The following is a 144179-nucleotide window of genomic DNA, read 5'->3' as shown; positions in this document are numbered from 1 at the left end:
TGTGAACACCCTGGTCGCTAGGGACCCGAGTCTCAGTCCGGTGAAGGAGCTGTATATAGCCAAGGGACGGAAGGCAACCAACCGGACCTGTAGAAGGTCAGCTGGGTCTGCTGATAGGGTCGACTCCTCTGCTGCCAGTTAAAAGGAGAAGGCACTGGGTTTTTAAAAATGAACTGCTTCCAGCTTGCTGATTTTAACCTTGTTTTAATTGGATTTATTTATTTGGATCATTTTAACCTCCACTTTGCACCTGCTTTTGTAGATTATTTATTTATTGAAACGTTTATGGAGCACTGCACTATTTATTTGGACACTGTTTAGGGTTTTTTTGTTAGTAATGGCACTTGCACTTTGTACCTTCCCCTTACTTTGTGTGCTGTCCCGTTATCAATGGTGATAGTTTCTAGAGGGAGCATGGAGAAGGACCCGCACCATCACAGTGTGCAGTCTGGCTTGACTGAAGTGACGGTGGCCAATGAGAGTTTAGAGGGTATAACATTTGAGCTGAGCAGCTGGCTGTACTTGAACTATCACAGTACACAAACATTTTTTTTTTTTTAAACAATGATTTATTGATTTTTTGGAACAACACAAACAGCAACAAATCAGCACAGCCAAATACAAATAAGAAAAAGAAGAAAAAAAAAAAAAAACAACAAATACAGGTATATGAGTTACAGATATACATGTCTGGGTCAAAATATGTACAGCGTTTCACATTTAAAGTCAAGGGATATAAAAAAGAAAAGAAAAAAAAAAAAAATAGGGGAATACAGACATTAATTATTGTGTTTAAATACAAAATGTGATCCCCCTTTATGTAATAGCACAGCAAGATCACGAGGTAGGTGATCAAGCAAAGGCTGCCATATCCTACAGAATGCATTACAATTGCCCTTTATGATGGCACTGAGGCACTCCATTGGCAGCACCTTGAACATTTCTCTGTACCATTGTGTAACAGTGGGGGGCTGTCTCTGAATCCATTGAAACAGTACACATCGCCTCGCTAAATGTAAAAGTTTACCTAACAAAAGCATCTGTACAGAAGACAGAGAGCCCTTCTATAGATAGACCCAGAACGAACAGCACAGGGTTCAGTGGGATCGTTTGGTGAAAGATGGAGCGAAGCTCTATAGCAATATTTTTCCAAAATCTAGTAATTAAAGGACATTGCCATATGCAATGGTAGTAGGTCCCCACATCCGTATTGCACTTTACACAAAGAGAAGAAATCTGAGGATGAATTTTATTTAGAAACTCTGGCGCGCTGAAGTCTATGTAAAATTCTGTAATGGCTTTCCTGGAGTCTGTTACAGGAAAACAATTTCTTGGCAGATCTAAAAGTTTTGGACCATACTTCTGCACTAAGCTGAACTTCGAGGTCGGTTTCCCACCGAACCCTGGCCTTATCAGTGGTTACAAAATTCAAAGACAATAATTTCCCATAACAAAGAGAGATAAATTTCCTTTTTGTGATTATTTCCTCATTAAATTTAAGAAGAAAGCTTTCAATAGGATTCAAAACTGGTTGATTGGCTGGAAATTTAAGGAATTTACAAAATGTCTTACTTGTAGGAACCCAAAGAAGTGTTTCTGTGGTAAATTATATTTAATTTGAACTTGATTAAAGGCCATAAAACTACCCCTTTCAAACAGATTGCAAATAAATCTTATATTTTTAGAATGCCAATCATCAAATATACTAATGCCAATACCTGGGGGGAAAGCCTTATTCCTAATTAGAGGCTGCAGTGCACTAGAAAAACCTCTTCTTCCAGCGTGGGCAACAATATTATGCCAAACCTTAAGTGTAGGCATCAAAATGAAATTATTTCTGACACCAAGAGGAAGGTCAGCCAGATCAATAGATAATAGACTAAGAGGCGAAAGAGGGGCACAGCACCAAGTATCTACAGGTGGCTCGTCTTGGTATAGAAAGGAATGTAACCACCCTGAGATTATTTGTGCATGGCAAGCCCAGTAATAGTATAAAAGGTTAGGAAGTGCCTGCCCCCCCTCATCTGTAGGCAGTTGTAAAATCTGTATCTTTAGTCTAGATTTCTTCCCATGCCATATAAATTTAGAAAGATATCCCTCAATCTCTGAGAATGTTTTCTGTTGATCCTGAGAGGCAACATTTGTATGGGATATAATATTCTGGGTAAAACATTCATTTTGATTAAACTTATTCTACCCATCCAAGACAGGGGGAGGTCAAGCCACCTATTGAGGTCATTCCTGATTGAGGCCACAATTGGTTTAAAGTTCAACTTGTACAACTCTGTTGTGTCTGCGGACACCCTAATACCTAAATATGTAAAACCAGTGGTTGACCACCTGAAAGGAAAATTAGGAGGAATGTCCCACCTCCCCCCATCACCCAGTGGCAAAGCTTCAGATTTATCATAATTTATTTTATACCCTGAAAAAAGGCCAAATTGATTAATGATATGTGTCAGTGCAGGAATAGATGTTTCTGGCTTAGTGAGAAAGAGCAACACGTCATCCGCGTAAAGGGAAATTCTGTATTCAGTATTCAACAAGGTTACCCCACAGATCTCAGGGTCAGTTCTTACAGCCTCTGCCAGTGGCTCCAATGCAAGTGCAAACAGTAGGGGAGAGAGGGGGCATCCCTGACGCGTTCCTCTACCCAGTGGGAAAACATCTGAGACCGAGCCGTTAACCAATACCCTTGCAGCTGGGGCCCCATACAACAGTTTGACCCACTTGACAAATTCAGATCCCAAACCAAATCTTTCCAAAACATCAAATAGATACTCCCACTCCACCCGATCAAATGCTTTCTCAGCATCCAATGAAATTGCAAGAGCCCTATAATTGGTGTTCTGAGAGAACTGCACAACATTTATGAGTCGGCGTACATTGGAGCGGGAGCATCTATTCTTGACAAAACCCGTTTGGTCAGGCTTTATCAGAACTGGCAGAACCTCCTCCAATCGTCTAGATAAAATTTTGGACAGAATCTTGCAATCTACACCGAGTAAACTTATAGGTCTGTAAGATGTACACAGATCTGCAGGTTTATCCTTCTTTAAGATCAGGGATATATGGGCAAGGTTTAAGGTGGGTGGAAGTGTGCCCCTCTCAAGAGATTCTATATACATTTTAATAAAGGACCCACCATGTGTTTGGCCATTTTTTTATAAAACTCTGGCCCAAACCCATCAGGGCCTGGAGCTTTTCCACTCTGTAAGGATTTGATTGCATCTAAGACCTCCTGCGCCCTAATAGGACTGCAAAGATCTAATCGACTTTCCTCTGATAGTATAGGGAGATTAACATTATCAAGAAACAATTTCCTAGCGTCTACAGTATTTTGACACTCAGGAGAATATAAGTCCTGATAGAACTCTTTCATTATTTTGCTGATAAGTTTAGCCTCAAATTGTACAATACCTTTCTTATCTTTTAGAGAGGGTATTGCATAAGAGCCCTTTTTCCCCTGGGCAAGTCGGGCAAGTAAGCGTCCAGGTTTGTTGCCCGATTCAAATAATCTATGCCTTGCATAGAATATTGCAGTTTCCGCTTTCTGAGTTAGTAGTTGGTCCAGGGCTGATCTGGCTGCATCCAGTTTCTTAAGCACAGAAACAGACGAGGATTTCTTAAACTCCCTCTCCAAGTTAGTAATGTCGCGTTCAAGTACTAATTGTTTGGCTAAGTTGCTCTTCTTTTTCGCTGAGGTGAAAGAGATAATAGAGCCCCTGAGAAATGCCTTACCCACCTCCCATAGAGTAGAAGCACTAACCCCCGGTAAGTCATTTGTAGAAAGAAAAAGTTCCCACTGATCTTCTAAATATTTTACAAATTCAGGGTCACTAAGGAGAGCTGGGTTTAGCCGCCAGTGTCTAGACAAGGGGTCATAATAAGGTGGTAATAACTCCATTGAGACTGATGAGTGGTCTGAGAGAGCGCATGTGTTAATCAAACAACCCGAGTTCTGTCAAGGACAGATCTAGAAACAAACATGTAATCAATTCTGGAAAAAGAAAAATGGGGGCGTGAGAAAAATGTAAAGTCTTTCACATGTGGATTACAAACTCTCCAGGCATCAAATAGACCAAGATCTGAACAGAAGTCCATTGTAGCCTTTGCCATTTTTGAAGGTGGTTGAGATTTTGGTGGATTATGATCAGTTTCAGGACTCAAACCACAGTTAAAATCCCCACCAATTATTACGTGATTCGGACACACAGAAGAGGTTTTTGCCAGAAGGTTTGAATAAAACGATCTATCAAAAGTATTTGGTGCATAAACACTTCCCAATAGAATTTGTTCCCCATATAAAAGCCCAGTAATCAGAATAAATCGTCCGTCCGTATCCCTTACAATAGTATTTAGAGTGAATGGTAGATTTTTATGGATCAATATTGCAACGCCTCTACTTTTAGAGTTAAAAGAGGAATAGTAAATTTGTCCCACCCAATCACGCTTGAGTTTTAAGTGTTCAGAATCTGTGAGGTGAGTCTCTTGCAGTAATGCAATCTGCACTCTATCTTTTTTGAGTGAGGAAACTATTTTACGTCTCTTAATAACGTGATTAATTCCCTTGACATTGAGAGTTATAATTTTAATGTTACTCATTGTAAAAGTTGTCAGTCATTGAACAAAAATCGTCAACCCGAAGCAAACAAAAAGAGCCATCATAATAAACACACTGTAAAAGATTTAACCCATGGCCTGGATTGGCCGTGCTGATATGAACAAAACCATTGTAAACGAATGGCAAAGGAACCCTTACACACACAACAAACTGCATAAGAATATAAGAATTAGGATAAATGTCAAAATATCACAAACTAGAAACAAACACAACAAAACAAAAAGGAAAACAAAAACGAAAAAGCCACCCACTGGGTGGTATTACAAGACCAGTGTAACCAAAAGAAGTTTCACTCCACGGGAGAAAAAAAAAAAAAACCCACCCCCGCTTCCCAAACCTGAATAAAATCGGGTTAGTGTCAGTTGTGAAACAAAATTAAAGACTGAGTAAACAATTAGTACTGTATACTAGATATTGGCCCTAAAGCCACTTTAGGTACAAAAAATGAACAAATCTCTATTTTCCCTTTAAACTGTCTCTTTTCCCTCAAGCTGCATTAAACACAGTGGACCTACGCATCCTATGGCGTGCTGAACCCATGTCATGTTCTAAGTTAAATCCAACAGTGCCACAATTTGTACAGGACAAGTATCAGTTGTCTTTTAATCCAGCGCATTGATGAAACTTTGTGCGTCTTTAGGCGAATTAAACTTGTGCTCAGTGCTATTGTGATTCAACACGAGCGTCGCTGGGTAGCGCATTCTGAAGCGGATGCCCTTGTCAATTAAGGCGCGACAAGAAGCATTAAATCCCTGTCGTTTCTCACGGATCGCGTAGGAAAAATCCGCTGTCCGTCGTAGTGAAGTTCCGGGGCCGCTCTCACTGCTGCCATGATCCGCTGTTTGTCTCTGGAGTTGTGGAGCTTAATAATCACCGGCCTGGGGTGAGCACCCCGCGGGCCGAGGCCCCGGTGTGCACGGTCAATTTTAATGCGGGCTTTACCCGTGGAGCTGTTTCCCAGCCCGAGCGTAGCAGGCAGCCAGGCTTCAAAAAACTGAATAGGACTCTCACCCTCCGCGCCTTCTTTCAGATTAATAATGCGGATGTTGTCGCGCCTGCTGCGGTTCTCTAAATCATCCAAGCTTTTTGCCATGATCTTAATCTTCCCCTCAGCTTCAGCCAGTCTTCCCGCGAGGTCAGTCACCCCATCTTCCACATCTGAGATTCTCTGTTCTGCCTCCGTGACGCGTTTGGAGACGTTTTCCAGCGAGGACGAAATTTTCTCCAGTGTCCCAGACAGTGTAGACAGTTTTTGGTCAATTACCTCACTGATGCTATTAGTCACCTCACGGATGAGATTTGCGGTGTCCACCGGGGGTGAGGGTTGGTCGCCCACTGCTACTAGCATGTCAGTTTGGCTAGTACTGTTCGTCATGGCGGCTGTCGTCTTTCGAGTCTGTATCTTCGTCTGTTTCGACATTACTTGTCATCCAAAAAGCGTATTTAGGGCTGTTGCGTATTCCCAAAACTCTCAGTCAATAGTTTATATAAAAATATAGACAGTAGCGCGCATTACACTGTAATAAATACAGGTGGGAGCGGGAGCACAGTGAAAGCACGTCTTCTAGCCAACCATCTTCACCGGAAGTCCGTACACAAACATTTTAAAGAAGTTCTGTAGACACTGAAAGCACTTTGAGTTCTAGGAGTTTTGGGGATTTAGGTGAGCAAGGGATAGCAGCGTGGAATGCTCATTGAGGTAACGGGTGCACTTTATGTGTAGCTTAATTGTATGGCTTGGGCACATCTGCTGATTTTATTACTTTAATTCCAATCAGAGAAATTCTGCCATTTTGACCATTTTCACCAATTTCCAACAGTTTCCAAAAAGCTAACACCTGGTGTGCATTGGTATTTTCAAATTTTCTTGAAAATGTTCAATATAATATCTCATGGCTCTTAGAAAAGGAGAAAATTTAAAAATGCCATCTTTATACCCATCTGTAAATATCCTGGACTAGGACACTACAAACAGATCTACCACTAGCGCGCTTCAGTATAAATACCCACTGACCCAGAATAGACAGAGATTGCGTCAAGGCATTGACGAGCAGAGTCTGGCACTGGAGAAAAGTGCAAATTACATTATTTTATACTTTACATATTTTATTTTTTTTTTACTTATAGTAAAATTATGGTGGTGCACTGACTAACATTGCTGTCTGCAAACTGCAGTAACCAATTCCCAAATGGGTCACTTGGTGTAGTCTGCATGTTCTATCTGTGTGGATTCTGTCCTGACCTTCCACACCCCAATGGCATGCATGTTAATGATAATATTAATTGGCTAACACCATGGTAGACGCATTTTGGGGGAGTTGGATTATATCATCTGTCTCACGTCACATGTGTGCTTAGGGGACAGTTTCAGGGCTCATTTAACACTGGGAATTCCACTCCAGACCAGGGGGTGCCATTATAATCATGCTCTTCATTTTTTTCCTCCCTAAGGACAGGAGATTGATGGCAAGATAAGCTCTGACGTCACGGCCACCTCCAAGTCTCATCTCTGCTCCTGGCTCTGTTTACAGTATTTCAGCCCAGAACACTTAAAACCCGGCACCACCTGAAAAATGGGAGTTGGATGTTAGACTCACATCTGAAAACACATTCGTCTTGTAGCACAATCTGATGCTCCTCTGTGTTTTTCCTGCTGTTCATTATTTTTGCAATTTCCAATTTCCTACAATATACAGATACCATCAACAGGTGCTCCAAACCATTATCTTTGATTTTTTTTTTCTGTCTTTCGTTACACATGCCAAATGTGGATTATTGTTCACTTCAAATCATTTTCATTATTATTGGCTATAGTAAAATATAGTTAGCCCTGATGGAGCAGGAAAGCAGAATACGTAGAGAAAGATCTATAGAGGGCAAGAAAGAAAACAGACCCAGGATATAGGACTTTATGACACTATAAAAAGTATACAAAACCAAGTGTGTCATAAAACCACATTAAATTGTTGTGACTCATTTTATCCAAACAGCTACAATGTACTTATACATTTTCAAAAACTTTCTTCTTCTTCTAAAGACTTTACAGATCATGCTCAATTTTTAAAAAATCCCTTTAATTAAACTTTATTTCTGTCATAAAATATTAAGAACATATTATGGTCTTTTTATGACTCAATGAGAATTTCTTAATTATTAATGAGTGACAAAATCACTATGAATTTTAAGTAGCCCATCATGATGTTATATTGTATCATCCAGTCTTCAACTCTGTACTAGCTCTCCTTGTCAAGACAAAATTCATCACGATATTTCATAAACCTAATAAATTTTCTGTTTAAATTACAGAAGATAATTCACCTTTCTCAGCACTCACCACCAGAAGGTGCCCCATAAAGCACACAATAATGCATACAAAGGAACAAGATACAATGAAATAAATGATCATTTAATCAACAGGAAAGAACGAATAAATGATTAGACAAAGAAATAAAAACTGTTACGGCTTGTCTGAAACATTAGTGGCACAAGGTACATTGCTTTATGCTACATATACATGCTTTGTAAAGCTACATTGCAAATGGGAATAATTAGGGTATTACAAATAAACTTAATCACTTAGGTTTAAAAATCAAGGCAAATGTATTTAGGTGTAATCAAGGACTCGGACCTAAACTTTAAATCACATATTAACCAGATTACTAAGACAACATTTTTTCATTTAGGGAACATTACAAAAGTTAGACCTCTTATAAAATGGAAAGATGTTGAGAAATTCATGCTTTTGTAATGCACTCCTAACGGGTCTCTTAAGAAAGACATCAATTGGTTGTAGTTAGTCCAAAATGCACCAGCAAGAACTCTAGCAAGAAAAATAAAATCTGAGTATATCGCGCAAGTTTTAACATAATTAAATTTCTTTTACCTGAGTCTTTTAGAATTAACATTAAAACATTACTGGTGAAGTAAACATCGAAGATGTTTTGCTACAAGCAGAAACTATTGGAGCTACTTGAAATCTCACACCATACATTCGTCTTCTTGATGGTCTTAATGGTCTACCCTGGTGGCAAATCAGAACATATGTGTTGTTGGAAAACTCTTGTGCATCTTCAGCAGGTACCTCAGGGTCACAATCATTTTTCTCCTTAACCTGTATGCTTCACCTGAGGCTAAGTTAGCCATCGCGTGCAAACAGATTTCAACTGCAAGCCCTTGCCAGCCACAATTATCTTGAGCCAGTCTCGGCTGCCATGGCTATCTCCCCTATAGCTTTCTTCAGGGATTTAGCTTTCAAACCGATCTTCTGTAAGAAATAAATGCACTGATGGCAACCAACTTCGATGGGGAATAATATTGCATGCCATCCTTTGACTAGAGCTTCATTGATCAAATCCTGGTACTTGGCCTTCTTGGATTGGTGGGAGATGACTAGCCTGTCCTCCCACAGTGCTGTTAGTTCGACCACCACAATAGTTTTTGTACTCTTGGACAGAAGAATCATGTCTGGTTGAAGTGAAGTTACTGCCACCTCTTCTGAAAAATTAAGTCTCTTCTTCAGGTTGACCTGCTTTTTTCAGTCTGAGGTCTGATACAAGATGGAAGGTGGGTTGTTGGCAGCTGTCCTTACCTTTGGGACCTTATGGCCCTGCCTATGAAAATGGATAATCTCAGGTGGTACTGCCTGTTATTTGTTGGCCTTGACCCGCTGAAGATCTCTCCATTTAGCGATCTTTGCAAGAACTTTGTCATGCCTTCATCAGTATCAGCCTTCTCCCAGTACTTTGGGGTATCCAGTTAAAATATGAATCAGGATACAAGGAGTTACTCCACACTGCTTGCAGGATGTGTTGTCTTCTTATTTGCCCCCAGATGTTTAGGTTGTTTGGGGTTGGCAAGAGGTCAGCCACCACATGAAGAAGGAAGGCCCACTTTCCCTAGTCAGCGCCCCATAATTCCTTCCAGGATTACAATTGCTCAAGTGCTTGATCCCACTGTATCCACTGCCCCTGGCATGCAAACTGAACCACTTTTATGCAGAAGTCTTCTTCTGCTGCCTCTAATGCTATTTAAAGCCTTAAGTCTATATTTTGGAGTGCCTCCCCCCCTACATTTCAAGTCATAAACTTAGATTTTCTAATAGCATTCTGCTTATTATTCCAAGAGCCAAACAAGAAAGATGTGGTGAGGCAGCCTCCTGCTGTTATGAACCAAAAATCTGCAATACGTTACCTATAGACATACACCAGGCTAACACCAAGGATCATTAAAAAAAAAAACTTTCTATGCTATGGTGTGCTCAGTTGGTAATATCACTCAAGAGGGTCATCATCACTTTAAAAGGGTATGCTCTGTTATGGGACCTGAGTTTGGACCCCCTGGAGGTAGTAGCAAAGGAGAGAATTAAAAATCTATATATTTAAAAAAATAAATAAAAATAAAAAAATCTATCTAACAGCCAATATTTTGTTAAAACATTTGGAGAGCCCCTCGGCACATATCTGTCTCTCTAATATTTCATGTAACTGATCTGTTTATAATGCTGAGCCTGTACATAGGAGGTATTTTGTCAATCAGGTCTCTATTGTAAAACCAGTGAATCCTGTTACTGTGTCTACAGCTTGATGTGTCTCAATTTAGAACAGTTTTTGAATTTCAAACAGTCTTTGCAGTAAAGCATTTTTCTGATTTTTCTACCAAAATGAAGGACTACAGACTATAACATCTTACCTCTATAGCAGTTTTTAAATGTCTTTGTTAAAATCGTTAACTTTACTCTATAGTATTGTGTGGGATTCCTTTGCTGGCTCCAAGTTCCTCCCTCAGGTGAAACAGGCACAGGGTGGCAGTGAAGAGTTACCAGACAGCTGGACAACTGCAGCAGAAGGGCACTTGGCATGACTTTTGGACAGAGGAAGAAAGAAAAGGACACCTGGTGGTGGAATGGGGAAGTATAGGAGAGTATACAGAGGAAGAAGATGGTGAAGAAGAAGTGGAAGAGTCCGAGAAATTCAGAAAATAGACAGGAGTACAAAGAGATAAGGCGTAAGGCGAACAGAGAGTTGGCAAAGGATAAAGTAAAGGCGTGTGACAAGCTGTATGAGAGGTTGGACACAAAGGAGGCAGAAAAGGACCTGTACTGATTGGCTAGACAGAGGGATCAAGCTGGGAAAGAAGTGCAGCAGGTTAGGGTGATAAAGGATAAAGATGGAAACGTACTCAGACGCAAGGAGAGTGTGTTGAGCAGATGGAAAGAGTACTTTGAGAGGCTGATGAATGAAGAGAAGGAGAGAGAGAGAAGGTTGGATTATGTGAAGATAGTGAATAAGGAAGTACAACAGATTAGCAAGGAAGAAGTAAGGACAGCTACGAAGAGGAGGAAAAATGGAAAGGCTGTTGGTCCAGATGACATACCTGTGGAAGCATGAAGGTGTTTAGGAGAGATGGCAGTGAAGGTTTTAACCAGATTGTTTAATGCAATCTTGGAAAATGACAGGATGCCTGAGGAGTGGAGAAGAAGTGTACTGGTGCCGATATTTAAGAATAAGGGGGATGTGCAGGACTGTACTGTTACAAGGCCAGTCTAGCTTGTCATTGACTCCCCCAAATACCCATAGCACTGTATAATGTCCAAATGCAGTCCCTGAATAGTGACTGGGCATAGAGGCTGTTGGGTGTAGCAAAAGTCAATAACCAGTTCCTTGATTTTGCTGATGCCGAGTCGCAGGCAGTTCTTTTTACACTGAGAAATGCCGTTCTTCACCTGACTGCTATGTTCTGTTTTATCTCACTTATCAATAAATCCCATTAATGCAGGATCATAAAAGAATTGCTGCAAGTGAAGTGATCTGAAACTATTGTCTAAGGTGTACAGAGAAAGAAAAAATGAAGACAGGGCTGTTCCTTGTGGTGCAACTGTAATGCTCATATCTACATTGGATACACAGTCCACAAAGTTTGGTCTGCCAGAATAAATAGTTTATTATTCGGGACACCATAGGTTCATCCAGGTGTATATTCCTAAGCTTATCCCTTAACATGGATGGCTGAATGGTACTGAAGGTGCTGAACTGTGAGGAAACAAGTCAGTGTAGTCAGTGAAGCGCCACTGCCTTTTCTGTGGCAGTGGGGTGATGGGATAGTAGCCTGTTTGCTGCCTGTGCTTATCGACACATTTACAACACAAAAGATGCTGACGGAGAGGTGTGAACGGATTTAAGGTGAGCCAGGTTTACGAGTTTTTTCATGGGCTTTGGTAATTCTAGTGTTAACAAGACGGTTGTGTTATGTTAAATGACCTTGAGGGGTAATCTGTGATGCAGACCTCAGAGAGTCATAGGGACTTGGTGTTCAAGTCAAATCTTGATAATAAAACATAATTACATCTAATAAACAGTAAGCCCTAGACCAATGTATTCATCCTGTAAGACAGTATTTTTTCAGACTTAGAACTCTTAATTTCCTCTCACATTTCAAAGACATGAAATGCCTGAAGATTAACTGACAGCATTAAACTGATAAAACTCAATGAGTGTATCTTCTTGTGATGGACTAATGGTTCATCTAGGAATCATAGATGTCTTACATCCAAAAAGATGTCAGATGAGATTCCAGCCTCTATAGCAATTCTGTAATGGAAAGAGATTTTTTAGCAGACGTTTTTAAAAAGGAGACTTTCAAAAAAATGAATATAATTCATACAATGAATATGAGTGTCAGGAAAGTACAAACAATAAAAAAACAACTTTAAAGTAGTGTATAAGAAGTTTAGTACTATTTACTATTAAACTGAATTGTTCTGAGACAGGATGATCAACTAATACATAACAAAAATACAGTCTGTTGATTATTTATAGTATCGATGTAAGTTGAAGATATTTAAAGTCGAGGGATAAAAAGCTCAAGCAGTGCAGAGGGTAGTCTTCAAGAAATACTGGAACATAAGTAGTCTTCAGATAGTGCGGATGATCATTATAAGTTCACACTGTATGGACTATGGAGCAAAAAATTAAAAAAAAAATCTTAGGTCATTTACCTTACTGAATGACTACTTCTTTGTGGGACAAAAGGAGAGGCTGGTCATCAGAGACACTGAAGCACAGAGTTGTACAGGGGATAAGAGTGTCAGGCTGGATCTTACCAGCAGTAGGAAGTCGCTAGATGGAGCTAAGCAAAGGAGTGGTGTGGATGAAGAAGGAAACAAATACACCAGACAAGCTTTTAATGAGTTAGAAACGTCAGATTGCAGTTTATTGGGGCAGCAGCGAGTAACAGTAGAGATGTCTATTGATACCAAGTACCTGGAAAACAAACTGAGCAGCATAGGTACTGAGGAAGGGTCAGATCTTCAGAAAAGAGAAGAGTAACAGGACTGGATAAGTGAAAAAGCAACGTAGTAGAGTGGGTGCAGCCTAAATGTGAATGAAGTGTCTTACGTAGCATAGGAAACATCAGTTCTTGAAGATATTAAAAACAAAATAAACAACAGGAAATAATAATGAAGAAATGTCTTGACAACAGGCATTAAATCCTCTAAAGTGACCCAGTAGTATTGTCTCTAGCCATTAGTAAGCTATAAAGCTTAGGGGATGATCTGTGGTGGTGTGAGCAGAAGCTGGATACATGATATCAAACTGAAAAGGGTTTAGATTAGGATATTACTGTTGAAACATTCTGAGTCTAATACAGAGGGACGAATCTAAATGCACAAGGGGTTAATTTGTTGGCTTCACGGTTCATCAAAACAGCGACTCAGCACAAATAATAAATTGTCAGAGGACTTTAAAGTTCAAGCTTAGCTTCAAAATTCCCCTCATTATAAAGGTTTATTTCTAGCATAAAATCTGCATCTAATTATAAACATATTATGAGTTGATGGACATTTATTTAGTTATTGCAAATGACTGGAAAAATCGCTGTGAATTTTAAGTAATCCTTAATAATGCTGAAGTACATTCAGCTTTGTACTGGCACTCTTTCTTAAGTAAATATCAATGAAAATATGTTACGTTAAGAGTAACTTTACAAATATTCAAATGTATATATATATATATATATATATATACACACTGCTCACAAAAATTAAAGGAACACTTTAAAGAAACACATTAGATACATCAGATCTCAATATGAAGTTGGATATCTATACAAATAACGACAGGGCAATGTCTTAGGAACAAAAGGATGCCAAGTCTTTTAATGGAAATAAAAGTTTTCTGCCTACAGAGGGCTCAATTGTGTAGACACCCTAAAATCAGAGTGAAATGAAGATGTGGCAGGCTAGTCCATTTTTCAAAAACTTAATTTCTGCTACTCAAAATGCTTTTCAGTATCTTGTGTGGCCCCACGAGCTTGTATGCATGCTTGACAACGTCGGGCATGCTCCTAATGAGACGACGGATGGTGTCTTGTGGCATTTCCTCCCAGATCTGTATGAGGGCATCCCTGAGCTGTTGTACAGTCTGAGGAGCAACCTGGCGGCCTAATGGACCAAAACATAATGTCCCACAGATGTTCTATTGGGTTTAAGTCAGGGATCGTGAAGGCCATTCAATTGTTTCAATTCCTTCATCCTCCAGGTACTGCCTGCATACTCTTGCCACATGAGGCCGGGCATTGTCGTGCATTAGGAGGAAACCAGGACCTACTGCACCAGCGTAGGGTCTGACAATGGGTTCAAGGATTTCATCTCGATACCTTATGGCAGTCAGAGCACCATTTCCTACGCAGTAGATGTCTGTGCGTCCCTCCATGGATATGCCTCCCCAGACCATCACTGACCCACCACCAAACCTGTCATGTTGAACGACGTTGCAGGCAGCATATCGTTCTCCTTGTCTTCTCCAGACTCTTTCACATCTATCACAGCTGCTCAGGGTGAACCTGCTCTCGTCTGTAAAAAGTACAGGGTGCCAGTGGCGGACTTGCCAATTCTGGTGTTCTTGAGCAAATGCCAGTCGAGCTCCACGGTGCTGGGCAGTGAGCACAGGGCCCACTACAGAACGTCGGGCCCTCAGGCCATCTTCATGAAGTCTGTTCCTGATTGTTTGGGTAGAGACATTCACACCAGTGGCCCTCTGGAGGTCATTCTGTAGGGCACGAGCAGTGCTCAGCCTGTTCCGCCTTGCACAAAGGAGCAGGTATCGGTCCTGCTGATGGGTTGAGGACCTTCTACGGCCCTGTCCAGCTCTCCGAGAATAACAGCCAGTCTCCTGAAATCTCCTCCATGTTCTGGAGATTGTGCTGGGAGACACATTAAACCTTCTTGCTGCAGCACGTGTGGATGTGCCATCCTGGAGAAGTTGGACAACCTGTGCAACTTCTGTAGGGTTAAGGAATCGCCTCATACTGCCAGTAGAGATAATTACGCAAGCCAAAACTAGCATGAGTGGAAAACCAGCCAAAAAAGATCAAGAGGGAGAAACTTGAAATGACCTCCACATGTAAAACCAGTCCTGTTTTGAGGGTTTTCTAATTGTTGCCACTTTAGTGCACCTGTCGTTAAGTCCATGAACACCAGTACAGCTGAAAGTGATTAACAATGACCTCAGCTGCTTAACCAACCAGAAAATTATCAGACAGGTGTAATTGATTTCATGCCAGGCCCAATAAAAAAAGTGTTCCTTTAATTTTTGTGAGCAGTGTATATATAGAAAGAGAGAGAGAACTAAAACCATCAGCCTAATACTGTGCAGGTCTCCCTCATGTCACCAAAACACCTGTGGTAAATGGCACCAAGACATTTGCAGCAGAATCTTTTAAGTCATGTAAGTTGCAAGGTTTGGCCTCCATGGATTAGATTTATTTTCCCAGAGAATCCCACAGATGCTCAATCAGATAGAGATCTGGAGAATTTGGAGGCCAAGCAAACACCTTTAATGCTTTGTCATGTTCCTCAAACCATTCTTGAACAATTTTTGCAATGTGACAGGAAGCATTATCCTGTTGAAAGAGCCCATTGCCATCAGGGAATTTCGTTACCATGAAGTTGTATACGTGGTCTGCAACAATGTTTAAGTAGGTGATATGTGTCAAAGAAACATCCACATGAATACCAGAACCCAAGGTTTCCCAGCAGAACATTGTCAAGTGCATCACACTGCCTCTGCTAGATTGCCTTATTCCCATAATGCATCCTTATTCCATCTCTCCCCCAGATAAACAATGCACACATATCTGGCCATCCAGATAATATATATGAAAATATAATTCATCAGACACTGCCACCTTCTTCCATTGCTCCAATACAATACAATGCAATTTGTTTTTGTATATCTCAAAATCACACAAGAAGTGCTGCTATGGGCTTTAACAGGCCCTGCCTTTTGACAGCACTCCCCACCCCAGCGCCTTGACTCTAAGTAGACAAGGAACAACTCCCCAAAATAAACCCTAGTAGAGAAAAAATGGAAGAAGCCTTGGGAAAGGCTGCGCAGTGGGTGTCAAAAAAGGGGTAAATATAATACAACTAGCAAAATACATGTGCTTCGCAGCGGAGAAGTAGTGTGTTAAAGAAGTTATGAAAAAGAAAAGGAAACATTTTAAAAATAACGTAACATGATTGTCAATGTAATTGTTTTGTCACTGTTATGAGTGTTGCTGTCATATATATATATACACACACACAAACACATATAAACATATATATACACATACATATACATACACACACATATACATATATACAGATAAATATACATATATATACACACATACACATACTGTATATACACATACATACACACACACAAACACACACACACATATATACATATATATACAGATCTACATATATATACATATCTACATATATAAACACTGTGGAGCAACCTGGACACAGACAGGCGGACATGTTGTTACTCAACCACCACACGTTTATTATATACACTATGTACAATAATACTGTTCACTCAGACCCAGAATAAAGTGCACAACACCCCCAAATACTCAGTCCTGGCCACAATGCCTCTCTTTGGGCCGCCTCCACACCTCCTCTGTGCTTCGTCCTGCCTCCTCCCGACTCCAGTGCTGAATGAATGGAGACGGCCCCTTTTATGCAGACCCCGGATGAGCCCCAGGTGTTCCTGGCATTCCTCCCTTGGCCATGCCCCAGCGTGGCGGAAGTGCCAGCTGTCCTCCTGGCAGCTCTCTGGGTACCGTCCTAAATCTTCCCCCCAGCACTTCCTGGTGTGGCGGAAGTGCTAGCGTAACAGGTCCCCAAGGCATTGGGGCGCCTCCTGGTGGTGACCACGGGCCCCTACAGGGTGGAACTTCCATGCCCTGTACCCGTGGCCCCCAGAGCAACCAGGAAGGTGGCCCCCACGTGATCCAGGGTGGGCTTTGACCCTCTTCCGGTCCCTCATGGCGTCCCGGCCAGGTCGTTGCCCCTGGCATCCCTGACAACACATATATATATATACATATCCACATATATATATACACATACATACATACTTACATATATATCTACATATATACCTGTATATACTGTATATAGCAAAATCCCCGCGCTTCGCAGCGACGAAGAACTGCTTTTAAATTTTTATTAAGAAGAAAAGAAAACCTTTTTAAACTGAGGGAAAATATACCAATAACTATCTGTTAAGGATCTCTTTGTATACCACGTTGTCAGTTCAGCAGTCCGGTTGTAATATGACCAAGCTGTGCACTGAGATTACTTTTGAGAATGCAACGTGTTGTTTTGTCCAGGAGGAAAGCAGTGTTGCCTCAAATCAATGGCAACCTTTTGTAGGGTGTGTCCCTGAGACTTATTGTCATCGTGAAGCAGAGCCTTACTGGAAATTTGAGGCATTTGAATTGAAATGGGAGATCAGAGGGTATAACGGTGATGCCAGGAATACATTCAGAGTGTGGCGCTCTGCTGTTTTTTTGTGTAGCTGCCTTCACACAGCTTCTCCGCTGCTTTATAAATGAACGCCATATAAGGCCATTGTTTCTCCTTGCTTCGCGGTTCTGTACTGTTTTATTGTTCGTTTATTACGATTCTTATAGTTATTGTCTAGCTATTCGAGACTTACTTTACTGTTCAGGTACCCATTTCCTTTATTTAATCTGCGGCTTGTACTCTATTTTTTGTTCATTTATTACCATTATAGATATTTATTGATTCCCTTCTTTAGCTGACTGCCTGCTCATATAAGGCGCTCCGCTGGTTTTTTGTGAAGCAGCCTTTACACAGCTTCTCCGCTGTTTTATAAACGAACGACATATAAAGCCATCCTTTTTCCTTGCTTTGCCAAGGAAGCTGCCTTTTTATTTAATCCACGGGTTCTCCCCTGTTTTATTGTTCGTTTATTACGATTATTATAGTTCTCTTTATATATCAAGTTGTCAGTTCAGCACTCTGGTTGTAATATGACGAAATCAATGGCAACCTTTTATTGGGCTGTCCCGAGATCACTCTTGAGAATGCACCAGAAACTGCTTTTGGATTTTCAGTCAGTTCACATGAGCTGCTCTCTTGTGTGATGTTGTGATGCCCACGGCTTTATTTAATGTTAGCTAAGACCCGGTACTTAAAAATTTCTGGCTGCACTCCGGTTGTAATATGACGAAGCTGCGCAAGCTCACTCATGAGAATGCAACGTATGGTTGTCCAGGAGAAAAGCAATCTTGCCTGAAATCAATGGCATCCTTTTGCAGGGTCTGTCCCTGAGACTTATTACTTGTCATCGCGTAGCAGAGCCTTACTGGAAATTGGAGGCATCTGAATTGAAATGGGAGATCAAAGGGTATAAAGGGGATGCAAGGAATACATTGAGTGTGGAGAAACTCTATAGAGACAGCGTGTGTATTAACTTGTGGATTTTTCTGTGAGTATTTGGTGGCAGCGTGACGAAGTTGCTTTCGCAAGACCACGTTAGCTGTGGAGCTCAACTTGGAGCATATTCTTTTCCTACCTTGTCAATTGTGTAATGCGTTTTTTGAACAGGTTTGATGCATGGAAGTGATCACTAGTACTGCGTTCAGTCAGTTCACGTGAGCTGCTCTCTTGTGTGATGTTGCGATGTCTACGGCTTTATTTAATGTTAGCTAAGACCCGGCACTTAAAAGTTTCTCACTACAGCAATTTTAACTCCGTTACAAAGTGATCCAAAGTCTCTTTATACCTCGTGTCTTCTCATTAAACTTGTATCTCGCGAATAAAGTATTCGGTGTTTTTCTTCAACGCTCTTTGGGAGCTCTTCCTTCTTTTCTATGTACTGCAGTCACAGTCAGTTCACGTGATTACGTGGGAGGCGTGATGATGTCACACGCAGCTCTGCCCCCCACGGCCATCGAGCTAACGTCCATTACAGTATATGGATAAAAATAGGTTCCTGTTATGACCATTACGCGTAGAATTTCGAAAGTGAGTGAGTGAGTCAGTCAGTCAGTCAGTCAGTCAGTGAGGGCTTTGCCTTTTATTAATATAGATACACAGAACAGAACACAAGTAATCCTCAATACAATATAATAGTGCAATAGAAATATTACAAGTACAGAGCAGAATTCAACAGTAGATGATGTCACATAATATGATTTGGATTTGTTCCGAGTCCTGGAGACCTTGGCTATCAAGCTGCCTCCCCCTATTGGTCATTCCAGAGCTGAGTCAGTGCTGGGCCAGCCAATCCTATGAAAGGACCCATCTACCCGATGATTCCTGTGATCCTCCAACAGACATGACTTTACCTTAGGCAGGCAAAACAACTTGGCAGGTGTGCAGTGGCACCAAGTCCCACATTTAAGTATCGAGAAGAGAAACAGAATAGGGTAAGGATTAGTAACAAATTATGACTATCATGTTACTTTTGCTGTAATGCTAATGACTAACAACAGAGATGTACAGTTAATCAGCAGCTCTAGTCAGGATATGCTAAACTGAAATAGTGAGCCTTCAGACGGGATTTGAAAGCTGAGACTGAAGGCAGCATCTCTTATAGTAGCAGGCAGACCATTCCACAGTTTAGGGGCCCTGTAACTAAAAGCTTGACCTCCCACTGTTATTTTATTAATTCTTGGAATTACAAGCTGACTGGCATCTTGAGATCTTAATGTACATTCTGGTTTGTAAGTCATGATAAGTTCAGATAAGTAAGGCAGACCTTGGCCATTTAAGGCTTTATACAGTAATCCCTCGCTATATCGCGCTTTGACTTTCGCGGTTTCGCTCTATCGCGGATTTTATATGAAAGCATAACTAAATATATAACGCAGATTTTTCGCTGCTTCGGGTTCTGCGGACAATGTGTCTTTTTACTTCCTGTACATGCTTCCTCAGTTGGTTTGCCCAGTTGATTTCATACAAGGGACGCTATTGGTGGATGACTGAGAAGCTAACCAATCAGAGCACGCAGTTAAGTTCCTGCTTGCTGAATGCAGTGTTAACCAGGAAGTCTCGTCTCGCTCAATTAGCATCAACGTGTTTCGCTGTGTAAAGAGTTGTGCTCTTTTGTGTTTATCTTTGTGCATAGTCAAGCCCATCATTATGGCTCCAAAACAATCTGCTACTGCTTCAGGGGCCGTGCCCAAGTGTAAACGGAAGATGTTAACGATTGCCGAAAAGGTAAACGTTTTGGATTTGTTGAAGGCTACGATTCTTTTTATTTAAAAAGTAGGAAAGGAATATAAGATCTACGGCCGCAGGATATTGAAATCTGGCCTAAAGTTAACCGGGGGTACACCCCACTGATTCAAGATTCAAGACAAGAAAAAAAACACATAGACACACAAACAGCACAATCTCCACACAGACAGTGCCTGACCTAAAACTCAAAATCAGGACTTAGGATCTGTGAGGCAGCATGCTTTTAAAAATATAATAAATTGAAAGGAAATTATGCAAAGCATGAAAGGTGACAGACATGATTTTTGTAATGTGGAGTTGTTAATGTGAGTAGTCCAAACTGTGGGCCATTTTATTATTTTTAGTGAGCCTTGATATGGTAAATAAGGCCACTTAGAAGCAGTTGTCTTTTATGTACCTGACTGTCTTAAGAACTGGTGGACTTTCAACCAGTTGCGCTAAGACACGACACCAAGACACCATCAGTCAAAAATAAAAACCCAAGCAAACATGTCTACCTGGATATTTTAACCTCACACAGAGGACCGCCTCTTTCTTAAAGAACAATGTGGCATATTTCACTATTTTGTAAAGATACATGTATCCATACTATATCAACAGAATACAAAATAATCTCATTGCAAGATTCCAGCTTCATACACTATATTCAGAAATCCAGAAAAGAGGACAGCAGCAGCTTGTCCACAGGGCCAAAACTAAAATGTTAAATGGCAGAGTCAACAAAGAATTTGAGATCTTCTTGTTACAGACTACCAGCCACTCAGCTTCCCATCAGCTGAGTGGCAGATGCCCATTTCTTAATTCTGGGGTTGGGTGATTTATAAATCTGTGATGGTGGAAGCTCAAGAACTAACACAATGATAAAAAGTACAATTCTAGAAATTGTCAGAAAGAGAGTCAAAGATCCTCCAATGGGATATCAGTGCTAACATAAAAGTGCACAAGGAAAAGATCCCTTTCTGTCTTTTGAGTAATAAACGACAGCTATCTTTTTATAGGATGAAGTGGAGAAAAAAACAAAAGGATTGAGGAGGAGAACTTCCACAACAGACTTAACAGACTTCCACAAGTCTTAATAGACTGACCTTGTCAGGATGTAAATAAAGACAGAAAAAGAAGGCAAACCTGGGTTTAGTATCCAAAACCCAAAGTATCTCAATAATAACTGCACAATCCTAGGACAGAAAGGAAATAGAGCAGCCATTGATTCAAAGGGTCTTGTTGGGGAAGATCTGAGCATGAAATTACTAAATTACAGTAGATAAGTGTTAAGGTGTCTTTCAACCCGACGCCACATCTTGAGGGCATACGGTAAGAGGACCAAATTGGGAAATTGAGTCTCTACTTTCAGAGAGGTGAAGAGGAGAGTAGATAGAAAACAAAGAGAAACCAAAGCTCATCAGGGAGCCACAAACACAACAGAATTGCAATGGCTCACCAAAATGAACAGTGCCTTCTCCTACCATCCCATATACAGTATTCTAGAGACCTTCTACTTGCTGCTTGTTGTTTCTGAGCCTCTTGTGCTCCAGTTAGAGCCTCAGAAATACAATCAAATTAAACAAGTAGAAGGGAGCCTAATGTGTTGTCCTATCTGAGCCCCAACCTCAGTGTTTTGTATGACCTTTCTGTCTTCAGTCTTTATCCCAGTTTGTAGAATAGGGGTGCCCAATGCGTCAATTGCAATCGACCGGTAGATTGGAAAGGCAGTGCAGGTAGATTGTGCTGCATTAAAAAAAAAATTTTAAACGTTAGTCTATCATATATCCTCCCTATGGCATTTGCCACTTGATTGACATACAGGGCGGCCAGTCTGAGATCTCTTTTCTTCTCACACACTGGTCATCCCGCACGCACGATCAAACGCACAAGCGACCGCAAAACTCTGGCTATCTAAGTGATCTAGTTAGCCTTCCAATTTATATCAACTAAAGAAGGGATTTAAAAAAAATTGTTTGGGGAGGGTATGGGCTGGATGTGGAATTGGAAGAGGATTTTTTTCTCACAATGTCACAATCGACGTGCGTTTGTCTGATCTGTCAATCTATCATTGCTATTCCAAAGAAGGAAAATGTGGAAAGGCACTTTCGAACTGTTCATAAAAACTACGAAACTGACTTCCTTCCAAAAAGTGATCTGAGAAAGAGAAAGGAGAGGGAACTAAAATCACAGTTAATCGGACAGCCATCATTTTTCACTTGGCTGAATTCAAAAGCAAAGGCAGACACACCGAAGTATTGTTCCGGGTGAGTCACTCGATCATTAAGCATAAGAAGTCCTTCCAAGATGGAGAGATGATAAACAGAGGCCCTCGTTGAGACAGATGGCTAGGGAGAAATTTATACTGAGATTTCAAAACCCCTGGCCGGAGAAAAAAGAGTTTCTCCTCATCATTAAACATACAGAATACAAGCAACTTAATAACGATCAATAGCCGCTAGACTAGTCATTTTTTTTCCTATCTGACCAACATGTTGAATGAGCTTAATTTACAGCTGCAAGGAAAAGAAAAAACCATAGTCAATATGATTAGCTCAGTTAATACTTTCAAACGAAAAATGCAACATCCGTCCTCAAAGCTGCAGCACCTTGATTTGTGGAACATCCATAAACCTCACGTCAGAGCTGGAGACGCAATGGAAGGCGTGTGCGCAACTTGACAGCATACGCTACACAGAGCAGATTGAAAATTGTCTGTCAGACTTTCACAGATAGTTTCAAGACTCAGCTTTGAGCCAATCGCTACATTTAAGTACTATCCATTTAGGGAAGATGTTGAGGGTGATTCACCCACATCAAAAATTGCAGCACTGTTTCACCTAAAACTCCTCTACAGTGGAGGATGAGATTTTGACACTAAAGGATGACATTCAGCTGAAGTCTGGGGTTCTTGGGCAGTTTTGGAACTTACTCACAGAGGAAAAGTACCCAAACATGAGGAAATGTGCTGCCTCCTTGACTGCATTATTCGGCTGTACTTATTTATGCGAGTCAGCCTATTCCCACATGAAGATTATTAAATCCAAATACTGTAGTGACCATAAATGTATTGAATTGTTATCATGCCATAAAGGTTATTTAGTTATGCAAGGTACGACAACATATATTTTATGTATAAAGTATACTCAGTATACTGTGTGTGTATATATATATATATATATATGTCTAAGTTTTAATGTAGGTAGATCATTTCGACCTGGTCATTTTAGAAGTGTCTATGTCTGTGTCCCTACGGATTTTATTTATTTATTTATTTATTTATTTATTTTCTCCAGCCGTCTGGATTTTTTTTTTTTTTTTCTGTCCCTCCTGGCCAGTGGACCTTACTCTTATTCGATGTTAATTAATGTTGATTTATTTTGTTTTCTTATTGTGTCTTTTATTTTTCTATTCTTTATTATGTAAAGCACTTTAAGCTACTGTTTGTATGAAAATGTGCTATATAAATAAATGCTGTTGTTGTTGTTGAAAGTAGCCAATAGAATTTAAAACTGCAACTCCCAGCAGTCCCTGCAGTGGCTCTGATTGGTCTTCTGCTGAGGGTGCTGGGGCTGTTGAGGTCAAAGGATGTCAGTGCGGCTTTTAAAAAGGGGGCCGGAGACCAAAAGCAAAAAAAAAATTTTTGTAATTTGTGTTTCAAGTTCCTGTCTGTCTGCCTTCTGTTGGGTTACCTGTACTTATTCATTTTGTCCTGGATCGTTTCATGCGTCTGGATTGTCTGCCTCCTCATAATAACTATTCATGGTGGCTCTAAAATCGGTACTGACCCCTATTCTCTTTTTCTGTTTCTTTTTCCGGTTTCTTTGTGGTGGTGGCCTGCTTCAAAGCTTCATGATGCTCCAACAATGATGGATGGATTAAAAGGCAGAAGTCTACGTGACCATCATCATCAAGCCCTTTCCGTGAGAACCCTAAATCCAAAGAGGACTGTTTCATTTATTTTAGGTAGAATGCCCAGAGGGGACTGAGCAGTCTAATGGTCTGGAATCCCTACAGATTTTATTTTTTTCTCCAGCCGTCTGGAGTTTTTTTGTTTTTTCTGTCCCCCCTGGCCATTGGATCTTACTCTTATTCGATGTTAATTAATGTTGATTTATTTTGTTTTCTTATTGTGTCTTTTATTTTTCTATTCTTTATTATGTAAAGCACTTTGAGCTACCGTTTGTATGAAAATGTGCTATATAAATAAATGTTGTTGTTGTTGAAGTGTGGGCACCCCTGTTGTAGAACTGCTTAATGACTACTTAACACTGTCTTGAAGTAGATGGTGACGGGTCCACTATAACTCCTAAATCTTTCACAAAGGTACTGCCTATTAGAAGGTTTTAGAAGTCGTAGCAGACTTGACACTATCAACTTTCAGACAGTGTTCACAAGCCATGAAGAAGGCTAACAGAATATTAGGTTATGAAGCGCACTGGTGTGTAGAGTACAAGTCCAAGGTGGTTATGCTCAAGCTTTATAACTCTCTGGTGAGGCCTCATCTGGAGTCTGTGTGCATTTTTGGTCTCCAGGTCATAAAAAAAGACATTGACGTGCTAGGCTGATTCCAGGACTGCAGGGGATGAGTTATAAGGGAAGATTAAAAGAGCTGAGCCTTTTCAGTTTAAGTAAATGGAGATTAAGAGTTGACAAGACTGAAGTGTTTAAAATGATGAAAGGAATTAGTACAGTGGATCAAGACTGTTACATTTAAATGAGTTCAATAAGAACACAGTGACACAGTTTGAAACTTGTTGAAGGTAAATTTCACACAAACAAAAAGGACTTTTTCTTCAAACAGAGAACCATTGACACTTGGGATGAGTTACTAAGTAGTGTGGTAGACAGCAGGACTTTAGGGTCTTTTAAAACTCAACTTGATGTTATTTTAGAGGAATTAAATAGATAGCTTTGTCAGGCTGAATGGCCTATTCTCGTCAAAATATTTCTAACTTTCAGATGTTCTAACACCTTTTTCCAGAACTTTCACCCAGTATATAAAAACACAGCCTGAGAACAGAAAGAAACTTGCATGATTTGCACTCTAATGTCATTTCAGGGCATCAAGTATGCAGAAAGGCAACTACTACAATGAACTGAAATGCTGTCCTCGCTCACAACCTGTAATTATTTTTCTAGGATTATTACTGTCACATTTACTGAATGCAGTGAAATTTTTCCTTATATTTGTTAATCAACATGAAAAGGTGCAACATCATGATTAGTAAATATAACAACCTTACCTCGAAACTTGTGTCTTCTTTACTTGAAAGATCTTAGAACACGGTATACAACAAAGACTACAGTAAATGAAGCTGTACTGAATACTGTCATTTTCACAGCAAGTGCCATTAAACATTTCCCATCCAACTTGGGACATGACAGTATCCTTTACTGTAATATTCTTTATTACATTTTTCAGTGGGGTGGCATAATGCCATCATGCTTGGCACTGTTGCCCTGCAGCTCCAGGAGACTCGATTTGAATACTGGACTGGTTTCTTTCTGTTTCTTCTGTTTGACTTTCTCCCTGGTGCCTGAATTTTCCTCTGAGCACTCTGATGTCCACATCCCAGATATGTGCAGGTTAAGGTAATTGCCATTTTCAGAGTGGCACAGAATGGTGTGTGAGTGTGTGTGTGTGTGTGTGTGTATGTGTACCCTGAGGTGGACTGGCTCCCTGCCTGAGTTTTCCTTCATCATAGTTTAGACTCCAACTCCCTACAACTCAACTTTGGATAAAGTTGTCAGAAAATGGATGGATGAATGGATGGGTATTCCTGTGCCTGATGGTCTTTATGATGAACTGATACCACTTCAGGATCAGTTCCAACTTGAAGGTAACGATTTTGGGATAAAGTTAGGCCTTGTGTGACACTTAATCTGGATCAAAGTGGGTTAAAAATGAACAGATACATGAGTTGTCCTTCTATAATAACCGCATCATCTTAAAATGTACTAGAATTGAAGCACAAATTATAAGAATGAATTAGTCCATCAGGTAATCCTAAAACTGTTTATGAATAAGTGAATTGTAGATGTGCCACTGATATCTATCTATCTATCTATCTATCTATCTATCTATCTATCTATCAAAATAAACCTCATTTCATGTCACAATAGTAACATGAATGCATTTGGTCATAAAACACCAAAATTCAAATTAACGCATTCTAAAGATATCCTGTTTTCAGTTGTGCCTCTTTGCTATGTCAGACCAGTCTTTTTGGCTCCTACCTAACATAATAAAATAGAGTCTCTTAGGAAGCAAATAATTAGCACTGCAGACCAAATGTCTTGTCATCTGCTATGGCAGTCTCACACTGCAGTTGGCTTCTTAAAGTGCCATCTTGGGAGCATTCTGTCCTTTTGTTGCCCAGATTTATTCTGGAGTCCTGCTAAGCATGTAGATGCTGTTGGCAGCTCATGGCTAGGAAAAGCAAATGACTGGCAATGACTTGCACCCTGCAATGTAATGAGCAAACTGTAAAAAAAATGTGCTCCATTAGTTAGTTTGTGTCATCACTTTGATCTTTCTGCCAAAATGAAGAATTATGAGGAAGCGGATGCTTACTGGTTATGTGTGCAATCTGCTGCCATTTCAGGTACAGGAAACATCCTGGTGCTGCATGTTGAGCCAATATTGAAAGTCCACAGGGACACCTGGCAACTTTATTCCACAGCTTTCATGTCACCTTTTTAATAATTACATAAAGAAGACAATCAAAATTCTCTGGATTTTATAGTTCTTCAGTGACATCTTGCAGATTGTAAAGAGTATTGCAATCAAATTGGCTATTTTTCTGTAGTGGGCATATTAACTAAAACAGAGGAAAAGACTCTTGGCAGACATCTGCTTTGGCAGAATCTGCTACAGGCATAGGATTTGAACAATTAAAGCCATTTTTGATGCAATCATTCTTGGAAAAGTAATATTGAATAAACTTTCAGAGAAAAATAATAATAACACTTACCTGATCATACAGTACTTGGAAAAGTAATATTATATTAAAATTAATTTAATAAAATATTTCAAATACTGATATTACTTGCAAAGTTTATTTGTGAACTGCAAAATAAGTTGTTACCTCATTCTTATTGAAGTCCATTTCTGATCTGGTGTGACTGGATGTTGACCTTATAGGACAGGGCCAAGCTGAGAAGATGCAAGAAAAGGGAAGTCTGTATAATCCACAGCAGAGCTCATGAGGACAATCACGTGGGTCAGCATCGGATAGAGAAAGTTATACTTAGGCACCCGTTAAAGGGTTGCACAGTAATATAAAGGAGATTTCATGGGCAAAATATAAAATAAATATATATTGTGACAAAGGTGCTATACCAGTGCCTGACCCGACACAGACAGACACGGGAGGCACACTTATAAAACAAATAAATGTTTTTATTTTATTTTCTTCGCCTGTGGACAACGCCTTCCCCGTTCCCACATACACAACACAGTCCAAAGCATAACACTGCACACAATACTTTCCTTTCTTCACCTTCTTTCTTCACCACTCCTCTCCGGCAAACTCAGTCCCTCTCCTCCCGACTCTCGCTCTCGGAGTGGTGGCTGCTGGCTTCTTTTATAGCCCACCCGGAAGTGCTGCAGGTGTTTGATGACCCATTTCCAGCTGCACTTCTGGGTGGGGCGGAAGAACCGACCACATGGGCTCAGGAATTACTACAGTGCCCCTGGTGGCACCTCTGGATCTCCCATGGAGCCCTGTGGGAATCTGAGGCATCACTGCCACCCAGGGGGGCTGCCATCTAGTGTCCCGGGGGAGGTACTGTTTAGTCCATGCCTGTTGCCCCAGACCATATAGGGAAAAGGCGTCCTGGCTGAGCGAGGACCCCAGCCGTCCACCACAATATATATATATACATACAGTACAGGCCAAAAGTTTGGACACGCCTCCTCATTCAATGTATTTTCTTTATTTTCATGACCGTTTACATTGGTAGATTCTCACTGAAGGCATCAAAACTACTTGGTCAAATATCCCTTACACAGCCTGGAGGTGTGTTTGGGGTCATTGTCCTGTTGAAAAATAAATGATCGTCCAACTAACCTGACTTCTGCACAACACAACTACTGGTCCCAACCCCATTGATAAAACAAGAAATTCCACTAAATAACCCTGATAAGGCACACCTGTGAAGTGAAAACCATTTCAGGTGACTACCTGTTGAAGCTCATCGAGAGAATACCAAGAGTGTGCAAAGCAGTAATCAGAGCAAAGGGTGGCTATTTTGAAGAAACTAGAATATAAAACATGTTTTCAGTTATTTCACCTTTTTTTGTTAAGTACATAACTCCACATGTGTTCATTCATAGTTTTGATGCCTTCAGTGAGAATCTACCAATGTAAATGGTCATGAAAATAAAGAAAACACATTGAATGACGAGGTGTGTCCAAACTTTTGGCCTGTACTATATATATATATCTATTATATAAAAAATTTTGGGACAAGAAATAATAATCTCTGGGAGACACTTTGAAGCCCCGCAAGACTACTTGCACATCACCCCCTACTTACAAACAATTCCTCTGAGACACTTTAATATCCTGGGAGACAAGGAAGAGAGATAAAAGGACAGCTGCTGTACAGGCTTTTAAATGATCGTCACGCAGAGCGAGATGCAGATTATGAAGCTCGGTAGCAGCAGCTGCAAGCCAGCAGCTGATTTGTTCGCATCTCCTTAGCATGCGTTCAGCCCCCCTCTTCATAACGCGAGCGACAGAGATGCAAAGTGGCGACCGTGAAGCGCGCCCCCAGAGAGAGGGGTTGGGGGGTGAGTGAGCAAAGCAAGTAGGGGGCAAAGCCTCCTAATATATATATATATATATATATATATATATATATATATATATATATATATATATATATATATATATATATATATAAAACAGCCCCACCACCATGTTTCACAGATGAGGTGAAATGCGCTTTGGACTTTAGGCATTTCCTTTTCATCTCCACACTTTGTTCTTGCCATCACTCTGCTACAGGTTCATCTTTGTCTTGTCTGTCCACAGTACTTCTTTCCAGAATACTGCAGGTTCTTTTAAGTACTTTTTCGCAAACTACAATCTGCTCTTCCTGTTTTTGTGGCTAACTAGTGGTTTGCATCTTGCAGTGTGGCCTTTGTGTTTCTGTTCATGAAGCATTCTGCAGATAGTCATCTCTGACATGTCCATATCTGCCTCCTGAAGACTGTGTATGATCTGTCAGACAGATGTTTGGGACATTTTCTTTGCCATAGTGAGGATTCTTCTCTCATTACCAGTGGTGCTCCTCCTTGGCCTACTTGTCTCTTTGTTCCTTCTTTTTAATTATATTCTAGACAATTGATTTAGGTAATCCTAAAGTTTTACCAATGTCTCTAATGGTTGTAATTCTTGTTTTTCAGCTACATAATGGTTTCTTTGATATTCATTGGCATAGATCTTGTTGAACAATGACGACTACAGACTCCAAAGGGTAGAAGCAAGCCCAGGTATTTTATGACTGCACTAATGAAGCAATGAAAGCCACCTGAGTAATCACAAACACCTGTGACACCAATTGTCCCAAACACTTTGGTACCCTGAAATGGGGGGTACTGTGTGTATATAAGTGTTGTCATTTCTTGCCGGTGTGACCGAAATGTATGCAAATACCCTTAAATGAAAGTGTGCAGTGTGAACTTTAATCATGTCTTAATTTTAAACTGTTGAACAGAGAGGTAAATCAAAGGAAAATGTGTCTTTGTCCCAAACATTATGGGGGCACTGTAGTTATATATATATATCTGTGAATTTAGTTTTATTTATCACATATAGCCGTTCAGTCAAAAATTATCAACTGTTCAGGAATCTCATCATTTTTCCTTGACATGAACTTAGTACAGCTAATATTTATTACATTTTATAACAGCTTTTAAAATGGTTTCTTCTCTAAATTTGCACTTGCCTGCTAATTTACACCATTGTTAACAAATCTGGTTGAAAGATTATAAAAACTCATAATGTCTATTGTGACAGATAGGGGGTGCTATCGCTCCCTTGAACCCCTGTCCATGACTAAAGACACCAGGTAAAAGTCCAAAAGTTGACTTTATTTAAATGCCACAGTGCACAAAGCACCCTCTCCCCCACTATACTCATACAATCACTAATCACAAATACAATAAATCAATCCTCCACTCCCAGACACATTGCCACCCTTCCACCCAGCTCAGCTCGCCGTCTGGGAGCTCCCACAATCCTTTTATATTCCCTGACCCGGAAGTGCTCCCAATCCCTAGTCCATGTGATCTTGTATCACTTCCGGGTCAGGTAAAAAGTCCTTTTCTTCACCCTGGAAGAACGTTACTCTTCCTTTGATGCACTTCTGGGTTATAGGGCACAAAGAAGTGTTTGGTCCTCCCTGCAGCTCCCTCTAGCGACCCCTGTGATACCCAGCAGGGCTGAGGATAAAAACTACAAAGTCCATGACTCCCTGCTGGTCTTCGGGGCACCTCCATACTGCAGGGAGGGCTCCATCTGGCGGCCTGGGGGTATTGGCCGGGATGACAAGCCGGCCAAGGTACCACACTATATATATTTCTGAACAGTTTGGCCTCTTGTGATGCATCTATCCATCCATTTATTGAGCCTTCTTAATCCAGCGTCAGGGTCCTGGAGATTCAGAGCCTGCCCTGGCAGCACCAGGCTTAAGACTGGAACCAACTCTGTATGGTGAGAAATTCAACCACTGGGCATACTCATTCATATACAGTCAAATTAGAATAAATAATTAAAGTAAGACACACATATTTGGGAGGAAAAACGGAAAACCCACAGAAAAAGACCCATGCAGATTTGTGAAAGACATGACTAGAGAATCATTTTATCCCAGTCTCCTCCAGCTATGAAACAGCAATGTTAACCGCTGCACTGCGGTGCCATTCTTCTTGTAATGCCTAACATAGAAAATCTGTTACGAGTTGCCAGAATTGATATGGGAAAACAAAAGGTAAAAAATCTAAAATGCGATGCTTTGGTTGTGATCAAGTGGAGTCATCTATTTGTCTATCCAGAGGAGTGTGTGAAGGAGCAGTTTTGGTCTATTGCTTCTAGCACTCATACACGGGACAAAGACTTTATTGCTGGAACCCCAAGGAGGTGCAGGGAATGTGTCACCAGATGGTGTTTGTGCTTTCAAGTATAAAAGTAACAGAAATAAAGAGGAATTTAAAAAATTGATGAGCTTTTATCTAAGATGGGTTCACAAACTAGATTTTATTTCCAGTCTATTCACTGGATATGTTAGTGTTGTTTATCTTTCTGCATTACAAATGGCATTTCAATGTGAGCTTATAAATACTGTAAAAACGAAATACAAAGAAATGCTAATAAATATACCTTTAATTTCTTTATTTATAAATATGTATCGTGTCATGTAACACTGTACAATCAAATATAAACATAACAACTCACTGATTGAGACAGAACAACTGTCTTAAAAAGAACAAGGCAGACAGAATCAGGTGCATCACAGCACATCACTTCTACTTGAATGGAGTACTAACACTAGCAAAGCCAAGATTGAACATTTCCACTTATGGCAGCTCTGGAGATTTGACTTGGCCTGGGGAGTTAACGTCTTTGTTTTGGATCATCTTATTTTCAGTCAAAATATTACACTTTCATTCAGATGGGCCCTTCAAGGAGCAGGCATATGCCCCCTGAGCCTCGTGGACAATTCAATTTATTGTTGATCTGCTAGACGGAACGCTTCACAGCTGTCTGTTTTGATGGAGCAGTAGACAATGCTAGACCTGTCAAAATCATATGTGTGAAAACAGGTCTCAGGGGACAGACAGCAAAAATAATACAAGCGCTAGAAATAGTACTGTCAGTTCTGTTAGCCACCTTTCCCATTACAAAAACTGAGCCAAGCCTGTTTTGCAGTTTAAAGCTCAGACATTCAACAGCACAAATCCAGATTTCTTAAAGCTTTAACTCTCAATAATACAGTGGCAGGCAGTATGGTGTAGTAGTTAAGGCTTTGGATGTCAAACCCTGAGGTTGTGGGTTCAAATCTTGCTAACGACACTGTGTGACCCTGACCAAGTCGCTTGACCTGCCTGTGCTCCAATTGGAAAACCAAAAGAAATGTAACCAATTATATCATAAATCTTGTAAGTCACCTTGGATAAAGGTGTCAGCCAAATAAGTAAACGTAATAAACCGAACACTGACATGTTACAAGAGCATATCACATATCTGCAAATGCGTCACCTGGCAAGTTGCTTTGAGGGAAAACATGACGTCTATCAAAAAAGGTAGCATAAAAATGTTCAAGCAAATGCCATTAGATTTGCCCAAGAAAACCGCAATACAACTTATTTTTGTATAACGCTCTTCAGTGAGTGTAGGTGCAGAGCACTGTGAACTGCAGTGGCCGAGAAGGGCAAAACAAATTTATAACCGTTAAGACAAATTTGGAAAGGAAATTCAAATTAACATTTCAGAAAACAAATTTACAATAGTGAGAACAATTTACAACTCCAGAGACAAATTTACAAGAGGTAAAACAAATTAACAGTTCAGAAAACAACTTTACAAGTGGCCCGAAACAAATTTACAAGCGGTAAATCAAACGGAAAGGGTAGGTACAATACACAGGAAGTGCTTGTTGCTGACCTTTTGTGTCATTCAAACTGTTTTGCGAGGAAAAAATGAATAGAGTTTGTAGCGATTAAGCACTGCCAGGCTGACAATGTTTCGTCCATTTTGTGGTAACCATTTTAGCCAGCTGGCTCGCTTTTGTTATTCTTGTGGGAAATGTTTAGACTTTCTAAAAGGGGCTCCCCAGATGGAAGATGTGATACGTTGTTGTATAGGCTATGCCAATGAAGGCCACTCCTACAATGTAATCGTTGACATGATGTCCTTTTTATATGTAGTAAACATTAGCTTGCGGTGTCTTAAAACTAAACTTAGAGAAGCCAGGCTATATCGTAGAAAGGAGTATTCCTCCACAAACGCTGCCAGGAATGCCATCAGGTTGGAGCTTCGTGGACCTGGACAACTTTTTGGCTACCGAACGATGTGGCCTTTTTTAGAAAGTCTAAATATTTCCCACAAGAAAAACAAAAGCGGGCTAACTGGGTAAAATGGTTTCCACAAAATGGACAAAACATTGTCGCTTGATTTACCGTCACAAACTCTGTTCAATGTTCCCTCGCAAAACAGTTTGAATGACACAGAAGGTCAGCAACAAGCACTTCCTGTGTATTGTACCTACCCTTTCCGTTTGATTTACCGCTTGTAAATTTGTTTCGGGCCACTTGTAAAGTTGTTTTCTGAACTGTTAATTTGTTTTACTGCTTGTAAATTTGTCTCGGGAGTTGTAAAATGTTCTCACTATTGTAAATTTGTTTTCTGAAATGTTAATTTGAATTTCCATTGTAAATTTGTCTGCATGGTTATAAATTTGTTTTGTGAAATGTAAATTTGTTTTGCCCTTCTCGGCCACCGTAGTGAACAATTCTCAGCTAAAATACAAGTACAGATTATACTAATTATTAAATACAAAACTGGTACACATATAAATGCAGATTTGTTAAAATGCACAAAGAACAAGGTAGAACACATCAAACATAAATGGAAAGGAAACAATATCTGCCCCTTAATTAACACTTTAAGGGCTGAATATTTTTTCCAAAAAACAGTTTTCTGAAAACTAATGGCTTCACACAGAAATCAAAATAAAATATCTGTTGCTGCATGCTGTGGCTGACAGTTTGCCAAGTATGTGCGGGACTGTCTTCATGTGGCTGGGGCAGCAGCAGTGGTCATGGTCACAATCTGGTTTCTACCACTTATCATTGTAAGTGGCAGTCCTCCAAGTTGAACACTGCTTTAGGTGTGTCAGCTACATGAACCTGTTCAGCACCACTATTGGAGACCAATCAGCTGAAGGTGGAGCCTCACATTGGTTTTCGATCTCTTGTATCAAAATCGGAGTCTGACGAGTCATAGTCCAATTCAGAGATAATAGGCAAAACGTCGTCCACGGAGTATTTTGCTTTATGCATTCGCTTTGATCTCTTGCCAGATGTTAGTGCCATTTTTGCGCCTTGCTACTCACGCGAGCACAGGAAATCTTGGTCAAAACCAATTAAGCTAACTTTCCTTCTAGCAACAAGAGTCCAACTAAAATATAACGGTTGGTTTTGTCACAGTTTACAGACAATTACCATCATCATCTCCTCCTTTTGACAAGAGTTGACATCAGCCCTAAAAGAGTTAATTAATGAACTATGGCCAGTTGACAATAGTGGATATTAAAATCATACAAGAGAAAGTCAAAGATAAAGTCACACTCCTGGAGACCTCAGCCCACTGGCCATCAACCTGCTCCTGAGTTTTTTAATAGTGGAGTTTGTGCTGGAAAGAGAATCTTCCCATCTGATGATTCCAATGCCCCTTTATCTGAGATGACTTTTCCAAATGCAGGAGAGCAGCCTGGCAGTAGAGCAGTGGCACCAAGGGCCACATCTGGAGGAAGCATAATTGCCTCAAATTTCAGGATTCCTTTTGCATATTTTCTGCATTTTTATGCGCTTTCTTCAGAAATAAAGGATACTTCATCTAACTGTGCACACTCTACATTAGTGGTTAGTGAACTACTTTGAATTCACATCACCTTAAGTTCAGTGAAATCATGGAAATGTTCACGAACTTTGCTGAACTCCATGAATCGCATTGAAGTCAATGGGGAAGGAGGAACTGAACTCGTTTTGAGGGGATTATAATGGTGCAGTGGTCTTTTAAATGTCCCTGTGGGATAAGGAAAGGTTTTTCAACTATGCTGGACTGATTATTGTGTCTAAATATGTGATCTGAGCTGTGAGGCAGCAGTGCTGGCCAAAACACCAAAATGCATCAAACAATAAAAGTTGCAGATAGAACAAATACCACAAAAACAAAATGCAATAAACAGCCACAAACTAGCAATAAGTAAATGAAATAAATAAATAAAATATAGATCACCGAACTGCGGTGGGCCGGCGCCCTGCCAGGGGTTTGTTTCCTGCCTTGCGCCCTGTGTTGGCTGGGATTGGCTCCAGCAGACCCCTGTAACCCTGTAGTTAGGATTGGATAATGGATGGATGGATAGATCACTGCAATCACAGTTCCACTCTTGGGGCATAAATTGGGTGTGCCAGGGAGTGATGACAAGGGACTGGCTCATTGAATAGTTTGAAGACGCACCTCTGGGTATAGTGGGATTGTCTTTTTTGTTTCCCGTGTATCTGTGCAGATGCTTTGCAGTTTCTTTTTCCATCAAGAAGAAAAAAACACCTTGCAAATAGTATTTTTTTTTATTTATTTTACAGCGTGTCCTGTGTTTTCTGATGAGGTGAGGAGGAAGATTTCTTTAAGACTTGATGTGAGCTACTTGTTGCGCACATGGCTAATTTGCATGCATAATCATTCATGTGGCATTTGCACACAGAGGTCAGTGTTATTTATCAGGTGGCAGTACTCATAATACTGAGTTTCGAGTTTATTTTTAAACATGTGCAGGATGCAAATCTGACAGTTTTTCTCAAGCTTTGTGACTTTAGGACCCATTTTTACCTTTTTAAGTTCTCTGATGACCCACATGCAGCTGAAAGTGGAAGATACTAGGACAGTTAGAGACCAGGATAAATATCACACAAAACTGTCGAACACTTCGTGGGGCTGGGGAGGATGAGGAATGAGGTGGGGTGAGTCCATCTCAGTAGCTGAAACTTTTTTTCCTGTTGTGCTTGCAATCCAGCTATGGACACTTTGGCAATGATCTTATAGTAGACTTGTGTGAAAGTTCTGTGCATGACTGTTTCAGCTCTGTGATGTCACACTGGCCTCATAAAGCTTCATGGAGGTATTTGGAAAAAAATGGTGAATTTCCAAGGAAATCTGTAGTGAACAAGATTACGGGCGAACACAGCATATTGCCATGAAAAACGCTTTCCTACTACATTGTCCTAATTTGAATGTGCATGTTCATGTACATCCTGCAGTAGATTAGCTTTCCACTAGTCCTTTACAAATATTGGAATGTTTTACAAAGGAGACATAACAACTAGACTATAGTCAGAGAGGAGCAAAAAAACGTATTCCAGGACTGCAGGATATGAGCTATGAGGAAAGAGTCCAATCTTTTCAGTTTGAACTAAACATTAGTTGGTTAGATGAAGGTGAAGAAGTGTTTAAGATTGTTACAGGAATTAGTGGGATGGCTGCCAGGAACAATAAAAGTCTGAAAGAACAGGTTAAGGAAGGTAGTGAGGTTCATCTATCTTATGTAGAGTGAAAACTTTGACACAGTGATGTTCCTTCATGGTGACTGCTGGTCAAATGATGACTACTTCCTGTTATTCTCTGTTTTAACTGTTAGCAGATCAGAAGGGGAGGAGAAAGCAGACGCAACATTGGATTTTGTCAGGTGTTCCTTTAAATTGAGCCCCATGAGACAATCACTATGCTTGCATGTTTGACACAGGCTAAGGTAAATTTTACAAAACTTAAGTGTTTCTTCATGCAGAGAACAACATATAAATGGAGTAAGTTACCAAGCAGTGTAGTAATATTCTGGCAACCTGCGCTCAACAGCATAATTTTTAGAGTTCGGTGAGTACAGATTGACAAGTTAGGCCTGGCTGAACAGCCCACCCTTGTCATAATACAATACAGTTTACAGTTTATTTTTGAATAGCCCAAAATCACACAGAAAGTGCCGCAATTTGCTTTAACAGGCCCTGCCACTTGACAGCCCCCCAGCCTTGACTCTGAGAAGACAAGGAAAAACTCCCCAAAAAAAACCTTGTAGGGAAAAATGGAAGAAACCTCGGAAAGGCAGTTCAAAGAGAGACCCCTTTCCAGGTAGGTTGGGCGTACAGTGGGTGTCAAAAGAAGGGGGTCAATACAATACAATACACAGAACAGAACAAATCTTTAATACAGCATAATAAAAATTTTAGAAGTACTAACTGTTCTTAGATTCATATGCTCATACTGGGATACTCTAAGACCCTGATTAACCTTAATCAGGAGAAGCTATTGTGCAAATGGATGGATTAAACTGGTGGTACTGTACATAACTTGTAGGTGGAAATGATGTCAAACCTGACAACTGCAGTTACACAACGAAAAATTGCAGGCGATGATAAGCTACACAGTTTCACATTTCCAAATGATTGTGCGCTCAACCCTTTTTCTGACAGCTAATAACATTTTATCCTCTTCAAACGCTTTTCAGGTATGGTGAGTTCAGCTGAAATTTCGGCTCTTTTTTACTTTCTAGTATATGAAGTATAGGGAAAGTATTGTAATCGTCCAAAGTTTCAATGTTAAGATTTTAATGAATCTCAACATTTTAGACCCCCCTGACTTTCTCATATACAAAGTATAAGTATAAGGAAAGTATTGGAATCTTCCAAAAATTCCATTTTGAGATTTTGATGAATCTCGACATCTTAGACCTCACTAAGTCCGAAAATAGCATTTTTAGAATTATGTCTGTGTGTCTGTCTGTGTGTGTGTGTATGTAAACACGATAACTTGACTACGCTTTCACTTAGGTTAACCAAATTTCACATACAAGTGCTAGGTACAAAACGTAGATTTCTTTTAGCTTTTCAGCTATTTCTGGAACCGGAAGTGGTACTTTTTTAACTGTATTTGATTAACACAAGTAATCCTCAGCATCATCCTACTCTTACATCAATGGGGACCGCATGGCCTCATGAAGACTAAAACTATGGTCCCTATGAGAGAGAGATTTCTTTTATGAGAGAGAAATAGATATTTTGCATATCTGAACTAGGCCTGTGCTTCTGGGTAATAATAACTTATTTTTGTCAAAGAGTTTAAGAGTTTAAGAAAAGCTTCACTCATAATTGACATGCATTTCCACATAAACACTTGCTGTCCCCCAGGGCTCCACTGTCTCCCTCATTTTAGTCTTGCATTACACATTGTCATTGTCACTAGCCATTCCATGTGTAGGATTTTCTGGCAATTTACTGCACAGATTGTGGAGTTTACTCTAATAACTTCACTAACATTTACAATTCTTACCTGTTTCGTCAGAAAGCAGAAGTTTGCTGCTCTGTTTTTCATGCAATGTTAAACCTTGTAACGTTCAGTTCTCAAAGACTTCAGAACAGCACAAAGTAAAATTGTTTGCCAAAGATCTAGTTCAAAATTGGTTGCTTGGCTAGATAATAAAAAGTATGAGGGACGTTCAAAAAGTTTCCGCACCTTTTTTGAACTCTATTTATTAAGATTTTCAAAAACAAATTACATCACTTTCTACATAGTCACCTTCGTTTGCAATGCAATTTTCCCAACATTGTATGAACTTTTTAATGCCCAATTACTATTGATTGATTGATTGATTGATTGATTGATTGAATTACTACTCCTCTCGCCTTCACCATTTCCAGTAAAAATATAAAAGTACGGAAACTTTTTGAACATCCATTGTATTTGGTCATTTGTATGTGTGTTTCTATTTCTGCAATGAAATTAATGCAATATCTTTTTTGAAATTGCTAATATCACAAACTAATGATGCTGCTCACTTTACTTACTTCTGCATGCCATTTCATTTACTGAAACACATATCAATAAAACATACAATGTAAGAACAACAGGAATAATTATTCCCCAACCTCATGCAAATAACTAATTTAACCACAAAGCCATATCTACCCACAATTAAGTGTATTTGTCAAAATATTGTAGAATAGTCTTCAGGTCAAACTATTAACTTTATACAGCTTGTGGATAAGTACTATTAGGAAATATGGCAGAACTGGACTCTCATTTGTAAAAGTTTGTGTGAATTCAAGTGGGGAAATATTCATGTGCCAAGAAAAACAGGAAAATCTGATTTATGAAGCCTACACAATTATAAATCACAATCATCTTGTAAATGTGCAGACTCCACCAGGTTGTCATCCTGAAACAAGCACATACGGACTATGCTAATGAACCTCACACATACCATAGTGTGCATTGTATGTACATATCCAGTCAGAGTGCGGCAGACTTTCATTGGCTGGTAGAACCGCCTTAAACCTGATTCACAATCAATTGCATTTAAGGGTTTTTTTGTACACACTGCACTGCATAATAGTGTCCCTCCTCTGTGCTCTGGGGTCAGGGAAAGGCATAAGGCACCAGCAATGGAGTGGATGCCCACTATCTCCTGGCATATGTGATGACATGATTGCTGTTACCATGAATATTATAGGCTATATAAAAAACACTGAGGGCTCAGCCAGTTACCTTACTAGCAAGCCAGCCATCATGTACAGCACCGTCAGCAAGTTATCTGATCAAAGCTACTTTGCCTCAAAATAAATGAATTCTGAACATCGAGCCATGATGTTTTTTAGTCTCATTTTGGCATCACAGATGACTTGTGTATTAATGGAATGGAACTGCTTATGGTTAACAAAATCAGCGTCATTCTCGCTAGGTGCCCTTATTGGAATATGAATGTTGTCCTATTCCATGATTATGTTAGGAAAACCAGACACTGCTTTAAATTTCCTTTTTATGTTGGCATGTACACCCACACCACACAGTAACTGAATGTAGCATCTCATCAGTTGTTTATGGCTTACAGCATGGCGTGCGTGATGGTGCCAAAACATGGTTGAGATATTCGTCACCCGTCACTCAGGTGCCTGTTACCAGAAAGCCAGCTGTTGTTAAGACCTGGGTATGATCAGGTGTTGCCCCATTTTGAGCAGTTTTTCTTTCTAATACTGGGTTCATCTCAGTACATAGTTCTGAGAGAATGGCTTTTGAAAGTGTAAATTGGCTCATAAACAAGTCATGATTATGAGTAAAAAAATCTGACCTGCCCCTAAAAGCACATTTTCCTTGTATATGACCTTTTAGATAGTGTTCCAATAGTGCCAGATAAACAATATTTTGTCAAACCATTAGCATGGATGGGCTGTTGGGCATGAGATCTAGAGCTTTCTGTATGCAGGAAGTAAAATTCATGCCTGTGTTTTTACTGCACTTTGGTTTCTAATCCTTAGAAGTGCCAACAGGTAGCTGATATAAACTGATTGGACTTCTTAAAAGAGAATAAAAATGGAATGTATACATCATATTTATCACTTTTAGATTTCATATGTTTGTCACATTAGCATACATTTTAATAATGGCTTGGTGATATGAATTATTATATGCGTTGAGTTGTCATTTAGATGGTTTGGCTGCATTTTCCATCTTTATCAAAAGTGTCTTGATTTCCCAGTTACTCCAAAATGCTGTAAGAGAGAGTTACCTTGGAAACGTACAGGCTTTCCAAACAGGTTTTCTTTTATTAATTCCAACTTTTGCATGGAAAGCTGCACATGCACATTTTTTATAAATCTGACACCAGGTCTTCATTTACCACATGGAAGAAGAGTGAACAGAGGTTCAACAGTGTGAGATAAGATTAGTGGATTTACACTTTATTGTGCAAAAGTAGAGTGAATCCACACTGGAGAAACAGAAAGCAATATTTTTAGAAGAACTGCCCACCACTCTCTCTAGTTGCTTAAATTCCTAGGCAGAAATACTAAACCAGGATGAAGAAGGTTAATAATGCACATGTACAAAATGGTCATTTCTTCCCTTGACACTCTGAACTCCTTTAACAAAGAGCTGCCTCTGTTGGGCTTTGTTAACCATAATAGATGTGTTTACTCCCCACATTGGAGTGCCTGAAATAGTAATTTCCAGGAACCTAAAATTCTTCACTATCTCTGAAAGCTGGCCATCAATGTATAAAGGTGAAGGTTACCTTTCATATCGCTTAAAGTTCACCATCAATGTTTAGGTTTTCTTGACATTTACACTAATTCCATATATAAAAGCTACACCATTTAACAAGTTCTTTCCAGTACAAAGAATCATCTTAATAGAAGTTGTGTCATCAGGAAACATGCAATTGTTCATGTCCAACAATTAAAGAAGTGGTGATAAGACTCTGCCCTGTGGGGTGAGTTATTGACCTTCTGGTTCACCACATGCTTCCTGTCAGGAAAAAGACCCAATAGCTAATGACTCCAGGAATGATTGATAACCTCATCCATCAGTTTGTTGAAATTCTTGAGAGGAATACTTGTGTTAAAGTCGGAGCTGTAATTATTAAATAGGCTTGGGTATACAGTGATTCTGGATTTTGAGAAATGTAATGAAGCCCCAGGGACACTGTGTCCATCATTAATCTGTTTGGCCTGTTCTCAGACTGGAAAGAATCCAAATGTACATTAGACTGGAACCTGACAACGGGTCATTTAAGTACTTTCATTATGATAGATGTCAAAATCTGTAGACACTGAGGCAGCTCACAGTGCATATTTTTGGAACAGGTATTATGACAGCCATTTAAAGCAGTGTTTGCAGAGGATGACAGTGGAAGCGGTTCACACTTTTGTTTAAAAGTAAACAGAAATAACTTTGCCCATTTATCAAGTACAAAATGTAACTGCATGAACTCATCTGTAACAGGCCATTGAATTATTAGTTAGCATCTATCATGATTATTTTACATTACCATAAAGCATTCAGTTAAATTAATTTCCATTAATTTTATAATAACAATAATAATAATAATAAATTTTATTTGTATAGCACTTTTCCCATGCTCAAGGCACTTATTTAAATAGCAGGGTATATTGAGCATTGGATACAATATTTTCTGCATAGAACATTAAACAGATCAATACAGGATATACAAAGCATTATAAATAGAATAAAAGAAATAATAATAAACCAGAGTAAAATACAAAGTTCAATAGTAAAAGAATGCATGAAACAAGTAACATCAATTGTGATATAGCACACACAAATTATGCTGAGGTAAACTGAAAGTTAGAATGTTAAGTTAAGTTAAAAGCCTAGCTGAAGAAATGAGTTATAAATTGATTTTTAAAAGAATGCTCTAATTAAATTTCGGGAGGGCACTCCAAATTCTGGGCCCTATTCATTCAGCTGAAGGCCCTGTCACCCACAGAGTGCAGGTTAGGGTGGGACCCAACAAGATTGCCACAATCTGAGGGCCCTACTGGGTGAACAAGAGCGTAGCAATGGCACAGATCATCTGCCATTTGTGATTTTCCTCTGGCAGGTCATTGCTTTAACTGGAAGATTTTTAAGATTTGCCAGCTTCTAAGAGAAATCCAGAATCCTGAGTGAGTGTCCTGCTATTCATGGTTAAGAACATTCTGCCATCCAGCTTAAAGCAGTTCTCATGTCCTCTAAAAGCAAATTGTTATTTTACATAAGGGAACAATGATGAATAAGAACTTTTTTGGAGTGTAAACTGGCAAGAGCGTTGTTATTCTTGGATCCTGTGGGCTTTTAACTTTTAAAAGATCCTTGGTGTTTTGCCATTGTTTTAAAAGCCTTAAGGAGCTCAAGGCACCAAGGCCACTTGTAAAGAATCTGAAGGTTCAAAGGAGCAATACTGTGTTTTCTTTTAGAAACAGAGATTAGCCGAGATTAAAAGAAAAAAAAATGTTTGTCAGACGATGACACCTGGGGCTGCCAAAGCTCACCCTTCCTAATCTCGCTTTTACAGCCAGCAGGGTGGCATTTAAGTTGCCATTTGAAGGATGTGTAGCATTTCACTGCAGTCGTTGGCCTCTTTATTCTGAGGTGCATTTATGCTTTGCCTGTTGTCATCAGATATAATATTCAGCTGCTTTGTTGGGATCTGAAAATATCTCCTTCTAATTCTGTCAGGATTTCATTCATTTATCACAATTTTTTTCTCTAGGAAAAGATTTGTTTATCAAGTCCTGAGCCTTTAACCCAGTCTCCACATGGGAACAGTTTTAATTTTTTTCTTTATTATTCTCATTTAAATTCATTCAGCTAGTTATGCTTTTATAAAAGTTCAAAGTGATGTGACTAGCAAATTTTTTTTTAATGAAAATGGAAAAATGTGTCCCTTTACTACTACCATTGTAATTCATTAGAGATACATACTGGCAGCTTTAACCATTTATAGAGCAAGCACCCATAGCTATGCTGGTTCCTGCTTTTAAAACTAATTAATTAAACAAAAACTATCACCTCACAATCACACTCAAAGATTTGTGTAAATTCACAAATATCGTTCCTCCCCTTTGTAAGTGCAGACTTTACTTCAAATCATATCTTAACCTGTGAGTATGTAGGTACTTTTGGTGAATTCTGATTACATACTGTACAGCTGATTCTCCCCTAGCCCAACTGTCAAAAATGAAGCAGAATAAATATTTCAGATGACTGGGAGCCAAAAAGTTTCTTTTTTATTGAAAAGGGTGACTCAGCCAACTCTGCTTTGCCAACTCTTTCTAGCCCCTTATTAGTCCACACAATTTGAGCAGACACATTAATTCAATTCACTAGTACATTTCAAAAGTGAAGCTATTTGAGTTAATTAGCCTCTAGCTAGCTGTTGAGTATTTGACTTTCATTTTTCTTGGGGCTGACAGATAAAGGTCAAGTGTCAAAATGTAATTTTCTTTTTTTTTTTACCTTTCTCAATCCTAAACTAAGAAAGAAAAAAACCATGCTTATTAAAATGAAATCAGTCTTAATGCTGGCTTAACTGATACCCAGTTCAGACAGGAGGCACACAGGCAGAGTTATTTTTCGAAATGAGCCGTTTTTTGAGTAAGCACTTTCCACAAGTACATTTGGGCTGCCCATTGACATCTAGTATCAAGTCCGTTATCTGTAGTCAGTCTTAGTGTCAGGACTCAGCTGGCAGGAAAAATTGAAGTTGTGCTGCTGCCTCTTACATATTTGGTCTGACAGAAACAACTACACAGCATTACTCCTGACTCTGATCTCACTAAGTAAGCTAATGGGTGACCTACAAAGTGATCTACAATTCACTATTCCAGCCCTGAAGGTTAAAGACAGCCCAAATACTAAACTGCCCTCAAGTGCAGACCAACACAACATACAAAAATAAGCCAAAATGGAAGAACACATAAATAGCAAAAAAATGAGGTAAGTAGTGAATGGAAAAACTAATAGGAGGGACAAACAAGAAAACAGCATCTCTATGGAATACCTGCATTTGCAGGCTCACTGAATTGTCCATGCAAAGCCTCAAAGGAGGCATGAGTCCACCAACCACTGTGGTGTTACTAAACAGAAATGACAGGAAGCAGGCAGCCGCCAGTAGTGAACACAAAATAATTACATGTATTAAAGTGAGAAAAGCACCCTGTGAAACCTCACACACAGTTAAAGTTAGTAACCAGCTGTGGATGAGACACTTGTCAATTACAGATCTCGTTTTAATTCTTGTCTAAAACTCTTGAATTTATTCTTTTTGCTTATTCAGCATCAACTCTAGTATCTGTAAGTCCGAACCTTTAAAATCTGGATTTTAACATCATCACAGCACTGAAGTGACTCTTGTCCGAGTGATGGATATGTAAGTGCTGATGATGGTGCCCCTCTGTGTTGTTACTCCTTGATCTCACTGTTGACTTTGGTATTTTTATAGCAAATCCTCCTAATTAATTATGATAGAGACCTGTTACTCTTGGATGCCATGATCTCTCCCCGGCCATGTGCAAATCATTGTTCTTCATTGGTAAATCCGTCCCCTAATAGCTTTTCTCATGTACCTGTCCTAAGGGTTTTTAACATCTACATGCTGTCCCTGGGTTAGATAGACTGTCATTATCCACTTTTCCAGTCTTAGATAGATGATATCCACCACCCCTTTAGAATGTGCCACCAGCATGGGAAAGCTGACTGCCTACCTCAGTTACCGCAATTATCTGCTTCTTTTACCCCAGCACACACAAAACTGAATTACTTCTGCCAGGATCAACTGAACAACTAACAACCTTGACAGATGACCCTCAAAGCACTGAACAACTGAGTGCTGGAGTACTTCCAGTATTATGACTTCACACATATTCTAATATACAACTTCGAGAATGATCTGAGCATTAAGTTCCTCAAAATTCTGAACTCTGATTCCATTGTGGTTTCACAATAAGCAGTAAGTAAGCAAAGCATTATAAAACATGTTGTCTTGAATGTGGTGGAATATTGTAAGCATTCCCTTCCAGCAGAGGGTGTCCTAAAACTGTGATATACCTACCGCTCATTTGGATAAATGATATCATATGTAGAAACTCTTCTTTACAAGATATGTTCTTATTCTTGTAGCACTGATTCATTAAATGAATGAATGAATAAACCTAAGATGTAAGTTTATTGATAAATGCCACTGCAACAGGGCTGCTCATCTCTGTCCATGGAGCACCACAGTGGCAACATGCTTTCCTTGCAATCTCTGTTTTAATTTTAGACTTATTAGTGTGTTTTATTTGACTTTTATGTGATCCCTTGTTGGAACTCATGCTGACAACAGTGAAAGATCTGTCATTTTGTGTTTGCTTTGCTTAAACATGAGGTTCATTAAAACATGGTCTGGAGTCTCAATCCACATATATATGAATGTGTCTGTTTAAAAATACTAGAGTGTGGACAGGTAATTAAACAAAATAACATTAAAATATTAACATGCCAGCTAAATAATGATGATACTATCATGAAACAGCATGAATGCAGAGTCTAACTAAACCCCACTTTGAAATAAAGAGTTCAGAAGCAGACCAGAAGATTCTCTAATTAAGGAGTACAAGTTACAATACATAATTAGTCCAGAGAACTGCCATGAAAATCTGCTTCCATGGCAAGCACCCAGGAAAAGGAGACAATCCATCTTACATTACAACATACAGTATTTGGTTAGCTCACCTGGTTTTGTAACTCTAATATAACAATAATAATACAAGAATTGAGAATGACTCTACTTGATGTTGCAGAGAGTTTAAAAAGTGATTTAAATTTTGGATGTGAGCGTCAGGAGGTGTATTGTGCCCTAAGAACCAAGTTACTGAAATATTCTGTAACATTTCAGTAATTATCTACCAGTCTGATGACTCTTTCTCTTGCACAAATTGGTTCAAAAACTAATCAGCACATTGTCATCTCATAACAGGCTTAAGTTTTGACTTTGGTATTTTTCCATCCAGCCGGTTTAGCTCTAGACCGTCCTCAAGAAACTGTGACACACACACACAGCCATCAATGAGATATCAATGTTTTTGATTTCAGGGGCCCCAAAAACGTCAAGATCCATTGAAAACTGGAGATGGAAGTTTTTGACAAATCTAAAGCTTTTGCTCCTCCCCCATAGATGATAGGTTATGTTGGGGGGTGGCACAAAGCAAGAAAACCCATATTTTATACATCATAGAGAACATCACCCCAATTGCAAAATTACAGTTCAGCTGCATATTTATTGTTTTTGTTGGAACACATGCAAGTGACAGTGAGGGACTTGCTCAGGATCACACATTGAGTCAAAGATGAACTTTGGACTGATATCCATGTTGTTTACACGCCTAACACATTGCCTAATAGGCCACACTGCTAACGGAAAATAACAGAAAACTCACCCAAAAATAATAAAAGAGTATGCAAACACCATGCAGTTAAGTTACCTGTCAAAAACTGAACCACAGATCTGTAAGATGGAGTTTAATATTAATTCTTCCATTGCTTATTTTAAATTTACTGTTGAAAAGGCACTACTTTTTACAAGTTAATTGCTGTTCATGATGCCTTTTACAGATAGTCATCCACATCTACCTCCTGAAAACTGTTTCTGATCTGTCAGACTTTTTCTTCACCATAGTGATGATTCTTCTGTCATCAGCAGTAGAGGTCTTCCTTGGCCTACCATTCCCTTTGCAATTAGTAAGCTCACCAGCGCATTCTTTCTTCTTAATAATATTCCAGACAATTGATAATCCTCTGGTTTTACCAATGTCTATAATGGTTTTATTTTTGTTTTTCAGCCTCATAATGGCTTCTTTGACTTTCATTGGTACAGATCTTGTTGAACAAAGACAACTACAGACTCCAAAGAATAGAAGCAAGCCTAGGTATTGTATGCCTGCACTAATGAAGCAATGAAACACACCTGAGTAACCAGAAACACCTGTGATGCTAATCGTCCCAAACATTATGGTGCCCTGAAATGGGGGGACTGTGCATAAAAAGTGTAATTTCTGCATGGTGAGACCAAAATGTATGCAAATGCTTTTCTGTAATGTGCACTTTAAAGACATCTGAATTATTCGATTTGCAATTTTAAACTTTTGAGCAGAGGAATAGATCATTCAAAAATGTGTCTTTGTCTCAAACATTATGGAGGGCATTGTGTGCAGCTCTTGTGATTTTAGCGAGCTTACAAAAGGAGAAAAGTCTGCAAAACCGGATTAAAGGAATTGAATTAATTACTTCATTCCTTAGTATACCCTATGGCACTTGACGTCTCATGTGCATACACCTTACCCCATCTTTGATCAAACGTTATTGTATCACGGTGCTTGTTGTTTGACAGGGAACCCTCCACACTGCTCTTCGACTGAATTTTGGTGTATTGCTGTTAACAGAATCCATCCAGTAATTTGGTTACTGATAGAAACAAAAACATAAAGCTTGTACAAAATTCTAACTGAATAACCTTCATAAAATAACTCATTTAATAAATGAATAATTTGGAAATAACCCAAAACAAAATACAAAATCTAAGCCTCAACAAACAATAACTTAAAGAGGTAGATAGCCGAAAAACAAGAACAAATCATAAATCTTTTATCAAACTACAAATCTTTTAATAAGCAACAAAACTGTAACAAACAGCTTACTGTAAAACACAGAGGAGCCCACTTAAGGGGATTCTAGACACAAAAAGGAACTCAGTGTTCTAAATTAGGCTAGGAGTTGAAGAGGCCTTAAATATGCAGCAAGACAACAGAACTGCTGCATAATTAGGAGGCCCCGCCCTCCCAGGCTCAATTATCAAAATTAAATTGTCTAATACACAAACATTAAATAGCGGAACTTTAACTAAATTAAACATGTAAACAAATATTAGGCATACCTAAAAAACAACAAAAGATACTAACTAATACAAAGAGGTAGAAATAAATAACAAAAACGGAGGCAGTCAGGATAATTATTCATTTTAAAAACACTTAAGTAAGAATTCTGATGTACTAGTACCATATGGCAGGATGTAATGTTGCTTGAAACTTTTGGCAGTCTTGCAAAGCTTTCGATTCTTTATCTCCTGTCTCTTTTGTAGTTGCACCTACTTTTTAAATCTAAGTGATTCACTGTGAAGTCTTTTAATTTTATATTGAATTACTGATTAATGTGAGGATGCTACCTGGAAAACAGTTGTGCTTCTGGTTAAATGACTTTTTATGTGTAGATTCAGAATAATGAAACACATAGTGCATATCATATATATTTTGAAAAGTAATTAGCTTCTGTAAAGTTTATGACTGATGCAACAATATCCACTGTGCCTTCTGTTTATAATGTTGCTCATACACTTCACCTACTTAGCATTTTATCTTGCACAGTACTTGGTACTGCCTGATGTCGTGAATATCTGTTTATGTGCTTATGCTCTATTTAAATTCATTACCCACCAGAATTATATTAACAATCAAAATATAATAATAAAAATAAAACTACTGTCACAGTTTGTTCCTCCTGCTTGTGATGTTCACGCCAGGTGGATAGAGAAAGCCTTCTTTAAAACATTCTCTTGTATTTCTGAAGTGGAAATGATAGATTGGCCATCTAGATGATTACTTGTGTTCTGTGTTGCATACTGTATTGTATTTATTCCATTTTCTGACACTCATAAATTACTTTTCTTTTGTCTGTTATGTGGGGCTGGGCAGGTTATTAGACTTTTTTCATTTTGCAACTCAAAGTTGGTTGCTTAAATAAACCAAACAATACAATTTATTAATAACACACCTAAGTATTTTACATCATGGAATGAAACGACAAAAGACAACCAAACAAATAACACAAAAAGTCAATCTGACCTCTTAGAATATCGTTTTCCATTCTTCTGATAAAGACAGCATGATCTTATGAATTATATTTCTAGCAATTCTTATTCAAAAAATTTAAAGCTCTACATTGAATAATTGTTCTGATCCAGCACTGAAAGTGACTTAATAAAGTGAGTCAATCCTTTGTCTAGGTTTGTAAATTCTCCAGTGTTGATCGGTCAATTTTGCTGAAGCATTTTTCAAAGGGAACATGTTGTGTTTGCCACCGACTTTACTCGCCAAATATTTTCCTGGAAATGTGCCGTGCAGCCCGCTTAGGCAAACATTTTTTTTCCAACCGGTCCAAAATACTTTGCAAGGCTATTGTGACATCACAAAGCTGTAGCAGCCATGCGCAAAACTTTTATACATGGCTACAGTAAGATCATTGCTGTCGTGGCCATCACTGTGTCACAAGCACATGTTGTTTCAGCCACTGAGATGATCTGACGCCAACACCCTTGTTTCTTCCTCTCATGGTCGTTTCAACCCCCTCGATTGTGGTATGTGGGGAAAAATGGGTTCTGAAGCTACAAATGTTGAGAAACACTGCCAGATTTTCATTCAACATGCTTTTAAAAAGCTAAAAAATCTTGCAGTATTATTAACACGCAGAATGGATATACCGGGCGGCACAGTGGCGCAGTGGTAGCGCTGCTGCCTCGCAGTTAGGAGACCCGGGTTCGCTTCCTGGGGTCCTCCCTGCGTGGAGTTTGCATGTTCTCCCGTGTCTGCGTGGGTTTCCTCCGGGCGCTCCGGTTTCCTCCCACGATCCAAAGACATGCAGGTTAGGTGGATTGGCGATTCTACGTTGGCCTTGGTGTGTGGGTGTGTTTGTGTGTGTCCTGTGGTGGGTTGGCACCCTGCCCAGGATTGGTTCCTGCCTTGTGCCCTGTGTTGGCTGGGATTGGCTCCAGCAGACCCCCATGACCCTGTATTCGGATTCAACGTGTTGGAAAATGGATGGATAGATGGATGGATATACCATTTTCGTTGGAAATGGTGAAGGTGGGAGGATTAGTAATAGGGCATTAAAAAGTTGGTACGACGCTGGGAAAATGGCATCGCAAACAAAGGTGACTATGAAAAGTGATGTAATTTGTTTTTGAAATTCTTAATAAATAGAGTTAACGAAAAGTGTGGCGACTTTTTGAACATCTCTTGTATACTGCATGGCTAATTATACATGCAAATTAGCCATGTGCCCTGCAGCGAACTCAAAACAAGCCTTAAAGGAGCCCTCTCCTTTGCCCTCTCCCTCTCATCAGATAACACAGGACATGGTGTGAAACATTAAAATCAAAAGGTTTATTACTGTTTACAAGTTTTTTCTTTATTCTTTTTTCTTTTTATTTATTTTAATTAAAAGCAAATAACAATCCATACAATCAAATCAAACTTAACAAAGGAAAAATGCAACCCCCACCCCAAAAAAGAAAGACGAGAGCCAGCCAACAAAGCAGCAAGGAAGGAAGAGTATATATTATTCTAAAATGTTATTGATTAGATCCTACCATATTTTTAAAAAGTTTTGAACAGATCCTCTGAGTGCAAATTAGATTTTTTTCCAATTTCAGATAGTATAGGATATCAGTTACCTGCTGACTTAATGTTGGTGGGTTTGGATTCTTCCAGTTGAGCAAGATAAGTCTGCGTGCTAGTAGTGAGGTAAAGGCAATTACAATTTGTTTGTTCTTCTCCACTTTTAACAGTTTTTAATGGGTTAGGAGTGATTATGACACTACAGCTACCTGACAGACATTCAAAGATTTTTGTCCAAAATGATGTAATTTGGTGCACGCCCATAACATGTGGCCCAGTGAGGCTGGAGCTAGATTGCAATGTTCACAATGTTCAATGTTCACAGGTTGAATCTTGCCCTGGAAACATTTTGGATAGTTTTAGATGTGATAAAAGTGTTTGATAGAAAATTTTAAGTTGAATGCATTTCTTTATTCTTGATGGAAGAGGAAAGATCAAAGCCCGGAGCTGCGGTTCAAACAATGGAACGAGCCAGTCCCATGCCACTGCTTCGGGGCACTGCTAATGTGTGCCGAAAGATTGCCACTCTCTCAGGGCAATGGTCTATATTTTATTTACTCATTACTAGTATGTGGCTGTTTGTTGTTTTTTATTTGTGGTATTCATTCAGTCTGCGTCTTTTGTTGTTTAAGGCACAGTGGCTAGCCGTGCTGCCTCACAGTTCAGATAAAATAATTGGTCCAGAATTGTTGGCAGCCTTTTCCCCAGCCCTCATGGACATTTAAAATACTGTACCAATAGCCAACTATAATCCACTCAAAACTAGTTCAGATCTTCCTTCAACATTGACTTCAATTCATTTTTGCAGTTTGTTGAAGGAAAAAAACTATATGTCCAGTGACTGTAGTTGATGTAGTTTCCATGTAAACATGAGCTGTAGTGCAGTGGAAACAAGCAAAATTGTCTGGTCTTATTGCTTCATATAAAGCATGAAGTGACATAAGACATACAAGAGGCAAAGGCACTTAAACAGACTGCAGGTCTCTGGAGGTAACTTGAGGACACACTGGTTTACCTAATGGATGTAATAAAGAGAAAGTCGAATACACCAATCTAGGGTTGGAAAAATAACAAGCCATGTTATTCTTGGAATAAACAGACAACAAGCTAAAGATAAGCCAAGAAATCTAGTGGAAGAAAAGAAAATGCAATATGGATGTTTGATCTGGCTATTAATATAAATAATATTTTAGGCAATATAAACAACATTTTAGCCAATAATAATCAATGTGAAGAAGTACGATACAGCGATTTTAGGCCTGTTTAATAGGTATACACACAGGCATCCTATGCGGAAACACTTCATCTAGCAGAATGATTCTTAGAACATCATTATGACTTGACTACAACCTCCAAGATCTAGACAGACAATAAAAGGCATATGTCTCTGCTTTGTTGCTGTATATCCTTTTGAAAAAGTATACTCAATTACTTAAATAATTTGCAGAGAAAAGCCAAGCAAAATGACACCTTTTATTGGCTAACTAAAAAGATTACAATATGCAAGCTTTCAAGGCAACTCAGGCCCCTTCTTCAGGCAAGATGTAATGATTAAATAATTTGCAAAATATGCTAATTTGGTTAATCAATTTTTATTGGTAATAGTTTTCTGATGTACGTATTAATAGAATTCCAAATTTGTAGTAAAGATAAGGCAAGATGATATTGAGGTGATTCTGAAACTAATTTTTGTGTGGTTAATTGTAATCAGATACAGTGTGTAAGTGCTGTATGAATCAACCTGTACATAAGTGTGTAAGTACAGGCAACATGCAGTGCTTCTGGCCAGGGAGTCTGAGTCCTTTGGTTGTGCAAGGACTTACAGAGGTGTAGAGAAGCTTTGGTGTTCTGCAAACATTTCAGCTAGTTTTATCTCTGAACTTCTTCAAGCACATGGTCAAAGAAAACTACATTTGTGAATTAATTACACCCAAACCTACAGATTACATAAGAGTTATCATGGAGCTGACTGGAAGGATTAAAGTTTACAAAATTAAAATACTGAATATCTGTATCTTTATAGCCTGATATTGCATTAAAGTAAAATGTTCCAAAAATGGGCATACCTGTAATGTGAAGATAAAAATCACAAATAGTGTATCTATAGTTTCACTGTCAATGCACATGTTCAACTTCAGCATTTTCAAAAATAGTTACCAGTAACTGCACCCCTTTGAAAGAAACGTTGTCAAAGACATGAAGGAGGAATGACATAGATGTAAATGAAAGACTTCTTTAAAAATATGAGATTGTTGTAAAATTAATTTGTATTTTTGCCAAAACAATATAGGTATGTACTTTCTCGATGTGTGTGCAACCTGAAGTGATCAGCTGATACACAGAAACAGTCATAGATTCAAAGGGAGTTAAATATTCTGCAAGTTTTAAGGCTTTTCTTCTGGTTTACTTTGGTTGTATTTGATGCCTGTTGAATGAGATGTGTTTCTTTTAACTACTTTAAAATTTCCTTTTCAGTTAGGGCACAGTAACGCAGATGGCATCTTGATAAAGGTAAAGGTATAGTGGAATTAAAAAGTAGATAGATTTGTGGAATAATTCACCAAGTAGTGGAAGAGGATCATCAGATCTTTACTTGCCATTGAAAGACTGACAAGTTATGTTCACTTAAATGTCATGTTCTCATCAGAATCTTCCTTGCGCTTTTATTTTACAAAATACATAAACATAAAGGGGGTTGTGTGGCTTTCCTGTACTTATTGTTTATTTTTCACTTTAGCACATGTCCACAGTGCATAAAATGTGACTAAGATTTCAGCCGTCACTCTGGTTAACCGAATGCTTCATTACAAAATCTCCCTCGACTCAAGTCTGCCTTCTGTCTTTAAATCAAACAGATCCTGTATGACATTCTCAACAAGACCACTGCCTCCTTTGCTTACATGCTCTCTGTTCATTCAGACTACATATTATCACAAAACACCTTCTCACATTAGTCACTGGTAATTTTTCGTAAATGGTGGAAAGGAGCAAATGTTTGTGTCCAACTTAAAAAGTGAAGAAATATACTCATTACTCCAGCAGAGTTCACAAACTATTTCAGATATTTATCTTGCTTTTTACACCACAACAATGGCAAATATCTCTTTATTAACTTTGCTTCATTAACATTCTCAAGATAGATAGATAGATAGATAGATAGATAGAACTGCAGAGGCATAAGCATATTTCCAATAGATACACACACAAACTGAAAAAGCTCTGAGGTTAAAAGAGTAGATTAAAAAGTGTTATAAAATTTGTACTAAATATATATATGTATATTGTCAAACATGCACTCATGGGAGGCAGTCTAAGGACTCAACTGAGGGTATGTCGAAAAGTCAGGGGTTGATGAATGGTGCAAATGCCTTTTCTCCCTCTTTCATAGACCATCAGAAGGAAGGCCCAAATAGAACTTCCGCTGGCAAAACATGTACTCCTGCAGACCTCACATCCGGCTAAGAAACGGCCTCTTCCTGTCCTATAAGTTCCAAGCACTCCATTCTCCTTCCCAGTTATAGACTTAGCCTTTTATGACTTGTATTTATTGTGTTGTTCATGACATTATACAGGGTGGATCTCCCAAACCTTCTTCCTTGTTTCTTTTGTTTCATTACAATATATATAGTCACAAGAAAGGACAGAAGACATAAAAAAGGTTTGGGGCAGCCACCCGTGTATTATGCCCTGGCTGCAAAAGGGTTAATTTTGGTTGAGTTGTGTCTGATTCAAAGTCCAAAACAAAACTGATGATACGTGGCAAAGATGCTTGCTTTAAAGGTCTAGAGTGGATGTGACGTCATCAGGACAGGAAGTGACGTCATCACGGGTGCCAGAACCCTGTGGAATTTCCTGTGAATGGTCTGCAGAGGATTGAGAGAAAAAGTCAGTGCACCTCGCCACCCCCTGGTCAGACATATGTATGTGTACAATATGTACAATACAGGTGCTGGTCATAAAATTAGAATATCATGACAAAATTGATTTATTTCAGTAATTCCATTCAAAAAGTGAAACTTGTATATTAGATTCATTCCTTACACACAGACTGATGTATTTCAAATGTTTATTTCTTTTAATTTTGATGATTATAACTGACAACTAATGAAAGTCCCAAATTCAGTATCTCAGAAAATTAGAATATCAATTAAGACTGTGATGGATGGCCGGCTTCATATTCCGGCCCTCACCCCCAGGCCGCCAGGAGGAGCTCTCCCAACAGTGTGGACCTGCCCTGAGTTCCAGCAGGGCCACATGGACTTTGTAGTTTTTATACACAACCCTGCTGGATACCTTGGGGACCACAAGGTGTCGCTGTAGAGAGGCTCGTAGACTCGTATATGCCCTATAACCTGGAAGTGCGTCGTAATCCCATGACAGGAAAAAACGACATGCTTCCGGGGTGAAGATACGGACTATTGACCCTGACCTGGAAGAGATAAGGACTTGTGGACTGTGGGCAGGGACACCTCTGGGTCAAGGGGTATAAAAGGACTCTGGGAAAGCCCAGACACTGAGCTGAGCTGGGAGGAAGGGTGGCTAAGTGTCTGGGAGAGGAGGATTGATTGCTAAATTGTATTGTTTGTTTATTGAGAAGAGTGGAGTGGTGGTGCTTGGTGCACTTTATTATTATAACTAGCAAAATACCCGCGCTTCGCAGCGGAGAAGTAGTGTGTTAAAGAAGTTATGAAAAAGAAAAGCAAACATTTTAAAAATAACGTAACATGATTGTCAATGTAATTGTTTTGTCACTGTTATGAGTGTTGCTGTCATATATATATATATATACAGTGGTGTGAAAAACTATTTGCCCCCTTCCTGATTTCTTATTCTTTTGCATGTTTGTCACACAAAATGTTTCTGATCATCAAACACATTTAACCATTAGTCAAATATAACACAAGTAAACACAAAATGCAATTTTTAAATGATGGTTTTTATTATTTAGGGAGAAAAAAAATCCAAACCTACATGTCCCTGTGTGAAAAAGTAATTGCCCCCTGAACCTAATAACTGGTTGGGCCACCCTTAGCAGCAATAACTGCAATCAAGCGTTTGCGATAACTTGCAATGAGTCTTTTACAGCGCTCTGGAGGAATTTTGGCCCACTCATCTTTGCAGAATTGTTGTAATTCAGCTTTATTTGAGGGCTTTCTAGCATGAACCGCCTTTATAAGGTCATGAGATAGCATCTCAGTTGGATTCAGGTCAGGACTTTGACTAGGCCACTCCAAAGTCTTCATTTTGTTTTTCTTCAGCCATTCAGAGGTGGATTTGCTGGTGTGTTTTGGGTCATTGTCCTGTTGCAGCACCCAAGATCGCTTCAGCTTGAGTTGACGAACAGATGGCCGGACATTCTCCTTCAGGATTTTTGGTAGACAGTAGAATTCATGGTTCCATCTATCACAGCAAGCCTTCCAGGTCCTGAAGCAGCAAAACAACCCCAGACCATCACACTACCATCACCATATTTTACTGTTGGTATGATGTTCTTTTTCTGAAATGCTGTGTTCCTTTTACGCCAGATGTAACGGACATTTGCCTTCCAAAAGTTCAACTTTTGTCTCATCAGTCCACAAGGTATTTTCCCAAAAGTCTTGGCAATCATTGAGATGTTTCTTAGCAAAATTGAGACGAGCCCCAATGTTCTTTTGCTTAACAGTGGTTTGCGTCTTGGAAATCTGCCATGCAGGCCGTTTTGCCCAGTCTCTTTCTTATGGTGGAGTCGTGAACACTGACCTTAATTGAGGAAAGTGAGGCCTGCAGTTCTTTAGATGTTGTCCTGGGGTCTTTTGTGACCTCTCGGATGAGTCGTTTCTGTGCTCTTGGGGTAATTTTGGTCGGCCGGCCACTCCTGGGAAGGTTCACCACTGTTCCATGTTTTTGCCATTTGTGGATAATGGCTCTCACTGTGGTTCGCTGGAGTCCCAAAGCTTTAGACATGGCTTTATAACCTTTACCAGACTGATAGATCTCAATTACTTCTGTTCTCATTTGTTCCTGAATTTCTTTGGATCTTGGCATGATGTCTAGCTTTTGAGGTGCTTTTGGTCTACTTCTCTGTGTCAGGCAGCTCCTATTTAAGAGATTTCTTGATTGAAACAGGTGTGGCAGTAATCAGGCCTGGGGGTGGCTACGGAAATTGAACTCAGGTGTGATACACCACAGTTAGGTTATTTTTTAACAAGGGGGCAATTACTTTTTCACACAGGGCCATGTAGGTTTGGATTTTTTTTCTCCCTAAATAACTAAAACCATCATATAAAAACTGCATTTTGTGTTTACTTGTGTTATATTTGACTAATGGTTAAATGTGTTTGATGATCAGAAACATTTTGTGTGACAAACATGCAAAAGAATAAGAAATCAGGAAGGGGGCAAATAGTTTTTCACACCACTGTACATACATACATATATATCTACATATATACAGTATATACTGTATATAGCAAAATCCCTGCGCTTTGCAGCGACGAAGAATTGCTTTTAAATTTGTATTAAGAAGAAAAGAAAACTTTTTTAAACTGAGGGAAAATATTCCAATAACTATCTGTTAAGGATCTCTTTGTATACCACGTTGTCAGTACAGCAGTCCGGTTGTAATATGACCAAGCTGTGCACTGAGATTACTTTTGAGAATGCAACGTATAATTTTGTCCAGGAGAAAAGCAATGTTGCCTCAAATTAATGGCAACGTTTTGTAGGGTCTGTCCCTGAGACTTATTAATTGTCATCGTGAAGCAGAGCCTTAATGGAAATTTGAGGCATTTGAATTGAAATGGGAGATCAGAGGGTATAACGGTGATGCCAGGAATACATTCAGAGTGTGGCGCTCTGCTGTTTTTTTGTGTAGCTGCCTTCACACAGCTTCTCCGCTGCTTTATAAATGAACGCCATATAAGGCCATTGTTTCTCCTTGCTTCGCGGTTCTGTACTGTTTTATTGTTCGTTTATTACGATTCTTATAGTTATTGTGTAGCTATTTGAGACTTACTTTACTGTTCAGGTACCCTTTTCCTTTATTTAATCCGTGGCTTGTATGTTATTTTTTGTTCGTTTATTACGATTATAGATATTTATTGATTCCCTTCTTTAGCTGACTGCCTGCTCATATAAGACGCTCCGCTGGTTTTTTATGAAATAGCCTTTACACAGCTTCTCCGCTGTTTTATAAATGAACGACATATAAAGCCATCACCTTGTCAATTGTGTAATGCATTTTTTGAACAGGTTTGATGCATGGAAGTGATCACTCATACTGCGTTCAGTCAGTTCACGTGAGCTGCTCTCTTGTGTGATTTTGCGATGTCCACGGCTTTATTTAATGTTAGCTAAGACCCGGCACTTAAAAGTTTCTTGCTACAGCAATTTTAACTCCGTTACAAAGTGATCCAAAGTCTCATTTATACCTTGTGCCTTCTCATTAAACTTGTATCTCGCGAATAAAGTATTCAGCGTTTTTCTTCAGCACTCTTTGGGAACTCTTCCTTCTTTTCTATGTACTGCGGTCACAGTCAGTTCACGTGATTATATGGGAGGCATGATGATGTCACACACAGCTCCGCCCCCCCACGGCCATTGAGCTAACGTCCATTACAGTATATGGAGAAAAATAGGTTCCAGTTATGACCATTACGAGAAATGAAACCTGCCCAACTTTTGTAAGTAAGCTGTAAGGAATGAGCCTGCCAAATTTCAGCCTTCTACATACACGGGAAGTTGCAGAATTAGTGATGAGTGAGTGAGTGAGTGAGTGAGTGAGTCAGTGAGGGCTTTGCCTTTTATTAGTATAGATAAATAATAATTGTTGACTTTTTACCTGGTGTTGGGAGTGGTAACTGAGGGTTCAAGAGGTGGATCAGAACATCTACTGCGACAAGACCGATGCAAAAAAAGGATTTTTAAAAATGTTGGCCAACTGAAAGGTATGAACATGAAAAGTATGAGTATGTACAGCACTCAATATCTAGTTGGGGCTCCTTTGGCCTGGATTACTGCAGCAATGCGGCGTGGCATGGAGTCGATCAGTCTGTGGCACTGCTCAGGTGTTAGCAGAGCCCATGTTGCTCTGATAGTGGCCTTCAGCTCTTCTGAATTGTTGGGTCTGGCGTATTGCATCTTCCTCTTCACAATACCCCATAGATTTTCTATGGGGTTAAGGTCAGGCGAGTTTGCTGGCCAATCAAGAACAGGGATACCATGGTCCTTAAGCCAGAAATGAAAATGAAATCTGCATAAAGTTCATCAGCAGCAGGAAGCATGAAAGTGCTCTAAAACTTCCTGGTAGACGTCTGCGTTGACCTTGGACCTCAGAAAACACAATGGGCCAACACCAGCAGATGACATGGCACCCCAAACCATCACTGACTGTGGAAACTTTACACTGGACCTCAAGCAATGTGGATTATGTGCCTCTCCTCTTTTCCTCCAGACTCTGGGACCTTGATTTCTAAAGGAAATGCAAAATTTACTTTCATCAGAGAACATAACTTTGGACCACTCAGCAGCAGTTTTGTCTTTAGCCCAGGCGAGACGCTTCTGACACTGTCTCTTGTTCAAGAGTGGCTTGACACAAGGAATGTGACAGCTGAAACCCATGTCTTGCATACGTCTGTGCGTGGTGGTTCTTGAAGCACTGACTCCAGCTGCAGTCCACTCTTTGTGAATCTTTCCCACAGTTTTGAATGGATTTTGTTTCACAATCCTCTCCAGGGTGCGGTTATCCCTATTGCTTGTACACTTTTTTCTACCACATCTTGTCCTTCCCTTCTCCTATCTATTAATCTGCTTGGACACAGTGCTCTGTGAACAGCCAGCCTCTTTAACAATGACATTTTGTGTCTTGCCCTCCTTGTGCAAGGTGTCAATGGTCGTCTTTTGGACAACTATCAAGTCAGCAGTCTTCCCCATGATTGTGTAGCCTACAGAACTAGACTGAGAGACCATTTAAAGGCTTTTGTAGGTGTTTTGAGTTAATTAGCTGATTAGAGTGTGGCACCAGGTGTCTTCAATATTGAACCTTTTCACAATATTCTAATTTTCCGAGATACTGAATTTGGGACTTTCATTAGTTGTCAGTTATAATCATCAAAATTAAAAGGAATAAACATTTGAAATACATCAGTCTGTGTGTAATGAATGAATCTAATATACAAGTTTTAATTTTTGAATGGAATTACTGAAATAAATCAACTTTGTCATGATATTCTCATTTTATGACCAGCACCTGTATATATATGTTACATAGTTTATAATGCAAAGAGTACACGACACGTACGCGACACGTGTTTCGACCTTATTTGGGCTCATCAGGCATACACACTCCACTGCTCCCCTTGCAGGAATTGAACCTTGGACGTCAGCGTCAGAGACAAAGTCCCTTTACACTGCGCCACGGATCTGATTGTATGGATGGTATATATTTATATATGTGTGTTACTTTTACCTGTCCCAGTTAAACATGTGTACGGTGGAACTTGTATGTACGTATATCAAAGACTGTATGTCCTTTCTTTTATATACAGTATATACTGTATATATATATATAAATAGATAGATAAATAGATAGATAGATAGATAGATAGATAGATAGATAGATAGATAGATAGATAGATATACACAAGGGTAGACAAAAATATGTTTGCAGTTGTTCGTGTGGAAAAAGATATGCAGGTTATGATTATTACAATACCTTTATTAACTCAATAGCTTTATTAACTTAATCAGCTCTAAAGAATGGCAGAATGGCACAGTGTACTCAAGTGCAATCTGTGCTCAAATTGCCAGCATTCATTATTTACACATTCTTGCACTCACTTGCTACACTCAAGCACACTTTAATAATAAGAAGAAAAAGACATATAATACAAATAAATATTAAAAAATAATTAACAAAATAAATAAAAATTCAAGAAGAAACTCAGAGTTTTACATACGCATAACTGTAATCCTATTTTTGCTCAACCCTGTATCTATATAATAAAAGCCCAGCGCGGTGTCCGTGTCTGGGTCCGCGTTCCTTTTGGCTGTATAGTCCGTCCCCTCTCAGAATTCCTGCTTACCCCCCTCTGTTCTTTCCCATTTGCTTTTATTTTTCCTGTTCCTGAAAATCTTTTCAAAACAAACGTAAAGAAATAGACAGAGCGTCACATTAACGTCTTCTCCCCTCTGCCTATTAAATAATCAATAAAATGAAATTAAAAAATCACGAAAGAAACAGAAACCACAGCCTACCCTTACAGCGTCCACCGCGCTTCTGGCGTTACAGCCAAACACGTGGTGTATGCAGGTTATGAGGTGTGATGCTAATTAATGCCCGTACTACAACAGATTATATTGTTGATATACTATTAACTATTTACAGGGATCAACTCTTTTGGGGAAGTTCATAACAAAAAAAAAAAAATTACATTATAAATAACATGTGCACTTGAGTATTTCGAGCCCTGCGTCTGAGTCGGATAGTTCCCCTGGTCACCAATTCGTGTGTTTCACTATGTCCACTATGCCTTTCCGTCTTCAGCTACCCATGTGCACTTGTACGCAGGAGACCTTACGGAACAATGCCAAAACAAAATGCAACTAAACCTGCTGCTGCGAGAGAGGACACATTACAGCGTGATCACGAAGCAAAGAGGCAAAGGCGTGACAGACACTCGCAAGAAACGGACACTCAGCATTCACACATATTAGCTCAATGATGCGTCTCTTCCGCACAACGAAAGGCAACTGATTGCAAAACAACCGTAATAGACAAACTCCTACAGAGAGAGAGGACGCATTACTCCGTGATCGCCAAAGAAAGAGGCAAAAGCGTGCCAATGAGACACCCGACGATAAGTCCTTACGATTGCAAAACAACCGTAATATACAGAAACGTACGGTCTTGCAAGAAACTCAGAGTGAACGCTCTCAAACTGACACTCACCACTCACAGACATTACCGCAACGACGCGTCTCCACGGGTACATCATTCAGGGATTGCACTTCGTCCATTTCAGGAAGTTCATGTGCCTGAACACTTCTGTGGCGAAATGAGTGAACGATGTCAATTTTGTGGTTCGAAAAATTTCCGTGATGAGAAACCGAAAGACGGCAGATTTAATTCATGTTGTCACAAAGGGAAGGTAGTGTTACCAGCTGTGCGTACACACCCTCTCATACAACGTTTACTTTCTAATACACATCAGCATTCCCAAAACTTTAAAGATCACATACGTTCCTATAATAGTGCCTTAGCCTTTGCCTCGATGAGGGCACAAGTTGACAAGGTACCTGGACGTGGACCATATTGCTACAAAATACATGGTCAAATCTATCACAAGACGTCAAGTTTACATCCAACAAATGGTCAGCCACGAAAATTTGCCCAAATTTATATACTTGACTCGGACGCGCATTGCGCCAACGAATGGGTATGTTGGAAAACTCTGGCTGTCTTCCTTCCCTAATGAATGATTTGGCCTCATTGCTACATGAAATCAATCCGTATGTAGCAGCGTACAGAATGATGCGAGATTTCGAAAGTGAAAAAACTCAGTCAGCTGCAATTGCCGGGAGAGTTCCTCAGGACGTTCACATGTGGATTCATCAAGATACAGCAAACGAAGTAGCGATTGTCTTCAAGACCCGTGATGGTGAACCACCATTCGAACAAGACATATGTGTTCATCCGAAAGACGGACACATGCATAACATTTCTATCCTCAGTCAACATGCTGATCCAATGACATACCCACTTTTATTCCCTTACGGGGATAGAGGATGGGTAAAGGACACTCCACTACAAGGTCATGGGAAACGTAAACACATAACTCACTTACAATACTATTCATATAGACTTGCAACTCGAGATGATTTTCACCCAATACTAAGTGCCGGAAAGCTCTTTCAGCAATATTCCGTAGATGCGTACGTAAAAATCGAAGGAAATAGACTGCAGTACTATCAGATACATCCAATCAGATACAATTACGAAGTGACCTATACTCAGGTCTAATGGACCACCTTAACTACCTCACAGCGAACGAGGGCGTAAAGCCTGGTACTATATGCATACTGCCATCAACTTTTCAAGGAAGCCCCAGAGCTCAACAACAAAATTTCCAGGATGCCATGGCTATTGTGCGGAAGTTTGGGAAACCAGATATCTTCCTGACGTTCACGTGCAATTCTCAATGGACAGAGATACAGCGTAATCTCAAGAATGGCGAACAGGCACATGATCGGCTAGACCTAGTAGCCAGAGTATTTCAGCTAAAATTGAAAGGGTTAATGCGAGACTTATTGGTAAACAAAGTACTTGGATGTGCAGTAGCCCATGTATATGTCATTGAATTTCAGAAACGTGGTTTACCACATTGTGATTTAGTCCTCATCCTTGCTAATGATGACAAGCCAAAAACTGCTGATGTCATAGATAACATCGTTTGTGCTGAAATACCTGACCCACATTCCAATCCCAGGTTATACCAAATAGTAAAAAACAACATGGTCCATGGCCCATGTGGGATAGACTTCAATATGGAAAGTCCATGCATGAATGAGAATCATGAATGCACTAAAGGATACCCAAAGGATTTCTCAGTTGCAATTCGTGACAATGTCAGTGGATATCCAATTTACCGACGCCGTCAAGATGGCACAAATATGAATGTTGGTAATTACCAAATAGACAACCGATGGATTGTTCCGTGTAATAAGTACTTATTGTTGAAATACAATGCACATATTAATGTTGAAATATCCTCCACTATAAAGAGTGTAAAGTACCTCTTCAAATATGTGTATAAGGGCCACGATCGTGCTACATTAACGTTTAAGAACACAACAAATGATTATTGTTGGGACAAACCATCGATGTTCATTGACAGCAGGTATATTAGTGCTCCAGAAGCGATATGGAGAAACAGAGAACAAAAAATGCATGACCAATCACATTCAATCATTCATATCACAGTTCACCTACCTAATCAGTAACGTGTGGTATTCGAAGAAGGAAAGGAAATGGACGCATGGGCTAGAGCAAGTGCCAGAAATACAACACTAACATCATGGTTTCAGTTAAACAAAACTATTCCTGCTGCACGTGATTACCTTTACCAAGACATACCAAGTCATTATGTATTTAACTCCAAATCGACAACGTGGACTCCAAGACAAAAAGGACATGCAACTCTCATCAGCTGAATGTACGCTGTCAGCCCTTCCGATACAGAAAGGTATTGCCTTAGACTCCTTCTACTCTATGTATGAGGGGCAGAATCATTTGACGCCATTAAATCCGTTAACGGTGTTCTCTGTAGCACCTTCAAAGAAGCAGCGCAGAAGCGCAACCTTCCACGAGATGACACAGAGTGGCAACGATGTTTGCAAGAGGCGACTCTTTTGCAAATGCCACATCAATTGAGACAATTATTTGCCATCATTTGTGCATTATGCAACCCGACGGACCCACCAAAACTGTGGGATTTGCACAAGGAAGCAATGATTGAAGATTTCATGCGAAGTTATGACCGGGAAGACAGCGAAAATAGAGCAATTAATCAAATTGAACAAGTGCTACGATTACACAATAAAAGTTGCGTAGACATGGGACTTCCACAACCCTCAGTAGTTGAACAGCAAGTTTTATTCAATCTAGAAGAAGAAATGCCTATAGGTAACGACCTGTACAACCAGCTAAATGAACAACAACGCGATGCCTTTCATCACATTAAGTTCGCAGTTGACAATGTAGAAGCCACTCAGCAATGTTTCTTCTTAGATGGACCTGGAGGAAGTGGAAAATCCTTTACATATAACGCCCTAATTCACACATTCCACGCCGAAGGTGTCAAATACAAATCTGTCGCATTGACTGGAATAGCAGCTGAACTATTACCTGATGGTAGAACTGTTCACTCCACATTTGGAGCTCCATTGAAGCTCACGGAAGATTCCACGTCAAGTGTTACAGCCACTTCTTATAAAGGAAAAGAGCTGATAGATACCCAAGTCATAATATGGGACGAATGCACCATGGCTTCTACGCATCTCCTCCATTTAGTTGATAGGTTGTTTATGAGACCTCATGAACAACGCAGACTTTCCCTTTGACGGCAAAGTCATGGTATTAGGTGGCCACTTCTGCCAAGCACTACCCGTTGTCAAACAAGGTGACAAGACTTCTATCGTAAGCATGTGTCTGAAAACAAGCCCACTATGGAGGCATTTCAAAACATTACGGCTACACACAAACATGCGTGCAGATGTTTCTCAGGAAGAATTCGCAAATTGGATACTCCAGCTTGGCCATGGGTCCCTACTAAATACAGACAATCTTGGTGATGACGTCGTTCACATCCCTGCTGAATGTATTGCTGACGGAGATCTCATTGATGCAGTCTTTGGTACAAGCATTCAGCTTCACCAAGTCGAAGCTATAAGCCAAAGAGCAATACTTGCGCCTAAAAATAAGGACACTATGATTTTGAATGATCTTATTATTCAGAGATTAGAAGGTGTACAGAAAACCTATCTCAGTGTTGATGAGATTAAGGTTACACATGATGGGGATGACATAAGCTATCCTGTAGAATTCCTACACTCATTATGTCCATCAGGTTTACCACCACATTCACTAACTCTGAAGGTAGGTGCACCAGTGATGCTACTACGAAACCTAGATACGAAACAAGGCCTATGCAATGGCACTAGACTCATTATAAAAAAATGCATAACCACATACTTGAAGCAAACATAATCACTGGTAAACACTCTGGTAAACACGTCTTCATCCCCAGGATAGGTCTCGATACTATGGATGACTCTGACCTGCCTTTTGACATGCACAGAAGGCAATTCCCACTCCGATTGGCATACGCTATTACAATAAATAAAGCGCAGGGTCAAACACTAGATACCCCCTCAACAAGCACAGCACATCCTCAATGGTATCATCCTCCTCTTCCTTACAACCTTTTACACAACGTATATGATTCTCATTAGTCTGCGTCCCACACTTCGTGAATCATGGGTTTTGTTTTGAAATTTTGTTTCCCATGCAAAAATCAAATGTGGTGCGATGAAGGACCCAGTTCACGACTGGCAGCCGTGTTTAAACAGGGAGTCCTTCAACTGTGGTCATCCAACGCGCAGCGTAGCGCGCGCCAAGTTGCTAATATATAAATACACTACTTCCTCACCCAGTCTCATCAGTATCACAATACCTGATGTTGAGTTTCACCCCAGAATGTCAAAAGGAGGGCCAGAGAAGGCAACTCAAAAGGTAACACAGGAAATTACAATACTTGGTGCTGGTTGTACTAGTTAGGAACTCAGTCAATAGATGTTGTGATAAGCCGCTATATAGAAGCCCGACCCGACACAGACTGACAATGGATGCACGTGTACAAACCAAAGAAAAGATTTTATTTTTCTTCTTCACCACGTGGGAAACATCTTCCCCGTTTCCCACAGGCATAACACAGTCCCACAAGCACGCAAAACAGAAAGCACAACTAAAGATTCTTCCTCCACTCCTCCCAGGCAGCTTCATCCTCCTCCTCCCGACTCTGCCACCTAGAATAATGGCTGCAGGCTCCTCTTATAGCACCTCCAGAAGTGCTCCAGGTGCTCGTTGACCTACTTCAGGCTGCACTTCCGGGTGTGGCTGCATCATAGCCAACACAGGCTCAGGAAGCTGTGCAGCTCCCCCTGGCGGTGGCCACGGAGCCCAACAAGGATGAGCTCCGGTGTTCCAAAATTGTGACCCTGATGCAACCCAGGGGGGGTTGCCACCAAGTGTTCCGGGGGAAGTAGTGTGCATCCCATGGCTGCTCCCCCGGATCCAGTGTCAAAGGGGTGTCCCGGCCGGGCATGGGCCTGGGCCATCCACCACAATGTAATAAAAAGACAAACAAAACAAATATTTTGAAAAACCAAATGAAAAGTAAGCACTATTTTATTTGATGTCTTAGTTTTTGAAAAAAGACTGCCAATAGTCACATCTTTAGAAATAACTGTACAAAACAACAGACTGAAAAGTAATGCTGTTAAAAACTTTTAATGAGCTAGTGACAGAAAGGTTAATTGCAAATTATGAGAATTTTGCCACTGTGGAAATCTTACCGCTAATCTGCTTGATTAGGACCACATAAAAGTGAATTGTGAAATCTGATTAATCCGACAGCAAGCAATGATGTAGACGAAGTCCACCTTAGCTGAAATCTTCCAAAATTAAAAACATGACTGGTGTCCCAGGACACTAGGGCTATTAATCCCAATGACCATACACACTGTACACAATCTAAACTAATGCAGACACATGAAAAGAAAATGCTTGGCCCAAGATCCTCTTACCATTCACTGAAAAAATACTGTTCTGGGTTTACTTGGCTGTGTTCTGTCAACAATTTATACAAAACCAAGTTGTGTAAATTGTAAATAAAAGTATTTAGTATTATCTCCTTAAGTGACTTATACTCAATATAGTCAAGTTAGATAAAATCCATTTCATTATTTTCAACAAACTAAACTAACACAACCTCAACAATGTTTTATTTTACTGGATTTAATGTGCAAATTAAATGGACTTACATAAAAGATACATCACAGCATTTTGTCTTTACTTAGCTGCAGATAGCAATACTAATGAATTACATCTTGTGTAATAAATATTCAAATTATAGCAACACACAATTTAATAAGTGTATAGTCATTCAGTTATTGCCACAAGTTGTATTTTGGCTGATTGCATTTTTCATGCTATCTTAAAATTAATTAAATTGCTCTTTTGGAAACAAAGAAAAATATGTTTTTCTAGTGTAGGATGGGCACCATGTATTAAATAAAGTCTCATTAATAGACTTCTATAACCCCACAAAACCCACGGCATTTGGAAAAAAAATCAATTTACTAAGTCTTTTAACGTTCTTTCCAAGTATACAAAGGTGTGTGGATCCCTCAGAATGTGTTGTCAACAAAAGGGGCGGTTCTTTGACACAAAATATCACACTTTATGCAAATAGGGATAGTTATATACATAGAACTTGACTATTTTAGATTAAATCACCTTAATTTTACTGTGTATAGGGAAACTTGGAATGCCATGTTTTGAGGAGTAGAAAAGTATTCAGTCTGAGTAAGATTAACATAAAATTAGTGAGTAATGACAATAGTCCCTGAGATAGGTTATGCTTCTATTGAAAGAAGATAGTCTTGATTGTGATGTTTTAACATATATTAATTGTATTAACATGACAGCTAATGCATATAAGTCAATGTAACTAGAAAAAGGTATGTAATACCAGAAAACATTATTATTTTAAGTTAAAGTAACTTAAATTCTGTACATAAAGTTAACATCCCCAATGTTACAATGGAATAAGCCCTTCTTGCCATTTCGTTGTATCTATTTTGCGAACTGGGCTTGTATACTTTTGGTTACATTAGTTCCCCATTGTCTTGAAACAACCTCCCTATTATATCTTGAGGAATGAGAGACTGGAAAGGCATCCCATGAGAGTGTGTAATGGTAATAATTACTCAACTTGTGTTTAATTGGTATTAATTCTCAAAACATTATTATAACATCCAAACAACATGTGTATTTATTTAGAATGTACAAAAGGGATAAATACAGTATGATCCAGCATGGCAATTATTTTACCAAGTAAGGTCTTAGTATACTTAGCTGGGAGTTTGGGCTTCTTAATAAGCACACAGTAAGTGACCATCACTTCATTGGTTTTATTTAACAGGGTTGCAAATTTGACAGAATGGTGGCTCTGAGGCTAGGGATCTGCACTGGCAATCGGAAGGTTGCTGGTTCGAATCCTGTAAACGCCAAAAGTATCTCTACTTTGTTGGGTCCTTGAGCAAGGCCCTTAACCTGCAATAGCTCCGTCCTGGGTGTGACATTAATCTGCATCCAGCCCTGCATGCAGGCCCTCCAAAGAAAACCTGGGGGTTGGTGGGAGAATTGGCACTCCAGCCACCATAAAAAACCTCACACTGGTTCCATTCCATCTGAACTAGTGTAGTGCTGAGGTGTCACCCATTGCATGGCTGCACTCGGGTCCTAACCTGGGATCCTGAGTTGGTTTGTCATGTGGTGAGTGCAGCAATGCGCTGTATCAGCGCATACTCTGAAACTCTTTCTGTTGCAAGTTTAAACATTTGATGTTTATGAATGAGTGCAAAGTCAGCAGTCAACAAGTGAATTATGTGAGGTTTAGAAGCTGAATACTGCCAGGATGATTATTAGCCGTTAATTCAAATTTAAAGCCACTACTCATAACAGCATCTTCTCTGGAGAAATGTTTACATTTTTTATTAGAATTCCTCTCATTGCTTGTGCATCTGCATAAATATTAGTCATAGTGTACATTATACAAAAAAGCTAATTATTTGTTATTACTGATAAACAGGTAATCACTGTTTTTATCATTTATTTTGCAGTATGTAAAAGTGGATATCTACTGCCTGACTCCACCAAGAACCTGCATTTGATCGCCGCTCTAGTCTATGTTTAGGTGAGCTTTCTAAAATTCACATATGATTTTTTTCATCCCATTGCTGGTGGTATATTCCTGTAATCCTGTAGTGTAAACACTAGTAAAAACAAAAAAAAAACTTATATTAGCTACTGTGATGTTCCATTCTTAGGGACATATAATAGTGCAATGATTTGTGACTAGCAGTTTCAAAAGACCTAACTTCAGTTCCTAGCTCAGTCATTGTCTATTTACTTCACAGGTTCTCCATGTTCACTTTGAGTTTTCACTGGGCATTCTGGTTAACACTGACTATAGACAAGTATTCAGTTGAATTTTATGATGATGTTTATGATGTACAGTATCTGAGTATGAGTGTTTGTGCTCATAAGTGTGTCTTGTGATGAACTCACATCCTGCCTAGTGCAAAAAATCTACCAGAGCAGACTTCATATATCCACAAACCTGTATTACACAAAGTCAAGTCAAGTCTAGTGGCTTTCTTGTCATTCCATCCGTATACAGTATAGCAGCATACAGTGGCATGGAATAATATTCCCCAGAACCACAGTGCAACATATACATAAACAAAGGACAAGTGCAAGACAGGTAAACAATATACTATAAATAAATGAAAACACAGCGACGGACGCTGAGCAGACTCCTGTCAATCATGGAGAATCCACTGCATCCACTGAGACAGAGGAGCAGCTTCAGCGACAGACTGCTGTCACTGTCCTGCTCCACTGACAGACTGAGGAGATTGTTCCTCCCCCATACTGTGCAACTCTTCAATTCCACCCGGGGGGGGGTAAACATTAACATTATATATTAAGATTATAGAATGTTACACCTGCCTCGCACTCTCCACCATGCATTTTTAAACTTGCACTGCATTTTTATCACTCTTTAATTAATATTGTTTTTATCAGTATGCTGCTGCTGGAGTATGTGAATTTCCCCTTGGGGATTAATGAAGTATCTACCTACCTACCTACCTACCTGCCTGCCTACCCGCCTGCCTGCCTGCCTGCCTACCTACCTACCTATAAGTGTAACAAATGTATTGCATATAAGTAATCTACCAGTAGCAGATCTGGGGGGGGGCGGGGATTGTTTGTACAGAGTTCAGAGTCTGGACTCCAAGGGGTAGAAGCTGTTGTAATGCCTGGCAAAATTGGTTTGGATGCTACAGAACCTTCTGTTACATGGAAGTGGGACAAAGGGACTGTGGGAGGGGTGAGAGTAGTCCTTCACAATGCTATAGGCTTTGTGGATGCATTGCTTTATAAAGATGTCATTAATGGATGGCAACGATGATGCAATGATCTTTTCTGTTGTCTGCATCTTACGGTCAGGGACACTGTGGTTCCCAAGCCACACACTGATACAACTGGTCAGAACACTTTCTAAAGTGTCCCTGCAGAATGTGGTGAGGACGGAGGGAGGTAGGCTTGCCTTCTTCGGCCACCTAAGGGAGTGATGACACTGCTGTACCTTCTTGGCCTTCTTGGTGGTGTTAATTGACCAAGCAAAGTCAACTGCCACTGCAGATTCTTCAATGTGTAGTAAAGCAAAGACAAAAAGGAGGTCCCTGAAATCAACAATCATCTCTTTTGGCTTGTCCACTTTAAGAGTCAGAATGTTGTACTTGCAACAGTCCGCCAATCTTCCTGTCTCCAGTTTTGTGGGGGCACCAATGCTCAGTGTGATGGTACTGGAGTACAGGAAGTCCAGGATACATCTACACAAGGAACTGTTGTGGCTTAGTAAACTCAATTTCCTTATGAGATTCTGAGGGATGATGGTGTTGAAAGCTGAACTGAAGTCAATGAAAAGCATTCTAGATGTGTGAATATATGCAGAATTTTCTGTTTAATCAATATCTAAAAATATTAATCTTGCATGGTGTTTGATGAGATTTAACACTAATGAATATACTATGTAATGCATCTTAAAATTAAGTAGTTACAAATTTCAAAAATGTTTTACTGCACATGCTAGACCAACCAATATAGTACAAAGGGCATATATTCATTATGCAGTATTTCAATGGTGGTGTTCTTTCAATCTTTAATATAATCAAGATTATATCTTTCCAATTGTCATAATTAATAAACAATTATAATTTCTGTAGCCTAAATATGATTCATAGTTTAATAAGAAAACTATGGAAGAGTATTCTGAAGTTCACACTAAAAAGGAAAGTATATAATATAATGAAATTCAGTGCATGCAGTAATTTATAGTCTAGACTTTTCTAATGTATAGCATCATGTGCATAATGTTGGTTTATAAAAAAAATGTAAAATAGATAGCACTGATAGTGAGCTATGTTTTAAGTCAGAAAAATTGAAAAACTACAGGCTATTATTTTATTAATCAAAGGTGTTAGAATTATTAAACTTCTTGTCTCTAGCATTTGGCACAGTGTCCTCTGACATAAATCATATGTTTAGCTATTAGCAGTGAAAGCTGTGCAGGTACTTAATCCAGGTCTCCAAAATTCAATTCAATTAAATAGAGAATCAGGTACTTGAGGACAATGGTGGAAATTAAAGGGAAGTTTACATAAGGCTCAATCCAGGAATTACTTCATCCTACAAAGGGTCAGGGTAATCTATAACAAACACCGAAATAATGATGTTGAAGAAGAAAACTTAACAACTTTTACAAAATATCAGAAAAAAATATTGCTAACCATTTTATCACCATCCTGCTCTAAAGAGTTTGCATATAATTTGTAATTAGTTTGAAGAAATCTTGGAGCATGCCACTATGTAGAAATCACATAATCACATACTGTAAATCCAATTTTGTTTAAGGTTAAATATTTCTTACTGCAGTTGCTTTTGTGGTCTGTTTACTGTCATTATTATACTTGAACAGCTGCCTGTAATAAATGTTAACCTTTATGAGAGGAAAACACATTTGCCAGAATATCTTGCAGGTCCAAATAAATGACTGGCTAGACTGGTATTGTAACACAGAGGATTGATATAAGAAAGGGCAAAGCAGGCTCTTTTTTCTTAGGAGACTACAATTCTTTAATATGAGTAGTGACATCCTTGACATCTTCTACAACTCTGTGATGGTCTGGGTGATTTTCTACTCTGTGATGTGCTGGGCCAGTAACATCCCTTCAAGGGAGGCCCACCGAATCAACAAGCTAATTAAAAAGGGGATGCTAAGTTATAGGGCACATTCTGGACTCCCTGGAGGTTGTAGCAAAAGAGAGAATTAAACTGAAAACTGAGTGCCATTATGAACAATGCTACACATCATCTCTGACATACTATGCTGAGTACCTTCAGCCAATGAATTATTAAAAAGGTGTGTCAAGAAATTCTACTTCACACCAACAGCAATACACCTGCATAATATCTCACTGTGACTGTAACTACCAAGTGAGGACTTTTCTTTCTTTTACATTTTCTTTCTTATTAATGTTGTGTGTTCAGATCTATCTATCTATCTATCTATCTATCTATCTATCTATCTATCTATCTATCTATCTATCTATCTATCTGTCTGTCTGTCTGTCTGTCTGTCTGTCTGTCTGTCTGTACACTTAATGGAGTTCAGAATGCCATTGCTCTCCAAGCCAGTTATAGCAGCATAGACCAATAGCATAAGCAATCCACGGCTATTTTCTACCAAATGGGATTCTTTTTTTGAAAATTAACAAAATCTTTGACGTGAATATGTTATTCACCAGACCTAGCTTGTCAATCTGAGGTCGCCTAACTCTTATAAAATAAAAGGTGAGATTCATAAATCTCCCACATGCTACTATATACTAAAATTTGTATATAGTACATCCAGGCAGTTTCTACAATTGTGACTCTCTCTTTCATTTACCTCGGTCACTATATTTCACAATAGAACTTTTGCCCTTTTCCTGTTTAAATTAGCCACTGTTGGGATATTAGTCTCATCTGTTTCGGGAGATGGACGTCTCAGATGGAATTCTGTTAGCAGCAGTGTTATTTTTCCTTTTTTTTTCATCCCAAGGTATCCTGTATATACTCAACCTGAGGGGCTTCAATTACAGCATATGCAAGCATATAGAATCATGACTGGCAGAAAAAAGGCTCAGAAAGAGTGCCATGCATCACTGATTTCAGTTTCCACCTCTTTGTACTTAGTGAGTATCTCAGTTTCTTTCCACATGATGTTTCCTTTATAAGGAATGACAATATCAATCTGAAATTATGTCTTCTATTTATTGTTAAGGGGATTTGCTGAAATATTCTTATCTAATTATTTTCAACAACTATGTGGTGCTGGTATTGTTGAGCATTTTTGGGTTAGTCCTGTTAATATTTGTTGGGCACTTTTACCCAAAGGTGTTTCCACAATAAAGATTAAAAAAATGTTCTTTAAGAATGAGAAACAATTAAACAGAACTTTATTAATGACTTTATTTTGTTTAATTGTCTTTAAAAATGCAAGAAATACAAATAATTTTAACACCACTTTCTTTGAGAAATAAATCAGGATTACTAATTTTAGAAAATGTTTTATTGTATTACAATAAAAACATATAATTTTTCTGGTTTTGGATTTTTTTTACCTTAATCATTTGTTTCAACAACCCTTAAGCCCACTTTGCTATAATAAGCAATGCTATTATTGGAGTCCTTTGAAGATAATTAGTTTTTCAGTAGGCTGTGTATTTTTAAATGTAAGTTGCATAAAGTAAAATACTTCTATAGCTTTCTGAAGGGAGAGCACACATTCAGAACTGATCTAGGTAGTTGTTAAAACCTTTTATCATATCTAGAACACTTGCAAATTACTATATACACAGTACAATCAGAAAAATGTCTACTATAACGTGCAAGGACATTGCAAAATTTGGTACAATACATGCAGAATTTATTGTCTTAATTACTGAATATGAATGACACATTGGAACAGTGGTAGTGCTGCTACCTCACAATAGGGAGTCCAGGGTTTACATTGCAGGTCTTCCGTTCATTGAGTTTGCATGATCCCCCCATGTCTGTGATGGTTTCCTCCAGGTGTTCTAAAGGCGTGCAGGTTAGGTGGATTGGCGAAACTAAATTTGCCCTGATGTGCATGTGTTTGCTCTGTGATATTTATACTTTGTGCCCTTTGCTTGCTTGGATGGACTCATGCTCAGAATGAAGGAAAATGGATATGTGTTGTTAAAACCTTATGCAATAGTTATTAAGATGGCAGTTTTTTGTTGCTGTGATTTTTATTGACAAGGTAATTTGCACGATCTGTGATCAAATTAGCAATTTCAATACGTAGTAAATTTCTTACACTATAGTAATAATTTAAGGTTATTTAAGGTTGCTTTTTGGTTTTCCCTAAACTCTATTAAATTAGCGGAGTATTTGTCATGAACATGTATATTATTGATGTGCAGTCATGGGTGGGATGATTGCACAATTGTTACTGCTAATGCTTCATAGTTTCAGAGAATCAGTTTTTGATTACTGACATACATACTGCATATTTGGAATTTTACAATTCTCCCCTTGCTTGTGTGGATTTTCTTCCAGCATGGGAAAAAATATTTAAGTAGGGCAAATCAGGCAAATCTCCCCTATATTTTTTTTTAGTTTTTTGGCTAGCACTGACTTTTGTATATGCCTAATTTCCTGCCAAGAAAAATTATAGCTCCTATTGGCTTTTTAAATGGTAAAATCATGTCATAAAATGTTTGGATGTAATTAATCATCATCAACAGTCTGTTAATACACTCTGTTACCTTATGCCTTTTATCTCATAGAGTTCTTTCTTTTATCCTTCCTGTAGGGTTGTACAGTATAAGTGTGGTGATTGTGTTTAGATGATCTTTGTTTTGATCTTTGACACAAGCTATAAAACTTTACCACTTTATGGTTTCTGTCATTTTAAGTGAAAAATGCTTCAAGCGAAATGAATTCAGTGGTTCTTTTTATCAGTTGCATCACTGTATTAAGGTTAAGTGTGGTACTGCCAGCCATCTCCCAGCAGATGGCACTGTTTTACAAAAATTGAATAGGTAGGTATCTTGCTTTAATAATGCAATATTAAATGTTTATAACAGATTCAACTTACACATCATAATCCAAATTTACTAATTTTCTGTGAAATTGTCAAAGCAATTTGTTGTGTAGAAAATGTTTTATTTTTGGAGCATGTGAATTTTGTTTGTACCTGGCACCATTAGCCTGTTTCTAGGTTGCTCAGGTAGTAGGGCTGAACGATTACTTGATTTCACATTGAAACTGCAGTGCAATTGCAAATGGCTGCGATTTAACATATTTTATGCAGAGTACCTGACTAATAGGGCGGTTAGATAAAACATTTCTATTTAAATGTAATTTGAATTTATTTTAAAAAAGGTCTTATTCAAAGATAAAAGCTGACATTCGATTGTAAAAAATGGTTCTTTAATTTCAACCCCACTAATTTTGGCACCATGTTAATCAAGACACGCTATGGAAAGCTACAGTATTTTGCAGATCTGTTTTTGCACTTCACTTCCACAATTGGCCTTTTCAGAATTATGAATGGCTAACCTGCTTTCTTCATTAGTAAAACATACAGCTAGACATCTTCAGAACATTTCTTTTTCTTCCCCACTGTTGTACTTTTTGATCCACAAGCCAAACCTGTCGCCATGGGGTGGCCTCAGGGCATGTGCCAATCCAACAGACCATTAGGACTATCCATTAATAATTTTTTTTTTATAAGGAAAAATTACTGTTTCAATTAAAATATACATACTGTACATTTTTGTAGATCCACAATGAACAGAATAGGTGATTTTTAATTTTCATTGATAGTTGCCCTTCTAGTGAGTATGATCACATATCATGCCCAGACTGGTTAATCAGCGTGGATAGTAACTTCGCATTACTTTCGGCAGGAGGTTGTGCGTATGTCCAAAATCACTAATATGGACCATTAATAATTACAAAGCATAGCACATCAATTTAAAAAATATATAGATATTGCAAAATGCTGGGCATTGCCCCCGCTCCTTAATTACATTACTATCTACCTGATATTTCACTGGAAGGTCCTCACATTGCCAACAGAATCCAGCTGTGAAACAGTATTAGCAAAGGCACCAAACAGAGTTAACTTAATAACATATGCCAAGTTCATAGATGTTGCATCTTTTGGTGGGAATAGTGATGACATACTGTACATCCACTGACTGTATTATTAATTAACTATTTTATTAAATTCTATAACACATGAAAAAGGTCTTAATCTCTTACACTGCAGCCTTCATTAGAACTTGTCTCCTATGTCTAACAAACTATCATCAGATGGTTAACATGTCTTACTTAAGTCTGTCCAGGATACTACACCTCCCTCTTACTAGGCTATGACGTTCTTTAGATTTCTTCCAATGAAATTACACTAGCTAAAGCTATCAATACACACAAAAAATGTGCCCCCTGCCATAAACACAAACCTCACATCATTCTATGTAAACAATTAAACTACCCGTATATTATTCCTCTTTTCTATTATTCTTGGCTCTTTCCAGCAATCACACGTTTAACTAACAAAATCTTTGAGTCAAACAGGAGGATGTCTTTTCTTAGCATTGGCACTAGACTCCACTGGCCTCTTTACTTGGTTAAATTCTCTTTATGTCAGTAGAGAATTCAGAACTATTTATTTCTTTCTTGGAATTTATGTCAGTGTTCATGTTTGGAGCATTTGCTACAAATCTTGCTTTTATTTGATCAACATGTTTCTCAGAGACAAACCGTGACCTAAAGCCGCAGTATAGGAAACGGGGCCAGTACAGTTTCCAATAACAGTCTGAATCCATTTAGGTCCGTAACTATATTTTCTAACCCATACTTCATCCCCTTCACACATCTCAATGTCCTGCCCTGATCAACAGTTTAGCTCTGCTTCTATTGTTTCTTTTCAATTTTCCCTTTTAAACTAGGCACCAGAAGATCAAATGTAGTCTTTAACCTTCATGATAATTAACATTTCAGTAGGAGATAACCCTGTAGATGTGTGAGGTGTGATCCTGTAGTTGAACAAAAATCTGAACAATCTTGTCTCTATTGCATCCATCCATCATCCAAACCACTATATCCTAACTACAGGGTCATGGGGGTCTGCTGGAGCCAATCCCAGGGTGCATGGCTGGAAACAAACCCCGGGCAAACCCCCACAGGGCACACACCAAGCACAATTTAGGATCGCCAATGCACCTAACCTGCATGTCTGGACTGTGGGAGTAAACTGGAGCACCTGGAGGAAACCCACGCAGACATGGGGAGAACATGCAAACTCCACACAGGGAGGACCCAAGAAGTGAACCCAGGTTTCCTTACTGCGAGGCAGCAGCACTACCCACTGCGCCACCGCGTGTCTCTATTGCATCTCTTTTCAATTTCTTCATTCCCTCTTTCGAAGTCTGTACTGCTCTCTCAGCAAGGCCATTTGATGAAGGTAAAAATTGCAGAAGTGACATTGCATATTTCACTTACTTTCATAAATTTAGCAAATTCTGGACTAGTAAAAGATGTTCCATCATCTGAAACAAGCATTTCAGGAATTCCATGTAAACTAAACTTTGCCTTAGCTTTCCAGCAGTTGCTTATGATGTAGCTGAATTCATTTAGTACACATCTATCCATTTAGAATGGGCATCAACAATTACTAAAAACATTTTCCCCAAGGAAGAACCTGCATAATCTATGTGAATTCCTACCCAGGGTTAGGATGTATTAATGCTTTTGACAATGACTTTCCCTGTTTCTGACACTTCACACAATTTCACTTCTTTTTAAACATCTTGATCCATCCCTAGCCATCAGATATACGATATAACCAATCCTTTCATTATTGACATACTGGCAATTGTCTGATGCAATTGTTTCAACAATAAATTATGACCTGGAGGTGGGACAACCACTGTTCCTCCTCACAATATACATCTATTACACATGCTTAAAGCTACTCTCCTAGGGTAGTATGGAGTTAAATTTGGTTCTGTGATTCCTGGTCAACATTTATAAATATATTCCCGCACTTGTGCTAAAGTCACATCTTTTGAAGTCCACTGTTTCCCCTGTTCCACTTGCAGTGGAGCATTCTACAAAAAATCAGCAGTTAACACCTTCTCTGCATTTTCACTGTTCCTCTCTGTCTTTGGCAAAGGCAATTTATCCAATGCATCTGCATTAGCATGACTTTTTCCAGGTCTATACGTGATTTTATATACATATGCCCTTAGCAAAATAGACCATCTCTAGATTATGGGCAAAACCATCTGTGGTACGGATTTCTTTTTATTAAACAATGTTGCCAGAGGTTTATGATTAGTATTGACTGTAAAAACACATCCACACAAATATTTATGGAGTCTTTGGATTCCAATAATCACAGCAAAACCATCTATGTCTAATTGGGAATATCTTCTTTCAGCCTGTGGCAGCATACATGACATAAATTCTACCAGTTTCTCACTACCATCTTCCATTTTATGTCACAATACAGCTCCTACCCCACAGGCAGAAAGATCGCATGAAAGAACTAGCTCCTTATCAGTTCAGTAATGGACCAACACATTGGCTGATCTCAGCAAGTCCTTGGACTCTTCAAATGCTTCCAATTGTGCTCTTCCCCAGGACCAGGGCACACTTTCCTTGACAATACATGCAGTGGAGCTAATAAAGTGACCAAATTTGGTAACAACCTATTATAGTAATTGAGTAATCCCAAATATGCTTTTAACTCATTAATATCTTAGGAGAGGGACCTTCCATGATTGCCGTTACCTCATTCTCCACAGGGTGCAAGCCCCTGACATCTACAACATGCCCTAAGTATTGCACTTCGAAAAAACAGGAATGAACATTTATTTCATTTAAGGCATAACCCAGTCTCTTCTAACCTTTTCAGCACTTCCTGTAAATTTTGTAAGTGTTCCTCTTCAGTGGTACCTGTTACCAAGATGTCATCCAGGTATACAACTACAAGTGGCATGTCTTGAAATAAGTTGTACATAAGTCTTTGGAATACGGCAGAAGTGGAGGAAATTCGAAAAGGTAAATAATTATAGGTAAACATTCCCTTATGTGTGTTTATGGTCAGAAATTTCTATGGTTCATCTGCTGTAATTTGCTGATAAGCATGACTCAAATCCAGTTTGGTAAATTTCTCACTCCCAGCCAACACTGCAAACAAGTCATCAACACTGAGAACTGGATATTGTTCTAGTGAAGCAACTTGGTTCACAGTCAATTTGTAGTCTTCACATAATCGAACTGTGCCATTTGATTTTAATATGGGAACAATGGGAGCAGCCCACTCAGAATATTTCACAAATGTAATAATTTCCTCTCTTTACAGTCTTTTAATTTCCTCCTCTATTTTAGAATGAATGGCATACAGCACTGACATGGGTCTAAATCTAGCTATAGCTGTGGCTGCCAAAAAAACTATTGTACCCGACTCCTTCTTAAAGAGGTTAGCATGCCTTGAAAGCACTTGCTGCAAAGTCATTGCACCAATATGCATATTTTTAATTTCTCTCCGGTTCAGCTTAATCTCCTGAAGCCACCTTCTGCCTAATAAATTAAGTGCTGCTCCTTCCACAATCAATAGAGTTAAGTCTCTTTGCTGCTGCTGCTACCTGACATTTACTTCAGCCACCCTCAATATTCTTATTAACTCTCTGGCATAAGTTTTCAGCACAATGTCTGTCTTTTGCAATGGAGGGCTCACAATGTTTTGCTTACATAACTTTTTAAATTTTAACTTACTCATTATAGTGACACTACTACCAGTATCAATCATAAATCGAGTAGGTTTGACTGCAATGTTCATTTCCACTTCAAATGGTTTCACTCCTTTTATGTCATTACTTTTAAAATGGTACAGGGAAAATGCTTGCTCCATTTGCTCTTCATCTTTTGTTTTTTTGTTTAATGTATGTGCGTGGTGCTGTTTAGAACTCTCACCAGCTCACTTTTTCTTACTTCTGCAGGATTTTGCTATATTTCCTACTATTCCACATGCATGGTACTTCTCAAGTTTAAACTTACATTCCTGTGACATATGCTTTCTCCCATTAAATCTATAATATTCTTCAGTTTGGTGGTGTGTTTTTTGGGCTCTGTGTGTATTTTTATGTTTTAGTTCCTGGTTTGTACACAATGGTATGCCATAGTCTGGCAGCTTCCCTTGCAAATCCTGTGCATTCTTATTTGTGGTTTGTACAGCAATCACTATTTTCAATACATTCTCAAAAGTTACGTTTGCTTTTGATAAGAACTGTCCTTGAATTCTGTCATCATTGGTTCCACAAACTAGTCAGTCTTGTGACATTTGCTGCAGAGTGTCACCATAATTACAATCTTGAGCTAACATCCTTAACTCCATAACATATTCCGCCACCATTTCAGTAGGCTTCCTCGTGTGAGTGTCGAATTTAAATCTTTGTATTTCACTCTGTATGGGGTTAAAGTAATCTTTTAAAAGGTTCACTTTTTCAACATGAGACTTTTCGCCTGGCTTAACAGACCTCAAGAAGTCTCTCATTAAGCTGTATGTTTGTGCTCCCACAACACTGATGAGAATTGCTCTTTTTCTGTCCCCTCCTACAATCTCGTCTGCCACAAAAAACTGTTATAGGATTTCTCAGTATTCTTCCAATGCTTGCACTTTAACATCAAAAGCTGTCAAATTTCCTATTGTACCCATTCTTTCTTCCTTGCTTTCTTTGTCTCCTTCAATATTAAAATAAAATGCACACACCTACCACACTACTTGGATGCTTTCTTCTTCATTGTTATTTTTTTTTTTTAAAAAAGGGCCTAGCCACTACTGCGGCCATCTACGCCAAGGTTGTTCCAAAGTCTACCACCACCATCAAACCTTCTGTATCTCATCCTCGTCACCAATATTTACATTGCATCTTCTGGTGGGAATAGCAATGATACACACCCTCTGACTATATTATTAATTAACTATATTATTAAATCTAATAACATGTGAGCAAGGTTTTAATCTCTTACACTGCACATCTTCATTACAACTTCCTGCCTCCTATGGCTAACAAACTACCACCCATTCCCAGGTTAACCCTGTATCAGATTAACACCCCCTACTAATATGAACCAGAGCTACAGATGGTTAACATGGCTTAGTTAACTCTATCCAGGATACTACAGTAGATGGTCTGGGCATGGTCAATCCTAACCAAGACGTACCGAGGGAGCTCCATTTCGGCAGGTTTTTACTTTGATCTCTTTCTAATAATAATAATAATAATAATAATACATTTTATTTAATTGTAGGCACCTTTCCAAACACTCAAGGACACCGAACAAATGACAAAACACAGATTATAAACAAAAGTAAAATACAAAAGTTAAAATCAGACAGAGCAATTGTAATCAAAGAGAAAAAGCAGTCTTAAACAAATGAGTTTTAAGTTTAGATTTGAAAAGTGAAAATGATTCAATATTTCTAAGCTCAGGTGGTAGTGAGTTCCAAAGCTGGGGAGCAGAGCAACTGAATGCTCTGCTCCCAATGGTGGTAAGATGGATGAAGGGGGCAGTCAAGTGGATGGAGGAAGAGGACCTAAGGGTACGGGAGGGAATATCAACATGGAGGAGGTCAGACAGATATGGAGGGGCAAGGTTGTGGATAGCCTTAAAAGTTAGTAGTAGAATTTTGAATTGAATTTGGAACTGAACTGGAAGCCAATGAAGCTGCTGTAAAACAGGAGTGATATGGTGAATAGAGGGGGTTCTAGTAATGAGGCGGGCAGCTGAATTCTGGACCAGTTTAAGCGTATAAAGAGGTTTGTCAGAAAGACCAAAAAAAAGGGAATTGCAATAATCCAGACAAGAAGTGACAAGGCTATGAGCAAGGAAAGCAGTGGTGTGGGGAGTGAGGGAGGGGCAAATACAAATAATGTTATGCAAGTGAAAATATGCAGACCGGGAGATGTTATTGATGTGGGACTGAAAGAATAAAGTACTGTCAAGGATGACACCCGGACTCTTAACCTGTGCGGAAGGGGAGACAGAGGAATTATCAATAACAAATGAAAAGTGATCAGTTTTGGATAATGTTGATTTTGTACCAATGAGGAGAACCTCAGTTTTGTCACTATTTAATTTAAGAAAATTTGAAGAAAACCAGGATATGATTTCTGCTATGCAATCAGTAAGTGAGGAGGGTGGAAAGGAAGCAGTAGGTTTGCTAGTGAGATAGAGCTGGGTGTCATCAGCATAACAGTGGAAGCTAATATTATATTTACGAAAGATATTGCCAAGGGGAAGGAGGTAAATAATGAAAAAGAGGGGCCCCAGGACAGAGCTCTGGGGCACACCTGAGGTAACAGCGGTGGGTTGGGATGTGAAAGTTTTAAGCTGTGCTTATCTGTATCTGGGTGCATGTTGCGCACTGTTTTATCTCTTTTTCCTTATATTCATGTGCTGTCTGGCATGGTGATGCACTATTCTGATGTCCAGAATATTATTAATGCAGTGTGTTTATTTACTGGTTTTTATTATTATTTTGGAGGCATCAGTTTAATGCTGTTCTTGAGTTAACTCGGTTCAGTGGTGTCTGATTGAGAGTTCTTCTATGATGATGTGAGCTTCTCTGCTGCTTAAAGTGGCACCAACTTATTGTTACAACTAATCTCTTTAAATTTGCCCATGATTGATTAATGCACCAGTATCTCTGCTGTTCATTTATTTTAAAATCAGTGCTTTGTTTAAAAATAAAAGTGCAAAAGGATTAACTATATTTAAAATTAGAAATGCATATTGACTATAGTACCCATTTATAGAAATACAAAAGGGTGACAGATCTGCCACAAGTATACTCGGGTTGATTGATTAACCTTTTTCAGAAACTATGCAGATCTCTTCATGTTTCTGGCCTCCTGGAAAGAAAGTGAAACAGGGGTTCTTATCTCTACAGGAGACACCTGGTGGGGCACAGTTACCAATTAGTCAGTAGTGCAAAGAACAGAACAATGGTGTCTAAGTGATATGGTAAAAGATAGACAAATAAGAATGCTGGGTAACACCTTGAGAATGCCAGAAGAAAGACACCCTAGGACTGCACTGAAATGTATTCCACTAGGAGGAAAATGAAAAAAAGGACGACCAAGGATGACATGGAAAAGTACAGTAATAAATGACCTGAAGGATATGGGCTTGACCTGGGGTGAGGCAACTATCATGGCAATTGTCCGGGACCAATGGAGAGTAGATTTTACTGCCCATTGCCCCACTGTGCGCAGGAGAAACTAATTAAGTTAATTATTTAACTGATATTTTATCATCACTAGTGCTGGTTGCTCCCTCTTGTGAGGTCCACTAGGGACTGTCTCCTTTGGCCAAGCCCCAATGCCACTGCCACCACTCCAGACTTTCGAGACTGCTTCCATGTAGCTCCATACGCTCTTATTTCTTGTATCTACTGTCATCACATTCACACCACTCACTTATGGTCTGAGGTAACGTTATCTGCACTTATTTTTCCAAACTCTGTGATCTAATCAAAGCCAGGATTCTTCCCAAGATTGCTGGTGGACACATGCCCAGGCCAATGGTTTCAGCACATGAGCAGGTCTAGTAAGCCCTGCCCTTTATATACTTGATCATCTCTCTCTTTTTCTCTCTCTCTCTCTGTCTCTCCCTCTCCCGTTCACTCTTACTCACACATCCCCAATACATGGCTTTTCAGAATGGTCTTCAGATGGAGTCTCTCTACCAGGTCTGTGTGAAACCACCAGATTTTCATGTCGAAAGCATCAATATTTGTAATTAAAGTATATTTTTAGTACATTTCATGCTGATTCTATTGTTAAGAGTTACAATTATTTCCATTTATAGTCAGTTTCATTTAAAAAAAAAAAACTACGCCACTCAGTTTCACAAAAATCTTTTTTTAATCTGTTACATTCAGTAATCATACTGTGTTATGGATTCTTGCAGGTGAACTGTATTTTAATTCTACATATTCTGGTCTAGAGCTACTATAGTTATATATTCACTACCAATGTTAACTCGTACCTCAAGGGACCTGAATTCATTTCCCAGCCTGGTCACTGTCTGCCTGGAGTTTGCATGTTCTTTCTCTCTTTGCAAAGATTTTCTCTGGACACTTAAGTTTTTTTTCCCAAAACATTGATGTTAATTATTAACACAGACTTGCCTAGGTATGACTGTGCATGTGTGTGTGCTTTTCTTGCACAATGAAAACAAAATGCGCTCGGCACAGATAACCCAAAAATCTTTAATGAATGTGTAATGGTAAATTCAGAAAATGGAATGACAAGATGGTCAAAAAAGAAATATTTAAGTTTGAAATTTGTGAGTTAAAATGGCAGATTAATAAAAAAACCTTGTCTACTTTTAAATCTTAAAAAACTGTATATTTAATAATATGAAGGAGTAAAATTAGATGACACTATACAATATTGAGTGGGATGATATAGCAGTGGTTAGTGCTGCTGCTTCACAGTTTCAGCATCCTGGAATTAACTACAATGTCCATTTCCTCTGTGTGCAGTGTGCATTCCACTCACATCCCCAAAGCCAGGGTGGTTTGATTAACTGGCAACTCTAAATTGGACCCAGTGTATGTGAGAGTGTAAGCCCTGCAGTGGACTGTTGCCCTGTAAAGACGTGGCCTCTGTCTTGTGCTCAAAGCTCACAACCCAGAATCTAATTAATAGGGTTTGAGAATGTTAGGTGGCGTAAGATCTTGAAGTGCATCAACAATTAATGCACCTACAAGAATGGTGATCTTCTGCACTAAACTGAGACATCATAGCACTCAAGGATGACAGATTGTTCTCTCAGTTTTAAAGTACTGAGTGATTCTGCTGATCACCTAAGAAGATCGCAAAAGCTGGCGATAACAGATCAAAACAGATAAGGCTGAAATACAAAAGCACTCATTTATGCAAAATATTTCTGAATTGTCCTTTGTATGACAATAAAGTAGATTTTAGGAAAAGTCATATTAAATAATATTACTAGATATTTATTGCATGTAGTCATCCAAGTTAAATAAAATATATGTGTCTACCCCAAGGTAAGGGCTATGGATTAATGTGGTTTGTAACAAACTGTACTTTTGAAAATTGCTATTGTTCACTTGACTTGTTAATGAATTTGTCTTTTACCTTTTTAGTTATTCTTAATTGGGCGATATTAAATAAAAAGAAATATTTAAATGTAAATATATGGAAAACAGTTTATTCTGCTACATATCTTCAACATACTGCTAATGCTGCAAACTTTCATAGATTTTGCCCTAAAAATGCAAAACTTAAAAACCTTTTACACATTAAAGAAAAACAAATTCTCGAAACATTGCATCATTAAAATTGGAAAAATAAGGGGGAAAGCTCTGTCTACAAATGACTCGCCTCAACTGATTGCCATAGCAACTGGTTGCCATGGGTGATGAGACACCAGCAGCTCCCCATCGCAGCATCTCCGTGCGAATCACCGGATCGTGGAAGCAGTGAGAGAAAGTAAAACGAGAAAAGAACAGAGAGAAGCTGGAGAAAGACGACAAGAGAGAACCGAGGAGCAACAGGAGCGTGTTGTGGGGTGGAGGAGACGGGAGGGAGGGGGCAATATATTAAGCAACAAGCAAGCTGTGACAATCGGAGTGGAAGACTGCAGACCAAAATTAAAATAATAAGCACAAGTGGAAAAGTATTCTTCGTACTTTCTCTACTTGAACAATTTGTGCATTTCATTTTTTCGAGGAGACCAACGTCTTTGCTGCTTTTCAAGCTCAAGCAGATTGTTTTTCTATTGTTTTATCTTCCCTACTGTTTACAGACAACAGGTAAGCTTTGAAGCTTTGTGCCTTTTCTTGCGAATGCGGACTACCAAATTCTGAAAAGATAATGTTTTTGTGCAATCGAGGGGCATTCGTAAACACTTATATGTGCAAAAAAGGCTGGTTTGCCTCATTTTCTGGGATGATATAGCATCCTTAATTGAACAGTTACCTGCTTCACTTGTCTAGCGCTGCTCAGTCACTTAATGAAAAACACTTGGAACGCCTCTATTCTTTACGTGTTTGAAGCAAGATTTTAAATTATGTCTGTCTAATTATCGGTGTTCATATTTGTACGAAAGTAAAAACAATATGCGGTCAATTAAGGGAAAGAAATGTTAGCTTTGTAGATCTATACGCAGACCCAAAGTGTGATTGTGTGCGTGCGTGCCGGCTAGTCTTGGTCACGCAATGCAACGCGTCAAAATAAAAAATGGGAATGTCCCAGATATGTATCATTATAGGCAGTTGCCTGGCGTATAGTTTTATTCCCAACAGGGCATGAATAAAGTTATCAGTCAAAAGAAAGTCCCCGCAACCTGAGGCACGTAGACGCGTGCGTGGGCGTGTCAGTGCGCGTCCAATTTAATATAAAGTCACAAATGGGAAAACGAGTCTCCGCAGCGCTTCGAATTTTCCTTCTAAAATGTGAGACGAAATCGAAAATAAATCGAAGTACTTGCGGAAATCAATACATGGCGTTAATATCTTGTCCGTGCCAGTCCCGTTATGAGTAATTCCGATGCAGCCCGCTTTTTGAAAATACCAGTAGCCGAAGGCTTGAGAGGATCCGCTGGCGGGCTGTCAGCACTTGCGCGCGAAGGGTTGACGGGCGTCACGGGTGGAGTGGGAGTGGCAGTGGCAGGACGCGGGAGATGCCCTCATGATCTCTCTCATTACCTCACTGTCTCTCCACGTGAAGTTTGTGTAGCCGGGCTGCTCTCGTTATGCAACACCGTGTAGACGTCTTGGCTCACGCAAGAGCTCCCCACCTGCCAGCCAACACCCGTCCGGTTAAATCTGAGAAAAAAAAAGAAGAACGTGTTGCCTCGACCGAGCAGAGCAGCCTTTTGTGAATGAAGGCATAGGAGTCGGACAGACGTGTAGTAAAGCGGGCAGTGAATCGGCGCGAGTGGGTGGCCGTTAAACACTTTCAGCACCTTCGTTTTCGCCCAGCAGCAGACTGGCTTGTCACATATGCACAGCAGATGATAAATAAAAATGGAAATTTTTGTTATGCACAGAGCGATGTGTGAAATGCTTTTATTTTAGAAGCGCTATTATTAGTTTTGTAAGCAATGTCGAGGGAAACAATGCCTGTTACCAGATGGGTATGACGTGCATGCAAAGCGTGGACCTTTTGTTGTGTGCGTGGCCAAAACCCTCCTGGCATTATTTAGATTTACACTAGACAAAACACCCGTTAGTCTTTTCTGCCATTTTAAAAGGTGCCTGAATGTGCACTGGCCTCGTTCAGTTTAAATGTGTAAACTAACTTAAAATATGTAGCATGTAATTTTGATAATAAATAATTGAAGTGACTGAAAAAAAGCATCCTCTTGATGCGCTTCAGTGCATCATCAGTGATGTTATCTGGGATCATTTGGTGTTTTGGGTCTCTGAAACTCAAACACTCTCACCCAGGTGACCCATCCAGGGTTGAACAAAGCCCAACTTGAATCGTAGCCACAACACCCCACTGAGTTTGTCCTTCTAATCCAATGCCAACTAGAGGCTTTCTCTGTGGCTTCCAACACATAGTTTACAGCTTTCCTCTTTGCAGCCCTTGTAATACCCAGCAGGCTGAATGCTCAGCAGAGTGAGTATCCTTCAAAGCCCAGGCAGCCCACCTCTGTTGCCTCACAGTAATTCCACCAGCCTTGAAACCAACACAACTCTTACAGCTCCTGGTTCTTCCCAGGGTACTATGAGCTCCAGCGTGATCAATTACTTGGTAGCTTTTGACAAGATGATAATGTCTGGACACAAAGTTGTTAAAATGATGTGCTCTGAAAATCTCACTCTTTGGCCCAGGTCCACTTTGAGCTATGAGTCTGAAGCTCTAGATAGCATACCAGTGTGTAGTACTGGCATTGTATGTGTGGCTTTCTCACATCTTTGACAAAAGCAATGGTCTTCTTTGGAGGATGTTGATATTTGCTGGTGTTAATGGTTGATGCTACACTGTCAGCCTTGACCACTTGGTCATAGCACCAGTGATACCGGCCTTCCTCGAGAGCTTTGAGGCAGGTGCAGTGTTTAGTGCTGGGATTTACTTGAATAACAAGATCCTACATCTGTGTCTTAAGTATCTCTATTGTGACATCCCAGTTTGTTGGGTTAAAGTTAAGGGTAGGACCTCAGGGTGTTCTGGGTTTTAGCCTAACCCCTGACATTTAATTCTTTTTTTCTTTTTAATGACACTTGACCCCTTTGTTCAGATTTTACTGGTGAAAAAACATAATCCTATCAAAACACTGGTTGAAATTTGGTTCATCACCAATGTAAGCAGTCTGCACCTTGGTTTGACTTCACCACATTGTGGTTCAAAACTCAGTGTCAGCATTTCTGAACAAAATGCAGTCATAATACTGCATAGTAAGCTTAGGTATACTATGTAGTAAGAATACTGAGTCTCAGTGATCAAAATAAAGCAAAGTTCAGTAATCTTTAAATCAAGCATAGAAAGGAAACTCAAATGAAAGTGGCATTCCCAGTCTGCACATTTACAGTACCAATTTTTACTGTATGTTAGATAAAAATTAGAAGTAAAATAGCACAAGGCCATTGCGTACCAGTCTGTAGTGAATCTAGAGTATAATGGCTCGCATGACCTATATTTTTAAGTAAATATAATGTTTAAATATTTGCTCTCAAGAAATGCATTGGTTCTGTCTAATCCATAATGGTTAAAATAACATAACATTACCCATTTAATCAAATTCAGGATCACAGGAAAGCAGAGTCTTTTCTGTTAGCATTGGGCAAAAGGCAGGAAGAAACTGTGCAAGATATAATGCTTAAAGTGGCTTGAGGAAGTAAAATAATGAAAAATATATTTAGAATATCGTCATTGCATTAAAGTAGTCATAAAATTTAAGACAGTGTTATGTCAAGATTTACCCAGAGTTTAATCACCCACAATTAAATCTGAACTGCAGTTTTAATTTTTATTGCAAGCCTGAGGCATTAAATTCACTTCCACATGGCACTGCACATACTGTACACCAGGTTGTTATTGAAGAACAGAATAATAATAACACTTGGACCATGTTTGTTCCTAAGACCTGATTCCCGTATTATAATGGATGTTGAGGTAAAGCTATCAGAAGTTACTCATAAAACAAAAAGAGCTACCAAAGCAAACAGAGAGCCTAGTGATTTTTTGCTTTTCACAGTAAGAGTGATTCCAGGATATAATGCTGAAAAAGTCTGCCTTTTTACCAGTCTCTTGGTGTGTGCATATCAAAAGCATTTAGCACCATGCAACATAAATTTAAGATATTTAAAAAGCAGCCAAATCCAATTTGCCCACAGAATGTGAAATGTTTAATGTTTATGGAAAGAGGCAGGCGTTAACAGAATGTTTTAGAAACTTTAGATAAGAAAAATGATTAGTGCTGCAACACAAAAGTGTTAATCAGTATCTCACTGACAGATTTTGTTTAGGATGCTTGACAGTATTTCACCTTCCTAAAGATTTTTCACAGCCAAATATATTGGTGATGAGCAGAAAATTCTAGAGTTTCACAGCAGTCGTGATCTGTTTTGTAATAGACTAGGAATTTTCATGAAATAATTCTGAAAGCTGAATCATCTGTACTTATTTGTAATTCAGAGGACTCTTTTAGATATTAAATAGAATATTATTAAAATAAATGAATGTTAAATAAAAATTAATTACAAGAAACTATCATATAATTTTGGTTAAATAGGCATCTAATATATTAAAAAAACAGCAATATATGCAGGTTACATCGCACCCTTACTTTAAGACTATCAGGAAAAATGCAAAAGTATGAGCTTCACATGCAGTACAGTACATAATGTAATGAATGTCTGCTAAGACCCCTCCTTAGTTTTCTTATATATTTTCTATCTTTAATAGTTACTATTAAATACAAGGTATGTCAAGCCAAGTGACACCCCAAGGCATTTACGGATGCGACTCCTCCCTTATATTAGAGCAACTATAGAAGCAAAATATTTGTGCAGCTTTCATTTGCACTGAACAATTCAGTTATCAGGCAAGGTTTTGAGGGACTTTTTCAGATCCGTTATTTTATCTTTCTGTTAGAGGTTAAGATGGTAATTATATTTTTATAAATATCTTTAATTATGATGTGTTTAACATAACCACAAGCATATAAAGCAGTTTAAAATATTTGGAGGATGGTAAAGTTGTTAGCACTGCTGCTTCACAAAAGTGTTAAATTTTTGTCCAGCTCTCTTGGCTCCCTTGGATGTTCTCTCTGTGCTTTTTGATTTTACCTCCCATATCCCTCATACATGTCTGGTGCAGTGGTTAACAACAGTGCTTTCCAGGTCCACGAGACTGGGTGGAAATTATGGCTCTGCCAGAGTCTGTATTGCATGTTCTTCATCTCTCTGTGTGGGTTGTTCTTTCTGGTATTCCAGTTTCCAAACACATTTCCAAGACATGCACGCTTGGTTAACTACCAATGTTAAATTGATGATGGTGTGAATGAGCTTGAGTGAATCCTGCAATTAACTTTAGCCCCAGCATAATAATGCTGGAGTAGGATACAGTTGCTGCAACCTTGAATTATATAAAGTGGTTTCAGAAAATAAGTGAATCCCATAGAAGCATGTGAGTATTGACAATCCTAAATTGTCTTGGTATGAATGGGTACGTGTATCAAATTGTACTTTGTGAAGGGCTGGCATTGTGTCCTAAAGACATTCCTATCTTACACCCAGTGCTGATAGAGCTGGTACTGACTACCTGCAATCTGACAATGAAAACAGCAGATATACAGAATGGATAGAGAGAAGGATGGATATGTTGATTTTTGAGAATGGTACCAAAGAGCAGCAGTTTAGAGATTCTGCTTTTACAGTATGAATAACTAAAACCCTCCTACACAGTTGAAGGACAGGGATCAAAACTTGCAGGCTCTTTGCTGTGGACTCAGAATTCAAAAAGCATGTTGTTTAATTCAAGCATGAGACAAAGCACATTAGTGATTTAGGGTGGTTTTGCTTTTTGAGTTCTTCCTTTATTTTTCCTTGGCATTACATTATAAAGGGAATTCTAAGTTAAAAAAGCTTGGGAGCAGTGAACTGTTTTGCATGAATTTTTTTTTAAACATGTTATACCAGCCATATATTTCTTGACAGATTTTATTTTAGCACTAAACATTTAAAAATGGTAATGAATTCTATGATGTTTTAATTCACTCACCCTCCAAAAAACCTGAATAAATATATTACTAAACCATTTGTGCTTTCTTATTTTTCCTTTAGACAGGCTTCCAGGCATAATTTCTGCCTATTATATTTATAAATGAATCACTAATTTTAGCAAGCATTTAATTCATTACGTTTTTCAGTTATTTAATATTTTCTTCAAACAGAACAATGAGCCTTTTGTCGTGGTGAACTGATGCATATTTCCATATGCATTATAAGCACTTTGATCATTAGTTAAGGAATTTGGTATCATCAAAACAGCATTTCATCTTCCAGTTGAATTGATCTCATTTTAACATTGTGCTGCAAGCCATTTTATTTAGTTGTTGTGTTTTCATAGGTATCTATTTTTAATTTAGTGTTGTCATGCTAAGGTTATTCTGTACATTTATGCTTTGAAAAAATATATAATCAGAATAAGTACTAATACTTAGCAATAAAACCAGCTATTCTGATCTGATCACTTTCAATCAAGAACACATATAAACAATAATACATTTTTTCACTGGGAGATAATTGAAAAGTATGAAAAGAGCGAGCTGTGCTTCCATCCACACACAAAACAATGGCAGTGGGGAACCAGAGCAAATCCCGTATCATCTGGCACAAGGCCTGAACCAGCCCTGAATGAGGTGCCAGTCCTTCACAGTGAATAGCTTCATGCACACTCTGGGCCAATACACTGTACCTAATACACATGTCTTTGAGATCTCCAAGGCAAATCGAGACAGTCACAAGGAGAACATGCACAGTGAACATAGACAGTGAATGGCTTAGGGTTTGAACTCTTCTCTTGGAGCTGTGAGGCCACTGAATCCTTATATATGGTCTTTATTTTTTTTATATGTTAAATTTAAATGACCCTTTTTGACCTCCCATTCTGTCACATCTTACAAAATGATTTGTTTTTAGTAGTGCCTTCCAAAAAAAACACCATGTTTATCAGCAAAAGCTAAGCAAAGCTAAATGATTTCCAGAAAAAAAATTCTAAAAATAGAGATATAATGTTATGAGAAGTACAGACAATGATAATATTTTACAGGAAAATGGCAAATACAAAATTTAGGAATATGAAAATAGGAATAGTAGAAGGCATTACTTTTATTTACTTAAAGAAGAAGGATAGATGAGTACTATATATTAATTTATACAATATATTTTCCACATCAGATATTTTGATGCTATTCTTTCTATAACAACCTTTTAAAAAATTGCTTATAAAATTTTAGCCATAGAAAGAAATCTTGTGTTGTTTAACATAAACAATATCCTAGAGTATACCTCTGTTTTTATGTGTATCGATATGTTTTTATAGTGGAAGGCAAACATTTGGATTTTGAGATCTCCTGAAACTACTTAAGACGATTTTAATGTAGACATATTTGTGATTAGAAGGGAAGTTATGACTAAAATGGTCATGTTGTTCAATGAACTGCATATATTTCTTTAAGAAAATACGCAAGGACAATGAATAACATATTTAAATACATTTTATAAACCAGATTTATAGGCTTCTATTGAAAGCATGAAGATAATTAGTTCTTAGTTGAAAGATTCACAAAATAACCTTAAAATGTTAGTGAAAATTATGCAAAAAGAAATTTCAGCTCAGAAATTCACTAGACATGAAGATCCCATGCAAAATTCCATCCAAATTGCCTCCATCTTCTGTATGACTGAGAGTGCCCTTGTTTCAAACAATAACTCAAAAGTTTTCCATCTGGTGGAAAGCAAGAGTGAGTAGTTTGGAAATTTCAGTCCTTTACTTACAGGAAATATTGAGCATCTGCTCCCTTACCCAGGGAAAATTTAACAATATTGAATATGTTATATACACCAAGGTTGAAGATGCTGCTGCTGTATAAACTTGGACGAATCGTGTATCTCCTTTAAGAAAGATTATTCAAGAGCTTACTTCTCAGATACTAGAGAAAAAGGTTATCAAATTCTTCCTGTCCTTCTGGAATATGCCACATCAGTTTAATAGATTAATCTGATGTTACAGAATATATTGGTTTTGTGTAGATTATATATTTAGTAATTCACACATTCAGTCTTCCTAAAATTGGTGTAACCAATTTTATCAGGTTTATATGGTAAAAATCTGTTTTTAGTGATTTTATTCTTTTACTTGGAGCTGCATTTCACAGACCTTGTCACTCTATTTCACCAGTCTGCTTTTTTATCTACTTCTTCTTAAGAAATGTTATTTTTGAAGATTAGTTGGATTCTCACATTCACCTAGTTTTCAAAAGATAACATTTTGCTTGAGAAACCGCAGTTGCCCAAGACTGTCCTCCTTCATATGACATTAAATCCCAGCATTATGTCCTTATTCCTCACTTTACAGATTCTGATGCTCCTTTAAACCATCCCTAGAAGAATGGAAATGGGCAAATGAATGACAAGAATAGAACACAAATTTAGAAAAGGCTATAATGAATCATATAAATCTACAACCAGATCATTTTGTGCAGTTACACTTTGATATCAATGAAAATGAAGTAACATATGATATGAAGCCATATTAATTTAGAGAACCTCTGGAGGGAAAAATATGACATCACATACTTCCAAAACTGTGTGATACCTGAATCCATCAATTCCTCACTATAAAAAGAGAGTTTAGCCAAGGCCAAGATGGTAGAGAAATGGAAATTTCACCAGTATGAATGTATTCCACATTCATTATACAGACTGAATGTTCCTCCCTTTCACAGCTATTGAACTGTCCTAAAATGGCTTTTAAATTCATGTGTTGTATTTTTAGTTTATAGCAGATGCAATTTCTTTAATAATTGGTGTCTCCATTTAGCCCCTTATGCTTTATCCAACAATGAATTACTTGGCTCACCACCTTCCCTTTTTTAAATGCAATGAATATCATTCCCAAATCTGGGATCGCTCCTATTCAAGCAACCATTCAACCATTGGCCTCAGTCACAGGGTCTAAAGAGCTTTAAGGTCTCATTTATAGAGTTAAACTAGCCTTAGACCAAAGAATCAAGGATGACACTCATTCCTTAAGGGTTCTTGAGGTTGTCTCATGGCAAGACCCAACCCTTAATGAGTAATATACTTACTTGGGGCAAGTATGTCTTTAGAGTACAATACAATACAATTTATTTTTGTATAGCCCAAAATCACACAAGAAGTGCCGCAATGGGCTTTAACAGGCCCTGCATCTTGACAGCCCCCAAGCCTTGACTCTCTGAGAAGACAAGGAAAAACCAGAGGTACCTGGAAGAAGACACACATTGACTCAATAACATGTCAGTTCAACACTGTAATAAAGTTGGGATACAAACTTAATTTCTGTTGTTGTGAAGCTAAAGTACTGCCCTCTGTGCAACTGAACTGACCCAGCATAAAAGCCATTATAGGGTAATAAATAAAATGTACATTATTTGTGGGTCCACAACATTCTGAACTCAGTTCATGGGATATATGTAAGCCCTGAAACATCTAAATCAATACAGATTGGAGTATGACAGTGTTAACAGCCAAAATTCTCCTTGATAGGGTTTGACAAAGTATCTTCTCTTTGGGCAGAGATCTCAGGGGCCTCAGTTGCCTCGAAAGTTTGCATACTGTAATCGGTTCATTTAGCCAATAAAAGGTGTCATCTTGTTTGACTTCTTATTGCATCCATAATGGCTGACACAGTACAACACCCTGCTACTACAGGTGACAAAGCTAATTACAATTCAACTTTTCTCAAGCTATGATGGTAACTCTTGGCAATATCCTACAAATCTCTGATGCATATTGATCATTTTAAAAATATAAATAATCCGGTTACAGTCTGATTGCACATTAGTACAGTCACAAACTGTGAAAGTGCACTTGCTTTAAAACACTAGTTTTTACTTGTTCCTATAAATTATTTATTCATTTTACACAGTCTACTATGTGCTGGTATGTGTCAGTGTGCCCACCTTGTTGACAGGATAGGCAAAAGCTGCCTGCAATCCAAATCAGATAAGTGAATTAGAAAATGGATGATGGACTTATTTCAATTGTAGGGCACACATGTAAATCATTCAATTGCATTTTTAAACTATACATATATTTTTAAATGCAGAGTAGATATTTTTTACATAAATATGTAAAACAAAATCATGAATTTAATTAATACAAGAAAAAGTAATAGATGTTGTCTTCATTGATCAAAGACATTTTCCTGTTGGACACATTCCCTGAAAAGCAAGAAGCTATTTTTTGTGTGTATAACACATTCAATAAACCTGTGCATTGAAGTCCAGTAAAATATCTATGGCACCAAGGGAGATAAGAGCAACCAGCCAAGCATACCAGCTGCTTGCCATGGCACCCATAGCTTTCACAGTCCCCATTAGGTAAACTCGATTAACAAACCAAACAACGGACTAAAGAGGCGGGTGAGTTCAAATTGGATGTATGCATGAATGAGGGTTCACAGATGAGGAAATCATTGCTTCTTGGAGGCTGTCCAGAATAATAATGCACTTTTATTAGTACACTCTGCTTGATCTTGAATGAGACATTTCTGAAGCCAGGATCATTTCAAAACACAAAAACTAATGAGCTAACAGCCAGAGTAAACAGAGAACAGATGCATCCATTTAGGAAAAATAAATAAAAAAATATGCAAATAAAATGGAAAAATGGTTTGTTTTTAAGTGATTTTATTTGAAGAATGTAAACAGGTCTGATGGAGAAGGTGGGTGTACAGTCCTTAAGTGTCATAAGCATTTCCTGCTGTTAATCAGCTTAAACATGACAAACATTAAAGGCTTATTCCATGAATAAATATGCTTACATAAGTCGATGTAATATATGAAAATATTTAAAAGAAAACACATTCCAGTAAAGCCATCCAACAATTTTCTAACTAGCTCATTGAAATTGTGGGTGAGAGGAAAATGGAACTCATTCCAACAACATTATGTTTAAGACAGGAATCAACCCTATGCAAGATGTCATTCCACCTTTCATTCCCTCCCCCGAGAATCGTTGCCGACAGTCATCATCCCCATTGGAGAATCACCCCCAACAGTCATCTGGGAAAGGGGGTGTCCCCCTTGAAGAATCACTGCTTCAGGTCATAATAAAGCAGTGTGGTTTGTTCAAACTGCCTGTGCTGATCAATCATGAGGCACTCTGCAAAATGTACAGGACCCTTTCCCATTAAGTACAATTGTGACTCACCTCTCTGAGCGACCCAAATTCAGACAACACATGACCCATAGTTTAAGAACCTATGCTTTATAGTCTTAGAAGCTTCACAACTCTCTCTTTATATAACATTTAAAATGACACTTTGCTTTTGATTTATGCCTGAACATATTTTAAATAATTAAACATATGAAAATGGCAAGATAAAAAATATTGATACCCTTAACATGATAGCACAGCCTTTGGAGACAATAACTGGTATCAACTGGTTTTCTGTAGCTCTAAGTGAGATTCTACAATTTTTAAGTGGCCCTTTAGCCCACTCGTCTGCAGCTCTCTCATGTTTGGTGGGTGATTTTTCCCAGTCATGACTTTTAGCTTTTTCTAAAGACTTCAATGGATTTTAGGTCAGAACCCCTAATTATCAAGCATTTCAAAATTACTCCTACCTCTGAGTAGGACATGACAAGTAGCTGACAAAGCATCCTAGTTCTTCTCCAAGCAAGAAATAGAAGGCCACTTTTGAGAATGATGTCATGGTTTTATGCCACCCAATGCCACAAACTGGCACTAATGATGAAGTTTTGTAGTTTTCTGATACTAACACTAAGATAGCAATAATGATAATAATAATATAGGAGAAGAAGAAGGAAGAAAACATAATAAGGTAGGATGTTGAGCTAAGCTGCATGTAATTGTTGCCAATTTGTAACAACATCAATAATTCTGTAATTAGCACAAAGAAGGAAAGACCAAGACACAACCATTCCAACGAGAGTAAAGCCTGATAATGAGTATGTTTATTTAACTATACATAATCCACAGTCAGAATTTCCAAAGAATCACCTTACCATTGTTATGACCATGGGAAATGCTTTGTAAAGTATCAGTTACTGAAACTAGCCTCGGCTATAAGTTGCATTCACACTTGCAGTGTTCCTGATTGTCTTCTAGAGTGACATGTTGTGCCTGTCTCTGTGACCCTATGTGTAAAGTGTAATATGAAGGTTCCAGGGGTTTGTTGAATGCAGAGCTCAGCATATCTACTGTATATAACATTTCACCTTCAATCACCAATATTGCTTTCTATTATATTTAGGGTAATATGCAAGCTACTACAGTACAGTTTGCATCCATGGCTACCTGTGTGTTGATACTGTGATATTGCTTGCGAGTCACATATGCATGCCCAGCCACACCTGAGGCGATGGTCTTTATGTGTGTACTGATTTGCATGAATGAAACTTGCCTAAAATTTGCCTCAAGTGGAGTCATGGAGAAATATATAAATCTGTGTATTACCTCATGCATTGTAAAGGCATTCAAAAGTTAGGGCATTCAAAGATACAAAATTCAAGAAATGATTGGTTATGACATATCCAAATTATTGCTATTGCAAAGCTGCATTTTTCCTGTGACCAAAAAAAAATTATGTTACCAAAAGTTTGATTTCAGCTGACAGCACTTGGCTTCTTGGTGTAGAGCCCATGGCTTTCTACACCATGATGAGCTGCTAGCTTATCCAAAGTTGGTTTCTACATTGTGACGAATTATTGCAGAGTAGAATCTGACTTTCTGCATTCGTGGAAAACCACACATATCTTAAATTACTTCAGTAGGCGTCCCTTTAAATATAATTACAGTATACCTTTGCAAAGAATAAAACATAAGACAATAAAGAGACCAATAAGGTTAATACTCACACACACAAGGGTGTTCTACAGGAGAAATGCGGTGGTAAAGAAGAGGCACAGTATGCCATAAACTATTGTTTGATGTGTTCCAAAACTTCATAATAAAATGCAGATTTCACTGTGAAGATACAGTATAATTCAGATTTTACAAAATGTTTAAATAAGACATACATGAGTTAGCAATAGTGTACCCAGTGACAGGCTAGATCCTCATCTTGATTTGTGTCAGATTCACCAGCATGGCTGTGCATTGCCTGCTTATAAAAACCTAAATGTTTATAAGTCAGGATCTGGCCTCCTCAAGTCATGCTGGAAAACCTTTTCTATTTTTCTGAAACATATACTTTTGGAATTTGTATCTAATTATATCCAACCAACCATCCATTTCAATTATGCAAACAGTTTCAGCAGATTGTGTGGTGCAGTGATTAACTTGACCTTAAAGGAAAGGGATATTGGATCAGTTCTTGATGCCAACTGAATGTGTGTCCATTAATGAGTCACTTAATCTTCACTGCTTTGATTGAAAAAAAAAAGCTTTATATAAACAATTGGACTGTTTCTCGATATTATAAGTAAAATGAGGGAGTTGGCTGATTATTAACTGACAATAATTTTGAATGAGTTGCCACCCCATTACAGGGCATAAATTCACAAAGGCAGTTTAGAGTCACCAATGTGTGTGCTCTATGGAAAACAAAGACACAAACCAGGCATTGGAAAATAAATACAGACGGTAATCAACCCAGAAACCATGAAAATAACCTTGGCCCTCTGCACCCCATATTAAAACTCAAGTGAAAAATCTGGAAGTGATTTTTGATTCTTTCATCAGTTTCAATGGACAATGCTATGGTGAAGGATAATTTCTATCATCTCAGAAACACATGCCAAAATTAAGTCCTTCTTATCTACCAAAGACCTGCAGACCGTTATCCATACCTTTGTCTCCAATAGTTTAGATTATTGCAATTCTCTATATCTTTGGAGTCAGACAGGCTTTCCTATCTCATCTTCAGCTGGTTCAAAATGCAATTGCCAGGCTGCTAACAGATTTCTGCAACAAGGAACATATTACTCCGGTCTTGGCCTCTTTTCATTGGCTGCCCATTAGGTTCAGCATAATTTTTAAAGTGTTTATTTTGGTGTTTATAAATACTAAATACTCTGGCTCCTCTGTGTATTTTAGGTAATCCTCATCTAATATTATTCCTTCAGGACACTGAGATCACCTTCCCAATTTCTTTTATCGGTGCTACAATCTTGCCTTATAAGCAAAGGAAATTGAGCTTATTCAGTGGCTGCTCCTAAACTCTGGATTGAGTTACCTTTATTTGGCAGACCTGTTTCCACAGTCCTAACAGTTAAATCTTGTTGAATAACACATCTGTTTTCTCAAGCTTTTGGCAACACTAGGCTATATTTGCTATGTCTTGAAAGTCGTTATGTTCTTTGGGGTTTGGAGACCAAATTGTGTTGTCTTTGCAGAGTTTTATTCTTTTTCACTTTGTACAGCAGTTTGGTGCAGCTGTTTGCTGTTTTAAAATGTGCTTTAGAAATAAATTTGTTTTGATTTGAGGTTTTAATCAGGCGCCCCAGAGTTGCAATACGATCAACACTTAAACAATATATCACCATTTTCAACTTGTTTCTGATTGAGTTCTGTATTTTCATTTAAAAAAGACACAGGATGTATCGATTGGTTTGTAGTAATCCAGACACAAGGAGAACATGCAAGTTCTACAAAGCTGATGATAAACTTGGACTTTATACCAAGCCTCCGTCAGCTGTGATACAGGCACCACTAACCACTATGCCACTTTGATTCTATGGAAGTCTTTATAGTCACAACTTTGAGATAGTGCATTATTTAACAGATCATTCCCAAATATGCCTCTTGTTTATTGATTACAGTCTTTATTTTAATTTACAAAAAAAACGAAAAAGGACTGAGTTGCATGTGTTAATCAGGATCCATTATTCCCCCTTTTCTGCATCTCAGAATTGTATTTCCAGCTTTTCAGTTAATTGATTTCTCTTCTATTCATAGTAACTTGCTGGAAAATAGAGGATAACACCTGGCATAAGTGAAAATTTCTAATATTACAGTATTTCCAATATTCAATTTTAGAAGACGATTAAAACATTTGTAGGCTTTGGCAGCTTCCATTTGAGCAGAATAATCAAAGTGCACAATGCCCAACTCACAATGACTTGCAAAAATCAAGCATAATAAGCTCTGGAGTGCATAGCAAGATAAGGCCACATTGGACCGCTTTATTGCACTGACCTTTCAGAAGCCTTTGGATGGCTGAGCTTCCTTGATGGCACAAATGGCTCAGATGCTTATTATATGCTTTTTTTATTTCTAGTGATGTTTAGGGAGATGCACATTTGCTCATCATGTTTTTGCAATGTTTGCTGTTTTTTCTCATTAATATACTGTCTTATGAGGTTGTTCAATAACATGTTCTGTAGTTAATTAATTTTTTCTTTAAAGTCGGGTGAACTGAATACAAAAGGTTTAAGTGAGCTTAAATAGTTCTGAGAGCTGCTTGCAATTTCATTTGTATTTGGTTGATAAAATGGAACTTAAGGAAGGCTGGTTAATTGTTCTCAGCTAAGCATTATTACTGTTCATAATTATTGCATCTCATCATCATATCCCATTTGATATTTTAAATATATGCAGCACAGTTTAAATGCTAATCTAATGTATCCTAAAATGCTTTACTGGTGTCAGGGAAGTACTCTGTAAATAACGAATAGCTAATAGTCTAAATTATAAATAAATCCAAGGATAGACATTTTTATTATAAGTTTGAGGGAATCAGCCATGTGTATTGATCACTGTGACTAGGCTGACTAACATAACAAAGAAGTAGTCTTAAATAAGTTAAATTCATTTACTTAACACATTCAAGAAGCATTTCACTTCACACTAACCAATATACTGTTTAATTGTATATTCTTCTAACAATCCCATGTCTTAATTCTATCTAAAGGCCCCAAAATAGTAAAATAGATTAAAAGTCATTGGGCTGCACATTTATCTCTAAAAGAAGATTTTTGTTTAAAAATTCTTTAAAAATTAAATGCATTAAATTATGATAATTCCATTGTTCCCTTGGTAACTGTTCAGGACAGGACAGGTACAGAATATCTTAGTTACACAAGAAAGGCACACCCAGAACACTCATAAATTCACACAGAAATAATAAAACACACAAGGATACAAGTTTTCTACTACACTGGCTACCAAAACTGAAATTATTTCCAACAGATATACAAATTCAAATAGGAGATGTGTGATGAAAAGTATTTATTAATTGCTTTGCATACGTCTACTGTTTGGCTTCTGAGTTTGTTTTGATCACTTTGATTAATTCGCCCATCCATTTTTTAAATGCTTTTTTTTTTTAGCAAGGTCCCAGATCACACTCTGTAACCATCAGGTACAAGCAGAAACTCAATCCAAGTACTGGGAATGGTGTGGTATGAGGGTTAACCTGGGCTCCCCAATGTCACCCACTAATTCACTGCTTTGTTTCTACTTTAATGTTATTCTTGGTATATTTTTTATTGAATTATGTATGGTTCATGACTTAATGAGTAGGTCAAGGACAGGGAAGAAATGGCCAATCATTGACAATCATTATTTCATGGGAATAAGAGTGAGAAGAGGGGTGAACTAAAGGATGAGAGAAATATAAGAGCGAAATGGTGAGGTCAAAAGTTTGAGGATACTGCCAAGATGAAATCACACGAGAGCTGCCAGTTGTGTTTAATTTTATCTGTTTTGAGTGTGTAAGCCATAGATGCCAGGAGAAAAGAATGTATGTCTGTATTGGTGGATGGGTGGGTGGATGGATGGATGGATGGATGGATAGATAGATAGATAGATAGATAGATAGATAGATAGATAGATAGATAGATAGATAGATAGATAGATAGATAGATAGATAGATAATTTGTTTTAAAGAGGAAATGCAGCTTTTTGCATAATCCCAAAAAAATTATAACAAACAACAGCCCCCCTCAAATACAGACAAGAATTGCAAAAAAGTAAAAGCAATTCTAATATGGCTAAAGATAAGATAATGTAGAGACATGCTGGAGCTCTCTGAGACCCAACCTAATGAATTCTCTCTCTTTGTATTTTGTATCGCTGTTTTAGGTGAGTCACTGTTGCCTCATTAATGGGAATTCATGTAAAATTTTGGCAGGGATACAATTTTTATAGGCTGTCCTGCAGCTGATTCTGAATATCCTTATATGAATAAATGTAAGCCAGTCGATACTAATGGTGGCTCAATGATGATGCCATCTAAATGCTGATGTAACTTGTCAGCACGATTCCTTTGCCGCCCCTGTCACTGTGCTCAGGAACACTTCCAGCTTCTTGCAAAGGCATACAAACTCTGACTAGGAAACACATCAGCAGTGGTCTTGAATGCTGTGTTGGCAGGTGGTACAGCAGGTATGTTAAGCGGTACAACAGAGGTGTTAAACACGGCTCTTCAGTGCAGTGATCTGTCCTTTATATGTGGGCAGGTGGAGTTACAAATGTTGCATTCACTTAATTGTCTTCCTTCTTGAACTGATATTACAGCTGGTGTTCTAGGACCAGATCTAAGCTTTGAGACTGTGCTTCCTCACCTGCCCTGTAATGCTACTGTGATCTGCCTCATCCTTTGCCTGTGGGGTGTCATCACTAACTTGGCCTCACAATGCTCACCTGGAGTCACTGCCAAAACAATCTTCCACACTTTTCCCAGCTCCATGAACCAGAAGCTCTGTTGTCGACTGCACAAACAAGCCAGTAAGCCTTAGCAGATGGGGCTGGTGGTGGTCAGCCACAGTCCTCTCCAGGAACTCCTCAGAAGAGTCCAGCAAGTTAATTTTGGGTCTGGAGTGCAGGGCTTTTCATCATCCTGCTTCTGACAGAAATGTAGCACCACATAACCAGAGATGGGTACCTTTTGTATGGCTGGCTCCTGTCATGCCAAAGATGGGGGAGAACTATACAATAAAAGAAAGAGGGTATAGTGCAGCAGTTCCAGAGTTCTCAGTTTATAGTCTAAGCATTGTCCTTGAGGGTCTTTTCTCCATGTACCCTGTGTTCCTTCCACACTGGCCATTTTAAATTTGCCACAGATAAGTGAGTATGTCCCGATGGACTGGTTGCCACCTTGAGTCTTATAATACTGTCAATAAGCTTTATCTCCCATAACCTAGCTGTTGGATGGACGGATAAATGGATGGATGTAGGTCTATGTTGAAGTTTATATCTAGTGACTAGCTACTTGTTTAAATGTGATTATATAACTAAATGTTTATTGAAACATAAATCTACAAAATTTTACTTGTTATTTTATTTTGATTTTTTGTAGTATGTTTGTGTTGAAAACAATGGGATTCATGTAAAACCAGAGCCCATTCTATGAAGGTCATCCCAAAAATGCCTCATTTGACACTTATTTTTCCTTCCCCATCACCTCCTTGTCTTTTTGACAAAAGCATGCTTATGGCTTGATCTTCTGGCCACTTAAATGACTCCTGCTGTTTACCTCCTGCAAGAGAAGCATTTTGTTTTTAGATGATCCCTAAGCTTGTTTTCTGCCAAACGAGAGAATAATTGTTTTCCGCCTTGTCTCCCCAGCTGCTCAAAGTGATGGATTAGCCAAAAGGAACATAATTCAGAGATGATTAATATTTTGAAGAAAGCCTACATCACAAGCCAAGAGAAATGGATCCCCCCAAAGGATCTGAAAACACTGGGAGATCTGGTAGCTATAATCTAAGCATGAAGTACTAAAAAAAGGCAGTCTGAGCTGTAGAGAAAAATAATACTTAACACAAAAATAGAATACCCGCCTACAGACTCCCAAAGGCCAAGTCATACTTTAAAAGCAGAAAAACCATAGATCATGATAAATATGTGCTGATGCCATCCTTCAAAATATCAAGGTCAGCTCAGGAAAATCTGTATTTTGTGTTTCAAAGTTTATAAGAATTTGCTAGAAAATCAACATTTTGTTGACAGTTTCTGATATATTGATGCTTTATTACACACTTCCTTCAGTATCATGCTTGTTATTAACTAAGAGTGATAACTTGATCAGCCCAGGCTCACATAGCTGCTTCAGTGCTTACAATTACACTTCCCAAGGGCTATGTTTCGAAGTCTTTTATTTTTATTTTATTTATACTAAATCAGAGTATATAGGCCTCCAGGGCTATGTGAAGCAAGTGAAATATTAATCTCACATAAACAGGTTGAGAATTACATGCCCTAGATGCTGATCTGACTTATCTTTGCGACCTGCATAGTATCTTTGTTGCTGTGTCTTGTCTTTTTGTTGATAGATGTGGTATCTTTAATAATCCTCTTTTTACACTGAAGAGTGGGGGTGAGTGCTGCTGAATCCCAAGCCTGCTTATTCCCTGCTCTCCCTGTGGATGTAAAGGTTTTGCTCAGGGTACCATGGTTTTCCTCTTACATCCTGAGAAGTGTGTGCATCAGATTAGCTATCCTTCTATCCATCCATTATTCAACCCGTTATATCCTAACTACAGGGTCACGGGGGTCTGCTGGAGCCAATCCCAGCCAACACAGGGAGCAAGGCAGGAAACAAACCCCAGGCAGGGTGCCAGCCCACCACAGGGCACACACACCAGGAACAATTTAGGATCGCCAATACACCTAACCTGCATGTCTTTGGACTGTGGGAGGAAGCCGGAGTACCCAGAGGAAATCCACGCAGACACGGGGAGAACATGCAAACTCCATGCAGGGAGGACCAGGGAAACGAACCCGGGTCCCCTAACTGCGAGGCAGCAGCGCTACCACTGCGCCACCCTCAAATTAACTACTGACTCTAAATTGTCCCTTTGTTAATGTGTTTTTGTTGCATGATTAGGCTCTGTGATAGACTGGCACCCTGCCTAGATGTTCTATCATGAAAACAGTGTTCACAACGGCACTTTGAGCTTCGCTTTATATTGGTGGGCAATACTGGAAATGCCCAAATAATTAGCCTTGATTAACAAGAACACACTGTAATATTTACCTATTTAATATTCATTCATCAACCATTCTCATTACAGAAACTTCGACAGTGCACATGGCTTGGAATACACTACATTATATGTTCGACAGCACTTTATTCTCACAGAGAATGTCTGCAATACTTTAACAATAACTGAGGCTGTCTACCTCAGGTTCAATACCTTAGCATGGGCCAGAAGCTGCTCTGCTCGCAAACTCTTGACTTGTTACCCCTGAAAGGGCTACACTTCAAACTACCTTAGCAACGGTCAAAAGCCACTTCAAGAGCTGCATTTTCTGATAAGTTGTCTTTGTAAGGACTGCACAAATACTCAAACTAAGGCCAGAGGAATCTCCTGCCAGGTTACCTACAGTATATCTTTTGGTTGCCAGAACACTACCTCTGAAAGAGCTGAACAAACAAAAAAATCACTTGCATGAGTACAGCTTGAATGTAAGCAACAACAACAAAATGTATTTCTATAGCACATTTTCAAACACAAGATATATCTCAAAGTGCCGGAAAAGACATTCTGGAAACCAGGTGTACGTACAGCTGCCCTAACCCCAACTTAGACAGACAGAGACACAAGTGCAACACACAACAACCTTTTATTCAATGCTGGGGAAACGCTTTCCCTCGCTCCCCAGAGCGCAGCATAGTGCAGCACCAAAGTACATAAACACAGTCCTTTCTTTCTCTCATTTTCCCAATCCTTCTGCCACCACTCGTCTTACAGCAAGCTTTGTCTTTCTTCCTCCCGACTCTGGCTCCCTCAGTGGTGGTGGTCAGTTCCTTTTATAGGACACCTAGAAGCACTCCAGGTGTCCAATGACCTTCTTCTGGTAGCACTTCCACATGTGGCGAAAGTGCTGCCAAACAGGGCTCAGTAAATTTCAAGGCACCCCCTGGAGGTGGCTACGGGCCCCAGCAGGGTTGAGCTTCCATGATCCAAATCCATGACCCCCGGTGCTTCCCCCTAGCATTCCGGGGGAGATAATGGCAGGAAGACATGTGAATCACAAGACCTACAACTTACCTGAATGACGACAGCTCACTATATTGCACTAATCACTTGTGGCCGATAATAACTTCAGAACGGGTAATCCACGAGAAGTTAACCTTGTTTGTGCTTGGCTAGTACTTGAGTCTGAGTCCGTCTAGGATAAGCTTGGGCTGGAGCTGAAAGAGGAGCTGGTGAGACCCTGAGGTGTGTGTTTGGATCCAGCGTTTTTCCCGTTAACTAAAACTAAAATGAAATGTGTTATTAAGCAAAGAATTATCATTTATTAACTACAGCTAAAATAAAAATGAAAAACAGTCTGAAAGCTAGAATTAAAAAAATGGAAAAATAAAATCGAAAACAAAGCTAGTTTGTGTAAATTTATTTTTGATTTTCACGTTAGTCTTTGTGCATAATGTACATGTGAGTATGCATTTGCAAGTATATTTATTACACATTATTTAAAACCATGCAGTTGAAAATTTGGTTAGGTTATCATCTGTCGGTTTTCCCTTCTAGAACTAAGTACTAGGGTGTTGTACCGTGTTAGACATTATGAATGTACAGAAAAGTCAAGCAAAATGATACCTTTTATTGGCTAACTAAAAAGATTACAATATGCAAGCTTTCGAGGCAACTCAGGCCCCTTCTTCAGGCGAGATGTAATACAGAAACTGAAGTTTATATACACACACTAGGAGAAGAAACAACATTGATAAATCTTTAAATGAAAAATCTTAAATGTAAAAAATTAATAGATTCATTCAGTTTAAGATTAATTTAACAAGAGAAGAAGAAGAACAATGTATGGTCAAGATCTTTGGATAAGATAACTGTCCAACAAAGTCCTTTGAAGTTTGTGATGTGTTTTTCAAAACAATATGGGTCTGTAGACAGGTTGTCTGTGTCAGTCTGAGAGATGCAAACAGTCCTCATACCTGGCCATAAAACTCTTGTCTCTCCATGTTGTAATGTATTAAATTTTAACATAAGTTTAACTTCCCATTCTTTTCTCTCTTGCTGTGTTTTGAAGTTGCCCATAAGCACTGTGACTTTAAAGTCCCTCTCACAGTGTCCATGGCTGTTGAAGTGGGCCGCTACAGGAACATCTGTGTTGCCACGTTTAATGTGGAATCTGTGTAAATTCATTCTCTGGCGGAGTGTTTGTCCAGTTTCTCCCACATAGAGTGCAGTTTCAGGACATTTCATGCAGAGAATTAGGTAGACAACAATTGATAATCTGCAGGAAAATGATCCCTTTATGTGATGTTCAAGTCAGCAGTGTGGTATAACTATACGGTCTGTATTGTAAATGTGGGCACACGTTTTACATCTTTTCTGTAGGCAGGGAGATGTGCCATTTCTGTCGGTTCATTTAGGGAGCTTCGAACAATTATTTGCTGAAGGTTTGGTGGTGGTCTGTATGCCAGGAGGAGAGGTTCAGGAAATACTTTTAGGTCGTTGTTTAGCATTGGCTGAAGTTCTTTTATAATTTTTCCAAGTGTTTGAAGATGTGGGTTGTAGGTGGCAACAAGGGGGATGCGGTTCTTGTTGTCTTTGTTTTTATATTCCAGAAGGTTGTCTCTGGGAATGGCAGTAGCTCTTCTTATTTGAGTGTCTGATGTTTTGGGGTTATAACCTTGTCTGATGAAATCTTGTCTGAGCTCCTGCAGTTGTTGATCCCGGTCTGTCGGGTCTAAGGAAATACGATTGTACCATATTGCTTGGCTAAAAATAATGAAGCGCCTTATATGCTTGGGGTGGAAGCTGTCACTTCTTGGGTAGGTCCGTCTGTTTCACAAAGCAGCATGAAATGTCCTGACGCTGCACTCTTTGTGGGAGAAACTGAACAAACACTCCGCCAGAGAATGAATTTACACAGATTCCACATTAAACGTGGCAACACAGATGTTCCTGTAGCGGCCCACTTCAACAGCCATGGACACTGTGAGAAGGACTTTAAAGTCACAGTGCTTATGGGCAACTTCAAAACACAGCAAGAGAGAAAAGAATGGGAAGTTAAACTCCTGTTAAAATTTAATACATTACAATATGGCTTGAATAGAGACAAGAGTTTTATGGCCAGGTATGAGGACTGTTTGCATCTCTCGGACTGACACAGACAACCTGTCTACAGACCCACATTGTATTGAAAAACACATCACAAACTTCAAAGGACTTTGTTGGACAGTTATCTAAAGATCTTGACCATACATTGTTCTTCTCTCTCTTGTTAAATTAATCTTAGCCTGAATGAATCTATTAATTTTTTACATTTAAGATTTTTCATTTAAAGATTTACCATTGTTGTTTCTTGTCCTAGAGTGTATATAAACACAGGGAACTTCAGTTTCTGTATTACATCTTGCCTGAAGAATGGGCCTGAGTTGCCTCGAAAGCTTGCATATTGTAATCTTTTTATTTAGCCAATAAAAGGTGTCATTTTGCTTGGCTTTTCTCTACCTTCTAGAAATAAGAATGAATACCAAGCCTCATCACTTGCCAATGACTTATTCTGTAGAATTTCATTGGCCATAATTGACCGAAAAACACAGAAATTACAACATCTGTCATGCATTATTTGGAAGATACAGCTAAATAACTTGAAAATAAGAGTCAGGGAGGATTTGCCAAGTTGAGATAGTCACCCAATACTTCGAATTCAGTCAGTATATAGACTAGAAAAAATGTTACCTTTAAACGACAAAGAAGGTAGGAATTTTATCCATTTAACCTCACTTCCCAAAGATATTACTTGCTTATTGACTGTGCCTTTGCAGTGAAAGATTAAGCAGATGAGTAGCATGCCATTAGTATTACAAAATGAGCCGATGTTACACATTTATGTTTCATTTTAATAGCCTTATTAGTACTGAGGTTTCAAAGTGAACATTGAGGTATTTCTGCCACACTATAGTGATGAACTTTTCTATGTGAAATGCATGATCAATAGCAAATGGATGAACTGCAATAATCTTAATATATTTACAATGACATAGTACTGCAAAGTTTTTAACAGGGGATCTCCAGCTGACTGTTCACTTTGCAGCAGTGCAGAGGTCTACCAAACGATTAGCCACTAATGGTTGATGTCCATCTGGTCTTTGGCTGTAAAACGGATAATGAAAGCCTTTCTTATCCTATTAGTTATTCATTTATCTTATAGTCATGGTGAATTATAACATCAATATTTATATTCCTAGTAAGTGTGCCGAAATTGTGTTATTTTTTCATGGATTTCTCCTTTTTCCTGCTTGTTTCTTAATCTAATTTAAAACATTGACTTTCAAATATTTATTAATGTTTGATATTCATTTGTATCCTGTGTTTTTTAATGTTATCTTTGTATTTATTTCTATTGTATTCCTTTGACAATGTGTAAATCACTTGAAAGGTGCTATATAAATAAAATGTATTATTATTATTATTATTATTATTATTATTATTATTATTACACAGTGCCACAGGCTCAGGTCTGATTGCTAAAATGGTCAGTGCCTCAAGGGGGTTTACATGTTCACCCCATGCATATGTGGACTGAGTGTGCGTAACTTCAGATATTGTTTTATAGCTGAATATTCAAAGTGTGTCAATAAATACTCTCAATAGGCAAAATCAGTTTATTCCTGTGTTGTTAAATGACATCCTCCAAGTTTAGGTTCATTGGGAACAACCCAGGTTGTGCATGTTCCTTATTAAAGGATGAATTTGGTATTTTTCCAGTTGAAGTTATTTCTTTACAAATATGATACATTATATATGTATTTGCCATACAAAACTGTGTTCTAATGTTAAGCATTTTCTATAAATTTAAAAATATTTTGCCTGTACTGGTGCTTTACAATAGAGAGTGTGGGGCACAGAGGAAAAGCTTTAAAAATTACCAAATACATCCATTTTTCAAGCCAAGACAGTTTTCGAGTATTGATCCTCATCTTGCAGTTACACACACATTGTAAAATAGTTTATACATGTAATTTTTGAACAAAAACACAAATATTATTAGATTGAGCCTTTTTGAAAGAAGACCAGCCGTGTGCATTAGCTCAGCACTTAGTCTTTTTTCACAACAACCTTTTACCTGCCTGGTGCCATGCTCGTCTTTCAAAACATCAAATCACCATTAACTTTTTGTGCCATGTGGTCGGTTTTGCTTTGATTCACTTATGTGAGAACTCACAGAAGCAAATAGAAAACTTATCTTTAACACAAGAAAAAGAGTACCAGGAATATGAAATGAAATGATTATTTCCAGATCATTTTCGTTATCGTAAACATGCATTGGATGCACAAATCAATACTTGACAACTGTCTTGGCTTGAAAAATGGACATATTTGTCCATATTTATTTTAACTTTTCCCCCATGCCATATACTCTTCATTGTAAAGCACCAGTGTAGGCAAGATTTTTTTTAAATTTCCAGAAAGTGCTTAACTTTACAAATCAATTTCGTGTTGCAAATGTACCTTGTCTTCTGCAGCTACCAAATCTCCTGACATCCTGATGTGAGCTAATTGCCTGCCTGTCATGTGCCTGCATTTTCTTTTCTCCAGAACTTTTTGCTAAACTCCTGTTTAAATACACTTATAGGCTTAATCTCATCTAAATAGTTTTAAAATAAAAACACACAAATAATATATTATAAGTCCAATTTAATAAACTGAAAAAACTTACATTTTTACCCTCATTTTACCTGTGCTGGTTCTCGAATTGTCCACAACTCTGTGGGTTTAAGAATGTTATTTTATGTTATGTTATGTTATTCAATTCAATTTGTTCTTCTATAGCACTTGTCAATGAGCACAGGTGTAGAATGCCTATACATATTTGTAACTATAATGCAAAAGAGGTAAATTACTAAATCAAACATTTACATACACCAATATATCTTTCCTGAAAAAGGGACCCGAGCTGCCTTGAAAACTTGCATATTGTAATCTTTTTAGTTAGCCAATAAAAGGTGTCATTTTGCTTGACTTCTCATTTCATACACTGACACATTTATAAAGTTAAATACACAGTGAAACAGAAATTAATCTCAATGATTAACACAAATCAATCCTAACAATATAAAGTCCCACCAGCATAAGAACTGAGAAGTGGCCAGCAGATGACAGATGACAGTAACAGAGGAACCAGTACTAGAAATCTATCACACAGCACACTCACACACACACCCACAGTTACTCGTTCTGCCCCAATAAGCAGCAGTGATGGGTGGCCAAGCCTCCACAGATAGTCAGGCCTTCAGTTGCTGATAATTAAAGGTAACAATTATATTGTCATTTTTAATTAATCACATATAAAGCCTGAAGACATGCCACCTTAGAAGGGTCTGTCTGAGACATGCTGGAGCCTCTCCATCTTGTGCAGTTATAGGTAAACATCATAGTGTCCTGTGGAGAAGCAGCTTGAGGAGTTCATTTTTTACTCCACCTCTGTGCTCGGAAATCTAAAGACTAACATTATGCTTGAAAATGAAAGGTTGTATAATGTTTTATTCTTACTTTACATAATTAAATGAACAAATTGCAATGTTTGAAGAGGCACAAACATTAATATATCAGTTGTAAAATACTTTAACTCACAAAAAGGGCTGAAAAGAGTAAATGCCAAACCTCATCACTTGTCGATTAATGCAACAGAAGAAGCAAAAAGATACCAATGGAGTTGCCTCTGACACAATAGTAATAATTAGTTTGTTTTCACTCATTGTGATCAGGCACAGCTTGTGATGGTAGTCAAGACTGGAGTGGCAGTGAGCCAAGAGATAGACAGAGTTTTCTAGAGGTCCTGAATCTTCTTCCAGGTCAATGACTGGGACTACAAGCCGAAGATCTGTGGCTCCTTGTAAACCTCTCTCCTGTAATTTATTTTACTTAGTCTTGGTGGGCTCATGTAAATAATCACACCCTTGACATAGTGTCCATAGCATTTTTACATCTGATTGGTTGAATAGCACGGCAGAATCATCCAGTTATTTGTGGGGTACAATAGACACTGGTGTTTTCAGGCAGGTAAATTTGCATCTAATACCATATTCCTTTGGTGTACTTAGCAAGCTGGATCCGCTGTACAGTATTTGAATGTTAATGCCTTTACAGTAAATGTAAACCTGTAGTACATCTGGACAGGTCTCACCATCTGTCATCTGCAAGCCTGTTATTGACTGCAGCAGCTCCTCATTATCCAAGACAGAATTTCTTATGTGTGTTTGAGGGGTTGTTGTTTGTTTATTATAATATATTGTGACCAGAAGTGGGTGCCACAGAGCTGCAAACCCAAGACACAGTACTACCCAACACATTACTATGATAAAATAAACAATATTCAATTAAACAAAGAACTTATCTGTAATCAATTTTCCAGTACCAGATGCAAAATACACAAAAATAAATAATTCTTCTTCCGTTTGTCCTCCATTGAGTGTTCCTTGTTGCCTTCCTACTCTGACTCATTGATGTGAGACAGCAGGCTGTATTTTAAACCACATTGGGGAATGTTTCCAATGCTCTGCCATGTCTCCTTGGAAGCTCTTCGGAGCCATATGGAAAGTAGGGAGGTCCTCCCCCGACAGTACCCGCAATTGGCACCCATGGACCCTGACAGGACTTCACTTTTGGACACCATCTCCCAAGCACTCTGGCAGGTGTCCAGACAGGGTTGCAATACAAGGCTCACCGCCATCTGGCGTATGGGGGATGGAACAATTCCAGACTTTCTGCTTCTGCTGGTCCATCCACTATATTATACCAGTCAGACACAAAGTTATTTTTCCGTGTCCATTCTCCTCCTACAATAAATACACGGACAAATCCCAGCAGCGTTAGATTACGGAGGCGACTGCAGGTAAACCGCCCGACGCCCCGCCTTTGTTGTTTTCCTGTTTTGCAGACGTCCGCGGGAGGATTGCAGCGGCGGGATGACGGCCTCATGCCTCGGCAAAATGGCGCGCTCCCAGAAGGCAAGTCGCGGTGAAAGGCGGCTAGAGACAGCCGCGGTTGGTGACAACAGACTGGTCACCCGCGGGGGATGTCGGGACGGTGGAGGAAACCCGGAGTCCGCCGACGAGGCCGGTCGCCCCTAAAGCCTCCTCGGGTTGTGGCTGGCGAGTCTGAGCGTAAAGGAGAAGGCAGATATGGTAGCCAGCCGTCCCTCTGAGGACTCCAACTCCCAGGAGCCTTTGCGCGACTCCAGCGGAACACGTGCCTCGTGCTCATTGGTTCCCGCCGGAAGGTAAGCTCACGCGAAGCGAAAATGCAGCCCGTAGTAACAAACTGTTTGACTTACGGGTCTGGAAATACCTCGAGCCCCTGCACCGTTCTTACAGGACTTACAACAGCTGAAGGAACGTGTGGAGGACTTGGGAGCGACGGCTGCAGCCCGTAAAGGGTCTACAGGACTTGCAGCGGCTGGGCCGGAAGCTCGGAGATGATCGATGCGGGAGTACAGGTGAGTCCCTCCGTGTCGTAGAGTGTAAGGGGACACAGTGCGATCGGGCACCGCTGAGAATGAGTAGCGTGTCAAAGCACTGTGTACCCCAAGAGACTGGGGCACGATGACCGAATGGTCGGGACTGGAGCAAACAGCCCGGGGCATGCGCTGGCGTGGCTTTCCGGGCAGTACGGCTCACCAGGACCCGACCGGTCTTAAGTCGCGGGTAGCGCCGGTGGTAGGAGTGCCGGGATGCGCCGCCGTGCGGTGCAGCTGAATAGTGCTGTTCATCGGTGCGGACGGTGCAAATGACGCCCACTCCCAGTAGGCGGAAGGTAGCGGTGTGCAGACAGCACAGAGGCTCTCCTCTTCCCATGGAGGGCCTCAGGCTGAGCGCAAGCCCACATTAACCGGAGATCCCAAAAGGAATGGTGGGTCTCCCAACAGGATGGAAGGAATAAGTACGCCAGGCGGCCGTGATGACTTCCCTGGCAGATAGGCCGCTGACGGAGTTCCCGAGATGTTTTGGTCCCGCAGAGGGAAGCAACCAGGAGTATATATATATATATATATATATATATATATATATATATATATATATATATATATATATATATATATATATATATATATATATATTAAGCTTCTGTAAAGATTTAATTTCCCAATGGGGACAAATAAAGTATATCTAACTTAATCTAAGTCAATTCCAGTCATATTCAACAAATGACAGGAAGCCTTTGACATGCCCATTTAGTTTAGAATTGTTTAGAATTGTATATTAGCCTATTATTTATGTCTGTATTTATGTGGGAGGAAGACTGGAAAAAATAACTGACAAGGATAGAGGGAGAACATTTAAACACCATAGTGACAGTGACCAGGCCAGGGCTTATACCTAGTATTGAAAGCAACACTATGTACTGTGTATATGCAGTATGTAAAACATTTAGCCTCACATACCACAGAATGCTTCTGTCATTAATGTGCTGCATACGTTAACTTTATTATTGGCCTGTTTTTAATTCATAATGCTGTGGGTAATACTATTATAAATGATCTTTTCACACTCACTGTCATGTTGTTTGTGACAATGACTCCAACCGCAAGTCATTTTATTCTCCAACATTGCAATGTATGACATCACAATGCTGGTACTATAGTTACAAGTGACATCTCTGTATGGCTGGTGGGGTAACCCTCCCCCAACATATAGCACAGTTGTACAATAATTAAACAAGTATTAAACTCTCGTCATCAATTAAAAGTATTAGTACTAGAAAAATATTACTTTTTGGAGTATGTGAAATTTTCTTGGACCTGGTGCTGCTAGCCTGTTTCCAGTTTTGCTTGGGCAGTTCCTTTGACCCTCATACCTTTACTCAAGTGCACACATGTGAGGTCTGAACTTTTCAGTTCCACTTTGGGGCTTGAAATTAAAATTAATTAAATTTCTTTTTGTGATGCAATTTAAAGGGTGCACAAAGTTGAACGTCTCACTATTTTGGAGTGGTCACCACTGTTATCATAAATTATGTTGGTTATTTACATACAATATTTTTTACCACTTTCCCCTAAGAACAAATTTGGAAATTTCTGAATATTCATTTCAGTTTTTGCTTTCAGTGTTGAACATTTGATGTTGAGATATCTTTTAATATTGTCGATCACCGGTTGTACTATAACACTGTATGTTGATAGATCTTCATTTTGTATGATTTTGTTTGTAATTATTAAGCTGACATTTCATCATCACTAGTGCTGGTAGCCTAATAAATTGTGAAATACAATGTCTCTTTCTTATTGCAATGACTGCCTGCACCAGCTCCTTTGGAAACTGCTAACTTGAGGTTAGAGGTAGCAACATCAGCACTCCCTTTCTCCAACTCTGTGAGTCAATCCAAACCGGGGTCCTTTCCAAGACTCGCAAAGACCATGTATCATGACCAGAGCAGGGCTTGTAAGTTCTGCTCTTTTAAAGCTTGATCAAGTCACTATCTCTCTCTTGCTGGCTCCTTTTACGGCCAGCTTCTTAGGATGGCTCCGCCACATCTGTCAGTCCATGGATACCTCTGCTACATCATTCTCCCAGGTCCTTGTGGTCCCAACAGGATTTTCATGCCAAAAATGTCTCTGTTGGTTATTTAAGATGGTGATAAGCATCAGTTGCTGCCCTGGCTTTGAGAACAATTTAAAAAGCAGAAAACACGTTCTTTGTGGAAAATATAAGCAAAGACATTTAGTCTAGGGTTGATAATTCTTCTTTGATTTTTAGCCTTTCTCTTTTTCACAATCAATGTTTCTCTTACATTTGTGTATTGTATAGTATATGACCCTTGCTTACTCACTGACCTCTTATTTGTCATGTTAAAGAAAGCTTCTCGTCTCCTGGTCTTCTGTCTGTAAAAAGTCCTTGTATCTTCTCTGTTTCTTTTCCCTGTACCTATAACAGTATATTATGCCAGAAATGTGTTGGTACATTAATTATTAAAGCAACTAGAGCTGCTGTACTGTATAAACTTTCAGACTGTCCTTTGGACACATCACATGCTGTGTACTTATTTCATACCAGATGTTTAAGAAAAGAAATTGGGTTGATATTCTGGGTTTACACATGCGAAGCCTTGGTTGACCTTAGGTGATCAGTGTCCTGAATGTAAGACATAATAACCCTGCACAGCAATGTCACTATAATAAAGCATTGGGGGTTGTATACATTTTAGATATGAAACAAAGACCGAGAGACAAAAGGTCCAGAAAGGATAATGGGATAAGAGGAAGATGACAGATTGACAGAGAGAGATAAAGAATGGCAGCTATAGGCACACTTGGATTGCAGTGAAAGTGGCTATGTTCATTTAAATAAAAACCATGCCACATTATACAAGTTTTCCATAAATTTTCAATCACAGACTTCATTTACATGACCTTAGTGCATTGGAAGCAGTTGCTGTACACTCCCATAATTTCAATCATGTAGTTTGACATACCCATAAATCATTGACAGGTTTGATTTTGAAAATGTAAAACTGTGCTGAAAGTCATTACTCAGCAATCTAATCTAACATACCCTGCAATTACTGGCCATGTAGTATGAAATGTTAAGGTGACTGCAGTTGTCAGTTCCAACTAAATGTGATGTAATCTGACATGGGTTTAAGGCAATGAGAGGTCAATCTTGAGAAGAAAGTTTGGACTCCTTTAAATGGACTACTCACATTTGCCAGAGGGTTCCACAAGCAGTGGTATACTGAATTGTTCTGTTTCTTTTTTTGAAGTGATCCCTGTCTCTAACCAAATCTAAATCTTTTTCAGGTCCAGTTGCCCCATCGAGAGCCAAGATGGAGCATGACCACCTGAGTAGCACCCTGTCTGCCTCCGGCTCTGCTCTACCTGTGACTTCTTCTCTAACCATGGAGCAGAAGGCTGCCTTCGTTTTTGTCTTCTTCTTGTTCATCTTCTTGGGCCTTCTTATCGTGCGGTGCTTTCGCATCCTCCTAGACCCGTACCGTAGCATGCCTTCCTCTACATGGACAGACTACATGGAGAAGGACACGTTTGATTACAGAATAGCATGAGAGATTAAACTCCTAGTTTCTCCAGTCCCACCAAGGCTAGAATACTGGGAAATATGTAAACCTAGTGACACTAAAGCTTGGGGGCTTCTTTAAATGAAATCCTCCAATGTGAAGGAATTTCTAAGAAAGAACTCAAGTATGGTATTACCTGTCCCTGATTTTTCCCACATAAAATAAGACTGTTTCTTCCAGTTTTGACTCAATCACAGCTCCATTGACATCTCCCTACAAAAAATAGTGGATGCACACACTGGCCGTCATTTTTAACTAAACTGAAATCAACGAGCAGAAAAAAGGGAGAGGACTGCCAAACATGAAGCCTGATAGAAGTGGCCACTGCCTAAAGACAGCTCCAGGTGAAGAACACTGGCTGCCACTGGGATACAGTGTGGGAACAGTTTTCAAAATGGCTGACCCTTATCCACAGGGTAGTCATAGTAAGCACCTACCTGTGAAGCGAAAAGTCCGTACAAATGTGAGAACTGGTTCAGCGTCGCTCACTGTTAGGCAAGTTGATGTTTACATTGTGCTGTGAAGCTCAGTATTTTGTCAATCTGTTTACAAATTTGTAATACCAAGTGTTACTTAAAACGTAAGTATTCCTCGGTTCTCTTGTAAGATGCACCAGAGTTTGAATCCTTGCAGTGTCTGTTTACTCACATTGTTTAGCCTTCGATACTTGTGAACGAAAGCACACTTTGTTGACAATCTGGTTTGTTTACCTCATCCTGCTCTTCCGTTGGGATGCAGGTACACTTTTTACTGCTGCGCTATTTCCTTCAAACCAGACACATACCATCTACACCATCTTTGAAATGTAAGGGTGGGAAGGCTGCTTTCTGAATGTACACAAACTAAAAATGCAAAGGGGAACATGAAATATGACACCAACATTAAAAAACAGTCCTTCTCCTACTCAGATTGGTGCCACCATGGCTAAACTGTCAGGCTAGCTGGTTAGCTAGAGAAACATTCACAACGTAAGGATAGATAGCCGTGAATGCTGGGAGTTGCTACCATTGTGATCTGACTGTGCCATGTGCAAGCTATCAACTGATTTGCATAAGGTTTGGAAGCCAACAGTACAAAAACATTGAAAGCCTTTTCTAAGCATCTCCAAGTATTTTTGCTAAAAGTATTAAATTGGGCCATAAACCATGGAATCATTCGAAAATCAATTTGTTAAAGAGCTACACTTATTACAGTGTATTATTGGCTACCTTTTCTAATATTGAGTCGAATGGTGAATTCCGTTGCCAGTAAACAAAAGAGTAGGAAAGATAGCCCAGACAGAGCAATTTTGCAATTTGCCATCTATTTTCTGTTCTCACTGAAGGAGACTCTTCTTTTAAAGGAAGAGTTTATTTCTATTAACATTATCATTAGCTTCACAGACAAAGTGGATGGGTTTAACACAGAAACAGATGGAGGCCTCCCTTTTACCAGTATCTTCAACGTTCCTCTATGTCAGTCAGCCATCACAGGTTTGTTGTGCTTGATATGCTGATTTGTGAATTAAGAGTGCATGAACCCCAAAACTGACGTAGCCAAACCCCCAAAAATTCCCTACAGACTATAGAATAGTCCTGAGCATCCTTCCATATCTCAACATTCATTTTTCAATACTATTACAGGGGTCATTTCAGCATCGGGCAACGGAAGAATTTGCATCATGCGTAGTGTTTTCAATTATCTTTTAGATGTGGATGAAAACCAGATTACATGTTAAAATTGCCACAAGGCCGCAAGGAGAATGAGTAAACTCTGTACAGACAAGTTTATTGTCACATACAAAGAATAAGGAGGAATTCTTACTTACACATCACCACGTTCTGCAGGTTTTACTATTCTAGCAAGGACCTCACATTTCCAGGGACCAACCCATAAACTGAACTCAGCTTCTTGCAGCTGTGATGCATATATGGTAGCCATTGCACTACTATGCTACCACTAGTAATAATTCATATCAAAATTAAAAAAAAACATAAGTGCCACTAGTTTATTGCTACCTGGATTTCTAGGATTATACATGGAAGGTGCACGGAATGTGGCGTCCTGTACACAACAATTTAAAGGGTTAGAGACAGGTGCTTCCATGCTGTCCAAATTTCTGGATTTCTCTCAAAACTTTGATAGCAGATTTCATTATTTCTTGTTAATGATCTTTTGTTTATTAACATTTGACCAAGATTTAGATTTAGTATAGGGTTTTGAAGACAGATACGAGAGATTGCCAATTTGTCTTTTTTGACACCTTTTCTTCTGATTATTACCAAACTCAATCAGCCTTTTTACTTTGCTAGGCCTAAACAGGCCCTTTTTGACTGGTAAGCTACAGATTTATTGAGCTTTCTCTTGGACTCAAACTTTGATCTGTAGCTGTTGAACCCCTCTTAAGAATTGAAAAACTAGCAACTGTGCCTGCTGATTTGAAAAAGACATTTGAAGAGTATTTGGAGCTGAGCAGAACCACATAACACAATTCAACACATTATCTCCTCATCTCTATTACAATATAATGGATTTTGTTCATAAATTACATTTTAGACAAGAGATCATTTAACGACGTCTGCATTACTGCCTTATTCTGGATCCATTTTACCAGTTAAAATTTTAAACAGCTGATTTCATCTCACTGTTTATGTCAGCCATCTGTTGCATTTGGCTTGCTGCGTTTTATTTATGTTGTTTGACTGAATCCAGTTGCAGTTCTGACTTTAATAGCCTGAGATATAGCAAATAGCTATTAACCCTTTAATGCAATGCTTACCAGAAAATGTCAGTTTTTTACTTATCCTGTAGATGCCAGTAAGTTACTGATCCATGAAGGGAGAAAAGAGCCAGTGAGTTCCATGTTTGTTCATGTGAATTTGTTTTTGTTTAACTGTCACACAAGGGTTACTGTGTTTTTGCTCATATAAATTTATGGGCATGATGGCATATCAAGTGTATTTCAAAGAACAAAACATCCTGCTATTTCCTAAGCACTGAACTGACCTCACATAATCTATTGTTCTTTGTTTTTCTTACTCAAATTTGGGAAACCACAAATGTCTTTATTTGCAAGGACCTAATTTTAAGTAAACATAGGGAAATCAAAGAAAAAGTAAATCCTGCTCATCACTTTTATTATACATTGGTTTTTGTGTAGTAAGCAAAATAAAATTGGTGGATGTAACTTGTATCCATTGTGGTAGGAAATAACTTTTGAGAGCTCAAACCAAATAACTGCTCCTATGTTAGAGAAGCTCTCTGTGTCTACAAAACAATTCAGTATTCAACACATTTTGCCATTGTGGTACTTTGTGTATGGACGGCACGGTGGCGCAGTGGGTAGCGCTACTGCCTCGCAGTTAGGAGACCTGGGTACGCTTCCTGGTCCTTCCTGCGTGGAGTTTGCATGTTCTCCCCGTGTCTGCGTGGGTTTCTTCCGGGTGCTCCGGTTTCCTCCCACAGTCCAAAGACATGCACGTTAGGTGCACTGGCGATCTTAAATTGTCTCTAGTGTGTGCTTGGTGTGTTTGTGTGTGTGTGTGTGTGTGCACACCCTGCGGTGGGCTGGCGCCCTGCCGAGGGTTTGTTTCCTGCTTTGCGCCCTGTGTTAGCTGGGACTGGTTCCAGCAGACCCCCGTGACCCTGTAGTTAGGATATAGCAGATTGGATAATGGATGGATGGTACTTTGTGTAAAGAACCTCAGTCGATTTTGTGGAGAAATCTCTCCCACAACATTATATTATTACAAAATAGCAGAGAAAAGTTAATTCCACACTCTAATGGCATATAAGAAGAAGGCATTGCATTTATATAGTGCTTTTCAGGACTCTCAGAGCATGTTTTGTTGAAACACTTCAACAACCACCAATGTGCAGCATCCACCTAGATGATGTAGTGGCAGCCATTTTGCATCAGTAAGCTCACTACACATTAGTGATTAGGTGTTAAAGGTGTATGAGTGATGGATGGCCAGTTAGGGACAGGGGGTGATTAGGAGGTAGTCATGATTTAACTTAGCTGGGACAGCAGGATACACCCTACTCCTTATGAGAGATGCCCAGGGATCTTTTATGACCACTAAGAGTCAGGATGTCAGTTTTACATGTCATCCAATGAATGCATTTCTAGCTTTCCTTCAATTTTTCATCATCCAATTAACGTTCACCTACTCATTTCTGCTCACAAACATAAGTCTCACCCTTGCCCTAATTATTACTCCGGGCTGTGGCTTCCTTTTTTCTGAAGGAATCTGGCTTATTTTCATCAGAGGTTCACATTATTTCAGCCTTCTTCTACCTGCCAAGCTATATCGAATCAAATTGCTATACTTAATGTTGTGCTGATTGTTTTTCATCCTTTCATTGTTGGCCAACTTCCTGTCATAATTCCTTTTGTCAGGTCAGCAGTTGGAACCACTAGAGCATCTTGATTAGCGTCCCTTATCCTCTTCTATACACGTGAAAAGTCTTCTGTGTGTGTCTCTCTCTTACTTAAAAGTCAAGACATAGCCTGTCTCAATGAAATTAATTTCCTTCTGGGCCATGAAGTATAGGCTGCCTTTTTGCCAGAACTATCCCACAGGCCCCCTGGTAAATTTCAAGTAGGGTCTAGTTGCAGCCACATGTCTTTGTGGCTAAAATTAAGGACTATTCTGCAGAACTGATGAAAGGCAAAGTACTCTCAAAATCATCATCATCGTCAAATATTTAAAGCCATTTTTTGGGTTCATCCAGATCAGCCAGTTGTCCTCCAAATATTTTTCCTCTTCAGTCCTGGTCATCCTTTGGAGTGCTTCTTCCTAAAACAAATGCCCCCAATTTCTTCAGTCTGTGTGTTTATAACTGCCATTGGGGTTTTAAGTAGAGAGCCAAAGATACTTTAAAAAAGACTTGACGATAAGGGAAAATAAGAAAGCTAAAATGCTGTTATCCACTAAGGAGCTCAGTGGCCCAAACTTGACTGAACTGAAGCTTAATAATTAATTTACACATTGTAATTAGCACTGCAACAGTAGAGACAGACAGACACACACACACACACACACATAGACCACCGCAGCTCCAGATATTTGAGAAGTACTGCTGTCTGCTATAATATCTTTCTGTCATTTAAACTATTGCATCACCATAGGACGTAACAACAGCAAATAGAGTTTAGATAAGCATTGTGGTCTATACACAATGTGTTAAAATTCTGTGTCTATTTTGTCACAACATGTTTGCATTTAACATTATACAATAATGTTAATTTTCTTTAATTAATTTTTTAGAAGTACAATCAGAAGTTATGATATTGTGCAGCCTCGTCTGTGCATCTACTGGTGTTATTATGCAGATTTGATGATTCGGATGTTTTGAGTACTGAAATCCGCATCTTCTGTGGCGCTTCACTGCCGCCTCTCTTAATGGCAGTCCTTTTGAGACACTGTTTACATCAAGTGTATATTTTGCAGTTCATATTTTCATGAATATAGCTACCAATTTTTTCAAGCTTACATCGAAGTAATGCTGAACAACAGAGAGCACAAACACCACCTGCTTGCAACATATGGTATCGTTCACGTTTACCACTCATCCATTGATGCCATCGAATGCCAACGTATCTCTGATGCTCCTTTGCATAGGGTTGTGTTTATTTTTAAAACATGTAATGAGCTCTCTGAACATGCAACCCACATTTATATATCTAACAGGGTTTTTTAGGAGAGTTTTCGACTTTAAACATTTAATTGTAAACAGAAGCTTGCTGTTGGACCAGATGAACGAGAGAATCTCTGATTTTTGTGGCTCAAAATCACTGCCCCTACTTTGAGCACCGCCTTTATGAGCCATTGGATTGGTTTAGAAGTGTGACATTCAGTGAGCCGTCTAATTGGTCCAACTCAGTTTTAGGCAAGATTCACTCATGGTGGTCTCCAGACGTATGTTTTATATTTCTGGCTTCAGTGAGACTAATGATAATGCTATCATGATATAATGGAAAGATAATAAATATGTGCAATTGTGAAATTTGTTTAAATTATAAATAACAATAACTAGATACTAATGCTAACTGTAATCTTGAACCATAATGAGTCAAAGAAATTATTACATTGCTTTTATATAATGTGAAAGGCGCCCAGAACCAGACAGAGACAGACTCAGAATGTCCCAAAACACACACTTTTATTTTGTTCCTTCTTCCTCTGTACAGCACAACGCACAGTCCTTAACAGCACACACAGTGCACAAACCAGCAAGAATAATGCTCACAGATACCCAGTCCTTTACTTTCTTTCTCTTCTCTTCTCTTTTCCTTTTGCTTCTGCGCCTCCACTCCTCTCTTGCAAGCTCTGTCCTCTGCCACCGAACTCCAACTCTCCGAATGGAGTGATGCAGCCCCGTTTATGTTGCACCCGGATGTGCTTCAAGTGCGCCCTGATGAACTTCCTGCAGTACTTCCTGGTGTGGCGGAAGTGCTGCCATCCAGATCTCTGGGATCGTCCAGGCATCCCCTTGTAGTGGCCACGGACCCCAACAGGGTTGAGCTTCCAAACTCCCAAATCGTGGCCCTGGTGTAATCCAGGGGGGCTGCCCTCTTGCACCCTGGGGAAAATATTGCTCCTCTCCCGGTCCTTTCCTTCTCCAGGCATCTCAGAGGGGCAAGGTCCCCGGTCGTCTGCCAGAATGGCCACTAATTTATTTCCTGGACCTACATAAGCAGTATAGGATGAATCGGTGCTGGTGCCACTGCCACTGCCATCCACTGTCCATAGCACTACTTCATGGTGACAAACACCTCCTCCTCAAATGTCAGTGCGCTCAAACCTTTTTCTTGTTCCATTCCCAGGCTTATTAAACTATCATTAATTGTGGAAGCAGCTAAATATTAGTGGAACTTCAAAGCACAGAGCTAGTTAGGCTCACAGTTTTGCCATTCTAAAGCTTGAAGTTAATTTCACAATGCAACAAAATACGCCTGCCCTGGGCAAACAAAAAGCAACTGTGACAAAAAACACATAAGATGCCATTTTGTTTTGAAGATTTGTGTAGCATGTTGCATATATCCTAGCCTGCCATAATTGTCCTGAATACAACAGCATCACTGACGGTTTGTCAAATGAATGAATGGGTGAAACTTGTGTTCAAGGTGGAAGGGAATTTACAGATCGTGATTTTCACTTTGGTCTAAAAAATACAAATTCCATAATCTTTAACTTTTTATCGAAAAACAAACCTCACAAGATTAAAAAAATAAGTTTTGCAACTTTTTTCCAAATAAATCTGGTCACATTTTCCCAAAACTACATTTATTCATCTATTTTCTTGACCTGCTTATTCTATATTACAGACTCACAGAGGATTTGTTGGCTATCTTGGGAGGATCTGATGCCCAAAAATAATTTGATTTTAATAACGTATGACTATAATTCAAAGAGGCTGCTAAGGAGAAGGTGTCACGATGTTATGTTTTCTACTGTTAGTCCTCAGGGGGAGTGATCACGTCTGATTTCCAAAAGTAGGACAGTTTTTGTTTCATTCAGGCTGGACATAATTTGTCCTATTTAAGCCTTTCTGAAGATGTCAATGGCAATGTAAAGGGTGCTGCTCAGGTTGTAATGATTTCATTTTCAAATGCAGGTCTAACATGAATTTAAAAGCGTGTGTCCAGTGTCAGACAACATGGCATTCTCATGTTTAGCAGGCTAAAGACAAGTACAGTACAGGCCAAAAGTTTGGACACACCTCGTCATTCAATGTGTTTTCTTTATTTTAATGACCATTTACTTTGGTAGATTCTCAGTGAAGGCATCAAAACTATGAATGAACACATGTGGAGTTATGTACTTAACAAAAAAAAGGTGAAATAACTGAAAACATGTTTTATATTCTAGTTTCTTCAAAATAGCCACCCTTTGCTCTGATTACTGCTTTGCACACTCTTGGCATTCTCTCAATGAGCTTCAACAGGTAGTCACCTGAAATGGTTTTCACTTCACAGGTGTGCCTTATCAGGGTTATTTAGTGGAATTTCTTGTTTTATCAATGGGGTTGGGACCAGCAGTTGTGTTGTGAAGAAGTCAGGTTAGTTGGACGATCATTTATTTTTCAACAGGACAATGACCCAAAACACACCTCCAGGCTGTGTAAGGGCTATTTGACCAAGAAGGAGAGTGACAGAGTGCTGTAAATGGTCATGAAAATAAAGAAAACACATTGAATGAGGAGGTGTGTCCAAACTCTTGGCCTGTACTGTACATCTCAGGCCACCAGCTGTAAAACCATACACTCAAATCAAGTTCACCAGTAGGAAAAGGTATCATTAACAAGATAGAATTTTTTCTGTTTAATACCTCAATGAATGGACAAGAGAGATCTGTGTAACAGTACAAATAAACCAACATTCATCAGGCCAGACCCAGTAAAAGTCATATCTCACACTGTCTCCATTTTACATATATGTTTTCACACAAAGCAACCTCCAAATAGCATGTGGACTATAAAACTGATGGTTCGTTTAAGAAGTGAGATCATGGACATGGTGACATGCCTGGTTGTGGTTAATAGCCCAACACCTTTGCCATTGGCAATTACAATTTCACTTTTAAACTATCCAGGGATGCCAATTGGTGATCCCTAATGTCAAACCATGTCTTACAATGTTCATCTGCATTAATACACCTATGCACAGCGTCTCCGGCGTGAATATGTCTTTGTGGAGTGAGAGCTTTTACACTAAGTCACTTTTTAAGGTACCCATATGTCTCAACACTTCAGCCCAAAAGTAGCCAATGAAAGGAAAGTATGAGAAATATATAGCGACTCTGGGAATTATTCAGAGACAAGTAGATCAAAGACATCAATGAATGAGGCGGAGAAGGGTTTGATTTTTCTGTTAGTTAGAAAAAATGTACTCAATGAGTCAAAACTGCCATTACAAATCTAAAGATATAAACTTGTGATGCATTTAGCTAAGTCACAACAGCGCACTTGGAGTGAAACACACACAACCTCACCACGAGTCTCCTCACCTTTTCAAGTATTCTTTTATGGATTTGAGCTGATGGGGCTAAACAACCTACTCTACAAAGTCACAAAGAGTTTCTTGACCAGTTCACGGGTTCACCATGCTTGGGTGCTTTGGCGTCGGTGACTGTTTTTTGGGACTTTCACTTGCATGAGAATCTTCGTCTTCAATGCGGCCTTAAGTCACAGTGCCATTGTGGGCTGAATGGCTTCGTTGCCAAGGTACATCATCAGTGAGAAGCTGGAGAAGAACCATATGCCATTCAGTAAAATAAAAATAGCCAAGTCCTGCAGTGGATCAGCCTTTGCACTGCAGTCCATTATGTTTTAATCGTAACCGACTCTAGCTACACATTTAATGATTTATAGTTTTAGAGATTTCTAGTTTTTTAACAATAACTTCCTAATGAACAAAACAAGAATTTTCATTTTTACTCCTGACAAGTGCATGCAGAGGATGGGTTTCTTTCATATTTTTTTACTAATTTCAGTATTCCAATTTATTCTCATACACCCTAAATACTCTTCATTAGGGAACAGTGAACATTTCTAGAAATTTTGCCTGTCAGAACAGTCAAGCAGAAAATGATGCAGGAGGTCTTTTGTGAATGAGAACTGCTCCTGTGTGATATAAGTAAAACATTATATTAAATTTCGTTATTATCCCTCTGGGCACAGTTTTCATAAGTACGCCATCTTGTACATATAAGCATCATCATTTTAACATGTGTTTTTATGCTTCAAATACAGACATACCATACAAAAGAAAATAAGAAATCAAAACAAAAACTACACATAATGTCATGGGGGAAATGCAAAAGTATACACCATGTTGAGAAATGGGCACCTCTGTGGTGACTTTGTGCCCAGATTAAAATGACTGAAGCGTTCAGGTCTAGATGGATGAATAAATAAACCTAATGAGTAAGGTGCAGACTGACACTGCGAGCTGTGAAGCCGGGATATCTCCTATCCAGCCCTGTCGAGTGGTGTAAAGCACAATCAAAATGTCCAGACGTACTGGAAGACTGGGCAGAAGGCTCCCGACAAAGAGCCAGCAGTAAACAAAGGAGATGAGATACAGAGCACTTTCTGTCATTTAGCTGAGATACAAACCAAACTATGGCTCAGGAGGACTGAGGAGCTTTGCTAAGTGTCCGAGTTAAGTGCCAAAGCCGGCACTGTTACTTCACTGTGTTTTACCAGCCTCAATGCTGAGGTTACTTTGATTATTTGAAAATGACTGAGCAGCCGGACATCATTGAATAACTCTTCATTGGGGAGGTGTGCCCGAGCATGCAAAAATTGTATACTTTCTTACTTTCACCATTCTTTTACAGGCTGCTGAGATGTCCTTCATACTTACTGGTAATCCAGGGTATAGAAAAAAAACAAAAAAAAGTGAATGTAATGTTTATTATGGTTTATTTTTCTAAAACTGTTAAGGCTGAAGGTTTGTTTTTTTTAACTGTGAAAATAATGCTTACTTGTGATGTACAGTATAAGGGTTTTTCTTGTGCTGCTGTAAAAAAATTTTGTTTACAATTATTTTTTTCTTTTCTGGAAATAAAGATTTATTGTTTTGCTAAAATATGTCTTGCCATATTTGGATTAACAAAATTATATTTCGTTTCTGAATCATTTCTATCCATCAGTGAGAGATGAAGCATATCCTGGAAGCCTTGGGCACAAAGCAGGAAGCAACGGTAAATAATACGCCACCGCAACTTCTCAAACGGATGCTCATTCACAGCATAGCAAAGGCACGAATGCCTTCAATATGTGAGAAACAATCCGAGTAGACATGGGGAGAACATGTAAACACCACATGAAACATCCATTCTTCTGAATATTACCATACTAGCAAATGACCCGCGCTTCGCAGCGGAGAAGTAGTGTGTTAAAGAAGTTATGAAAAAGAAAAGGAAACATTTTGAAAATAACGTAACTTGATTGTCAATATAATTGTTTTGTCACTGTTGTGAGTGATGAGTGTTGCTGTCATATATATATATATATACAGTATATATATAAATATATATATATATATATATCCGCGCTTCGCAGCAGAGAGATAGAAAGTGTTAAAGAAGTTATGAAAAAGAAAAGGAAACATTTTAAAAATAACGTAACATGACTGTCAATATACAGTATTTGTTTTGTGAGTGTTACTGAGTGTTGCTGTCATCAAGGATTTGATTATCATTATTTCTTTCAATCAGGTTCGTATTTGTAGGGTGTGTTGTGTTCAAGTTACATTCCGTGTTTGTCAATTGTAAAGATGACAGGTTTCTTTCATCGATTCGTTTCTTACTGCATCAATAAACAGCTCGTCTTCTTCTTTATCTGAGACCTGACACACTGCATGCACAGGTTTTTTTTACACTGTCTTCCTTTAGCGGGACATTGACTTTTTCCACCGTGTTCTTTGTTTCCGCAGTAGCTGCACTTATGAATATGCTTGTATGTATCACACGCTTCATATTTTTTTGCTGCCTTCTCAATTGTGTAATTCGTTTTTTGTTCAGCACTCTTTGGAACTGTTGCTTTTTGTCTGTGCACTGCGTCAGTTCACGTGAGCCGCTCGGTGTACATGCATCGAAGGTTCCCAGCTCTGCTGGTGCCATCTCGTGTGATGTCCACGGCTGTATGTAATGTTAGCTAAGACCCGGCACTTAAAAGTTTCTCTCGCAGTTTCGCTGAGTTTGTGCCAAACACCACCCTGACCATCTCATCTTCGTCTGCATAAGCACAGTCCTTAACCTGTGAATATTTAGCGGCAGTGTTTCTATTGGATTGCCGCTGACGGACATCCTTATATGGGCAGGCACTAAGTTACGCCTCCCATGGCCATCGAGCAGAAGTCTATTATAGTATAAGGATGAAAAAATAGGTTCCAGTTATGACCATTACGCGTAGAATTTCGAAATGAAACCTGCCCAACTTTTGTAAGGAAGCTGTAAGAAATGTGCCTGCCAAATTTCAGCCTTCTACCTACACGGGAAGTTGGAGAATTAGTGATGAGTCAGTCAGTCAGTGAGTGAGGGCTTTGCCTTTTATTAGTATAGATATACAGTACTCACGTATAAGTCTGGTCTTGAAACCCGAAAAATCGACCATAAAATCAGACCTCGACTTATACACCCGTTCAAAAATGAGACACTGAATTTTTTTTTACATCTTCTTGACTCCTCGAATCTCGCATCAGTTTCTCAGACACATTGAATTTTGTCGTAGCAACACAGTTACCAATTTCTTTCTCTATTACAATGACGTTTAATTTAAAACCAGCTTCATATTTTCTTCTGATTAAATTCTCCATCATAAATAAGGGATGCTCTTACGATAAAAGTGTATGAGGGTGTGAGATACAAAAAACACAAACCAGTGCAAACGTCGCTTCTGAATAGTTTGGGTATTACTGTGTGCTCATGTAAGCACAATAGAAAGAGAGAGAGAGAGAGATAGAGAGGTTAGGAGCACACGCTGATACTGCGCATTGCCACACCCACATAGAAAAAAAAAGGCAGCTTGCTCCGTGAATCTCTCAGGTGGGAGTTAGCATATCGTAATCTCTTGGACCAATAGCGTGAGTTTTCTGCATTTGACTTATACGACCAACATTATAAAATACCAGAAATGATACTGTAAAATCAAGTCTCGACTTATCCGTGGGAGAACTTATCCGTGAGTATATACGGTATTTATAGCCACTACTCCAGTAAAGAAGCATGCGAGTCAGAGCAGGTAGAAACCATCCCTGGAAAAGGCGCCATTCCACTCTGGGACACACTTATGTTCAGTCACACTCTTTGAATTTAGATGCTGTTGCCAGTTAAGAGAGTACCAGTCTAAGGAGGTCAGGCTTTATAACACAATGGTGAGGCCTCATCTAGAGTACTGCATGCAGCTTTGGTCTCAATCTACAAAAAAAGACATAAAGGTGCTAGAAAAGGTCCAGAGAAGAGTGACTAGGCCCATTCTAGGGCTGCAGGGGATGAATTATGGAGAAAGCTTAAAAGAGATGAGCCTTTTCAGTTTAACCAAAAGAAGATTATAAGAGCCAGTCTTTGAAAGGTAATTTTAATGTTAAATGTACATCTAATTTCAATGGAATACCAGCTTCCCATAGTTACTTAGTCATGGTATAGTCTTTTATCCCCTGTATGTTAACATGGCAAGCAAAGAGAGCAGAGGGAGAAGCCCCTGAGTTTGTCAAAAATACTTTTTAGATGACACCGGATTAATTTGTTTGCTGCTTTGCTTCTGCTGCTGCTGGTATATGTTCATCCTTGCTCTGGTATAACAGCCATTTTCTGGGCTCTTGCCAGTTGACTGGTTGTCTCCTAGATTCAGGGGGGTATAGGAGCAGATGTTTTATGTTGCCTGAATGCCCTTTGAAACATAAACCTCCTTTACTCATCTTTTACAGCACAAAAGAGGAATGGAGACCTTATTCTAACCCCAGGTCACATAGATGTGCTACTGCGATCTTTACTTTCATTTTTTTGATAATTTCTAATTTTCCTGCTTTCGTCTCTTTAACTTTCTCTGCAGGTGTATAGCACCAACATTTTTGAATGTCTTTATGAAGTTCTACTTTGTCTTTTAATTCTGAGCCCGATTGGACCTGTTTTTTTTCAATTCCACTTGTTCCGGGCTGATTATTACTTTCCTTATTTTCAGAATTTGCATCTAGATTATTCTTTTTCTTATTTGCTTTTTTTTCTTTCCAATGCTTTTGAGTCTCATTTCTCCGCGCTGCTTTCTTCTTTGTTTAGTTGTCGACATTTCATTTATACCATATTGTCCTTATACACTTTATATGAGCTGAGAGCCCTGGATCTGTGTGTGCTCAAATCCTTACACTTACACGACTGAGTGTTTTGCTGCTTGTGGCTGCCTTATTTGATATTGGTTGCAATTAGGTCGTGTCTTGCAAGAATCTCATGTTCTACGTAATCGCAAGATGGTCCTGGGTCAATCTCTTGGCACAAAGTCTCATGTTTAAGGTCCCCACGAGACGCTGCGTGGCCAATCTCTTTTGTCTTGCGGGTCTTTTAAGTGAACTTCACGTGACGATTGTCTCCTGTCTTTCTCACCCAGGATTTTTTTTATAATAGAGAGAAAAGAAAGTTACATGGAGCATAAAATAGACCAAACCACATTCATTTAAATTCAAACAGAGTAAAATAATGCAAAAAGCAGCCCTTGCACTATCTTGTTCTGCCACTGGAAACTGATTAATAGCCATTGGCCAAATCTAGCAAAGAGAAGAAATGCACCATCAAAACAATTTAATTATACCTCAGTATGAGTCACAGAGTTGGGATTTTTGCATACATTATCATGAACTGGTAGACATCAATATATTAAATATAATTGCCTCTGTAATTTTACTCAATAAATACTGTCAAAAATAAAAGCTCAAAAAATGGCATAGGCACAATATTGTGACTTACTTTCAATTTTTATTTCTTGCTTCAGTACAGCGTAAACATATGTTGACAGATCTTGGCTCAGGAATATTTGTACAAAATATCTACTCCAAAATACAATCCTATCAGCAGGGCAATACCACCTACAGTATATTCCATTTTTGCATTTGAAGCAGTCCTCCATTGTTGTATGTCAGGACCTTTCAGTAGTCCATTATTGTCACAATTGTGCCAATATTGTGTGTTGTGTTGTGTGGGTACTACCATTTTGTGTATTTGCTTGTACAAGCACTGTCATTTTGTGTTTCTAGTTTTCAAGGGTGTAGCCATGGGCAATGTGTCTGGTCACAATGATGTTTCATGATTGTTAGACACTTGACACGTGTGCCACATAACCCATGATAGGTGGCCATGTTATAAAAGATGGTGAGAACACCACAGGGCGCTCCAGCTCTCCAAACACCCAACACAAACAGGCACGGACACAAGAGTCTTTATTTATGGGAAACTCTTCTTTATCAAATGTTTCCCATCATCACAATCAGATAGATAGATAGATAGATAGATAGATAGATAGATAGATAGATAGATAGATAGATAGATAGATAGATAGATAGATAGATAGATAGATAGATCTCAGTCTTTCAGTGGAGCAGGACGGTGACAGCAGTCTGTCGCTGAAGCTACTCCTCTGCCTGGAGATGACACTGTTCAGTGGATGCAGTGGATTCTCCATGATTGACAGGAGACTGCTCAGTGCCCGTCGCTCTGCCACAGATGTCAAACTGTCCAGCTCCATGCCCACAATAGAGCCTGCCTTCCTCACCAGTTTGTTCAGGCGTGAGGCACCCCTCTTCTTTATGCTGCCTCCCCAGCACACCACCGCGTAGAAGAGAGCGCTCGCCACAACCGTCTGGTAGAACATCTGCAGCATCTTATTGCAGATGTTGAAGGACGTCAGCCTTCTAAGGAAGTATAGTCGGCTCTGACCTTTCTTACACAGTGCATCAGTATTGGCAGTCCAGTCCAATTTATCATCCAGCTGCACTCCCAGGTATTTATAGGTCTGCACCCTCTGCACACAGTCTCCTCTGATGATCACGGGGTCCATGAGGGGCCTGATCCTCCTAAAATGCAATACGTATATGCCAAGTATATGCAATAAGCACAATTCTTGGCACAATAAAGCAACTGTTTTCTTTTTTCTCTCCATCACTGCCTCCTCCACTCCACCTTGCAAGCTTTGTCCACCTTCTTCCCTACTCTGGCTTTTTCCCTGTGAGGGGGGTAGCTTCTTTTATTTCCCATCAAGGAGTACTTCTGGTCTTCCGTACACATGGTCCAAAAGCACTTCAAGGTGAAGGTGGAGTCCCATGAAGTACTGTAGGGCTCCCCAGTACCTGCAGCACCCCCTGGTGGCACCCACGGAACCCATCAGAGCTTAGCCGAAGAACTTGAGCCGAATGTTTCATGATGCCTTTTGGGAATCTGAGGCACCACTGCAACACAGGGCGGCTGCCATCTAGCACTCCGGGGGAGATAATGCTCTGCACATGCTATCTTCCCCAGCCCTTCCACCCTGAGTGTGCCTCGGCTGGGTAAGGACCCTCACAATGGTCACAAGCATTTAACAGCATCCCAACCTTGTAGCCACTGCAAGGCACTCAGATTTTCTACTGGATGTAAAATTAAAGAACAACTTAGTGAAAAGACCTTTCTGAACACTCTTTTGTTGCAGAATTGTGTGGTCATTGCTATAATTTGGTTAGTGATTTTCAATTTAGTGAACTCTCTAAAAATGTGGCAATCTATTGACCTTTATTTTTTGACTAAATTTGGTCTGTCTGTACTTAAGTCGTATCTGGAAATATCATGAACTCAGACTGACAGTTGCCAACTATGCCTCCAAATCCCAGAGCTCTGCAGACATCTGAAAGAAAAACTTAAATCCAGAATCTGGAGCGTGAAAAGTCTTGCTATTATCATAAGATGACTCAATGGTCCAACATGCATTAACTTTAGTATGCATTAACCTTCATGATTCAACCGATAGAAGCAGCTGATCCCATTGGTGAAAGGAAGGACTTGAACCTGAATTCATCTGTGGACTTCTCTCTGAATCTCCAAGTAGCTTTTTGGATCCGGCAGCTTTGGACCGCTCTGTAGAAAGAGCCGACAATGCAGGAGCAAAACAACTCTGAAGCAAAAGAAATAAAAAGGCAAACCTGTCAGGAGCCTGAATTAAAATGGACACCTAACTGCTTCCCTCTAGGCTATATTCGGGAATGATATGTACAGTCATATAAATCTTTCAGATTGTTTAGAGACAATAAACCTTCTTTGTTTATCTTCAAAATAAACACGTAATGGAATTAGTGGAATAGTCTTTGACTCACCTCCATCAGACTGGGAAAATGTTTTAGGCAGAGGAGGCTCAAACATTCTGCTGTCCTCACCTGCAGGGTATGGTGTTTGTTCTTCATGAAGACGTATGCAGCAGAAGGAGAGAGCAACGCTGCTGCCCCACTAGAAGCTGCTGATCAGATGAGACACATTAAGAGGGTGGGCTCAGAAAGGTAATTATGGCGAACTTGGAGATTGGAGCCAAGACAAAGAGCCAGAAAGACGATCTGAGAAACAGACAGACTGTATGGATAAAAAAATATGTATATATAATACTTCAATATTCAGAAAAGTAAAACAAACAGGCAAGAGGTTAAACATACAGGGAGGCTGCCAAAGTAGACACAGAAATCCAAACAAGATCAAAAAATGCAAAACTGCCAAACTTTCATTAAAAAAAAGATTCATAAAATCACTAAACTAGTCTGGGAATGTTTACTCCTTTATTTCTCCAATCTCTCGTCTGACTGACACATGGTTAGTGTGTTCTGCTTGGAAGTGAATAGGCAGATAAATATTTTTAAAAGATCAGGAGATGAAGCATAGTCGATAGTGATGAGTCAACCCCATGGAGTTCGGTGAAATTGCAGAAATGTTTGAGAACTCTGCAAAATACTTCGTAAGGAAGGAGGAAATTAAGTAGTTTTGAGTGGACAATAATGGTGCAATGGACTTTTAAGTCCCTGAGACCTAGAGAGGCACCTGTCATCTATGCTGGATTGATTATAGTGGCCAGAAATAATGACCTGAGCTGTGATACAGCAATGCTAACTACTGTGCCACCCTGCCTCAAGCAACAAAACATGTAGACAGAGCGCTAACCACAAAAAAATGACAACAAGCTAGCAATCAGTTAAAAAAAACGACATGAAGTATTACTCACAGAGTTCCAGAGTTCAAAAGTGGGCCACAGCCCACTTGCCCAAATATAACTTAAGGGGGCCTGCATGTGAAATTGAACCGAGACAATAAGCAAACTATCTAAGCAAAATAAGCATAGATAGATAGATAGATAGATAGATAGATAGATAGATAGATAGATAGATAGATAGATAGATAGATACTTTATTAATCCCAAGGGGAAATTCACATACTCAAGCATCATACTGATAAAAAACAATATTAAACAATATTAAATTAAATTAAATTGAAGAGTGATAAAAATGCAGGTATAACAGACAATAACTTACCCCGCTGGGTGAAATTGAAGAGTCTCATAGTGTGAGGGAGGAACGATCTCCTCAGTCTGTCGCTGAAGCCTGGAGATGATCCTGTTCAGTGGATGCAGTGGATTCTCCAGGATTGACAGGAGTCTGCTCAGTGCCCGTCGCTCTGCCACAGATGTCAGACTGTCCAGCTCCGTGCCTACAATAGAGCCTGCCTTCCTCACCAGTTTGTTCAGGCGTGAGGCATCCCTCTTCTTTATGCTGCCTCCCCAGCACACCACCGCGTAGAAGAGGGCGCGCGTCATAACCGTCTGGTAGAACATCTGCAGCATCTTATTGCAGATGTTGAAGGACGCCAGCCTTCTAAGGAAGTATAGTTGGCTCTGTCCTCTCTTACACACACTTATTGGCAGTCCAGTCCAATTTATCATCCAACTGCACTCCCAGGTATTTATAGGTCTGTACCCTCTGCACAAAGACAGTTTACAGTAAACCCTGTGAAGTAATACTTTAACATGGCCTTTCTATAACTTCAATTTAATCTTAATTTAACTTAATCCTGATACTCTATATGTTCAATTTCAAAGCTTCATGATGCTCCAACAATGATGGACGGATTAAAAGGCAGAAGTCTACGTGACCATCATCATCATCATCAAGCCCTTCCGTGAAAACCCTAAATCCAAAGAGGACTGTTTCATTTATGTTAGGTAGAATGCCCAGAGGGGACTGAGCAGTCTAATGGTCTGGAATCCCTACAGATTTTATTTTTTCTCCAGCCGCCTGGAGTTTTTTTATTTTTTCTGACCCCCCTGGCCATTGAACCTTACTCTTATTCGATGTTAATTAATGTTGATTTATTTTGTTTTATAATTGTGTCTTTCATTTTTCTATTCTTTAATATGTAAAGCACTTTGAGCTACTGTTTGTATGAAAATGTGCTATATAAATAAATGTTGCTGTTGTTGTAATGATAGTAATAGTAACAAAAGATGTGGTACTACAAGGGACGTTCATAAAGTTTCCACACTTTTATATTTTTGTTGGAAATGGTGAAGGCGAGTAGCAATTAGTCGAGTCTGATAGTGTCATGTAACTCGTTCAGTCTGGCAAGCCGGCGGCTCTTGCAGTTTAATATAAGAGTTGTCACACTGTGGTGAAGATGGCTGCGAAACTGCAAAATACATTGCGCCAAAGAGGAACAGCATTCTGTCATACGCTTTTTGTGGGCAGAAGGTGTGCCGGGAGCACAAATTCACCTCCGCATGTGTGCTCAGTATGGGGATAAAGTTCTCTCTTGTAGAGTCGTCTATGAGGGGATTGAAATGTTCAAAAATGGCCGCATTAGTGTGACAGATGCAGAGCGCTCCGGACGTCCAGCTACAGCCACGACCACGAGGAATGAAGAAAGAACCCTGATGTGAAAGCAGCGGTGCATCAGTGGCTATGCGCTCAACCAAAAACATTTTTTGCTGATGGCATTTACAAGTTGGTATGACGTGGGGAAAATTGCATTGCAGAGGAAGGTGACTATGTAGAAAAGTGATAGTACTAAGGTGTTGTACCATGTTAGCCATTTTGAATGTAGTGAGAAGTCAAGCAAAATGACACCTTTTATTGGCTAACTAAAAAGATTATGATATGCAGGCTTTAAAGGCACCTCAAGTGACCTGAGTCTCCTCAAAGCTTGCAAATTGTAATCCAATTGTTAGCCAATAAAAGGTGTCATTTTGCTTGACTTCTCACTAGAAAAGTGATGTCATTTGTTTTTGAAATTCTTAATAAATAGAGTTAAAAAAAAAGTGGGGAAACATTTTGACCGTCCCTCACATTTACAAGGCAATCAAATTTTTTTAGATGAAAGAAAAAAGCACAAAGCATCAGCACAGACAGACCAGACGTAGCTGACACATTTTTTTGTTCCCCTATATCTGCACTATTTTGCTACAGCTGGCCTTGCAAAGCATCATGGGGTGCTTTGGTGTGTAAAAAATCTAGGCAGTGCGGCAAAAGCACCAATAATTTAATTGAAATTACTACTTCAGATCAACACTGCATTAAGACTATAAAAACGGATTGTAGATTACATAAAAAGTACACACAGAGCGGCGTTAACAAAAATAACTTAATTTTTGTTCCGATTACCGATAACACGCATAAAATTCAGCTCTGCCCTTCAGAAACATTAAATATGGCACTATTAAATGTTAGAGCTTTAACTAACAAGACATTTTTTATAAACGATCTTATTAGTGATAGAAACATTGATTTTATTGCGCTAAATGAAACATGGCTTAATTCCAATGGGCGGCAGTTTTAATCGAATCTGCGCCTCCGGATTACAGTTTTACTCGTGCGACCGCCAGGGAAAAGGTGGGCGGTTTGGCAAACATTTACTCGAGCCGATTAAAATGTAAAGATGTTAGTTTTGGTAAATTTAAGTCCTTTGAGTATCTCGCCGTTGTTATTCATGGAGATTCTCACGTTCTCGTATTATCCGTGTATAGACCTCCTAAATATAACGCGTCTTTCCTTGAGGAATTCTCTGACTTAATGTCAATTTTAGTTACAAACTATGATGCACTCTTAATAGTCGGCGACTTTAACTTTCATGTCGACAATCAGTGTGACCAAAAGGTAAAGGAATTCATGAACCTCCTGGACTCTTTTGATTTGAGGCAGCTCGTAAATCAGCCTACACATAAAGCAGGTCATACGTTAGACTTAGTGATTACTAAAGGACTTAAAGTTGATATAAAGCAGGTCACTGATATCGGTCTATCAGACCATTTCCTTCTACTATTTAATATAGAAATAAAGATAGAAAACGCTCATGAGAAGCATTTTGTTAAAAAACGCTTCTTTGACTCATCAGCAGCTTTAAAGCTTACAACTATTCAAAGCAATCAGTCCGTTTATAATGCCAGCTATAATAGCGAGGATAATGTAAATAGTAAAGTGGAAAACTTTAATTCTAAAGTAAGAACTGCTGTTGACATAGTTGCACCTGAAAAGACAGTTAAAAATCCTCTAGTACTGTTATTCCATGGAAGACCCAAAGAGTGTCTGATTTAAAAGAACATGTCGTAGAGCTGAGCGTAAATGGAGGAAAACTAAACTAACTATCCACTATGAAATATTAAAAGTTAAAATAACAGAATACAATAACACTGTCCGTCTTGAGAGGCTGCTATTTCTCTAATATTATAAATAACAATGCTAGTAATCCCAGAGTCTTATTTTCAACAATTGACCGTCTGTTAAACCCAGGTAACACAAAGGAATGCCCCAGAATACTTCCAGTGAAACCTGTGAGAACATTGCTGTATTTTTCACTCAAAAAATTAATGATATTAGAGATAACATAGTATATCTCCCCAACACTGCAGAACCTCCAAAGCCCCGGTACTCCGTTATAAACAAATTAAATGCTTTCACCAGGATAGATTTACCTGAATTACATAGTATAATCTCTCAACTGAAACCTCCACCTGCGTCCTTGACCCAATACCAACCAGGTTTTTCAAAGAAATATCAGGCGTCTAATTGACAATATTCTGGACATAGTAAATTGTCATTAGATACGGGGTCTTTCCAGACTGTCTTAAGACTGCAGGGGTCATAATCTTGACCCTCTGTCTTAAGACTGTAGTTAAACCCCTTCTTAAGAAACATAATCTTGACCCCTCTGCCTTTGAAAATTTTAGACCCATTTCTAACCTGCCCTTCTTAAGTAAAATTCTAGAGAAGGCAGTCATTATGCAGTTAAATGACCACCTAAATAAACATGCTATTCTTGATACTTTTCAGTCAGGCTTCAGAACAAATCACAGCACAGAAACTGCACTTGTTAAAGTAGTAAATGACTTGGGTAAATGCAGACAGAGGCCATTTATCTGTTCTCATCCTCTTAGATCTGAGTGCTGCATTTGACACCATTGATCATAATATTCTTAGAAATCGCCTTAGTCAATGGGTGGGCCTCTCTGGCAGTGTCTTAAATTGGTTTGAATCCTACCTGGCAGGGAGAAAATTCTTTGTGAGTTGTGGTAATCAAATCTCAAAGACACATGATATCCGATATGGTGTTCCACAAGGCTCTATCCTGGGTCCGCTGTTATTCTCAATCTATATGCTTCCGTTAGGTCAGATTATCTCAGGTTACAACGTGAGCTACCACAGCTATGCTGATGACACACAGCTGTACTTATCAATAGCACCTGATGACTCCGACTCTTTCGATACACTAACACAATGTCTTACTGGTATTTCTGAATGGATGAATAGTAATTTTCTCAAACTAAATAAAGAGAAAACTGAAATTTTAGTAATTGGCAATAATGGATTCAATGAGGTTATCAGAAATAAACTTGATGCACTAGGATTAAAAGTTAAGACGGAAGTAAAAATTTAGGGGTAACGTTGACTGTAATCTGAATTTTAAATCACATATTCATCAGACCACTAGGACAGCACTTAAGAAACATAGCTAAAGTTAGACCTCTTATATCATTGAAAGATGCTGAGAAATTAATTCACGCTTTTGTTTTCAGTAGACTAGATTACTGTAACGCACTCCTCTCAGGACTACCCAAAAAAGACATAAATCATTTGCAACGAGTGCAGAATGCAGCTGCTAGAATCCTAACTGGGAAAAGAAAATCCCAACGAGTGCAGAATGCAGCTGCTAGAATCCTAACTGGGAAAAGAAAATCCGAACACAAACACATTTCTCCAGTTTTGATGTCACTACACTGGTTGCCTGTGTCATTCAGGATTGACTTTAAAATACTGCTTATGGTTTATAAAGCCTTAAATAATCTCGCTCCATCTTATATATCGGAATGCCTGACACGTTATATTCCAAATCGTAACCTTAGATCTTCAAATGAGTGTCTCCTTATAATTCCAAAAGCTAAACTTAAAAGAAGTGGTGAGGCGGCCTTCTGCTGCTATGCACCTAAAATCTGGAATAGCCTGCCAATAGGAATTCGCCAGGCAAATACAGTAGAGCACTTTAAAACACTGCTGAAAACACATTACTTTAACATGGCCTTTTATAACTTCACTTTAACTTAATCCTGATACTCTGTATGTTCAATTCTTCATAATAACTATTCATGGTGGCTCTAAAATCCGTACTGACCCCTACTCTCTCTTCTGTTTCTTTTTCCGGTTTCTTTGTGGTGGCGGCCTGCGCCACCACCACCTACTCAAAGCATCATGATGCACCAACAATGATGGACTGAAAGCCAGAAGTCTACGTGACCATCATCATCAGGTCCTTCCATGAAAATATGATGATTTATGTTAGGTAGAATGCCCAGAGGGGACTGGGCGGTCTCTTGGTCTGGAACCCTACAGATTTTATTTTTTCTCCAGCTTTGGAGTTTTTGTTTTTCTGTCCACCCTGGCCATCGGACCTTACTCTTATTCTATGTTAATTAATGTTGACTTATGTTTATTTTTATTGTGTCTTCTATTTTTCTATTCATTTTGTAAAGCACTTTGAGCTACATTTTTTGTATGAATATGTGCTATATAAATAAATGTTGATTGATTGATTGATTGGGAAAAAAGCAAGCAGCACTGCGAATTTCCATAAAAAATTTGGACAACATGGCCACTGGCAAACACAGCATGTGTGCTGCAAAAAAAACACAGATTAAAACGAATAGTCCATTATCGAGGCAAAATTCATTACCAAAAAATTACAATTGCCAAATCAACCAAGACAAGCAAGTCTCTAACTAGAAAAACTAACGTTTACATAATGAATACTATACACAGAGCAAAACTAGTTCTTCAAAAAGCGAGAAATGAAAAAAGAAACATGTTTAAAGATGCTGCCTAGCAACATAACAAAATCACAAGTATGTAATATGTAAAGAGAGTTCATACCTGAAAACAAGTCAAGTCACTGATGGGGGTGCTAGTGGGTATTCATTTTAGTCTGACAGCAAACAGTTTTCTGATTGAAAGCAGTGAGGGAAGACATTAATGAATTAACCAATATCATACGAAAGTGCCCTGCATTTTTATTTTTCTTCTGAAAGCTTGTGTTATCACTTGATAATAATTTTTCTGTCATTTTCTATCCCATTTAGTCCTGAACAGGGTTGCAGAGAATGCTGGAGCCTATCCCTGCCAGCACAGGATGCAAGGCAGGAACAAACTCTGGACAGGGTGCCAGTCCATCGCAGGGCGAGCACATAGACACACACACAACACACAACACACCAATCCAGACCAATTTAGCATCGCCAATCCACCTAACCTGCATGTCTTTTTACCGTGGAAGTAAACTAGAGTCCCTGGAGGAAGCACACGCAGACACAAGGAGGAAATGCAAACTCCACACAGGGAGGACCCCGAATGGAAATGCTGGTCTCCTTACTGCGAGGCAGCCACTCGCTTTATGATAATATTTTTATGTTATGCTGTTTTGCTCTGGAGTTTTTGTTGTTTTTTTCTGTCCTCCCTGGCCATCAGACTTTATTTTTGCTTTATGTTAATTAGTGTTCCTGAATTCTATTTTCTTATCTATTTTGTCTTTTTTCTCTTTCTTCATTATGTAAAGCACTTTGAGCTACATCATTTGTATGAAAATGTGCTATAGAAATAAATGTTGTTGTTGTTTTCACACATTGCATTTAAAATCCATCCATTCGTCCATTATCCAACCCACTATATCTTAACTACAGGGTCACGGGGGTCTGCTGGAGCCAATCCCAGCCAACAAAGGGTGCAAGGCAGGAAACAAACCCCGAGCAGGGTGCCAGCCCACCGTAGTGCATTTAAAATGATGTACAAAACAAAATAACAGGTTGTTAAAAGAAATTGAACAGAGCACAGCAAATTTTCATGTTATCTCATTCTCAGACCCAACTTAATTTAATTCAGGGCAGAGTCTATCCAGGCAGTACTGGGCCTAAGACAGGAAAACAATAGTCCACTCCTGAAAACAGCCATTTTGTTTTACAGAATTATAATGTGTACACAATATGACGGCAAGGGCCTCACAGCGCCTTACGGTTGAGATTGTCGACTGAAACGGCTTTTGTTTAAAGAAACATGGGACAGCGCTTACCACTGTGCACATGTACTGCATATCCCTGTACAGTAAATAATAAACTTTAGTATTTCATTTATAGTATACTGATTAGCAGTCTGTGTAAGTCCAAGCGATTTCTGGCCTGCACAGTTTTGTGCACACGCCTACGTATAGATAACCTTACCTGAGTTTAAGTTTGGTGCTTTGGCCAGGTGTCTGTGGGCAGATGGATGGACTCAGTTTGATTGGCGAAGGGGTTTCCAGTGGTTTCAGTTGAACTTTTTAGTAATTGTTTAGTCTTCTTTGTATGAGTGTCTTTATTTTCCATAATACATTTTGTTTAAGAGCTGCAGTACTGTGGGTAGCGTAAACATGTAAACTGCTTCACACCTTGGCAATTTGTAGGGCTCAGAAGCCAAGATGGCAAAGGTGAGCAAGAAACTGTTTTCTTTTATTAAAAGCAGCAATTGCTGGAGAACAGGGTCAATCGACCTAACGGGTACAGTCAGGGTGCTTCATGTGTGCAGAGCTAGCAAACTGAAGAACAGTGTGGTGGTGCTGCAATTGGCTGCCATATACTGTAGGAGCTGTAAGTTTACTCCTAAGAGCCATTTTATTCAGCTCCTATGGGGGAGCTTGGGCACAGCCATCAGCAGTGTGTCTGTCAGCAGAGAGAGTGTCGAGTTGTCAAGACTTACCTTTACTTACCTTGGCAGTGACATTCATGTCTCTGGTGACTGTTTCTGTGAAGTCAGTAGATGGATTGGGAGAGCATGGGGGAGTTATGAGGTCGCTAGAAAGGGGTGTGTGGCGCTCCCGATATCTGTACAAAAGTACAAAGGTCCAAGTCTTTAGAGTCCTCGTGCTTCCCGTCTTGCTATATTGTTGTGAGACATGGACGCTATCCAGTGACCTGAGACAAAGATAGGACACCTTTGGTACTGTGTCTCTCTGGAAAATCCTTGGGTACCGTTGGTTTGACTTTGTGTCAAATGAGCAGTTGCTCATGGAGTCGCGAATGAGGCATATTAGCTGCATTGTGAGGCAGCGTGAGTTACGGGACTACGGCCATGTCGTGTGTTTCCCTGAGGGTGATCCAGCTCGTAAGATCCTCATTGTTGGGGACCCGAGTAGCTGGACCAGGCCAAAGGATCACCCACGTAACACCTGGCTGCGGCAGATAGAGGGTCATTTCCGGAGGGTGGGACTGTACCGTGTGTCTGTCTGGGGGGTTGCCAACCGGGATCCTGAGTTGTTTTGTCGTGTAGTGGGCGCAGCAACACACTGTACCAGTGCATGCTCCCCAACTTGACTATGGGGGAAGGCTACAATAGGGTATGCCTATGAGTGACTTCATTTGTGTGGGCTCAGCGTGGATTCAACTTTTGTTTTTTTGGAACTTTCTGCATTTTTTTTTAGAATATGTTCAATCTGTGGTTGGTTGCAACCTGTGCCTACAGAGGACTGACTGTGTATAAAATGCGAAGAGTTGTGTATGTCTGTCGCATGATTACTTGTGACCCAATGGGACTAAAACGTTGATCTCGGTCTTAATCAAAAGCTTATGATGTGATCTCCGCTGGTGTAGCATAGAATGTGCCTGGCAGTAGCCTTCACAAAATTATCAGGATTTGTGTTTTTCCTCCGGCAAAATGCATAGGGAAATGGATTGAGAAGGTGACATGTCAAGAAGAAAAGAACAACAGTGACATCTGCAGAGTGTGAAGCGAATTTCAGAAGCTGACTACATGATAGGAAGA

The 144179-nt window shown here is 39.1% G+C and overlaps 2 protein-coding genes across 2 annotated transcripts; both read left to right on the top strand.

Moving 5' to 3' along the window:
* The first annotated feature begins 62101 nt into the window (after positions 1-62101).
* On the top strand, positions 62102-64788 carry LOC120523984. Its single transcript, XM_039745790.1, is given in 3 exon segments — positions 62102-62650; positions 62653-63566; positions 63996-64788. Coding segments are annotated over 3 exon segments (2256 nt in total).
* A 20823-nt stretch (positions 64789-85611) lies between these two features.
* Positions 85612-117867, top strand: LOC120523915. The gene is made up of 3 exons (XM_039745661.1): positions 85612-85679; positions 85735-86012; positions 117096-117867. Exons 1-3 carry the CDS (start codon positions 85612-85614, stop codon positions 117356-117358), a joined length of 609 nt encoding a protein of 202 aa, XP_039601595.1. The 3' UTR covers positions 117359-117867.
* The last annotated feature ends 26312 nt before the right edge of the window (positions 117868-144179 follow it).

This window comes from Polypterus senegalus, chromosome 1 (genome assembly GCF_016835505.1).
Source record: "Polypterus senegalus isolate Bchr_013 chromosome 1, ASM1683550v1, whole genome shotgun sequence".
Classification (NCBI taxonomy): Eukaryota; Metazoa; Chordata; class Cladistia; order Polypteriformes; family Polypteridae; genus Polypterus; species Polypterus senegalus.
Note: the sequence above shows the minus strand (reverse complement) of the source record. Positions and strands in the feature narration are given on the sequence as shown.

Bases quoted from the DNA above. Each gene is read 5' to 3' on its own strand.
- LOC120523915 (XM_039745661.1), top strand. From the start codon at position 85,612: ATGGGTGATGAGACACCAGCAGCTCCCCATCGCAGCATCTCCGTGCGA. The intron at 85,680-85,734 runs GTGAGAGAAAGT...AAAGACGACAAG, and splicing joins ATCACCGGATCGTGGAAGCA to AGAGAACCGAGGAGCAACAG. The intron at 86,013-117,095 runs GTAAGCTTTGAA...AATCTTTTTCAG, and splicing joins CTACTGTTTACAGACAACAG to GTCCAGTTGCCCCATCGAGA.